Here is a 104469-nt window from a genome sequence, read left to right on the forward strand (position 1 = left end):
TTAGTTCTTATTACAGAGGCCGTAACAAAATATACACCGCCGAAGACCAGCACAGATGTGGTAATATAGTGCGCGAGAATCTTTCAAAAAAAGAACTCATGAACTTTCTTTGGAAAGTTGACTTGGGCAGTTACTTTTATATTTCAGGAGAATGGCAGACTAAGTACTAAGGGTGCTTAGGTGGATGATTCAGGTGATGGTTGGGAACGAAAGAGCCCAAGAGAGGTGACCTCTAATATGGCTAATGAACGCTTTAAGTATTGGTATTTTATTTGAGAGCACCCGATAGGTCTGAACCTTGGCTTACACGCATATTATCGCATTTTGGGTATATTTATTATGAAAAATTACATTTTTGTGATGTATTAAGATCGATATAAAAAAATACCATGATGTTGTTATATATACCATGTTATACTCATCTCTAATAACTTATGCCACAAAAGCAGAAGTCCATTTTGGCCTTAAAGGTCAGCGACGAGCTTTGTCAGTTAAGTGGCATGGCTCGCAGAAGTATCCTAAGCATCTCTAGATATGATCTGGACATCTCTACGGGATCGACTCAGGGTCTATGAGACCCGTAGACGAACGACAATAACCAACATAACATGGATTGGTAAGTTAAAGTTATAGAGGGCAGGTGCATAGCGCTCAGAACAGAAGCGCCGCAGGAGCCTTCAGGTTGTGTAATAGAGACCACAGTCCGGCAATAGCAGAGTGGGGCGTCCAGCCATAAGGAGAACAGATGACCTTGTGGAAGTTGTCAGAAAACACTGGATGCAGACTGCTTACAAAAGATCCTATTGAAAATCTCTTCAATAGAATCGTGAAGATGTCTTTTTCAGGGGGCGTCTTACAGCTGATATAATGTACAAAACGGGTCTGTCTTTAATAGAAATTACGTTTTTATGTACCACTGACTATCATTTGAAGTTAAATATTACTTAATTGTACATAATAAATTTAACTTACAAAAAGATTTAATATCAAAAATCTGAATTCCTTTCAATGATACACGTATGTGTTGCTTTAACACTGAACGTCTTGCGATGAATGTGACATCTTGTTGTTAGTCCCGTTGCTTTTATAGTGCAGCGTGAATTTTATTACAATAAAACCATATTATAGAAGACCTATTTCAATTACATCAAGTAAGTAGAATAAGCCGAGACGGAGCAGGAGACAAATTCAATTTTTACACAGCTTTGATGTTCAATTTAATCGAATCATTTCATTTATCGAATAATTAATCTATTTTTACAGTAATATTGTACAAATTATATGTTTAGTTGCCATAATATCGGTACCATTTCTTTGTTTAATCTTAAAGTGTACTTTTTGAATGCCGAGTTCTTATAAATATTTCTCTTTAATTAATTTCTGATTCAATGAAATTTTAACAAAATGTTGTTAACAACAGTCCTATTTACGGATTGATGATTTAATAACATGGTAAAAATTTTCACACAGCATCATAATTCTTAATTTAAAATATTAAAAAAGTCACTCAGAAGGGTTGTATATTAGTTGTGTGTTATCAATATTTTTAATACCAACCTAAATAATAAACAAAATGTTTTCATCATAATCATCATCACGAGATGATCGGTGCTGCGCTGTCTGGTTTTTTAATTGGATATAGGCAAAGTATTTAACCTCTGTTTTACCTGATGTTAAGCGATGACAAAGTATATGATGGTACATGCTTACCCCGAAGATATATTCACTGTTAACTTGATTGCTGTTCGCTTTCAGCGAGTTCCCCCGACCTTGATTATGTCGGCAGTCAATCTTGTGGTGGGCCTACCAACTTCGCCTACCGGCTAGTTGTAGAATCTCATAGTGTTAAAATTAAATTACTTGTTGTTAAAAATTAAAAATATTCCAACTCATGTTTAAAAATCTACTAAAAATAAGTACTAATTAGGCAAATCATTATAAAATTCAACAAATTGGTGTCCATTAAAAAATTGAGAAAACAGAAAATCAGAGGATTACAGAGTGTTTATTTTAGTCGTTTATGGTAGAGTTTTATAATAATGGTATTGTTTATAAGGTATTTATATTACATCTTTAATTAATTATTTACTACAAGCCTAGTCCATATGCATAACAATAAGTAAAATGAAAGAGGATAATCCAAACGATATTATATATTAATCCTTGTCCGAAACTAAGTTTTAATCCCTAAAGAGTCGAGCTTCTAACATTGTCAATATGTGGTCAGTATCCAATAATCCATTAATTGAATTTTGCCATGAGATGAGAAGCATGGACTTGACTGTGCTATATAAAGGTGGGCTAAAACCTTCCCAGCATCATTCAACCTTTAGCTCTCTTTAGTACAACAAGGAAAAAATTTCAAATAATCAAAAGTATAAATTCATTTTATTATATAACACAGAATAAAACATTTTGTATTATATTATCTATCTTTTTACTTTTTTAGATGCCTGGGCAAACGATGAAGTTCGCTGTTTGGTTTGTGTGCATGGTAACTATCTTGTTTTCCATTATCGAAGTAAGTCACGCAAATTACAAAAACGCGCCGATGAACGGTATCATGTTTGGAAAAAGAGTTTCTTCAGGTAAGTTATAAATGAATATTCCAATTATTAATTTTTAAGATTTTATTAATATTTATATAAATAAAAACTTTGTATTGTTGTAGAATATGACGTAAGGAGCAAAACATATATAGCATTGTGTGAAATTGCTAACGAAGCATGCCAGGCGTGGTTTCCATCTCAAGACAACAAGTGAATATCAATAAGGCGAAAATCATACATTTGTAATCGTTGTGGATTGAAAAATGTTTACTTACAACTTTTATATCGAACTGTCATTGTATAGGAATAAAATCATATAGATAAAAGTTTAGCAAAGTCGCTTCGTAGTATTTTTAATTTATATTTTGCTTAAATAAATAATGTTAACATAAACTGTATTTCATTTTAAACCACAATATAGTTTTTGTTGATTTTATTTTACGTTTATTCATGTTAAAAATATTTTATGTGGCAACTACACTTAACACTAAATTTTTTGAAACTAATTAGAATTTTTTTAGATCAAGGTATTAATATGGTTTAATATTTACTAACACTTTTTTACTAAAACGATATTGGACGAAAAATGTAAAATATATCATGACGTTGTAGTCGTTTATCGAACTGCCGATTCTGGAGAACCTCTGACAGATGTCAATAGCGATGCAGTGACGTTTCGCAATTCACATTGGAAAAACTATAAGCAATTGTGATCTACCGTGGTTCTAAAATGAATTTTAAAAGTTCGGAACTCGTGGTGAAATAATGTGATGGATCTAGTTGGATAATATATTTATTTTGTCTGTAGTTAATTTTCAACATGACGACGAAAGAATTGTACACTAAGGTAATTTTTTGTAGTACTATGTTTTGATTGTATCTTGTCTCATTTGGGGAACTTCATATGTATTTATATTTTGAATCATCGATTTGAACATAATCACGTTTAAGTCATTATATGTTTTTGATAAGCGATATGCTAATCGTAGATTAAATTAAATGCATACCATCATTGTTACTGCATTAAACGAAATAAAAAAAATTCACTATTTTTATTCTCGTAGTATTAATGCTTCTTACTTCTATAGGTAAACGTTATATCTTTTCCGTACATACTTCACAGAGAAATAAACACTTATTTACTTGGAACTTTTTTGCATGAGAATTAATTTATCCTAATTTACTTACTACTTATGGTTCATTATTTTAATTAAATATTAGCTAAAAAAATTCTCTTATGCATTAAAAATCCGGAACAGTTAAAAAAATTCTTATTATTCATCTTATTATGTACTAATAATATAATGCATAATTTAAAAAATCTTGCTAGTTTAAATGTGATAAAAATCATAAACAAATCCATTGATAAATCAGTTTTTAAGATAGATTCTAGTTAGACATGCTTATTGAATTCTTAATGCTGTAATAATCTAAATCCTTGTGAAATATAATTTTGTTCTCTTCATAAAACTATTGTTTTAATTAGGCTGTTATTAACAATTATTTGCATATTAATAATATGTTTTATTTTCAATATTAAGAATATATGTTTTTTTTAACAAATGTAAGTAGGTATTTCATAATTTGTACAAATTATCTCTGTATTTAGTATAAGAGAGGAAATAGATTTGTTTTTCTTTTGTGAAAATTATAAAACTACCCACTTAAATTAATGAAATCTATGTCATTTCATCATATTTTTGTTTTTAATATGCTGTTATGACAATTTTTTTTACTACATGTGAAGAAATTGCTTTAAGTACAATGATAAATAGAAGCCTTAATATAAAGTTACAGTTAAAGTATTATTAAAGTACCCCACAGTTTTTTTATAATAATCAATGGATATTATTGTTCTATGATAAGTTTTTATAATAGTGGGACAATTTTTTAAGAAGATTAGAGATAGATAAACATGAATTTACTCATGATTCAAAAGGTTTAAAGTATTCTCAAATATTTTAAAGCTTTATTTTAACAAACCTGAAAGAGTTTATCCATTGAGTTATAACATAGTAATTTAAACACAATATTCTATAAAACTTCATTAATGAACATAAATAAACCTTAATTTATGATAATTACTGGATAATCAATGTGTTTTCTCAATGTTAATATTTACATATTTGTAAAAAGTTTATGAAAAACTATGTAAAGTCATCTATGCCAGTCTTCAGTAGTGTGTATTGTGTATATTGTTAATTAAAACCAATAGTGGTATTAAAAGAACAATATTTGCTTCAATAGATATGTTAGACTTGCTAAATCAACTACTACAGTACTATGTTTTGTTATCTGCCTACCTGCATTTTAGGTTTTTTTTTATCTTGTAAGAGTTGTTGGCAATTTTAAAAGATTAGATAACAAAAAAAAAAAATTATAGTTAAGTAATTATTTTCTGTAGGATGCCCGTATATGGGTCGAGCATCCAGTGAAAGTATGGGAAGGTGCTACGATAACCTCAGACTTCCGTTCAGGAGTCCTCATTGTGAAGATTGATCAGACTGGTGAGATACGACAAATCAAGGTAAGGCATATTACATGTTAAATTACGGATTAGACTCAGTTTTAGGTTTACATTTTTATTTATGATTCTTAAAGATTAAAATTAAGTGTACCACAAAGATGTTCACTGGGGCCTTAAGGTTCTGGAAACCATGGACTGGCAAGGACAACATAGGATATTCAAATGGACAGCATAGGTAGATGGTGAACAGATGCCTTGTTCAGGTCATTGGAAATATTGGATGCATGCTCCTTTCTACTGGCCTTATTGGAAATCTATGATGATGATAGTAAAATTCAGTCTTAGCAAGGACAACCGAGGGTCGGAATTTTGCCACTGGAGTAATCATTTTGGGTATTTTAGTCATCAGCTTTGATTGACTTATCCTAAAATATTGAGCCTTATAAGTGTCATATGTGTTATAGCAATATTAATTAGAAATATATAACTCACTACAAGTAATTTGTTCCACTATGTGGACATTGCATAATGTCAAAGATTAAATAAAAAATGTATTGTACTTATGAGATATGCCAACTGATTGTAGGTAAAAAAAAATGCATCCTATGCATATTTGTCAAAAGACAGATAATACAAAGTTTATACATGCAGGACTTAAGCTATCTCCAGAGATAACCAACCAGTTGGATGAATTTCTATTCAAACTCTGCTTGCTATGTGATCTGCCCCATGTCAATTGAATTTGCCAATCCGCTTGACTATTTTGGATATGTTAGTTCATCTACAGATTTCATAGAGAAATCACAAGCATAGCATTTTTCATAGCCTGATGAGCAACTGTGAGCTTGGCACTGGGGTTTATGTTGCTGTTCTTCCCTCTAGGTATTGGTACTTGTTATTTGCAAAAGGAAAAATGCATCAAACTTATTAGTTGGTCATTTCTTCTGCCTAGGAGCATAAGCTTAGGAACTATCAGCTTTTATAATATAATGAAAGTCTGGCATTCATGGGCTCTTGAACTATCAGATTGGTTTTAAAATATCAGTATATCATCAATTTATTATTTATTGTTCATTAAGTCAAGTGAATACAAAATGTGATGATATAATCAATAGCAATATTTATACAGTGTGCTTAGTAGTAGGTGTAAAAACTTTAAAGCTTTTGAGGATAAATGGACTACAATCAAATTACTCTTAACTTACAAATTTATTTGGTCAAGTCATAAAATGTGATGATATAATATATGGTATTATTCATATAATTTAAGTTTTTCTTGTTGTATTGGAGCATTCATTAAAAATCTCTATTTTAGAGTTAGCTATAAAATAATTATATTGAAGATTTGTTATCTCGGCACTTATTCATGAGTTGACAATAAACTTAAATCTTGATGGTTGACATTAAGTGCTAAAATTCGATAATTTTAACATCCCTTATCTTTGATAGATATGTTAATGATATTATATATTGACGTCTAAGAATCTATGTTTTTATACTCATATATATATTATTCCTACAGATTAATGATGAAAAGCAAATGCCTCCTTTGCGCAACCCTTCACTGCTTATCGGACAGAATGATCTCACATCACTTTCTTATCTTCATGAACCTGCTGTGCTTCATAACCTCAAAGTCAGGTAAGGCGAAAACATAATTATTCTGTTTATTTACAGCAATTAATTAGTGGTTTATACTGAAAACAATTCATTTATAGTACATATGTGCACACAAATTTTTAACTATAATGTATTTCTAATTTCGTTTCATTAGGCATCTTAAAAAAATTTTTCTTGGAGTGTTAGCTAGCTGTACGAGTCTGCTGTGAGACTTTTTAAAAAAATGTTTCTAATATTTTAAAAATGTTTACAATACATTGATATGAAAAAAATAATTTTACATTATACAATGATTTTTAGGTGATAGAGAGTGTTTAATTTCTTTTAAGTGATTAAGTAGAACTGTTACTTTAATTATATCAACTTTTGGACAATATCATACAGAATGTTTGTTTATAGGTGAAAAACTTAAAGGAGTGACCCCATTATATATATATGGCAATTATTGGCCTGTCGCATAATAGAAAGATACATTATTGTAACATATTTCAGAGTGATAACTTTAAATAGAGATGTAATTGGAAATAGGTGTAAAAGTTTTTTTTTTTTAATTTTTGATAATAGATGAGCTATATACACCCAGATTATACAGTTATAAGCAAACACACAGGTTATTATATAATATTATCAGAATTAATAATTATATGACTCGATAAAGCTTTTATGACTTAAATATTTTCACTTTCGTTTATTCTGATGTATACATTTCGTATATTTATCCTAAATTCTTATCTCGAATTCTAGAACTGGTTATGTTTATGTATCGCTCTTAAACTAGTCGGATGCAATCCGCATGCGACCTTCACCTCCTTTGTTTTAGAGTCACAAAATTTAACTTGCAGAGTATTAATTAATAATATTTGTTATTTTTCTTTTATGCTCAAGTATAAAAAAGTAAAAAATCTAACAGATTATTAAATTTAAACACACATCTTGTTTTTTTATTTTTGTTTTATTATTTATGGAATTCGAAGTTACGTGTAATGGTTATAAATACATTCAATCATTAAGGAATGACATTTAAAATTAATGTTACCGTTAATTACTGACAAGTTTATAAACGGTATAATTTAAAAAAAAAGAATCATTCTTCAATAGTAGACATTGATGTAGTGTAATATCAAAAACGTAAAAAAATTAAGAATGATTGCATATCTAATGATCATCATTCCAGCTACAGGACGTCCAATACTGAACATATGCCTCCTCTATAGACAGACATTAAATGATGAAAAATAAATAAAGAAGGAACCGAATAATAACAAATAGGTGTATTACGTCAAATCTGGGAAAAAGAAAGGTTTTACATTACCCGGCGATAAATATTGCACATCGATCTTTGGAAAGACAATCGGCTAGCTTTGGCTTCGTAGAGCACTATCTCTGTCCCACACTACCAATGGCACGTTTTGTCAGTCGATGTATTTCGTGCGACAGGGATAACGCTCTACGACGCCGAAATTAGCCGGTTGTCTCTTTTCAAAGGTCGATGTGCAATATTTATCGCCGGCTACTGTACGTCTATTTCTACTCACACTATACAAAGTGATCACTCTGAAGTATGTTAAATAATTTATTTTTTCAATTGGAATGCGACTGGCAAATACATCTGACAGTACAAAGTCTACAGGGGCAGTATAGTAAACAATATTTAAATTTAATATTCAGTAATTCGAATTTTGAAAACGCGTTTTTTACTATGTTATCGTTACGTTATTCATTATTTCTGAATCTATTGATTTTTGGATAGCGTGTGCCGTAAAATCTTCTTATCGTGGTCATGTCCCAGTCGGTTCTGGTGGCCCCGCTGCTTTCGCTATGTGTACCTCGGTGTTTGGCGGAGTAAGAGCATTCATCTACTCTACTCGAGTTTTTAGTTGCAGTTTTGATGACTACAGTCCATCTCGTAGGAGAGCATCCACGAGATCACTTTTTCTTGCACCAAAAGTTTCATGGAGTCTATATCTTACATTCACCCTTTTAAAATTTTTACACCTATAACCAATCACTTTCTACAGTATTCAATGCCTGGTCATCAAAAACCAGTCAAGATTTTATGAATAATATCTGCGTAAAAAATTAATGATTATGGTTTTGTTTTTGTATAAGCCTATCAGAATCCATAAATGTTCGTACTGAGAGCAATAAAAATAGTTTTAACAATCGATACAATTGACTTGACGGTATTTTTTTTTTATTTTAACGTGTTTGTGTTCGTTTCATTACATTCTTAAAAATTGAAATGGATTCGTGATGAAACAAGAGATCTCTATCAAAGGTTTTTTGGATAAGCAAATTGTTTATCAAATAAAAATGAAAACGTCTTATTTTATTTTTTCGTTTCAAATTAGAAAAAGCTAGAATTTTTCTTTAATTAATCTTTAAATTAAAATTATTCTAAAATTATTTATATAGTCACCCACGCGTTTCAATTTAATAAATATAAAACCAAATAGATGAACGTATGTTAAGAGATAAATAACAATTATACATAAACCACAAATTATGATGCGAGGTCGTTGCAATAAAGTAATAGGCACGAGGCAGTCTTTCTTAACGGCCTTTTTTGCGTATCGAGGAGGGGGTGGATCTTCAGGGTGATACGCTGCCCTGAAGGAAGGACAGGGTTCCAAAGAGTGGGATTCTTACGCACTAAAATTCCTTCGGATGTCGTCTTCGGCACTTTTGGAGGAGCAACCCCTTGTGGTTCACCTTGAGTGGACGATAAAGGCCTCCACCCTAAACGCACGCGAACCTGATGCCCTTTTACTCGCCTTTTACGACAAGGAGAGTATACCTTAGCCCTGTTCTAGTGAATTCAGGGTAAAGGGTTGTTCTTAAGGGCCCTAGCGACACCGACATCTGTTCCATAAACAATAGAGACGCACTTCAGTGTGATTCAGAAAATACCACGTGTTCTTCATACTTCAATTAAGTCTCTACATTCTTGTAATAATATTAATTTCAGATATGACGTTAACTTCATAATTAAATTATTACACCACATTACCATTACAATATCTACAGCAATCATGTTTGATATAAAATTGATAACTATATTCGCGATTTTTTTTGGATAGATCCTTCGCATTTTATATGAAAATTCTAGACATGCACTATGGTATATTTACTTATACTATAGTATTAACATAGATGCACTTTTGATCGATGATTTTTGCTTAACTTAGAATATGAAGTAGATGGCACCTTAATTTTGCTCGATGACTTTTTGCCATTTTGTAAGTAGTGTCGGGAAATCGTTGATTGCGGCCAACGGAAGACCGGTCATGGTGGCCATCTTTGGGGAAGGCCTGTGCCTTGCAGTGTGCGTTCATTGGCTGAAAAGACAATTAATTTGGTCCATTTAATAAAAAAAAAATACGACGTGTAGTTTTGGCTGTCACCCTCTTGATGTTATTTTATACTTTTTTTTACTCTTCATTTTGCGAAAAAATATTTTCCACGTCCTGGTAACTATACATTAAGAATAATTTACTCTGATAACTCGTGCACGTCAAGAGAAGAATGCCAGAAAGAAGAGCCTAATTTCGTAGAAACTAGAATCAGATTGACTTTACCTATAATGACAACCTTTACCTTAACTTCGAGGATTTAAAACTACCGCTGATGAGTTTTTTTTTGAGCACTTTGACAATGCCCTACATACAGTATATATATAGTACATAAAGTAGAGCAATTCATGTTCAAGCTTTATGATCACTTTAAAAACCTCTGTGCTATGGAATTTATTTTGTATTTTTTATTAGTGTTTATTGTTCAATAAACTTCTTAAATTTGTTGCATTGTAAGTCAACATTACATCAGTCTTAGCAGAATGAGTTTGCAGAATCGTAGGTCGCAGATTCGATACCCGGGAAACAATCTTATATAGTTCACACTATATGCATTAATGATATACAAACAAGTTTTGAGGCGATTGGCGCCAGCGTCTTCTGCGTACCTAAATAACATACTGCGATCGCCAACCCGCCTTCCAAGCGTGGCGATAATGGTATACCCCCTTCATAGATGTCTTTGGGGGAGGTCTATGTCTTGCAGTGGGCGTATAGGTTGAAACAACTACAACGACATGAGAGTGTATTGTAAAAAAATAAAAACTAATTTATTGTATCATAAACAGTATGGTTTAGTAATTGTGGTGTATATCGGACAGATCTCGACAAAAATTTTAATTACATTTTGAAAAGGGTGGTTCAATCTATTTTGTTGTGTTAAATCGCCGTGTTTGGGAATGCTAATACCAACCGGATACCGGGAAATTTGATTTGCAATAAATTTATTGTTTCGGTGTAAAATTTTGCACTGTCATGTGGTTAAAGGTACACTTATTACTTACCAGCAGCTTCCAAGCCGCCGGCGTCCATACGCTGCATATAAAATAGTCGGCTCGAGTACCGACTAGATACATCGTTATGATCACCTCCGAGTTCAGACCCCCGCCATGTTGCGCCCGTCAGGCGCCGCCATGTTGAAACCGGTGTTATATCCGCTGGTAATCAAGATTTTTGTTGAAAATACTAGACTTAACAGGTCGAATATAGTTATAACGATGTGGGTTTATTATTAGGACCGGTAGGTCTTGAACGTAATAACAACACGAAGTCCGAAGTAGAATTGTGTGTCATCTACCTAAGCCCATATTTAAACAGATTTAAATCTATCAAAACCGTGTTCAATCAATAAAAATCGTCAGCCAATCAAAAGTCTAGAAGTATTGTAGAGCGCTTTCTTTCGTTTCGTGTATATAAATATTAATGAAGAATTCCCCTTTTCGATGCGCCGTTGATGAAGACATAATGTAGCTCTTAAAAAGATATACAATAGCTCCAAAAGTAAGGAAAGAAATCGTATTAATGAATGAAAAATTAACAACGTAGATACTTTGTTCGGATCGTGGATACGTGTAGGGCGGCCCGCCCATCGACATACAGGATTACCACAAGGCACTCGACCGTTAGTAAGCCCCTGGGCAATCTACACGTTTAAATGAAATTAACTACCGCAAGCCAGCTTTTGTCTTGTTTTTTATGTTGTAAGTAGTGTTTACGTATTTCTTTAATAATATCAATATCTTTACAATAGACCGAACACCGATACCCAGAGATGGTTATCGTCATATTCAATTTATTAGTATGACGTCCACTGTTGGACATAGGCTACTAGGTATAAAGTCATTCTTGAGAGAAGCAGCGACTGAAATAGACATGAACATGGTCCGTGTAAGGCTCGATAAGTGGCTGCATAAACTAAAGCATGTGTTAATTTTAAAAAAAATGCTCGCCAGTAAAAAAAATTCTACAAAAGTGATATTGAAATTTTATAACTGCTGGAATTATTCCATCGTTCTTGATGGAAATTACGTCAATGAATAAAGATTACTATGGACAATTAAAACAGTTTTTTTTTTTTAGCCTCAGGAATCTTCAGCCTGTGTTATGTATATATATATATATATATATATATATATATATATATATATATATATATATATATATATCTTTAAGTACGTTCCAGACTGGTACAGTCGCGTTCATAAAGGGTTACTTTCAAAGAACATCCATAACAAAGGATGGATGCTCCCAATACGTCTTTTCACTTCGCCGTACAATGACGGAGTGTTCTTGTCAATCTTCAATGTTTTCATCCTTTGCTATTCGAGGATATTTCTCGTATGTTTTATAACGTAGTCTCTGACATTAATTTATCATCGACATCACTGATAGTTCATAAATTCCGTGGATGATGAAATCGTGGTATGTTAAATGTGATGAACATAAGATATATATTTATTTTGGATAAAGAGTAGGAAATGCGTTTATACTTTTATATAAGAGCGGTCGTGAACGTGTATAAGTCAGGTATTTACGAAAGATTATGCGTATGATTTAACTAAATAAAGTAAGAAGAAATTTATAAACAAAGTTTAAACTATTGAAAATTTAAAACTATATTGGATTTAAAATTTATTGAAATATTTATCGTTCACGTAAATTATTCAAGAGTTTCGAATATACTACACATTCACGGTCATATTTCGTAATGTTACGTCGATAGTAAATATACAATAAAAAGTTTAAAGTTCAGACGTCCAATTAGAATATATCGGAAAAATAGACTGCGTTTTTTAGCTTACTATGACATCACTAAGTTTAGTGTTTACAAAAAACTTAACAGTATAACTTAGTTACGGAATATTTTATAATCGACTAACAGAGTTACAATATTTCGAGACGAAATTTCAGCGATTCAAGCGACAACTATTACCTTGTGCCGTCAGTTCTTCACTCCATACCATAGGACTAATATTTGTTCACAATCAATATATCGCTATCGACTTTTCAGCCCATAAACGCTCACTGCAAGGCATAAGCAACTTCTAAAGGTATATATGGTGTCATATACCATAATAGCTACGCTTGGCAGACAGGTTGGCGAGCGTAGTGTGGTATCATGGTAGGCACAAGAAGTTCCTACTCATCTTCAGAAAACTTGGATATGAGCAATGGCAATTCTATACAACTAATGTGCAAAATATGAATTATATAATGTTGTAACCTGGGAACCGAACCCACGACCTGCGATCTAAAGTCTCAGTCTGGGCTACCACTGCTCGATAATAACTTTTTAACAATTAAATATTTACGTAACTTGTAACTACTCTACAAAATTCAACAATAACGCGATTTTATTTTTTAACATTTACTTTTTACATAATGCTCTCTTGCATGTCATTGTCGTTTTAGCAATATTTGCTGTGTGAAATAAGTAAATCTTTGACTAACATTATTTCAGCTGTTGGACGCCCACGGCTGGACATAGCCCTCAACCATAGATTTCCATTAAGACCAGTCGAAAGCGCCTTGTATCGTGTCTTCCGAGGACATTAACAAGGTCATCTGTCCAATATAATGTTTACGTTGTATATATTGTACAATTTGTTGGAATTTTCTAGAATTATGACAAAGATGATATCTATAATAGTTTTAAATTTTATACATCTATTAAGGAGGTCATTAAGCCAAAGATTAATCTTGAGTCATCACATACCGCGATGAAAAACTTAGCCATTAGTTACAATAATACCTTTTCAACTGGGGATGTTAAAATTTTGAAAAATCGAAATTGTTTTCGTGGTGTCATCACAAAATATGAATGAACATTTATTATTATTTATTAGCTTATTTTTCAAATAGCATTTTAAATAAAATCAATGATTTACATTTATAGACCCGATTTACATATTTCATAGAAACTTAAAATCGAATAATGTAAACATGGCATATATCTATATTTGTTACGCAATACTTGTACATGTCGTCTGGTTATCTAATTAAATATTTAATTATTATTAACATTACTAATAATATTATTTTTAATAAATAACTTTGGTAAATCCTACATATTAGCAAACAGACGTTCACTGTGAGATATAGGCGCTTCTCAAAGAACATCACGTCTTCCGCTGCAGGCATTCAGCGATTTGCCACCCCAAGAACCTTTAGGTCGCAACGCCACTTGCCTACTGTCACTTCAAACGTGCTGGAGAAATTCTGGGAATCTCCGCATATTTCTATCTTGCAGAGAAACTCCAGTACAGTCATCTCAGTTGCTCTCTGGAAAATATGCGAGACAAAATTTTTAATTTTATTACGTTCGAAAATGGGTGTCACTAAAACGAGTGTGTGCCATATGTCTTCACTGTGTTAGTAGGTCAGAATTAAGTTACGTATGGAGATGTATAGTAATATAATAAACAGGAATAAATATTCCATCGCAGAAAAGGCGTAAAATTAAGTATACACGCAAGCCTTCATTTTCTCAGCTCTTATGTTTTAATTAATGGTTATAATATTCATTTTTACATACCGGATTAATTTAGAATAAATATTTTGTGGTACCTTACCTATATTACGAAATTTAAATGCTTGTAATAGAACCAGTTCCAATGAATAACAACGTATTAAACTATATCACAGCGCTTATAATGACTGTTAATACGATGTGACATTTTACTTATATAAATGTCTAAGATAACTTTCCCAGCTATACTACTAGGATAATGAAACGTCCTGTCTCGTCAGTGAAGCAAGCGTTGAAAAATAGATATTTTTGTCATTGATAAATGTTGTTTGCGCTTTTCTTTGACACTTTTAGCTTCAGCGAGTTATTCTACACTTTTATTTATAATAGCTGTCTCCTGCCCGTTTCGCGAATTCCATGTATGTTCCTTCAATTTCGCAACAAACAAAACTAACCTCTACTGCGCGAAAGATATATTCATATGAAATTTTAAGTCTTTAAATCAGATTCCAGAGATATAATAAGTTATAGGTGGAAAACTCATACACAGCTTAATTGATTATAGTTGTAGCTTTAACAGGGTGAGAGTATAACTTATTTGTCAACCAAAACATTTTTTTTTTCTGCCGGAATGCGACAGGCCTGTAACTTCTGGCGATACAAAATGTTTAGGAACAGATTGTAAATTACTATAATTTTTCATATGTATATATAAATCTTAACCTACACAGTTTAGTTAAAATAAGATGAAACAAATTTATGAACGATTTTATCACCACAATGAAAATGTAAAAGTTATTAAAGATATGTGTAAAATAGGAATGATAAACGTTTTCCCTTTTTATGTGTGACAAAATGACTTTTTTTAAAATTCCAGCTAAGCTTTTTAAAATCCTTGCGTCCATCTAAATGACCTAAGAGCTTGGCCGATTCCCAATTCGGTCACGTAATGTAACGTTAGGAGGAAGCTTTTGAGATTATTTACTGTATAGTGGTTTGGGTTAAGCGCCTTCAGTGCTCTTCATCCAAAAGCCGACGTACAACGGCATTTGTCAATGATAAATTAATATGATTGCGTTAATATTAATATTAATTTCATTAACAGAAAGAATAGGCTATTTGAAATTCATTAAATGAGTGGAAGCTTTAAAATAATTTTAAAATTATATTTTGTAATGAAGGCTGCTTCTTACCGGTGCGGTAAGTCTATATGTAGGCCTATGAGCAGTGAGTAACTTACAGTTGAAATGGTGATGACTCTTGTATTTTCTCGGGATTCACCAGGAACTATCATAAAATCGGGGTCAAAATCTTTAAGTACCTATGAAACGTGCAAGAAGTCACCTTCCTGAGATACCGTATCTTCAAAGATAACATGTGCTCTTCTTCAGAGAGGGTAGAAGGTTTCCACGAGTTTTTCCTTGTTGAAGACCGTCGAACGCATATATAAATCATCATTTGCACGCAGTTAGTTTCGTAGTGTTCGCCTTATTCTTTGCATATTATTAAAAAAAAAATTATCATAAAGTGACGAGATACGTCGAGAACTACCGGTAAAGCGCTTTTCACCTTAAGATAGTTTAAATGAAGAATTTAATAACCAGTATTACTATATCGTATACTATACAAATAAAACCAAAAGACAACAATGACGTTTTGTGCCAAAATAATGCATTGACGTTTAGCTGCAAAAGTACATCGCAGAGGAACAGGAACCCAGCGCCGATTTTAGAAGTTGAGCGACTGCCTAGGGTGCAAAATATTGAGGGACTTCGATATTAAAATAATATTTTTCTCACGTAACATTTGTGTTGCAAATAACCTTTATTAACAATTGTTTTGATTTGTAGTATTTGTTTAATCTTGAAAAGATGTCTAAATTTAGTTTTGCTACTGGCGCCCAAAATTCTAGTTCTAGTTCATTGGATCTGGTGGAATCCATAGGCCCGTCGTTTTGTTCATTCAACTGTCCGGTTGTGAGAAATTCGTTTGTTAGTGTCTTTACCGGACGTTCGATATTCTTAAGGAATCTCGGCGGCGGCGGTGGGTTAAGTCGTTAATTTAATCTTGTTACGACAAACGTGCAGTGAATTACCGGCGGCCGTTAGTTAGAAATGTCAAAGCCGATATTAAAATTCCTTTTCATCGCAATACGCAATAATCACTACTTGAAGGCAACAATTGCTAGGAAACGAGTTCAATTGGAGCCGGGGAAATATCTTTATTCCGGCGAAAATAATTAATGGGATAATGGTGTGCCTGTGTGTGTGTCTGTATGAGAGAAAGTGATAACGTGAGAAGGTAAATTAATGTTTTATACTCTGTTTTTATATTTGTGTAATAATTGATGTATTTTTATATTTTTATCCTCTAAGAAAAACAGTTTTTGAAGTTTAATTTTTTAACTCTGTCGATACATGTCAAAAAATACCATGAAAGCTGTAGAACGATTCGTATTTTGCGGAGTGTATTGATTTGTCTGTTTAGATTGAAGACTTTCTTATGGTCCCCGTTATTGGGGATCTCTCAACCACCATCTTGGGACAGGGTTTTTTTACAATTAAATAATATTTTAACTTCCATTTTTATTTCTTTACTCTATTTTTTTCCGTCACAATCTCAGCCATACATTCAGCTATTTGTCTTAACAATATCTCCCATTCCTCTGGCTAACTAGTCTTCTTCTATACAACACCTTCCTTACTTCTCTTTCGCTCTTAAAATATCACAGTAGGTTTGCTTTTGTATAACAGAACAATTTAATTCTTGTCTTTGGTTATATTCCTCCTATTTGTCTATCCCCAGACTAACAATTGTACATATAAGTAACAATTATTGGCAATTTAAAATAGGAACACGATCATTTTATTATCATGACCGTTAAAACAATTAGAGACTATAGACCTGAAGCTTTAGTAGTGGTTGACTGTTTTAAAATAAATATATTCCATAAAATATGCAAACTCCTTGAGCAAGGGTAGCCAAGCGGTAGAGGACTGAAACATGATCGTAGATTGCGAGTTCCGTTTCCGGGATACAGATTGTAAATTAATTATATAGGATTTTCACTGACCATAAACAAGTTTCTAAGGGTAGCAGCGGCCGCTACGTATCATAATATCACATTGCGATCGCCAACATACCGGCTAATTCGGCTAGCTTGGCGATTATGGCATATTCCCCCATAGGTATCCTTGAGGAAGGCCTTGCTGTGGATGTCTGTGGTCTGAAACATCGATAGGCTATAGTGTTGTTAAACAGAAATTACAATTATAGTAAAACATCGCACATATGTAAATAATCGAATAAAAAACTCAAAAATTCCTATCGTCATTTTATATAATAGTACTTTGTATGGAAATGTTATTACTCGTGTACATGTTTCAATGAAAATATCATTAGTTTTATGTTAACTTCCACTTATATTTACATGTCAACCTTTTTTTTTCTGCGCATTTCCCACGTGTATTTTGTGCAGACATAACCTATTGATTAATTGTTTTGAAGAAGTCATATTTGACGACATGTTTGACTTCTTTACACCTTCGAGTGTACTAGTTCAATATACCTCAATGTCTAAAGACGAAAGTCAACCATCAATTTCAGTTATCAAGGATGACATACAGCACAGAAACATAGTCTCATTGGTGTAATGAAGGGGGACTGTGTTCGAATTTCCTCTACGATGTTGAATCAGGAATGTGGAGACGATCGAAAGAAACTAACCTATATATCGCAGAGGATGGACAAGTTACAGTGGCATTAAGCAGGCCACATAGCGTGCAGAACTGATGTTCGCTGAGGTTTTAAGGTTTTGGAGTGGAGAACGCTAAGCGTATGACGTCACTGATGGCGTGAGTGAATGTCATTGCGCTTATCGGTTTACTATTTTTATTATACTTTTGCAATTAATTAATTAGAGATGGCCTTATCAAGGTTAACGGAAGGCGCGGAATACAGACCGTTCGCAAACGTCCTATTGGAATTTATCAGCAGAAATAATGATGATGATGTAGTTGATTTAGGCATGTCTATTTCTGTTCCTCTCTTGATAAATAGATATGTTTTACATACAAATGTATTCAATTACATGACAGTCTTAGATTTAAAATCTATGTTATTTTTAAACATTTCATCCAAATCTGGAAGTTAGAAACAGTATGCTACGAGTCATATTCCGGTAAAGATTTTATTCCATTAAATGATGCTATATGCTGATGGTGGACTGATCATCGTAGACGATCTTTGGGCTGAAAAGAAGAAATGATGCTATAAAAGGATCAACATAATAGTCAGAAACATAAAAAAGGCTTCCGAAATAAAAGGTAAAATCACCATTTTGGATGTAAATTAAGCACTGAGAAAATTATAATAATTTTAAGTATAGTCATATTTATAGTTTTATTTAAGTTAAAATGCACTAGGAATTATTTAATTCTTAAATTACTCAATTTGTCAAAGTAATTGAAGTTTACGTTCGTGTTCACAAATGTTAAAGTTTATATAATACAGTTGTATTTTCATCGGAGTTCAAGTTGAAACTAATAAGGTAATTTTGACAATTTATTATAGCTAATGCATAACGATCTAGTTAGAGTTGAAAACCACATTTTAAAATACATTCAGATGATTATTTTGGTTTGAAACGGGAAAGTAGTAAAGTATTTTTTTTTAGATAATTTATCACGTGAAGTTAAATGATTTCGCTAGAGTTTCTCTGAATCAAGCGCTAACTGGCGCATGGTTGCGCACGCTACTTAAAGGCATTATGAAGACTTATTCTGACCTAGCGCTAATTAAGGTAAATATTTAATTCTATAAGTCTCCAATTGAACTAAATTAGCAATTGTCGATACGCATGATATGTAATTGTCATGTGTTCGCCTCACACGTTTTCTTTAGCCGGGTGTTAAGTCCAATAATAAAAAATGAGATTTCATTGGCAGACAATAATAAATGGATATATAAATTTTGTTTACATAAATCTGTAAACATCCTCTTTAGTACGTTTTTTGTGTAAAACTTCAATCAGTATAAAAACTAGACGAAAACTGTAGACTTTTGCCAAAGGTTAGTTTTTCTATCTATATTTGATTCATGTTTTTTGGTTTTGAAAATTCGCTATGCCGAAATCGCGAATTCTTAAATAAAAAAAATCTACGTTCTTCAAAATAGAAACTCAAATTATAGAAACGAACCATAATAAAGCGCATAAACCTATCGCACGGTACAGTGGTTTTGGTCATACTATATCTTGAAACAAAGTTTTATTAGTTCAATTATTTTACTGTTTTCTTATACATATGTTAAAAAGTAAGACAATAATATTTATCTCAGTTTGACGGTAATGTAGGCGTCTTGGTGGTAACAATCTAGATTAGTATTTCCCTACGTGCGGTCCTCGCACTAACAGGGGTGAGGGGGGATCAGTTTTAAAATGGACTATACATGTGTTTAACACTTTTGCTTTAATCTAGAAATGATTTATGTTACATAGGGAGGCGTAAGAAATTTTAGAAAGAATAAGATGGGGCATGGTACGAAAAAGATTGGGAAACATTGATCTAGATCAGGAATGCGCAATATGCTGCCCTACCCGCCAAGCATTCCGAATATTTTTTATCGACTTTCCCCCATCAGTATATTGTTATAAAATAATTATAATAAAATAGTTGCATATTAAACTGAACGATTTGTTTGCGACGAGTTACTCACACAGCGACTTGTTCAAACATGCAATACGAACGCGACCCATCAGCTTGATTTCTTTATATTGAGTATGTCATATAATTTTTTTTTATAATTTTACATTTTTTTATTCTATCAATACACAAAAAGTGTATTAATAATATACAAAACTTTGTTATAATAAAATAATAAGTGTTACTTTGCGATCCGTCAAACAATTATAATATTTAAATTGTCATCTTGAGAAAAGGTTGCTCACCACTGATCTAAACGGTTTAAATGCCTTACTAGAGTTAGAGAAACATACTTGACTATTATAATAAGGTAGTCCACATCAAAAATATAAATATAGAAATGATTCTCTTATGTACTTAATTCTTATATTTATGGAGTAACCAGCGATATATACTTTCACCTCCTCGGCCCAGAGACCTTGTATGCTTAAACAACTGTACAAACTATCTCACCGACTTCAGTAAACTATACATATACATTGTTAAATTCCAATGAAGCTAACTAAATTTTATTTACAGCCAATACTGATGTAAATGATTCTATACATTCTAAGGTTTGTTGAAAAATATCTTTTTAAAAGTTGAAGTCGTCCATGTATATACCTACATTCTGAAGGTTTATTGTTGAACCCTATTTCTGAAAATAATTAGTTTATAGAAATATATCACTTGACACTTTTAAAACGTATTTCCAAACGAGATTAAACTATGAATAAAGAGATCTATCGATCAACAAAAGTAACCAATATAGCCCAGCGGGTTGGCAAGTGGGAGTGGGCAAGCCAAAAGGGGCGTAGAACAGGTAGATTCTGGATCCTTCAGGTTCTGGAGTGAAGACCACAGTCTGACAAGCGCCGTGTAGGACTTCCACACGGAAGGTCGATGATTTTTATGAGGTTGTTAGAGCAGGTTGCTGCCAATCATTTCTATTGTAAATTAATGGGGAAGTCTATATCCAGCAGCTGACCTCCTGCAGGTGAAATGATGACGATAGTGATGCACACCATATTTAAAAATATTCACAAATGATAGTGACAATAATAATATCAACTTTGATTATCTTATCCGACCGTCGACCATTTACGTCATAGAAAACTAGGTATACACTTTTGTACTTCACGAAGTAAGAACAACTGATATTTGTAAACAACACTTTATAAATAAATGTATTGTTTAAATGCACGTATTTTTAAAATTATTCTTACCAGAGTTGGCTATAGCACGGGAGAAACTATGTATTCTTCTTTGACACTGCTGTCCATCCTCTGGAAAGGTGTTTATGAGCAATGACAATCCCATATAATTAATGCATAAAGTGTAAATTATATGCAAGGCCGGGAATCTAACCCGCGACCTACTATCAAGTCTCAGTTCTCAACCACTAAGCTACTGCTGCTACCAATTTGCATAGTTCACCATATAAATAAATACTGACTAGATAGAAACGTCAAATAAAAATATAAATGTTATCGTTTATAACATCCAGCTTCAATAATATGTATGTCATTCTTCCGGTACATTCTGTTTGTATTCAGATTCTATCAGACAGGGAAGTATATATAACCAAGATCAAAGAATAGTTTATATTTGCACCAAATCGTTATCTGAATGTTATAACTGCTTCGACGTAAACTTTCCGGGAAAATGCCACGGGCTGTCACTACCTAGCCATATAATTTCAAAAGTGCTTAAGCTAGATCTTTAAAGTAATTTAGGTCGAAGTTACCGTCAAGTACCTCGGCACCGTCCGGAAGTGACTGATATAGCACAATGGCCGACCCGCGAGGCCTTTTGCATTGTCACTGTCACTCAAATCATGTTTATCATACCGATTCGGCGGTGCCTGAAAGTAAATGAATAAAGTTTAAATTGAATTAATATATCAGTCTGTGAAAAACGTTTCAGAAAACTGGAGCATCAATCTATCAAGTGCTAGAAAAGCCATTAACCTTGCGGCATAAAAGTAAAATGAAAATGTAGAGAATTTCGTGCAATAATAACATTATTCGTTACCGAAAAAGCAATAAGTACATTAAATATGTACACCATTATTTAAAGCTGTTTCCACTTATGCTTTGTTTAATAATTAACATATTTGTATATACACACCGTATTGCACCAGTTTTATATACTAATGATAAATATGATAAAGTTTGTCCTCTCATTGTCACAAGCCTATATGGTTATCCATTTCATATAATCATTCTCATACCGGGAATTTTTCTATGAATTTTTATCTAATAAAGGTTTTAGTATGCATAATAAAAATACTTAAAGATATAACTTTATGTAAACTTTTCTACATGAGTTTAAGTATCCTTCTGTACGAGTATCTTTGTAAAAATTATAATGTAAGCCGTTGTATTTTTGTATCACGGGAGTTGGGTTAATTAGTTTTAACGACAACAAATTTGACTTAATAAACAAAACGCAAAATATTAATATTATTTCATATATACTCTCAATTTAATTATATTTCTGGCTTTTCGGCGTCGACGTTGGCGGTTTTTCAAATTTCAAACATACCGGTATTCTGATTTTAGTTCGGTATTATTGTAAGCCCTAGGAGAGACCTATGTCCTGCAATGAGTCTCTATCTGGTGACAAGATCATGATAATTTTTTTTTATATTTTTATCCTTGTAGAAACATTTACAGCGACCACTAGTGTCTGTCATAAGAGGTATACTAAAGCGCATTCAGAATAAATATACTACTGTGATCAAAAAGTAAGGCGAAATTGTCATTTAAAACTCCTGGTAGTTAGGGAAGGCAGGTATTTTTTTATATATATAATTAGGTGTTTCCAAATTATTTCCAGAGCGAACATATTACAAACGTGTTCGTGGTCGTAATTGTTACTTCTGTACCTCGTGTCGTTGTGGCACTCATTAGCGAAAGAGGCATCGCGGTACATGCTCTCACTCCACTAACGCCTGAAGTACATGTTTTTTTTGAACGAATCGCCACTTAAAACCCACCGCGTTTTGAGTGGCTGATGCAGACTTCGTTAGTAAAACATTGTTGCCTATTTTAAATGTTAACGTCATGTTATTGCATAACGTAGTCTTAACACTTAATAGCCTGATTTACGAAAGTGATTTTTTTAATATTACTGTGTTTGCTTGAGGGTCTAGATGAAGGGAAAATATATATATTTTTTAATTTCGTTGGAAATAATATTATACAACAGTAAAATTCGTACAGCCAACCTATAAAAAAAACTAATAGTAATGTGAACATTCGGCTTAAAAGTTTGGTATCAAAATTGAAACTCTAGGCTATTAAGGGTTAAACATTTTGTAGTTTTTATTCTCTTCTGGAGTCTTCTTGTAAGACAAACCGTAAATAACCATGTCACGGATCCGTAAGTTATCACCGGCAACACAATGATCAAAGACCTTTAGTCTTCAGCCATTGCGGTATTTCAGATAAGATGATGTTTCGGAGCTTTCCAACATTTTATTTAGATTTAGTTGTACTTTGAACTAATGTACAAGGAAATCTTTTTTTTAATAACATTAACATTTTCGTTTCATGGATTCACAGTTTTTATGCAGAATCCATCGCGTTGTAGAGATACGTTACGCTTGGAATATATTGAAGTTTCCAAACTTTTTTTTAATGGAAGCTTCTATAAGAATTACAACTATATAAATATATCCTAGCGCGTATAATAAAGAATATTAAATAAAATAAATATAAGTAAATTATTAACGTTATTGCTAATTAACTTGTATACTTCGCAGAAGTTTAGACTGACTTGTCTACGCTACTATACGCAGTAAGATCAATTGTTCGAATAAAAATCACATAGACAAACTTCTGTTAGAAACAGTTTCTTTTTTTTAAGACAAGTGAAAGAATGTATAAAAGTAGATTTCCACGGCGAGATACAGTCATGCGAATTGCATTGTTTCCTATGTATTGTCTCCATGTTGAAATAATATCTACTTTTTATAGTAACGATTTCGCGGAAAACCATTTTTATCGGAAGTACTTTAGTGTATTTTATTAATTGTCATCATGTCTGCCGGTTAGACGCTTACTGCGTAGGTATAGCAGTAAAGATCGCTTTGATGACCGGTCTTGTGCCGTCTCCATCCAGTGAGTTCCTGCGACCTTGACAATCTCTTTGGTACTCCTGCGTGAGGGTCTACACACGCCGTGTATTGCTGCCATCAGATTCATATCCAGTGACATGATAGACCGTGTCTATCACCTCGTGGTCGCCACTCGGGAATCTTCTGGTCCCAACGGCCTTCGACTTGCATTGTACCGAGTCCACTGCTACTTCACACGAGTGATTTTTTAAAAAGTATATGCCACTTAGCAAATATACAGGAAGTAATAATTATATGCAAATCAGCTGAATTTATCGGCTAATATGTCACACATGGAGATACAACAACACGGCTTCCGTTTCACGAAAACAAATGAGATAACAGGAGTTATGGTTTATTTTGTGTTTATTAATGTATATACAATTTACTGTATCCAAGGACAAAGAGATTCTGATCTCAAAACAAGCAGTGTATCCTATACAGCTAACTCATTTATGTTAGAACGGTGCAGCACAAGATTTTGTTAACTTCCGTTGATATGTACTTGTAGTTGTTGTAGTTTGCATATACGTGATGGAGTTGGGCGCTGTTAGTTTTGCAGGTCCGTGGAAATTAATGCCATTAATTATACCGCTAAATTTTTTTTAGCTATTAAATTGTAAAATTGATATCTCAGATGGTTTAATGTAGCACCAGTCTCCTCTTGCACGACTACTGCTGCATAGCTGAAGTTAGTTAGGATGGACTTCCGCGAGGTAACGCCTAAATCTATTAGATATTTTGGAACTAAAAAGGACAAATTTCCATGCCTAACCTTTCATTCATATTGAACTGGCAATTTTGTCCTCGTCTCTGACGGTTAAATTACTTTTCCGTAAATATTTATGATAACCTCCATTGCTTAAACTGTTGTACATATATTATATAATAAATTATTAGGCATTAACATAGATATAATGTATTCATTCGATATTTTATGATAAGTATGAAAAAGGCGCAAAGATTAACATAATCGAATATCGACCAAGCTTAAAAAATTGTTGGTCATTTTGAGAGCTTTATAATTTTTAACATATATCGAATTTTATCATTGTAGCCCCACGTTGTCGTTTATTTTGTAAATAATATGGTTTACTTAATAACAAAATCATCTGGTATTACATCGTTTATTAAGCAATCAAGTCGGTGGAGCTTAAACCACTTTAATAATCTACTTGTTACTTAAAGGTCAAAGGTAGACCTTTACCGGTGTCTTATTTATAGCGAGTCTCAGCAGAAATGTGGCGATCGATCTTAAGTAATGAAATATGTATTGTTGCAGGTTCTGTGATAGAAATGCCATCTATACATACTGCGGTATCGTGCTGGTGGCGATCAATCCATATTATGATCTGCCCATATACGGTAAGACTTTCACAAATATATTTGTGTAGTAAGATACTACACAGGGTTACTTGTTTGTGCTTCAACCTGTATGAAAATAACAATTAACAGTCTCAGGTATTAGATAAAATGTAATACAAGCAAAACTACTTTCGCAGAATAACACTATAGAAGCGTGCGCCTCACGAAGCATGTTGAACGGTGTCTTCATGGTTAATGTCCGCTTTTATAAGCGATATCCCCTCCACTACTCTTTTCAATATAACCCTACATTATTTGTTATCACTCGAACATTCTCTTGCAAGAGTAACTTCACTTAACCAATTAATATTAACAATCTAAAGTAAAAATACAAATCGAAAAATGTAAAAAAAAGAGAAGAATGATAGACGAACAGAGCAAAAGGGTAAGAAAGTATAAAATGTAGCATGAAAGATAGAAAACGGACCGAAAGAGAATGTGAAGAATGAAAGAAGAGAGAGAAAATAAAAGATAATGTGAAAAAATTAAATGCTAATAAAGTCCCTATCCCACCACAAATAGGGGTACGAGAAAAAAAAATTAAAATTAATGATTGCTGACACACCGGTCTACTATGTGTAAATTTTATCATCATTGAGAAATGCTTAATAAAAAATTTAATAATTTTTTTTATAAACTAGTACGTACAGATCCACGGTAATCTTCTTCTACAACACGGTAGATTCGTTCACTTATATATGAAAACTTGTATGAGGATTCTAGTACAACCTGTATAGATTATATAGGCCTTACCCATTAAATCAAACGTTAAGGAGAAACTATTTTATAAAATAACCGCGTTATATGGGAAAACCTTTGTTTTACAAAAGGCATGAAATCGCGTTATAAGTGTTGCGTTAAAGGCGAGATTACTGTATTTCTGATATCTTAAATATATAGTCCATTTGTTGCAAGCGCATTTTTAAAAATTCCAACTATCCGGAATGGCTTTTACTTGGAGAGCCACTGCTATAAAATTTTAATTTGAATGCCTGACATCTAGCTTCCCTACTTTTGTATGTATGAGTGCATCTTTAATATATTCGCTACTCGAAATTGAGGTAAGAGTATTTAGGTTCTGGGTTATTTTACCGTTTCTAGATAGGAAAAAAATCGAAAAACGTATTATAAGATTTGATGAAACACAAGTTTATTACGTCGGTTTATTATCAAACATTGAACAGGGATATATGTATTAGAATATGTTATATGCTATATAGCATCATATAAAACTATTCACAAGATATGGCGGTAAAAATTGTATCTCTACGGTTTTTAATTTAATATCCTCAATTAGTTAAAAACACTTTTTTCTTCAGCTGTACTACGTTCACTGCTGAACGTTGGTTCTTAATAGATTTCCAATAGGACCAATAGGAAGCTGCCTACATTTGGTCTTCTGAGAATTTAAACAATTTCGTCTGTTCACTTTCTGGATAGACGATCTCGCTGCGCCTGCCGGTGCGTGCCGTGGTCTACCTTCCGCCTTGAAGTACTATGTATTGTAGAGATTATACAAATGAACTTCTTATATTGGTTAACATTTTCTTAACATCTTGTATTAGGTTACCTCATAGGTACGTGTACTATAGATAGGGGACTTCTGAAGTAGTTGATGCTTCTTCTTTTCAGGCCATAGACGCCCACTGTAAGATATGTCTTCCACAAAGATCGCCACATTGATCGGCCTTGCGTTGCCCGGATCAAGCGACTCCTCGCTCCCTTGACTATGTCGTCGGTCTACTTAATGGAGGCTAATCACGCCGCGTCTACCGGCTCGTGGTCGTGCAAAGGTGATCCAGAACCTTTCGGTCAGTGGTCATCAGTTGCACAAAAGATGTGCCCTTGCCCACTGTTTCTTCAGACGAGTAATTCTTCGAGCTATATATGTGACCTTGGTTTGTCTGCCTATATCCTGATTTCTGATTCGATCTCGCAGCTAAACTTCGAGCATAGTCCTCATTGCTCTCAGGGTGATCTTGAGCACTCGTATGAGGCCCGTCGTAAATAGTTGATTACAATAAATGTTTTATTGTAGTTAGTACACAATAAGTACAGTTCGTGTGGTCAATGCAGAACGGTCACGCTTGACTCGATGTGTTACGCACAGCGATTAAGATATCATACAATATGTGCAGGTGACGAGACTATTATGATGTATCGAGGCCAGGCCATGGGTGACCTGGATCCGCACATATTCGCCGTGTCCGAAGAGGCCTACACAAAACTGGAACGCGAGCGGAGAGACCAGAGTATCATTGGTAATACACAAAATTGAATTTTTCAATAACATGATGTGATAGGTTACTTGATATACCTTACTCTAGGCTTCAAAAATTTGTAACATCACTTAGTAACTACAACAAATATCTCTGAATTACTATGTAATATATAGAATATAAACTTCTGTAAAATGAAACTTCAAAAAATTCTGTAATAGTGTGTAGAAGTGATAATATTGTTAGAATTATTACTGAAATTACCAAAAAAAAAAATGCGTCCAAATTTCTTTTGAGTTCTTTAATCATTTGATGTGTCAATAACCAATTTTAATTTATTAAAAACATGAAATAATCAGAAAAAGAAACTTGCAAACGGATATACATTTTTATTTTATCTAACCAATTTACAAAAGTTTATCCTTTGCTGTAATATTAAAATAGCAATGTATAAAACAATTGATATTTATTTTTGAATATATGAGACTTCTATATATATCGAATTCCTATCAAGGTATCGTTCGTAGAAAAAGTTTATGTTACGTGCCGTAAAAAAAGTAATAATAAACGTATGAAATGTTTACGATCTATTTTACGATTTCTGTTGACCGAATATTCGCAACAACTGTCTCTACCATAACCAATAACTGTTTTAGTGTTTTATATTTTAGATAAAAATTAATAGAACTGTATTCTATATGATATAAAGTTTAAAATTTATTACTCTATCAGTGAGCGGAGAATCCGGCGCCGGTAAGACAGTGTCAGCGAAATACGCGATGAGATATTTCGCTGCTGTAGGAGGAAACGCCAGCGAGACGCAAGTGGAACGTAAAGTCTTGGCTTCGAGTCCTATTATGGAGGTAAAGAATTTTTTCCTAAATTTATTAAATCACGTATACCTTATTTAAGATTCACACATTCATTATTATCAAGTAAGAAAAGGACCAATATTTAGCCAGTTCCGCACATGCAGTAGTAGTCGTGCAATGAAATGCACCGCCCGCCAGCCCGCTGACAAATGCGTATGCGGCAAACAATGCGAATCACACAACCGCCACCACCAAATTACTCAACACGTGTTTCACCTCTCCACGGGGTATCTTCAGGAGTTATGTTACACCGATTAGTGCCAAACACAGAGTAACTCTGACTCTGTGTTTGTTATTGTGACTTGTGTTTATTTTGTTAATCATTGCATTTCATTGCACGACTACCACTGCATGTGCGGAAGTGGCTAAATATTGGTCCTTTTCTTACTTGGGATGGACTTCCGCGAGGTGACGCCTGAATCCATTAAATATTCATTATTATCATTATTACAAACGTGGGACATCCACTGTTGGATATGGACCTCTACCATAGATTTCTGATAAGTCTGTTTGGAAGCGTCAAGCGTTCCGATGTCTTTAACAATGTCATACGTCAATCTTATACATAAAAGTTGTGAGACAATAAAAATTAAGTGTTCAAATTGTAACAAATTGTTTAGTAGTTCTGAGTGTACGCATATATAATAAACTTTCACAGGATATCTTAAACATTCCTTTTCTTATAAAAGTATATCATTAAATAAATCTTATTGCAGTATTCAACAGTTTTTATTTGATCGCAACGGAACGTGGTTACATGTCAGTATTGGGCACGAAATAAACTGCCACTTGTAGTAAAAAGATGTCGTTATTCATGGTCAATCGTTACGTTACAATGTTTATAAAAAACATTGTTAAGATTTAATTTAAAAATAGCAACTGTTAAGCCTGTAATCAAACTAGTGGTAGCTCATAAGCTGACTACACTAACCCTTTAGTGTTTTTTTAATGGCCCCCGCTATTGGGGGCCTCTCGTACCCCTAACTTTTTGGGATCAGGGACTTTATTGTTCAATTTTTTTTTCAGTCTTTTCTTTATTTATCACTCTCTTTCACGCGTCACAATATCTTTCATTCTTTACTTTTGTCCAACCCAACAACCCTTTAGTGTTATTTGAATAAAGATAATTTGAATCAATGCAGTCGATCGGCAACGCAAAAACTACGCGAAACGATAACTCGTCCCGGTTCGGCAAGTTCATCGAAATCCACTTCGACGAGCAGTACCGCATCTCGGGCGCTAGCATGCGCACTTATCTCCTGGAGAAGTCTCGTGTAGTTTACCAGAGCACCGGCGAGAGGAATTACCACATCTTCTACCAGCTCTGCGCCGCCAGCGTCAACATGCCGGAACTGAAACTTGGTAAGACCTTGCGTAATTACATCATCATCATTTCAGCCGTAGAATATACATTGCTGGACATAGGCCTCCTCCCCATGGATTCACAATAGGAAGGAGCTTGCATCTTCTTCGAACAAACTTAACCATGTCGTTTCTCCACCTTGTGTCCTGCGCTGCGCTTGCCCAGGTGGTTTCCACTAAAGAACCTGCAGGTCTCAGCGGCTATCTGGCTTGCTCACTGCTCCTGTAATTATCCACCAGTCCATTGGGTTATGTCGTTTGCTTTCATTCATCTATGATGAGATCACTTTATTTCTGGTTCGAGATGATAAATATATGTAAACAATATTATTTCACCATTTTTTTACAATTTTGTGCCACGAGTAGATTTAATTTTTAATTCAAATATACAAAAAATTAAGTGTTTATATAACTATAATTTTAAAAAAAAAATACAGAGGAAAGCATGAATGAGATTAGAAATGACTGAAATAAAACAGAATGAAATAGACATGTTCAAATCGAAGGTTATTTTCTAATCTTTCGTTTTAAAATTATTAACATAATGTCACAACGGGCGCTACAAAAGAGATCCTTGTGAAAATTATAATAGTACATATTATAAAAAACACAAACCTAAACAGCAACAGTATTAAGTCTATCGCAGTGTTCTGTTAAAATTATTAGATCGGTTCAGATTATTTCCGAACTGTTTTCACTAACTGAACTGAGGTACCAACTTTTTCTTAATTAAATTATAAATAAGGTACTATTTATACAAAAACAATATAGTGTTATAAATAACAGAAGCGAGAATTACACTTCACTATCATGATCTCTCTGCTTTTGATACCTTTCTGCATATCTTTTAATACGTATTCAATCATGGCTTACGAAATATTAGAAATTTTAAAAATGGCTAGAATAAACTTGAAGCTTGGCCACTATAAAAACGCTACACTACCATTATATATAGTGAGTAGTATAGTTACTTTTAATGTAGTATTTAAAATTAATAGTTCCTGTGGAAACTTCCAGATCATCAGGACTCATTCCACTACCTGAACCAGGGCGGTAGCCCGTACATCGATGGTGTCGACGACTTGAGAACTTTCAACGAAACTAGAAACGCCCTCACTACTCTCGGTAAGTTTTGAAACATTGATTTATGGTAATACAGCGCTGATAAGAATGGCTTCTGCGGTTGATATCCGATGTAGGCTTCCTGAGTCAAGCAGGTTTTAGCTGGCATACAATTTTACACTACAAAACTCTTCGAACAATGATTTTTTTCGCTCATTACTTTAGGACATGAGGTGTTAGTAAGTGGTAATATGAGTATATAGCTCTAAGCGACGCAAACGAACGGCTATGAAAAGCCGTTTCCGTTGTTTGTGTGACGTGGCATGTATCTGTCCGTGACTCTGACTATATTTTACACAATATTAAGTATGGTCTAGTCCAGTTTTACTCGACTTGGGGCCCACGCCCCACAAGGAACCAATTCGTAAGTGGACTCGACACAAGTTTAACTCTTTTGTTTTAATATAAAAAAATATACACGTGTTATATGTTAAAAAGGCTAAGATGAGGCAACACATAAAATGTTGAAAAATACTAATCTAGTCAGTTTACTGCTTACTATGGACCGAAATAAAAATATGGTTAATAGTAATAACCCGCTTAACCTAATGGTCCCACTTTGTATAATAATAATAATTTTCAATAATTTCCAGGTGTATCAGAGACGGAACAACAGAACATGTTCACGGTGCTAGCTACCATACTTCACCTCGGCAATGTGGAGCTGTACGATGTTGACCCGGACGCAACTCCTGGTGAAGAGTCCAGCGATGGCGCCTACATCAAGGTGAGTGGTCACTGTCGCATTACTTAACCTCACTCACACTTGATATTGCTTTCAGAAGACCCCCCCCCCCACATGTTTCTCGAGAAGCAACGTGTTTTTTGCAAACAATTAGCGTGAGCGAAAGTGCAGTGTTGATTAATAAAATCAGAAGCTCTTACTGAAACGATTCTATATGTGGTATCGTTGTTGGTTTCACTTTGTTAATGTGGATTCTACCTCGCGGTGCCACATTTATCTGCGTTTATCCGGAGAAACTACTAGCGCCATCTGTTGACACCGGATGAAACTATAGAGCTCCAATATATATAATATTATAATAAACGAAAAGAATCAACTCTGATGCTGGACCGCGCAACGAATAAGGGCTTGCGTGAGTAAACTGTTTCTGATGTGCTTTTAGTTACCGAAATCAGATAATAGTTATGGGTTTATGTTGTTTTGCAGTCGAACGACGCCCACCTGCAGCAGGTGTGCACACTGCTCGGCGTGTCTGCGACGGAGCTGGGTCGTTGGCTGACGCACCGGCGCATCGCGTCTGCGCACGAGGTGATCGTGTCGCGCATGGACGTACAACGTGCGGCGTTTGCGCGCGACGCGCTCGCCAAGCGCATGTACGGCGACCTCTTCGCCTGGCTCGTGCGTGCCGTTAACCGTGCCCTTGACACCGGACACGCGAAGAAGCACTTCATAGGTGAGCACTCTTATTTTTACCCGATAAACGAGCATTACAAAGTACAGTCGTCCCACAAAGATAACTAAGACGACCTTACTTAAACTGCCCGGAACCTTTACTATGTCGTTCCTTCACCTGGTATGGGGCAAACCCAAGCCACGTCTACCAATACAGCACTCCACACTTGCCATATATATATATATTGTGTACATAGTCAGTTCTTCCTCGCACCCACGGAATCTGCAAATTCTACTAAAGTAGCGGTATGAGATCAAAAGTTTTTAAAAACTTCAATGGTGAGTAAAATTGAGAATGATCGAAATGATATTTATTGAAGATGTAGATGCTATTAACAATTTTGACTTAAAGGCAATGGCAGTGACTATTTCACTGTTGACGTCCCAATTAAAATCTCCAGGCAAGTTACTATAGGTGCTAGTAGAGGACAGCTACACGATAGTGACTATATTTTACACCGATGTACACGCGTGCATGTACACTGTGTATAAAACGACAAAATATACTTTTTTTTTATTTAATGGAATTAGGCGTTACCTTGCGGAAATCCACCCTAAGTAAGAAAAGGACCAATATTTAGCCACTTCCTCACATGCAGTGGTAGTCGTGCAATAAAATATACTCCTTGTGAAACTTCGTCATCGACCGATGTATTTAGATTACAATAAGATATAGACTGGTGTAATATTTAGGAGTTTTAAAAAAATGAAATATATTCGATTTTTATCGAATCAACAATGTTTTATATAATCCAATGGCATTTAAAGTTGCACCGCGTTTGAACTAAAAAAACTTAGCAAAGCACAATCTCAACAGTAATAATGCCCCACCCAGCAACAGAGCTTGATTTAGCAAGTTGTATATTTTGCAATAATGCAGATATTTATTTATTATTGATAAGATGAATACAACAAAAATATATTTTGACATTTCTCATTTGCAAATCTTTTATTTATATGCTATTTCAGTTTCGATGATATATTAAATCGTCAGTCCCTAAGTATACTTAGGAATATAATCATAAGAATATATATCATCGACGAGATACTTGTGGTGCTACCAAAACCTCAGTACCGCGCTACTGGTATGCGCGGATCGAGACTTAGGGAGTACTGGTATAGCGGTTTCGGTGGTACTGTAGTGTAAATACGCGACTTCAAAAAACACTTGATTTAAAATCGCAATCTACAGATAATTCTCTTGTAACGGGGTGAAACTCAGTGGTAATTCTAAAGTAGGATTAACTTGTTTATGCTAGCTATTATAAAATGATGTATAACCATTTATATAAAAAACGGTTATATGGTATGTAACCATTTTTTTATTTTTACACTTTCACAGGTGTCCTTGATATATACGGTTTCGAAACGTTCGAGATAAACTCGTTCGAGCAATTTTGCATCAACTACGCCAACGAGAAGCTGCAGCAGCAGTTCAATTCGCATGTCTTCAAACTAGAACAGGACGAGTACATTAAGGTATCAATACATAAGACTTGTCGGCATCTCCCTACATTTTTTCTCTTCTTTTTTCAGTCGATAGACTCCTGTTGCAAGGCATAGATCTCCACTAAAGATTTACATAATCAAATTGAGCTTCCCTGTAATGACATTATTCAATTAATATGGTTTTAAAAAGCCCACAAGAAACTGAGACATGATTTATAATAATGCGATATGAGTTTTTTTTACTACATCTGCAAAGACCAAACATGAAACAGTACTGAGCAAAAACCACATAACTGTGTACAAAAGCCTCTGATAACCTAGACTCAAAGATATTGTATGCTTTTCGCATGGTGGTAAAGGGCTTAAACGAACACTAGGCCAAATCATTTACTTATATTAAAAAGATGTTAGTAAATTATAGCAAGCAGTTTTGAATTTAAAATCGATTAAGGGAGTTTAAAATCTTCAAATTCTTCTACTTCTGAATACAGGAGGAGATATCATGGAAGATGATAGACTTCTACGACAATCAGCCGTGCATCGATCTGATCGAGGAGCGGCTGGGCGTGCTGGCGCTGCTGGACGAAGAGTGTCGCGTGCCGCAGGGCTCCGACGCGGGCTTCGTTGCCAAGCTGCACCAGAACTGCTCAAAATACCCACACTTCTTGAAACCGAGATTTGGGAATGCAGGTATGATAAGGTTCATGTTTTTACAATAAAATTTTTTCAATGCAGCCTTCAGTTGGTCTCTGTGAAATTGACTCTCTTTTTGGAAACGAATTGACTAGGTTTTAAGGCGTAGACTAGAAGTTTTCTATGCTTCTTAAGTTTTGCGAACAGTCTTGGCTTCAAGCTGATAGGCGCCCACTGCAAGGCATAGGCTTACCCATATATCACCACAATGACTGGTCTTCACTATCAAATTCCATCCAATGACTTCTTACGACGATGACTATGTCGTTGGTTCACTTAGTAGGGGTCTACCTACGCCCTGTCTCACGCCGGCTCGTAGTAGCTATTAGAAAACCTTTCGGACCCATCAGCTGACGAGTGATTAGTCCCACTCTTTCCGTTCAGACGACCAATTTATTCGAGATAGGTCGCTAGCCTTGGTTCTTCTGCAGCTTTTTAATTATTTCTATTTTTATAGCGTTTATAATCAAACATTTCGCGGACAACGTCGAATACCAATGCGGAGGTTTCTTGGAGAAGAATCGCGATACAGTCTCCGAGGAGCAACTGGAATGCATCAAGTCTGCGACGAGCTGCCGACTCATCCACACGATATTTGCGGACGAGCGTCCCGTGGACCACACCGCCACGCTGCCCCCGCCTTCCAGAAGGAGGACAACGCCATCTGTTAACATTGGCAGTCTTACGGTCAGACTTGCATCTATTATTTTTAAAATTTAGAACTTATACAAACCAAACTTAGGACCTAAGAATGAAATTTAAATATCAGTAATTGCAATGAATTATTTGAAATTATGGTTACTAGACTAAAGAATTTTATGTTGTATAAGATTATACTACACAAAGTTATTATTGTAATTTGAATTTTAATTGATAATGGCTTCCATATATTGTATTTCTTGTGACTCATTACTTTCTCGGTTTTCATTAGCTTTCATCATGTATAATACGATCCAAGTTAAAATGATATATTATCGGTATGTTGATATAATCAGCACACAATGTTAAGGCTGACGCATTTGGATTGTTTTGTATAGCGTACGTTATTTTGTTCGACGTTTTGTTAATATTATGTTTTAGTGATGAATCTTTACTTAACAATTTTTTCTGGGATTGTATTATAGATGAGTATGCGATGTCCCGAAAAAAATATGTTAGGGTTAAACTAGATGTCAAAAGTTTATTTTTATTTTGTTTTTCCTGTGCAGCAACCACCACGTCGCGCTTCGGGCCAGAAGCAGACAGTTGGCGCGCAGTTCCGCGCGTCGCTGTCCGCGCTGATGGGCACGCTGTCGGCCACCACGCCGCACTACGTACGCTGTATAAAGCCAAACGACACCAAGCAGCCTTTCAGTTTTGACTCGGCGCGCGCCGTGCACCAGCTCAGGTAACACCTCCCATCTTAAATATTTAATGGAATCAGGCGTTACCTCGCGGAAGTCCATCCTAAGTAAGAAAAGGACCAATATTTAGCCACTTCGCACATGCAGTGGCAGTCGTGCAATGAAATGCACCGCCCGCCAGCCCGCTGATAAATGCGTATGCGGCAAACAATGCGAATCACAACCGCCACCACAAAATTACTCAACACGTGTTTCACCCCTCCACGGAGCATCTTCAGGAGTTATGTTATGTTACACCGATTAGTGCCAAACACAGACTCTGAGTTTGGCACTAATCGGTGTAACATAACTCTAAAATATTGGTCCTTTTCTTACCTCCCATCTTACCTCCACTGCATCCATCCATCCTTGTCTTACATAAGCATTATTTGACTTAATTCCCTCCAAATACCTAGTATTCAATCATTTATTTATTTATGTTATTATCTACATATAATCACATACAGTGACCTCTTGTATATATCATAGTAAGAATGCCAAAAGAGTCCAATTTTATGAAAACTAGAATTAGATTGAACTTCTGTATAATTGCATCGTTAAAGTTAAAGTTACAAGGTTTCTAAACGCGTCCTAATCTGAAAAAAGCTCACTAATGGGCCTTGATATATTTTCCATATGATCTGTTGCGGATTTCATCCAGCTTCTTCTTTGTATTAAAGCTAAAATAATAAAATTGTTATACAGAGCGTGTGGCGTATTGGAAACGATAAGAATATCCGCGGCTGGTTTCCCATCTCGGTGGCTTTATCACGATTTCTTCCATAGGTGAGTGTATTTAAAATTTTATAAATTTGTTTAAATCTTTACTTAAAAGTTAATTGCTAGAAAACAAGATGTTTCTTTACAACTGGCCAATATTTAAGTGAAATTGTATTTTTTCTTTAAAACAACATTTATTTTTGATCTGTGTTTAATATTAGTTCGCATAGCAAATTAGCTGCCGATGCGGGGTGTACGGTGGGGGCCTTTCACTGCGCTTGAACGTCCTAACTTACCTTTATGTATGCAAATGGTACTTAGTTAATAACATTTGAATCCTATTTAAACATATAAACAACAAAAAAGAAAGTTACCTTCTGACTGTGATTGGTTATAGGTTTAAAAGATTTGTAGAGGCGAATGTATAGTTTATTTGCTGTCTTGTATTGTACACACTACCTAAAAATTAGTAGTTTCAGAAATAATAAGTAAAGTAACGATTATATACTTGTAATAAGAAAAAGTGTTTCTAAAATTCTGATTTCTCCATATTAAAATTAATTGTTGCTTTCTACTCTATTATATATACTACAAGAACAGATTCTTGTAGTATGTCTAATTAGAGTTTTTTGTGACAAATGAACTATATATTCACCTCTTAACCTTTTACACTTATAACCAATCATCATGTATATATAAAATCTATAAACCTATTTATTTACTAAAATATACTAATACATACTTCAAATATTTTAATTAATTTTTCGTTTTTAGATACCGACTATTATGTGTATATAAAGACATTAACCGAGCCAATATCAAAGAGACGTGCGGTAAAATACTGGCGAAGCATCTAAAGGACCCGGACAAATATCAGTTTGGCGCTACAAAAATATTTTTTAGAGCTGGACAGGTAAGTTGAGTTGAAAATTTTATTAAATGTTTTTTACAAAACAACCTTCCATCTTATCATATACTCGTAGATAAGAATACTAAAGCCCGTAGTTAATGAGCTAACAAAGCATGGTAAAACTTACATCGTAGAAACTCCAATTTTTTCAACGGGTAATTTATAACGAAGATTTCAGATATATTTTTATTATTATTATATTTTAAAGCTATGACAGAATAATGCGTTATTAAAACGCCAGGCTATTAAAAAATCAAACATATAGGTGTTCCAAAGACTGAAACATATAGGTAATGGATCAGGTAGCATGTATGAAGCTAGCTTGGAATAGAAAATAACGCAATATTTTTTGCATAAATATTGTGACAATGGGTGAGAGGTTTTATATCCTAATTTTTTTTTAATTCGGAGGCGTTCATTCTAGTGGACATATTATTTAAGTTGGTGTTAGATATATGTAAGATATATGTATGCAAGTTAATATTTAAATTTCACACCACAAACAAACAGTAAACGAAATTTTGGCACCGATGCCATTGAAATTTGCGGCTACAATCGTAACAAATGCTTTCAGTAAGATGGAGCCACTTGTATCGCATTACACAAAATTCATGTGGGTTTAGTTTTTTTTTTCATTAATGATATCGGCTTGCAGGAGTTACTTTAAACTCTTCTCCCTGTACTAACTTTTTAAACGGGAAGCACCTAAGCGGTCAAAATGCTCCACAATTTCCCAATATATACATATCGGCCCTAGATAAGGACCCTGCGATATCTCATAAGTTTAAGCGTTTTGTTGTCTAAAACTCAGTGAAGCTGACACGTTTCAAATCTCTCACACTTCATTATGACATAATCCTGTCTTTATTAATTTAAAAAAAGTTCGTGATGATGGATTGAGAATAGCTTAACATCTTGCCGTCACCCAGTCTTTTGTATAGCACGGACGGTCAATTACCAGTGCCTAAATATCTTTTAGATATAAGCTTTTACAATAAAACAATGAAACTAATATTTATTCTTTCAAATAGACTGCATCTTTGAAATGTCTAGACATTAGTATAACAAATATTTAAACTCTTCGATGTTGATTTCATCGAGAAGAACCGGCTAAGAAACTCGAAAGTTACTCTTTTAATGTTTATCTCCTATATAATTTTTAATATGTACAATAAAATGTCTTAGTAATCAATCTTGCTGTTATATGTCTGAATATTTTTACAGATACATTTAAAATTGCTTTAGAGATTTTATAAAACGGGGATAAAAAAATATGTATATAGAATGTATATAAGTGTTGAAAGCTTAGGCAATGATGTAATGTGAAACCTCCAGGTGGCATATCTAGAGAAGATCCGCACGGAGATCCAGCGGCTGTACTGTGTGCGAGTACAGAGCTGTGTGCGCCGGTTCCTTGCGCGACGGCGGTACCTGCGTCTGCAGAGTGCCTTGAGAGGCCTGCAGGCCCACGCCAGGGGCTACCTTGTCAGGAGGTAAACTGAATTTATGTTCATCATCATCATTCCAACTATAGGACTTCCAATGACATAAGCTTCCTCCATAGATATCTAGTGTGACCGGCCAAAAACTGCCTGCATTACACTGACAGTCATACCAACTTTATGGTATGTGACGACCACCGCTGCTTACAAACGGTGAAAGAAAACATCGTCAGGAAAAAAAAGTTTATCCTGTACATAAAAATCTATGTATTAGTAACTTCCTACAATTTGCTGAGTAGCATGCACTCAGCAAATTGGAGGAATATAAAACAACACCCCTGAAACATCTTCTCGTCCAAAATTTCGTTCGTGTGTGTTGCCAGTGATGACAACACATAGCAGTTAAAGATGGGCTTCATAAGAATGGTCAAGGCCACCCAGAGAGCAATGGAGATAGCTATGCTTGGAGTTTAGCTGCGAGATCGAATTAGAAATGAGGATATTCGTCAAACCAGACAGTGGGCGGAGCACACCGTAGCCGTTTAATCCTAAAAGTTCTCTAATGGTGACCAAGAACCGGTAGGCGCGGTGTGGGTATGCTACCTTTTCAGTGTATTGACGATATAATTAAGGTCAAAGCAAGTCGCTGAAGATCGGTCACCATGTCGATCTTTGGTGGAGGCCTATACAGTGGACGTATATCGGCTTACATGAGGTTTTGTATATCGTTTTTGTTCCCGAGTGCAGATGGGCGCAGGAGGTTCGTCGCAAGCGCGCTGCCATCAAGATCCAGCGCAACGTTCGCGGCTGGCTGGCGCGACGCCGCTACCAGCGTCTCCGGCGCCTCGCAATCGGGCTGCAGGCGCGAGCTCGTGGTCTTCTCGCACGCCGCCTGTACCGCGACCGCCGCACCTTACTAGCGGTAATTATTTTTATATCATCTAGATCTAGACTGCTGTCCTAATGGCAATCAGTTTCGTCGAGTTCAAAGAGCAGAATGCAGATGGCGCTTACTTCTTTTATTGAAAAACATAAAATCTATCTATATCCCGTGGACATCAAGGAATGTCCTTTCGACGCGATATTAGTCTTCCACCAAAAACTTTTGCAAGCCCTTAAATAATCCTTGGATGTACGTGATGTCGTACCATCTTGTACAAATCAGATCCGTCTGGTGTAGACTTCAAAATTACACAGTTGTAAAAATCAAAAATTAGATAAGTTTTGTAATCTCACTGTTCTGACCCTCTCTGTGTAATAAATAGTCAACAATATGTTTATATAAATATGAGTTAAAAATAAATAGAAATTCAAGCTGTATTTAATTAAAGGAAACTCTGGTTTTGTGTATATTATGTTATTTGTTTCTTGTACTATAATAAAATGAATTGTTATATGTAATAAGTAGTTACTACAAAACTACAGTACCTATATACGAAAAGATAATACTTTTAAAAAAGAAAGAGAGTTTGGTATCAAATTATTTGGCTGTGCCCGCAGCTTCATCCATGTGGAATTTAAGTAAAAAAATTAGTTCATTCAATTTTTATTTCTAAAATAAAGCAGCCCAAGTTACTCCTTATTACATCAGCTACCTGCTTGTAAAAGACCCGGAAAAATCGTTCGAACCATATCAGAGATTAGCCGAAACAAACAGAATAGATAAACAAAAATTTTTATTAAATATTATTTTTGTATATGTACCGTATATATTAATTTTAATTTTATTTATTTTATAGATTTTTTATTCGTTTTATTTAATAAAAAACAGCCAATAATATTCTAAAGTAAACTCTTATTTGATGAGTTTTTACAGAAAAGAAATTGAAAGAAAATTAATTTTGTATCGATCAGGTAATCACGATACAACGGTACGCGCGAGGTTTCCTGGCGAGGGAGAAAATTAAGAAGAGGAAACGACAGATCGTTCTTGTGCAGGCAACTGTGAGTATATTTTATCCTGTATCTTCATCATCATCATGTAAGCCATAGGATGTGGTTTCCAAAAGGACCGATTGAAATCTAACCGGCGTTATAAACTTTATTTTTTTTTAAAGTTAATTTGACATGAATAATTCAATTTCCTGTCCAAGTAACGTTGTGTTAAGGATTGTAGCCGTGCCAATTAAAAAAAGATGTTTATTCACTAATTATTTTGACGCATGTATTTATTACTTTTTTTTAAAATAACGTAAGATTCGTCGCTTATCTCCTCAGCTCAAAAATCTCGTATTTAAGTACAGTATGGTATTAAGGGGACCAGAAAGTAATATCGGTTTCTTAAGTCAAATTCACACGAATACATTTTTAACAAGTTTTTTTTAGTTATCAACAACCTTTTGCTATCTAATATACAAAATGCCGGGCGGTAGAAATCAATCGGTTTTTCTGTAAAATATGTCGACAGTAACGACATTACTTTCCGGTCCCCCTAAAATATTAAATATTGCGTAAGATACAGGATCCACATAGTCTAGCGGATTGGCAAGTTAAAGAGGCGGCGGACGGGCCACTTATCACGCAAAACAGTTTTGCTGCTGGGACCTTAAGAAGTGAAGAGTAAGTCTGAAGTGGAGACCACAGACCGGCAAGCGTAACGTGGGACATCCTACCATAAAGTGGACAAACGACCTTATTTAGGAAGTCGGAAGTCGTCGGGAGACGCTGAATGCGGGCCATAAAAATAAATCATTTCTATTGATCGAATGATTAAATTAAAATTTAAATTATGAATGTGTCTGTGGTCACTGTGTATACCGGTTTCCTAACGATTTTTACTTTTGCAATTGATGAGTGGTGGTAATGTTATATAATGTAATACAATATATATTCAAGTATCGATAAATATGTGCCGGTTCATAATAAAATTTGGTAACGATATTACAATTTAATTACATGTGTTATATTCAAAATATTTTTTCTAAATCAGCGATCCATTTGCAGATACGCCGTTTCCTCGCGCGTCGGCAGTACAAACGGCTGCGCATTGAAGCGCGTAGCCTGGACCATGTGAAGAGCCTCAACAAGGGTCTGGAGAACAAGATCATCAGCTTGCAGCAGAGACTCGGGGATGCCTTGGAGCGCGCCAAGGGTATCGAGCCTTTGCAGGCACAGATTGCGGAGCTTAAGTTAGTATTCAAATTGAACAGATCTTTACTCAAATAGGTATTTACTTCCGACTTGTGATTCGTTAATTATTTCTTACATTATTAAAAGGTCCATTTAGACACAATATAGATAGAGATAAAATGCTTATCTGATAAGAAGAGCCGACCAAAAACTATACACATTCTTTTTAAGTGAAATTTAAAATTGTTTGATGACTTTTCTCTAGTTTTAAACCAAATATTAATATTTTTAATTCAAGTAAATCTTATAGAATTCAAGAATTTGTAGTTGATTGAAATTTAAACATGGTTTGCCGATTCATTTACAGAGTTAATATTATAGTATTGAAAATATAGTTTATGGTGTTAACGAGGTTCTCTGGGGTTGCGATACTAGATCACTATAAAAAGCTCACGACCAAGCGGTAGAAGAGTTGGGTGATCTAATCAGGTGATATGGTGCAATATAGGGGCCTAAGCTGAGGCTCACGAGAGAGCCTTCGAGCTACATAAAAAGGAGATTTAGACTAACCGCACGTTGCAAATGTAATTAAGGTCGCAGTGTTCGTTTTATCTTAATTCCAAATAATTTCTTTTTAGGTCTAAACTGGAACTCTTAAAACTTGTGGAGATTGAAGTGAAAACCCTGAGAGTGGACATTAACAACAAGGATGGCCTTATTACCTCGCTGCAATCCGAGCTGGCGTCCGAGAAGGAGAAAAACAAGCGGCTGGCGGAAGAAAAGGACGAAGTGGAGAAAGAATACAATGAACACAAAGAGATGTGGTTGGAGGACAGTAAGAAACTGGGGGTGGAGCTGAAGAGTTGTAAGGAGCACTTCGAGATGGCTATTGAAGGTAAGGTAGAATTACTGTGCATATGGTAGTAGTTACATCAGGAAGAATAGACAACCTGTAGGCTTTTTAAATTAATCATTATTACCATTATGTCAGCTGATAGATTCCCACTGTCTAATGAAAGGTAAATAAAAATAAATTTAGGTAATACAATTTAAATACGCCAAAGTGCTGCAAAATGTAGGTGTAGTGGTGATAGCATCGTGACTAAGGATCGTCTCTAAGAGTTAAATACTGGGGTTATCGGAAGACTAGCTATATATATATATATATATAGCAAAACATCTTTATCTGTTATAACAAAACATTTAAACTAATATCTATATATTAACTTCTGCTAACAAACGGTATAAGATATGTTGAGAAAGGAGGCCGAAATTAAAACAACCTAAAACTTACTCAATCTTTTTATAATGATCTTTCATGGTAGCTGATTGAATTGCTAACATTTCCATTACTGATGGCACTTATAGGTGCCAGTTCTTATGTGGCTGTGCGCAGAGTGCGTTTGGCCTAAGTTTATTTGTGGCACTCCCTTAGTCTGGTGGCTGGCTACTTTAGATTACGAGGTCGCCAAGGATTATGAAAAATCATATAATTTTTGAAACAAAAAATATAGTAAACTTCTTAAAAACGTTGATGTAATTATTATAATGCAAGCAATGTTAGTGTAATAAAATATTAATATCATCAGATTAAAAAATGACTCATTGAAAGTAATTTCTTTTGCTATTCGTCCGTGATAATATATTTACATGACATACATATACACTTATATGTAGTATAGGATATAATAGGAATGATAAGATAAAGTGGACATACATTTAATTGATACACACTGTTATTATTAATTATAACACATGGCGATTAACGTGTTTTACGTAATTTTTTTCTAATTTTGCTTTTGTTTAAAAATATACAAATTTCATGAATTATTTAATCTGTGCCTATATATTTAAATATAGTATATGATATTCTAAAAAGTTATGGTATCACTATTATTACATACAGAACAGTGAATTGCAAATTTCTGTTTGTGTGATATTTAATTGATAAACAATTCAAAATATGTATTCATTGTTATGTCTCCTTATTTTTGCAAATTGTTTATTTTAAATTCAAATTCAATGAATTCATGTAGATTAGATAAAAAATAGAATACTATTAGGTGTGTAATTATGTAGTTGAGGTTTACAAGTGGATTTGTAATTATTAAAAAAAATAATGGGTGTAGTTTCGGAGACGATTATTGAGGAATCCGAAACTGTGTCAAGTAAAAACGTCGATAACACAGATTGGTCTAAACAATTCGAGATACGCGCAAGATTTTGGAAAGGTAGGAAGTTATCAGAAAATCACATTTTATTATTATACATTTTAGAATGCATTATATTTTAATTAAATAATTTAAATTAATTGTTGAACTAAATTCCTTAAAAGTAATGTTAAATAAGAAGATACTATTAGTGAAATGACTTATAACAAGTACACTATTTATTATCACGTTTTGGTCATCACATATTCAAAAACATTAAACATTGTCAGTGTTGTCAATAGACGAGTTATTAATTAAAATAAATAAATTAAAATTTCTTTAACTAACGACGCATCTGTACTCTCTAAGGGTGTACTTCTTCTGGTTAATGTGAACATGGCTTTCTAATTTGATTCGATCTAAACGATTAAGAGGCGTGGCTAAGTAAAGTGAAAATTATGAATTCTATTAATACAGTAAGTTAGTCATTATTCTGTTACTCCTATTCTTGTAAATATTTAAAATTGGGTTTTTTTTAATTAAAAAAATTATAATTTGTAATATTGTCATTTAGTATTGTTATGTTTTGCATTATGTATATCTATACAAATTTATATATATCTACTTTGTATGTATATTTACTATATATTATGTGTCTATAGGCAACCGCTGTACAACCTAGGCCCGAAAAAAGGACTTGGCATTTTCATTTTATAAAACAGATAAATCAATGATATAAACTTCATCAGATTTAACTTATTCATTGATTAGTTTAAATCAATACTGTTTTAAATTATCTTTACGAAATTTTTAATATTTTAATGCAATTTTCAGAACAAAATAAGCAGTACGAAGCGGAAAAGAGATCTCTATGCGCGGAGCTTGAAGCAGAGCGACAGAGTCGACAGAAGTTGCTGTCCTCCCAGTATGAGTTGCAAGAAAGGCTCGACTCTTTGCAAAGGTATCTTGTGAAGTTTTATTATTTATAACTCATTTTTTTTAATTTAATATCGAGAACTACTACTGAAAACTTTTTTTCGTTCAATAAGATACAGATTCACGACATCCGTTAAGCCTTTTGCTAATACTTTTATAGTGCACAATCTTGTAGCGTCAGTGTTTCCAGCCAATTATAACTTAGGAGTCTTTCAAGACAAGATTACATAAGTTTTTTTCTTAAGCAAGTACCATCGTAACCATCGTCATTTAAAATAAGTCGAGACAGAGGTCAATTACTTTGCTATAAAGCAGAGTTCCCCAAACTTTTTTGTGTCGTAGACCCCTTGACATGTTTTTTCGTGTTGGGTAGACCCCCTACTTACCTGATATTGATTTCCTGTAAATTTCGAACTGTAGTGAAGTTTAGTGTTAAAAACTTAAAGTAAAAACATGTTACTTTATACATTTATTAATTAAATTTATATTAAAACTTCTCAAAATAAAACTTTGTATCTACTATACCAACTAAACCAATCTATTATACCAACATCCTACAACTTACACAATTTTATAAACACATATAATAATTTTTTACTTCATAGGTACTTTTATAAATAATGTAAATGTTTTGATATTATAAGATAGAATGATGTAAGTAAATAGGTACTATCAGTGTATGTGTTGAGATCCACTATCGTGGACCCCTGTTTTCTTTTCATGGACCCCCAAATTTTTTTTGCTGACGTAGACCCCTTGCAGGTTGTCATAGACTCCTAGGGGTCGATATAGACCACTTTGGGAATCACTGTTATAAAGGAAAACAAATATATTTGAGACTCGGTAGTGTCATATTAACCATAAAGTCATTACTATAATGACTCTTTTAGTATCTAATGGATTCATGCGTTATTTTGCGGAAGTACATCCTAAGTAAGAAAAGGACCAATATATAGCTACTTGCACGACTACTACTGCATGGCGGAAGTAGATATATATTGGTCCTTTTCTTACTGACTCTTTTAGCACCAAGGAACGCCGCCGCACTCCTCTCGCTAGTTGTGAAAAATGCCAGCGACGTAATAGCGCTCCTTTTGATAGAACACTTCTGGCTTCTATTAAAGTCTGTGGTTATTTATCAGCATAATTCCAATAATAAGAAAATGCCAAGGCGGGAATTTACTTCTAGTGTTATAAGTGCACTAGAGAAAAAATGGCCAGATGGAAAAAAAATTCCTGAATCACATACTTCGTCGACACCTATTTTTGACTTGGGAAAATTGGACAGAACGAAATTTGCGACGATGTGTGGTATGAAGCTGTAAGAATAGAAGTACAGTGAAAATATCCAACGTGATAAGCTACATATGTAAAAAACACTGCATGGTGTGTGCGTAGAAAAACACGAAAATAAATCTTGTTCATATATCATATGCTTTCTGTAATTTTCTTGTCAACTAATATGTAATATTTAATTTCTGTGTTTCTATTATTAAAGCATTAAATATTCTCAAGATAATGCTAGAAAAATTATGAACATTGGTGTATTGTAACATAAATGTTGTATGTTTCTCTTGTTCATATAAATTATCAACAAAAATGCACTTATTTGCTAGCATTTTAGCATATGTTGGTTTAATGTATGTGGCACTAAAAGGAATTAAGAATGTAATTTCAATAGACTACGTTCCTAACTCTTAGATCACATTATATAAACTGAATACATTGCTGTCCCAAAATGATAACACTTTATGGCACTGCGCCTTGCAACACTCGGCGTATTATGTCCGCGATACTCACGCCCGCCCGCTATGAGCGATTGTAGTACTGGGCAACACTACCTCCTTTTCCAAAATTACTTTAATATTCAACAACCCAATAATATATCTATGGGGTGATATACCATAATCGCCACACTTAGCAGGGGGGTTGGCTATCTCAGTGTGGTATTTTAGTACGCATAGGCCTATGCTGCCCCTTATGAAAACTTATTTAATAGCAGTGTCAGTCCTATATATTTAATGCATAAAGTGTATATGATATATAATTGTATTTTAGGAATCGAATCCGCGACCTGCAATTACAAATTGTAATCCTCTACCGCTGAGCTACTATTGCCTTTCGCAAGATTATTTTCACGTAAAAATATTTGGGTTTATGATAAGAAAATAGTAACAATGACATAAATAAATAATGTTTTTTTTGTGTCCACATATAACAAATATAATGATATTTAATATGTTTACTAATGTGTCCTGGCGTTGACAGTTAATTAATTAGTTGTTTTATTATTAAGTAACGGTAACCACAAAATATTTGTGTTACAGAGCACCGGTCCCCAAAGAACACAGGAGGTCACTGTCAGACGCGAGCAACACATCGCAAGCGGAGACCACGGTTGAAGATGTGAGTTTTAATATAACCGTACCTCCCAACATGAAAAGTTTAATAAATTTTATTTCATATACAACTACATAACAATTATCTGAAAAACGTCGTGCCTAAAATAAATTACACATTATTAATTTTAAAGAAAAAAAGGGGCGCCTCGTGTTGGTAGAATTTCCTATAAATAATTACTTTAAAATTGTCTTTTACATAATTTTTCAAAGATATTTAATATTTTGAATCAATAAATCAATTAAATAGTAACACATAATTTTAGATTTTTTTATTATTAATTTATTTTCAATGAATTCTTTTTAAATCTAATAATGGACTTGTTTTTATATATAAAAACGTTTCGCATTTGTAACTGAAAAAAAAACGCTGACGATCTTATCAAGGTTGGAGGTAGCCTGTAATGGATATGAAATTAAATATTCTAGTTTTAAACGTATTAAATAATTGCAAATAACATTAGGGAGTCGCTGCATTCTTAAGTCGAGAAAACTTAATTCTTCTCCGATACAACATGTCTTTACCTAATACAAAAAAAGAAAGTACACTAGGCATATATTTGTTTACACAGGATTACGGGTACGGGTCAGTGCGTTCGGTGGAGACAACACGACCTGCTCTTGAAGCCGTCAACTGGTCTGCCGGACATCACAATGGACCTACGCCTGTAAGCACTTTATTATTGATATTAGCTGCACCACCTGCTGTTAAGCTAAGGATGCGTTTACACGTAGCAAAATCTGTCAGTCTGTAAAACTTCTATTTTTTGGAAGTCCTACTATTATATTGTTATTGTCATTTTATTCCACGTTTTTGTGGCCTCTTGTTGCTCTCCTAGATTGAGGTATAGACTTCACAAGCGGTTTTCAATTTTGTTTTTTGTTTTTGTATTTTTATTCTTTTGTTCCATACTTCACACATTTATTTGCTCATTATCTTTCTTTCGTCACAATATCTGTCATTCTTAGCATTCATTACATTCGATCGAGTTTTACTGCTTAACTTGTTATTGAAAGTCGCTGTAAATTGAGGAACCAAACATAGCTGAAAATTTTATTATGGTAGTGAAAAGGAGAACACTATATTAATTAGTTATGTTAAAATTCCTGAACAGATTGCGGACGCGGGCCTGGTGTTGCGCATGCAGAACAGGATATCGGCGCTGCAGAGTGAACTCTCCAGGACATCCAAACGAGCTTACGATCTGGAGGAGCGTCTCATGAGTAAGACTTCTCTTAAAGTCATATATACACACAACGGTTCTGACCTCTCAGTCACCTTCGAAAAAGAATAAACATCATTATTTTATTTATAAATATTGTGTAATATTTTTTATATATAATGTGTATAATGTATCATGGGATGTAACGAAAAATGTATGAATACATACTTCTGTGTAAAAATGGTATGAATATAATAGGTGGCGCAAAAGTAATATCATGAAGTAAATGCGCTTTAATTTTTACAAATGGCATCAAATGTCACTGTGCTTTGATATTTTTGATGTAGATATATAGAGAATTAGTTGTCAAAAATATGGCGATATATATGCATGTCTATATGTATATATATATATATATATATATATATATATACATATATATATCACCATCTGCTATAACTAGGTCCTGTTTCTGTACCAATAATATCTTTAAAAAGTTTTAATGGTCATTTATTCGGCTTATCGAAAATATTAGCCCGATTTGTCTAATTTTAACGATTATTATTGGTAAAAGAATTGATTTAGAGTCAAAATAAAATAATCTTTGGAAAATTTTCTTGAATTTTTATAGATTATTTTGACGTTTGTTAAAAATAATCTAAAAATGTTGTATAGATCGGCTGTCTTCACCGCCTACCAATCCCAACATCGACCGCTTCAAAGTGGAAGAGTTGGAGATAGAGAACAAGAAGTTGCGGGAGCAACTGGACCGGCTGCGGGCCGCAGCCGACAGCGTACTCGTCTCCAAAGAAGTTATTGGTACGTATGCACTCAACACATGCAACTTATAATAAAAGCTTCGCTCACTGTGATAACGGATTTAAGAGTATTTTTAAATATTAGTTTAATACGCAATTTTTTTAAAAAGGCGAGTCCTCTGTGTAATTGCATCAAATAAAACAAATACTATTTAATGGAATCAGGCGATACCTCGCGGAAGTCCATCCTAAGTAAGAAAAGGGCCAATATATACTTACTCCTGAAGATGCCCCGTGGAGGGGTTAAACACGTGTTGAGTAATTTGGCGGTGGCGGTTGTGTGATTCGCCTTGTTTGCCGCATACGCATTTATCAGCGCGCTGGCGGGCGGTGCATTTTATTGCACGACTACCACTGCATGTGCGGTAGTGGCTAAATATTCCTTTTCTTACTTAAAACAAATACTTAACACTACAAATATATATATTTATTCAGGGTGATTGGTTGAAGTTGTTATGGCTTTAGAAGAGGCGAAAGTACTTCACGATCCAAAAGTCAATGATTTCAGAAATAATAAATATCGTAATGTTAATATGGTAAGAAAAAACGTTTTCAAAATTAGGATTACTACGTATTAAAATTAATTATTGTTGTATTTTGACTGATGTGGTAGATTTTATATTGCCAGAAACTAATAGGCGCATTCCAAATTTATTCAAGTCGATTAGAAACACATTTTGCTGACAAATGAACTATAAATGTTCACTCCTTTAATGCTTTTACACCTATAACCAATCGACTTGTATTACATAAAATTTAATTCAAAAACTCTAGTGATTGGTAATAGTTATATTGAAAATAGATAGAAGATTAGACAAATATATATTTAAAGTTTATACATGCAGATTATTCTTATTTACTAGTATATATGATGTACACACTTATAATTATTAGATTATAATTCAAAGATAAAAAGACAATCTGTTAACTTGATACAATGTCAAATTTACTTTTTGATTCTATTTCGTGTTTATATTATGACGTGTAAGTTTCACAATTATCATTGTTTTTGCTCTATAACGTCCAGTTCTGGACATAAACTTCTAGAGTGTAAGTTTAGATGTTAATAAATGAATTAATATATATTTTTTGTTTTAAGAACAAATAAGTGTGATGCAAAGCGAGCTGGCCCGCCGGCGAGACGAGTGCATTCAACTGAAGAGCGTGCTGACCAACCAGGTGAGAATAATCATTCATTTTTCATACATTTTATTCATTGCGTTAATGATTCATGAAAATTTAAAAAAAATTCTCTTTGTGACACTTCTCCGTTATAATACCGTTAGTAAATCGCACAAAGACAATTTTAGTATAGTTGACAAAACAAGCAAGGTACAGTTAATATGGTCAATCGAAAATTAAATAACTTAAAACCTTAAAAAATAACCAGGAAATGCTACAATATGTAACCATTATGGTTCGTAATCTAACAATGAACGTTCTGGTGATTAAAATAGCTTTCGTCACTTGAAAATACTACTTCATACTCGTGTACAAGTTGTTTTTTATAAGTTACTATGAAGTATTAACCATATTTTGCGACAACTATTGTCTTTCTAGACGCTTGTATATCTCTATAACTAGATGTACAAGATCCTTTTTATGATTTTTTATCGATAACTTTGTCAATTACTATTTTCTTGATATATAACGCAAAAAAAGACTACAAAGGTTTCAGTGTGTAATGTAACGTCTGTATATACGTCGATATAAAATATTAAATGTTTTTTTTAATGGAATTAAACGGATAAAGTCCTCATTAATCTTAGGACCCGGTATCACTTCATGTAAAGCTACAGTGTACAATAGTTGCAGGTACCCCTTTGTTAACTATGTGATCTAACGTTTTAAAAGCAGCATTTGAAAAGACTGAAAGACATTATCTTGCACAGTAATACTAATTAAAGTGCAACCTGTAAAAGCTGTTGGGGTGCTGAACACGCCTCTTTCCATTCATCGCCCCCTCAATACATACAAAGATGTAGCAACCTGAGTAGAAGTTCTCTAGGAAGCCCTGTAGCTAAGTTACGTAAACAAGGCTGAAGCTAAACGTCTCCCACGCTCTGCTTCTTCCACCTCGTGGAATCTGTCTGTCAATACGGCAACAGCGTAGATATAGAAGAAAAAATATATATCAATCAATATAGCTATATCGTTATATATAAGCTACTTTCCAGGACTTAGTATTCGAGAAAAAATGGTATTATAGCGACATTTCACTCTTCACCTTTTGACTAACTACCGTGGACTATTTTATCATCTAAATCATCACCGTTTCACCCGCAGAACCTCCTCTGTCAGACATAGGGCTTCTCTATTATATGAACACTATAGAAAAAAACACACCCATATTAAACTCCCACCTAGACACAGCTACAAATACATCTACACTTCGTACTTGGTTTCGGTTGAAGTTGATGCTTTTAGCTCGGGGGCATTTATAGCTTTATCGGAATTGAGTTCACAGAGCGGTAATCCGTGAAATTAAAAATAAAACAGAAGCTGGACAGACGCATTCCAGCTGTACGATGACGTTCGCACGTAGTAAACCGCTCTACTTGAGTAGAGCTGTGTAGTGTTGATGTTGTGTATGTGGTTTGAGACGACAGCGTGGACAACATGCGACATCTACATATATATGTACAGCAATACACATAAAACATACATATGTATACGGATAAAAGGCGACGTGTGAACAGAATGTAAATAGATGTTATAGTGTAAAAGATATTGTAAAGGAAGGAAGAAGAGAGAATGTGACATTATATGACGGATGGAAGAATAAAAATGAAGAACAAAATACTGAAAAAAAATTGTAAGCCAAGTCCCTGTCATAAAATAGGGGAATGACAGACCCACAAAGAAGGGTTCCATTAAAAAGAAATATACGTATATAAGAGTTATTGTGAGAGTTGTTGGTACTCAAAATAGAACATGCACAAGATTATACGTTACGTAAACGCCGAATCTTTATATGACCTAAAACTTATCAGCGACAAGTGTCGTCCTATCTCTGATAGAGAAAAATACACGCATTCGTAAACATCGCGCGGGATTGTAAATACAACTGATATGTTTCGTTTGTTTAACTCTGCGCTCCCGTATCATGACAGTCCAGGAAGTCATACACATGTGTCTGTGTGAGATCGTGAAATAACGTGAAAAAAACATCAACTTCCTTAAATATAACTCTAAAATTTTGGGTGTAATTATTTGCAATGAAGGATTCGGTTACGGGAAAAATTATAAAAATTCTATACATGGATTCACCGGAACATAGAAGTTTTTTTAGTTTTCGATCTAATAAAGAGGTGAATATTCTTCTTTTAATATATTGCTACTTATATTATCATTAAAATTTCATTCATAGGAAGTCCATTAGTGGACATAAGCCTTCATAGATTTCTAGTGGAATCGACTTTTAACAACAAGGTCTATTCACCTCATGGTCGGAGTCCCACGTTGCGCTTGTCGCTACCTGTATACGAGTCTAAAAAATATTTCGATGCAATTTGAATGATATTGTTGAAATCATGAATTTGCGAGGTTTATAATTCTAAAAAACTTACTTCAGGCGCCTGAATGTAACGTTCAACGGTCGTCAGAGGGAGTCATGGTCCTCTTTTTTAATGACCGTCTTTATTATATTTAACTAAGTCGTATCATATGTTACCGGGCGAAAACAAGTTGATACGAGGGTACGCTAAGTAGACTAATGACATAGTGAAGGTCGAGGGAAGTTGCTAGATGTGCTTATAAGCCATATGTACTTATAACTTTGTGATGACTGAAGACTTCGATACACAAAAATAAGTGCCAACATATACGGTACATTGAGCTAAGTGAGTTTAGACAATTTGAAATTGGATCATTATAACATAACACTCATGTTTAGGATCAGGAAGAGACGCCCTCAGGATATCAGAACATTGCAAGTGTAGGTCTCAACAACAACCACTCCACTCCTTGATATATCACACACAAACACGCGTATTATGCAACATAATCAGGCACCACACGCTTCCGGGGACGGCCCCCCGCCCTTGAGGTTGGATCCAACAGGACATTCCACCTTCAATCGCAGATTACTCTACGTTTTCAATCCAAATCGCAAACATACACTCACAAATGAAATCTTTTACCTATGTGCAATTGTAATCGTTCAGCTGAAATATCATAGGGCTATAAATTTTGCTTATTTCGTCGACCCTTCATTTACACGAACTTAATTCCGATGAAGCTGCAAAACCCCTGGGCTAGCAGCAACTACATCTACAGGATCATTATATAAATAATAAAAATAGACACTGGGCTTATATTAAATAGTAATTATTATAAATAGTACATTATGCCATAACAGGGTACTTTTATAACACGTTTTCATATAACGCGATTTCACTTAGCTCGTATAACAAATGTATCCACCCTTATAATTCGGGAATATCCCTCTTTATATTTCTTCATAGAAATTTATAATTATTTATTACAGTTCGTAATCAATATCTCATGCGTATGTACATTATGTTAGTTGTATTTTAATAAAAGGCACAATTTTTTTTTCCTTATTGATTTAATAGAAGACAATCGAGTGTATCATAAAAGAATATACGTACAACGCATTTTCCTTTAAGACAGTATAATCAATGCATCAAAGAAGGTATTACTGTATTAATTCTTAATATATCTTCAGTAGCAATGGTATCTGAGCGGTAAAGACTTGTTACTTGTCATCGTGGGTTGCAGGTTTGATTCCCGGGTTACAGTCTTAAATAATTCACACTTTGTGCCACTGCTCAGAAACAAGTTCCCAGAGGATGTGCAGCAGCTTGCTCTGCGTACCATAATACCACTGTGAACACCAACAGGCCTACCAAGGGTAGCGATAATGATATATTCTTCCATAGATATCTATGGAGGAGGCCTATGTCTTGCAATGCGTTTATGGGCTTAAACAACGACGACGATATCTTCAATAAAATACAAATTGCAGATGTAGTAGATATCTATTGTCATTGTTGCTGTCCACAAGACTTCGCACGTAGTGAAGTGATCTACCAACTTTGCCTTGCTGAAATATAATAATACGCATTTATAAACGTTATTATTTATTTATGTGACATTTTTTTATAACAAAATATTAAAGATAGCAATGTGTTATACAGAAATCATGGTACCAAGCGTTGAAGAGCGTCGTGAGTAAAAAGTCGCATTATCATTTCATTGCTTACTATGTTTTGTTTTTCTCATGTGATATCAACGTAGGGGACATGGTTAGCGTAAAAATAGTTTTAAACTTTGCGAATGATTGAACTAGTACACTATTGGTATATACTGTTTTGAACATATTTTTGGTGTTAATATGGTAGCGGAATATCGTATTATATACAGGGGTTTAGTATGAAAAGAAATTTAATATAGAAATAGAATGTTTAACGGTGGTATATGCTACATTTAATTGGCGATGAGAATTATTTAAAGCAACTCTGAATCTATAAAATTTTAATATCCTCCGTTAAGCACTCGACGTTTGTGCAACATGGTTTTTGATTGCATGTGAAAGAACTGAAAGAAATTTTAGTTAAATGTCTAAATTATACAGGATGATTTATAATAGATGTAAAAACGTAAAAAGGGTGAATGTATAACTCATTAGCTGCCAATTTGTTTATAGCACGCATAAACCAAAAATGTTTAGTTTCATAAATTATATTTAATGTAATAATAAGATAGTAAGAAAAGATATTTACAAAATTCAGGTTACTAAATTAAAACTAAATTTAAAACAATTTTTTGTTTACTGTTTGTAACTGCAGGCTGTACTGCCAGGAGTTATTGGCCTTTCGCATTTCAATAGAAAAAATGTTACATATTTCAGTGCGATCACTTTATACAGGTTGATTGAAAATATTATTTGATTTAAAAACATTTGTTAGCAAATTAGTTATACATGCACCCCTTTTAAAACTTTTACTACCTATATACTGAAGATTCTGTTTAAAATAAATAGTTATTTATAAAAATAATTAATCCAACAGAACGGGTTTTGATTGTAGTTACTCATTTTACTAACAATTAATTTGTTTTTGTTTTTTTTTTTCAATGCATTCCTTTTGCTGTCATTGCACGGTATTTTATTTTATTTTTTATTAAGTTTGTTATTTATTTATCGTCTATTAATATTAAATGTGCGATGTTGTTAATTGAACTTTATGTTTGCAGACCGTAAATCTAAAGTCGCTTGCTTCGTCCAACTACGGATCGGATGTGGACATCATCAACGAAGACGGCGAGCTGGCGACGGCATATGAAGCTCAAAAGGACATTAACAGGTATCTCGTCCTTGCTCTTCAAATCGCAAAAAACCTTTATTTATATTATTAAAAAATAAATATAGGATACTTGCGGAATAGGTGTGAAAATTACTATCACATTTCACAGGATTGATCTCCATACACTCTAGTATATCGCCACTGCACACAAACAGAGAAAATGTCCTAGAACAAAAAAGTCTGGTAGGATTAGGACCAGCTAAAAAGGCCTCTCTAGAAGAGAGTGTCTAGAGAGGTTTTTTTAAATGTATAATATAGGTAACGATTTAGGCATCCCGGTGGTGTACCAAATATGGTCAATAAATTTTTGAAAAATTTTGTTATTGACACGCTCCGCTTTAGTTCTTCCTGAGACCTTTCCTTCATTTCTCTATTGTCCTCCTCATTTTGATTCATTTCTTTCACATATTGCCTCTCTTTTTTCGCCTACCTTCCAGAATACTGTACTAACTCTAAATTTTTAGTTTTGATCTTTCATTTCTAAATTTTATATTAATTATTTTGTATCCATTACCTTATTATCCTTTAACATTATAGACCAGCGCAGTTTTTATTTCAGTTTTTTATATTGTTCACGATATTTATCTCTATGCTGTTGACATATATCTTATACCTTTTTATTACTGTTCCGATTATCCTCTTACAGTATTCGAGAAAGATTTGATGTCCTCTCTCTGGGCTAACTTGAGAGGCGATGTTCGTACTACGGTACTTACATCAGCAATGGACTTTTGTGCGTCAATATAGCAAACCTCACCTTCTAAGAAGAATCTAACCAATATTTATACAGAGTAACTAGCCAAGCAAAGTTACTTACCTTTATCCTTTCCAATAAACGAAACTAAGAATGCGTTCCTTTCAAGCCATATACGGGACAGCTGGTATTATATATGCATCATAGTCATCGGATTTATTAACTCCTGCTTCCTTATAGTCCTAGGCACGAAGAAAGAGATTTGTCACTCGTACTACATCGGAGCGTTTGGACCTCTTAAAACATTGTTACAATGTTAGTCGACTTAAAGAAGATTTTACACAGCTATATCATATTGGAAAATCTTCGTCATCACAAAAAATATCTAGGTGACGTCGGCAAAGCTGACATCACTCTCTTTTAAATGACTTTAATGTAATTTTTTATGATATATTTTTAATTACTGAGTTGTTGATTTGCGTGTTATCCAGACAGTTGCAAGAGGAGCTCTCGGCTGAAAAGAAGTTCTATTCCGAGCACATATCGAAGGCGAAAGCGGAGATCGAAAGGCTGCGAGATGAAAACGAAAAATATCAGAAGTGAGTAGACTAATGGATTCAGGCGTTATTTTGCGGAAGTCCATCCTAAGTAAAAAAGGACCAATATATAGCTATGTGCATGGTGGAATTAGCTATATATTGGTCCTTTTCTTACTCAGAAGTGAGTAGAGTTTGTTATCTTTAATTATAATTAAAATAGGATGAACCTTAATCTCAATATTTTGAAATAATATGGTATTAACTTACCACCGTAATAACGGACGGAACAGTGGTGGCCCAGTGATAGAGGACTGACACTTGCGATCCTAGGTCGCAGGTTTGATTTTCGGGATACAATCTTAATATATAATATAATTCACATTTTGTGCATTAATTATATAGGATTGCCATTGTTCATAAACAAGTTTCCAGAGAACGTGCAGCAGCGTCCTCTCTATACCATAATAACACATCCATAACCATCGCGATTATGGTACATGCTCCATCTTTATGGGATCCCTATGCCTTGCATTAAGTGTCTGACTCGAAAAGACAAAACGGCGGGCATGAGCTGGCTTATGTGTCGTAAGGCCAGCACCAGGTGGATTGACAAAAGTCAAGGTTGCGGGAACTCGCTAGATGCCAGCCATCGTGGTGATATTTACGGGAGGACTGTCCCTTGTAGTGGGCGTCAGTCGATTGTAAAATTAGTCATAAAATAACTATTGTATGTTTAAACTATATAAGTATTTGGCTGTACCATTACACTGCCACTTCATACATTAATCCACTATTGCTATTCATTATCATCATCGTTTCAGCTGTAGGATGTCCACTGCTGGACATAGATCTGCCCCACAAATTTGCAATATGTATTAAGGCCGCTTACAACCGATACGTTTGGATGTGACCTCCCTCTAGCGTTTTCCGGCCGACCTTAACAAGGTTGTGTGGTCCATTTTATTCGTGGACGTATTACGTATCACCCGTTGCTATTTCATCTATTAATACATATCGAGGAAATTGGTATTAATATTATGTATCAAAATTAAATTCACGCTTATATATTATAAATGAATAAAATCGTCTTAATCGACAACGGTGATTAAAGAATAGTATTTTTTAAGTGAGATATATAGAGCTCACAAAAATTAATCTATTAGACTATATCATATGACAGAAACTTAATATACAAACAACATGGGCTACTCCTTGGCTTCTCTTTGTCAATTTACAAAAAAAAATAAACAATTTCTAAATAAAGACACTCAGTTAATATCTATTACAGTGCCAAGGTGAATAATAGTGAATCAATGTTCTCCAGAGTAAGACGACAATGGATTTCTTTGAAAAGCTCGGGTACTTGCCTGAACTCGCTGTCCATAAAGGAAAAGTTTATCATACATCTCACTTACACGCTCCTTAACATTTTTTCGATGTAGTTTTTTTTTTTATTAACTTTCATTATTTTTTTTATTAATCATTTAATTGTTATTTATATCATTGTGTCTGGTTAACTAACTGACTATTTATAACTGCATGTGTTGGTAGTTTGAATCAACTTATTATCGCAATATTAATATACATTGGTTATCATTTTTTGTTCATTAATGTTTTCAATGACGTTTAAAGCATGTGACATTCTATGAGAGAAATTAATCATTGTAAGAAAATGTTAATTATTCAGAATATTCAATTGTTTATAAATTGCGGTATAATAAAAACGAGAGACACAAAGTTTCTAAGTCACAAAAACAATGTGACCACGGTTCTTTTCAAAGCCGCAAAGACTATGTCCACGGTTCTTTTAGAGCCACTTAAAATAATGTAATGACGGCTCTTTTCACAGTCGTAAAAACAATGTGACCATGGTTCTTTTCAGAACCGCAAAAATAATGTGACTATGGTTCTTTTAAGAGCCGCAAAAATAATGTGACTACGGTTCTTTTTAGAGCTGCTTAAAACGATGTAATCACGGTTCTTTTCAGAACCACGAAAACAACGTGGCCACGGTTCTTTTAGAGCCGCAAAAACAACGTGGCCATGGTTCTTTTAGAGCCACAAAAACAATGTGGTCATGGTTCTTTTCAGAGCTGCCAAACAATGTAACCACGGTTCTTTTCAGAACCGCAAAAACAACGTAGCCACGGTTCTTTTCAGAACCGCAAAAACAATGTGGACACGGTTCTTTTCAGAGCCACAAAACAATGTGACTACGGTTCTTTTCAGAACCGCAAAAACAATGTGGCCACGGTTCTTTTCAGAGCCGGAAAAACAATGTGACTACGGTTCTTTTCAGAACCGCAAAAACAATGTAACCACGGTTCTTTTCAGAGCCGCAAAAACAATGTGACTACGGTTCTTTTCAGAACCCCAAAAACAATGTGACCGCGGTTCTTTTCAAAACCGCAAAAACAATGTGACCACGGTTCTTTTCAGAACCGCAAAAGCAATGTAGCCACGGTTCTTTTCAGAGCCACAAAACAATGTAACCGCGGTTATTTTTAGAACCGCAGAAACAATGTGACCACGGTTCTTTTCAGAGCCACAAAACAATGTAGCCGTGTTTCTTATCAGAACCATGAAGCAATGTGGCTTCGGTTCTTTAGAGTCGGAAAACTGTGTGATTACGGTTCTTTTCAGAACTCAAAAACAATGTGACTACGGTTCTTTTCAGAGCTGTGACTTAATTACTGGTAAGTCAACTTTACAGCTGGCCGTTTAAAAAAAACTACAACGGTGCCAATATTTGTCGATTACTAGTGGTTCTCTTACACTACTGTTTTCCGATTGCAGTATTTTGTACTTATTTTCTCGGTTAAAATTGACTGGGCAAGTTACGTAAGTTTTAAATCTCGACGTGATAAATGCCGATTTGGCATTTAAGTTCACGGACATTTCCGCTCCGTGAACTCAGTTCCGAAGAAGCTGTAAAAGCCCCCAGGCCAACAGCATCAACTTCAACCGAAACCAAGTAGCAGATTTGGTATTGTAGAATAAATTTTAAAATATGAATAACATTTGAAAGTTACTAACCCATGTGATGTGGATTTTTTCAAGGTCACCATCACATAAACTTAGTTTTCTTTAAAGAATGGTGGGTTTTAGTGAAGCATAGTTTATAGGGTAAATCGGTATAGGTGTAAAAGTTTTAAAGAATAAATGTTTAGCTCATTTGCTGTCAATTGATGTAATGTACACCCTATCTAATCATCATAATCGTTAGTTCCAGAAACATACTACTATGATAATGAAGTAAAATCCATTTTTAAAATTCGGATTATATTTTCAAAGGTTTTATTTGTAATTACTTTTTCTATCTACAGGAAAGTTAATTCTGTCGAATTGTAATAAAAAATAAATATTCATAATTCGTATTATAAGAATTATCATTTTATGCAGGTGATTAGAAATAGGTGTAAAACTGTTTAAGCTTTTTGCTGACAAATATCTTAAAACTCACTCCTTCAAAGATTTTACACCTATAACTAATTACCATGTAATCTTGTGATTTGAACTTCTAATGAATGTAAACTTTAGAAGTAAATTCCAATACCTGACTAATTTATTCACGTTATTAAATATGACTGCAACTTTTATTGTATCATTATCGCTTTTATAATAAAAAAATAACGAAAGTGATTTTTAGCCCCATTTTTAAATTTATTTTTAGTCTTGTACATCAACGTAGAAGTTCCCATCATCATTAATTCAGTATGCAACCAATACCATGTATGTGAGTTTCCAGGATATTTTCTTTAAATTTTTGTTACCAGGTTACTGAGCGCAGACCTGAGTCAAGAACCCAAGAATAAGAGCCAAGAGTACGCGCAGAACGAGATAATACGTCTTGCTGCTGAAAGTCTAAAAATACAGGTACCATCAATATTGTTACATATCAATATACACATAAGACTATATAACACGACGAGCAATGTCGAACCTTATGATAAAGAATTAAGGTCGATTGTCATTTAGCGTCCGAAGCGGTTTACGGAATAGAAAACTATCTGGACCATTTACTTTGCTAAATTCTCATTGGCAGAAATAAAAAAAACATTTGAGAAACTTCGACCTATGCCATTTGCTGATTGGTCAATTGAGTGAAAGAAGTAACTTTCTGGATCTTTTGTAAATTCGCGCAGGGAGACATTTATAAATACTAAAAGAATATTAAGGAAGCATTCGTGCAGCGTGCGTTCAGGACGCGACTTCTGCTAATACATGCAAAACAGTAGGAAATAAAACAGTTCGAGCCCTCTGACATCATCTTCTATCCGATATAGTACATATAATATTTATATAATATTTATAAATTGCTGCCTCCATAAACTACAAAGTCATTAGCTTGTCGCAATCCAATAGCTAAAATAAATATTTAAGACGTATTTTAGAATGATCACATAGTTTTTACAAAAATAAGTTAGTTCTTATAGAAGTTTTACTATGTAAAGTATTTTATTTTAGTATATTTACCTGTTCGAGTGAGACAACAAACTATCCATACTCATTCTTAGCTTTATAGTCTCTTTCGTAAATATTGTGATCGTTGTTTAAGCCTATAGATGCCCACAACAAGACATAGGCCGCCCTCAATATATCTAAGGGAGGTTATACATCGCCACGCTTGGCAGGCGAGTCGGCAATCGTTGTGTACTATCATGGTAACCTTTGGAAGCTTGTTAGAGAGCAGTGGCAATGTTAAATAATTAATGCACAGAGTATAAATTATATAAGATTGTATCCAAAGAATCGAACCCGCGACCTATGATCGCAAGTCTCAATCCTCTACCGCTGGACTACCACTGCTCAGTATACGAAATAGTAACCCATTGATATCAACTTCATAACCTCTTATCTAAAGTAAATATATATAAGTATGTTGTAGGTTTCTAATCGATCTTATTAGAAATATATAAGACAGGTCTATGTTAATGAAGCCCTCGAGATATACACATATACACGCGCAAATATATATATATATATATTTATACACACACATACATGTGTGTGTGTATGTGTATGTAATAGTGCTCATAAAGAAAAAAAGAGAAAAGGTAAGTCTTTTCTCCTTTTGTACTTGTACTTTTGTACATGATCAGCTGCAAGAATTTTAATATTATTTTTCTTCGTCATTGGTAGGATCGTTGGCAGGAAGAACGATAAGATTGTCGTTTTATTAATAATTACAGGAACGCGTTGACAAACTGTCGGAGAGCTGTCGACGGTACAAGAACCAGATCCGGCTGCTCGTCAACAGGCTGAAGGAGGCGGGCGTCGATGACGTCAACGATATATTAGAAGGCAACGGTAGGGTATTACTTCTTATTACAAAACGATTCTACAATAAATAGGAACCAGCTCCCTCGTGTTTTAGATTTATCGAACAAATTAGGTTCCACACATTTGTAACTAAAGCGATAATGCTAGTATATCAATATAATTATTGTAATGTAGAAAAGGACTGTTTATTTAGTTCACAAATATGAGAGTTGGTGGAATGCGGGTTGAGATTATTTTTCGCGGTAGATATAAGTGGATTGTATTAACGAGGCGGTTGTACAAATAACGCGGTTTGAATACTATGTAGGGTCAGTTCATTATAACAGGAACAGAGAATAGAAAGAGAGGAAGACTAGGGCAAAGAAACTCACCATATCAGCATCAATTCCTTATGCTCAACGGATCTTGATCCTCCTTGTAGCATTATCCGATACACTTTCGATGAACAATTTATATTTATTGTTTGTCGTTGATTGTCTGTTACACAATAATACACACGCGGCGTGGATGCCGTTAGCATCAAAGTTTTGCGAACAATGATAAATAGAAGAAAACCGTTTCGCAAGGTTCACAGTTTTAATTTCTGCGTCAATATTGCCACTTCACAGCACACATCTTATTTTTTGTCTTGTTGACTCGGCATATTGAAATGAGAGTGGGAAAAAGATAGAAATACAGGAAATGAAAAACTGACAGCTACATTATTAAAGCACGCGGGAATTTTAATCTATTAAGTTTATAGCTAAGAAGTTATTTAATAAATTTCGAATGTTTTCTAAATGTTAATATATATCGCGGTGCAAACAAGAGTTAAACTGGAAGAGAAAGGTTTATGGAAGTAAAAAAAAAAACGTAAAAAATTCCTTTTATAGTAAGAATTTTTAGCATTGATAATAGAGCTTGGAAAAGTTTTGCTTTATTGTTTTAAGCCATTTAGTGCCAAACATATTTTACCAACAATTTATATGAACAAGAGAAACATTTACCATTTCCGTTACAATACACCAAGATTCATAATTTTTTGAACATTCTCTTCAGACTTTACAACACGATAATAAAAACACAAGTGAATACTACATATTTATTGACTAGGAAACTAAGAAAAATTTGTATTGAAAATAATAAAGATTTATTTACAAAAGTGTTTCCCTACTTTTTTACACACCAGCGCGCGCCAGAAGTGATTCGTCTAAAGGAGCGCTACGTACTAGCGAGATTTAAGAATATTGTAAAGGTGTCCACAAAAAAAACCGTCTGAGTTTTTCCTGAGCACTATCTCGGCGCCTTTGTAAACCTCGTACTTGAATTTAAAGCATATCTTTATAGGGAAATTCAACGTAATTCTAGTTTCTACTGAATTAGAATCTTCTGGAATTCTCATGGTACACAAATGGTCACTTCGAATTACTATAATGATATAAGTATTTTTTTTAATGAATGCTTTGGTGTATTTAACGTAGGTTAGTGTTAGTACACGTTTTAATTTACCAATCGGTTAATAATTGTATTTCAATCGCTTCCACAGACACGACGGTAGCGCAGCAGTCCATGTCGATGATAGATATGGCGCCCGTGACGCGTAAGAAAGAGAGGGAGTACTTCGGCATGTTCGAGTACAAGGTGGAGGACGAGCCCATCATCATTAAGAAACTTATTACAGGTATACCATCACAAGTTATTGCATCATCATATCAGCCAATAGATGGCTACTGCAAGGCATAGGCTTCCTACAAAGATTGTCACGTTTACGTGTCTTGCGTTAGCTGCGACTTTGACTACGTCATCGATCCGTCTAGTGGGAGGCCTACCCACGCCGCGTCCACCGTTTACAACACACCGTTAAAGTAGCGCCAAAAAAACTGTTTAATTGTGGAAGGGATGCTATTTGGTGTTAGCATTTATCGGTTGCCTTAATATATAGAGACATCGAAATGGCACACATACGTACCAAAGAGACTTAATTTTTTTTAATAATAACAAAAATCTTGTGTTGTATCATAGATGGGTAGGTTCAATAAATGTTGCCAAATTTAATGCACAGGTACTACTACTGAAGTAGTGGTAGTATCTATGCATTAAATATGGCAACATTACTAGTATTAAAAAATATACGTACCAAAAGGACTGAACTTTTTAACGATAACGACAAAAGTTACATTTTTCGTAGATGGGTGAGTTTTATAAATGTTACCAAATTTAATGCATACATGCTACCATTACTACCATTGCTACTATTTTCGGTAGTTTAGTTTTAAAAAATGTTTAAGTTTATATTAATTCAGACGTAAAAAATGTATACAGTAATAGACCTTTTGTGTTTCTCACCTATCAAATATATATAGTTTATAAAATTATACGCAAATAAAAGACAGTAAAAAAGTTTATATTTACCTTACACAGAATTAAGTATTATCTTCTCTTATTGTCTAGTTATTGTCAGGTATTTGTTGATAGTATTAAATAATTTAATTCTAGAACTTTAGCGAGCGAACTTGGTCTAAATCAGACTTAGGTCTCTTGAGTAATCATTTGGACTATATAACGGGAGGACAGTGGATAAGTTGGATTAGCTGACCGTCCGGGTCAGCTAATCCAACTTGAATTACTCCGAAACAGAACTCTAATTATATAATGTTCTCACTGCTGAGATACAAAACCCATTTAATGTAATCATACATGTCATTCTCATATTCAAATATATAGGTTAAAATTGCCATGCTAAAAAAGAATTTTGTAGTTTTTTACTCTAAAAATGCTTGTTAATACTCTTCTAGATTTGAAACCTCGTGTTGCGGTAACATTACTGCCTGGCCTCCCCGCATATATCCTGTTCATGATGCTGCGGCACATGGACTACGTGGACGACGAGCCTAAAATGCATCAGTTCATGAGGGCAATTCGCACTGCCGTTAAGAGGACTCTAAAGAAACGCGCCGAAAATGTCGAATACAGCGCCCTCTGGCTCTCTAATATGTTAAGGTACGTTTGATCGAATCGTTTTCTCTTTTAATTAATGCTGTTTACCTGTTGGCATTCACAGCTGTACCGGGTTTGAATAGTCCAAGTGATAAAGGCACGTATACTAATCCTTTTTGGAGTTACAAACCCCGAGATGCCTCTAATTTCATAGACTTGCGTTATTTATTCAGAATTATTCGTTATACATGTAAAAGCCTTAACTGCATGAATGTACAGCTCATTTTAAATCAATTAATATATGGCACGCTTTCCAAAAATGAACGGCTTCGGGAATATAAAATAACGTAATCATAATACAGTAAGCAAAAAGCTTTTATCTCAGATTCATCATGTCAGCTGTTAATCGCCCACTGCAAGGTACAGGCCTCCATCAAAAGATCGCCACAATGACCGGTCTTGCACTGCTTGCATCCAGCGACTTCCCTGGATCTTGAATATCATAGGTAAACATAGTAGGCGACTATCCACGCCGCGTCTACAGGTTTTTGGTCGCTACTCGTAAAACCTTTCATTCCCATCGGTTGCAAAAGCGATATGTAAGGAAGGTAAGCAATATTCCTTCCGCCAAGTTGACGTCAGATAGGATATTACGAAATAATAATAATAAAGCTTTATCTTGACTTAAAAATAAGTAATTTTAAATAATATTTTTGATAATTTTGTATTAGTTTTGTATGGACCCCCTCAGGATAAAAGCCTCCTCCAAAGTTTTCTATTTTTCTCTATTTTTGATAACTTGCGGCCACCCGAGACTCGCCGTAGCTAGCCTAGCACGATCTCGTCAGCCCACCTGGCATTAGGTCCGCCTCTCGCTCTGGTACCTCGTGGGCCCATCCATTTTATAACCCTCTGTGTCCTGTTATCAGCGAACCTCGCCACGTGACCTACCCAGCTCCTCCTACTTTGGAGAGAATAAAGTACGAAATTCTTTACGAAATACAACCGTGCATACATTCAAACTATACGCGTAATGTTAGCCCCGCGGTAGAGTACTGAGACTTGCGATTACAGTTCTCGCGTTCGATTCCCGGGATACAATCTTTTATAATTCACACTTTGTGTATTCATTATATAGATTGCCACTGCTTATTAATAAGTTTCAGAGGATGGCGTCCTCTGCGTAATAACTGTGCATAATTTCACACGGCTATCGCCAACCCATCTGACAAGCGTGGCGACTATGGTATATACCTCATAGATATCTATGGGGGAAGCCTGTGCCCTTGCAGTGGGCGTCTATGGCTTGAAACGACTGCCAATTACTTAAACAATTCTAGTTAAACAAATAATACAAAAGATAATTCTAGATTTAAAATTAATTTAGATCATATCTAGAATAGCATCATCAATAAATGTGATTCCGTAATATTCCAGATTATTGAATAATCTACGTCAGTACAGCGGTGATGCAGTGTACCAGGCTTCAAACACGCAGCGCCAGAACCAGCAGTGCTTGCACACCTTCGACCTATCTGAGTACCGGCAGGTGCTCAGTGACATCGCCGTTTGGATATATCAGGGTGAGAAAAACTACCAAACCTACTAAATTACCAAATCAAGATTAAAACCTATAATTGTTCATACTTCCGCATAAAATTGTTTATCAAAATATGAAAGATGTTAACTAAATGAATAATTTAATGTTTAATCTTACATCGGTTTTATTTTTAACTTTAACCGGCTCCTTTATATTTTATCTATTCAGAAGAGTCAAACAAATTTTGCATCTCTCTATTGTATCGTTACAGATAAATCATCAGATAAACTGCGAGTTCAATTATTATAAAATTAGACGAAATAAATGAACGTATATTAACAAAAAATCTTTATTAACTAACTTATTATATTAGTATTCATTAAAAATAGAATGTTCGAGTCCTATTTTGTATGTATTAAAAGAGCACTTTCATAATTATTTTCTGTTTTGTTCTATGTTATGTAAAAGTATATCAATTTTACTGAAAAAACTGAAAAGTCAGCGTTGATTGAATTCATTTTAGCGTTGCTAATATTTGCGGATAATAGAGATAAAAAAAATATTTGTATGGTACCTGTGGTTTTTTTTTACATTAGTGAAAACTTATAAACAGCCTTCATATCATATTCATGTTCTTTCATTATAATTTTAATGTAGATGTGAGTACGAGGTAAGTTTTCCGAAAATAATAAATAAAAGTTTTTCATGGCCAGGTCTGATCAACCTTTTGGAGCGTCAGCTGGAACGTCTGATCCTACCCGCGATCCTAGAGTACGAAGAGATAAGCGTGCAGTCAGGACCAGCTCGTGCCGCCCCTGCTAATAGCGCGCCTGCAGGTCCTGCGCGTCTCAAACACGAGCTGGCGGCTGTTCGAGAACACCTGCGCACCTTCGCAGTTGACCCCCCACTTACCGTCACTATCTTCAAGCAGGCAAGTTACCGAGGAATATAAACACTTTTTTGTATGGTCAGCACGGAAAGTGCTTTCAAATTTACATATTTATTAGGAACAAATAACGCAGAGTTCCTCAAACTTTTTTCTGTTGTAGACCCCTTGCCATGTTTTTCCGTGTTGGGTAGACCCCCTACTTACCTGATATTGATTTCCTGTAAATTTCTAACTGTAGTGAAGTTTAGTGTTAAAAACTTAAAGTTATAACACATGTTAATTTATACATTTATTAATTGAATTTAAATTAAAACTATTCAAAATAAAATTTTGCATCTATAATGTAAAATATACGTAACATTTAATAAACATAAAATAAACTTTAAATAAAATAACATAAAATATTTACTTCATAGGTAGTTTTATAAATAATGTAAATGTTTTGATGTAAGATAATATGATGTAAGTAAATAGGTACTATCAGTGTATGTGTTGAGATCCACCATCGTGGACCCCCATTTTCATTTCATGGACCCCCAAATTTTTTTTCGCTGACGTAGACCCCTTGCAGGTTGTCATAGAACCCTAGGGGTCGATATAGACCACTTTGGGAATCACTGAATTAACGTGTGTGAAGGTGTAATAGGAATTAATAAAAGGAAGGTATAAAAGCTTCAAAATGGTCAATGTATGATTTGTCAATGTATTTTATCTTATTTGTTGTCAATTATTGAATAGTTGACCCTATTAAAAATCAATGGTTTCGCGGATGTTTGTCGCGCTTTTGCTTCTACCTAATGGTCGCGAACAACGTGAATAAAAGTGTAATTATTAAAATGAAAATTTTATATTAAATTTTTAACCTAGACTAAGATCTTAAATAGTATACCGACGGCTTCACAATTTATCTCATTGGTGAATGATAATGAGCTAAAGATGCGCTTACATGCATCTGTTTTTTTTTCACGTCACCACCATGCATAGAAATATATTTGTCTAATGTTAAAAACTGCCTCACAATATTCACGGAACTCTGAAAACTGTCGTTTTGCGTTGCTTAATTCGTGAGAATCAAGTGAGAGGATTCCACCACACAAATCTTACTGAACAAAATTTAGAAAGAAATCTTTTTTCTTTACAGTTGTTCTACTACATCTGCGCGTACAGTTTAAACCAGCTGCTCCTCCGCAAGGACCTGTGCTGCTGGGCGAAGGGTCTACAGATCCGGTATAATATCTCTCATCTCGAGACTTGGATCAAGGAGCATCTTGCTGAATATGGACAGAAGAGCGTAAGAACATTTTTACTTTTGATAACAGTTTGATTCATCGTCATATTAGCCGATAGATGCTCACTTAAAGGTGTGACCTGTGAAATGGACCTCCCCCAAAGGTAACTATGACGACCGGTCCGGCGCTCCCAGCCTCCAGTAACTTCCCACGACCTTGACTGCGTAAAAATGTAAAAAAATAACATTCGAGACACTGAGAAATAAGTGCAAAGATTATTGCATATATAAAGTAATGCTAAAAGAACGATGAACTCCTTCATCTAATTAAATGTTTCTTCATTAATAATTACAACATTTGTGATTTTTCTAAACGACAGTGTTTGTAATATCTCTTGTTGAGTATCCTTTCATCATCATCATATCAACCGCTAGATGTCCAGCCCCAGAGTTCGCCACGATGACCGGTCTTGCGCTGCCCATATCCAGCGACTTTTCGCGACCTTGAATATGTCGTCTGTCCACCTAGGGGACTTACCCAGCGTCTAGTACCACAATGAGCACTTATTCTCTAGAGCACATCATGTCTGTCTTTTATATTGAATAATAAATATAAATTATTTTTTTTAACAGTTTATTGTACACAATAAAAACACTAAAGTAACAATACAAATATAACTGACACAACAGGCACTACTTATTTCTAACCAGAAATTTTTTCCAGTAGGCCTACAAAAAAATTAAGTATGTAAACATTTGACCAGGTGGAGGAGATCCTCGGTGCGCTGAAACCAATCACGCAGGCCGTGCAGTTGCTGCAAGCGAGGAAGTCCATGGTCGACGTCGACAGCACAGTGGAGATGTGCGCCGACTTAACCGCGATGCAAGTCTGCAAGGTGATAACCATTAATAAATTACTTTCAGTATATACATATGTAATAGACATACATCTATAAACCACAAATCGGAAATCATAATAAAAGTTTTCATTTGTACCAATAATGGTATGTATTAGGTTTTTTTCCCTTATCTCTGGTTACGTTATATATGTGTATATATATATATATATATATATATTTATATATATATATATATATATATGTGTGTGTGTGCGTGTGTGTATCGTAATAACGGTAACGGTGCGTAGTTGTACGTACCATATACGTACGTAGATACGTATAACGTAACAAACGGTAGGAAATATAAATTATACATATATATATATATATATATATATATATATATATATATAGTACGCAAGCCTTTTAATGTCATTTCGATTTTTCCTTAGTGACAACTAGACGAATACTATGGTACTAGAAAAACATTTACGAATAGCTTTGTAAAACAAACATTGAAACGAATGTTATCTCAATACGTAGATACGTTCATATATGCATATGATTATTTTAGCACCGACGATATTTGTGGCCATCTTCTTATTAAAAAAATATTGACGGTTTACCAATAAATTAAATCTTTGAACACAATGTAACATTGTTAAAAAATCTAAAGACCTTGCATTTTTTGATATTTTTTTCTTATCACGACAATAATGATTGTTATGTTAGAGTTGCTGACGTCACATTTTTTTAAAAACACTACTGAGGCTATTTTTCCGGAATGTAAATATGTCTAGAATGTCATATCCAGTCCAAAACTACACATAGCCTAGATAACTCGATACTTCTCTTTAACCCAGCTCAGTAGTTTCTACACATCGACTGGAATAAACTTGCATAATACACAATTCAACAATACACAAAAAACAATACAGATTATGAGTAGAGCTAGCCGCTTCTGTGGTCCCAATATGGCTATTGGGGTCCTTCATTGTTTTTTTTTCTTTGGAGAGAAATATTTTTACGTTCTTCTGCCTTCAGAACATCGTACAAAGTATCCTGCGAAAAGTGTGTTTTTGCTGTTTTCACTTAATATCCCGCGACGGCAAAATTAAACCACTTTGAGCCATTTTGTAAAAAAATATCATAAATAAAACTAGTTTAACTCATACCCGTAAGCAAATATATGTGTTAAACTATTGCCCGTAATTAATTCTGTATGCAAATCTCCACACATTTAGGTTTTTGCTTTTGCGTAGATTCTGAACATGTACACGCCGGCCGAGGAGTACGAGGTGAAGGTGACTCGTGAGTTCATTCACGAGATCCAGAAGAAGATGCAGGAGCGCGCCGGCCCTAACGCCAACAAGGAGCCCGTGAGTATATTTATGCTACGTAGTACGTAGATGTATTGCCATCTAAATGATTTTTATTGCACAACTATAAAATATATGAAGGTAATTGAAACATAGATAAATTGTGTCCAATGGATGCTCCCTGACCATCAGCAGGTGGACGTCCAATGCTGGGTACAGGCCTTTCAATAGGAGGACAGGTTGAAAGCCGCCTCCATCTAGTGTATTAACAGAAATCCCTTCCAAACATTGTACCTTTTTCTATTAGTAATGAAATATATTGTAGTAATTTTAAATTAACATTCTTATTTATTAACAATTTTTAATGTATATATTTTTGTTCGCAGCAAAACTTATTAATGGACTCAAAGAAGATATACTCGGTGCAGTTCCCGTTCAATCCGTCAGCTATTCGCCTGGAGGATATAGAGGTTCCAGAGGTGCTTGAGTTGGATGGACTCCTTACCAAGATATAAGCAACTTGTGTTGTTACCCTTTGCTCATCTTGATGTTAGTATCTAAGTGTAGACCTACTAATGATTAAGTTAAAACTTTTTTCGTCCATTCTTTACTATTACTAGAATTGGGGTTAGTTTATTTATATGATTTTTAGTCTGATAAACCATGAACAGAGATAGAGAGAGAAGAGATAGGTATCGAATGCATATTTGTAGTTCTATCTATCTACATCTTAATTCCTGTGTCTGAAAAGTTTGTAAATTTACAATTATAATTTATGTAATAACTAACGACATTCTGGGGTCATACACATGCTTACAACACATTGATCACAAAATATCTTAAACCATTGTTTTCTTACATTTAAATCTAAAATCAAAAGTATATTATTAAAAAATTCTTTTTTAAAGCATTCTAATATTTCTGGTTGATCTAAACTTGTGGAACTTTATTAGTTGATCAAAAATCATTAAATGAAAAGTAATAATATTTCATTTCATAATTTTTTAATGTATTCTAAAAGAAGAACTGTTGAGTTTCTGGTTGGCTCTTCTCTGCAAATCAGCATTTCAAGTCTCTGGTATCTTACAACTTGCAATCTAAAATAATTGAAGATACAAAAATGCGTACAATTGCTTGCTTAAGAATGACAAATTTAAATTTATTGAAACCACTGTACCGCGCCTAAGTAGAAAAAGGTTGTTTCGGTCTTCCTATCCTGTCAGTCAACCGTCAACATACGCGGCGGCGGCGCTCATGCTCTTTCTCCTCAGTCCACACCTCATCGTCTTTTCCTAAGGCGCGGTACAGCGGTTTCGGTAGCACTATAGTAGCTACTTTACTAGAAAATATTTTTTTATTAGTAATAGTAACATTTGAAACAGAACATACGCTTAATTCTAAAGTTAACGCATTTGATTTATCAATGCTGGACTTCGAGATTTTATTGATACTATAATTTTGCATTTGAATACTCCGCCGATATCTGGTCAAGAACTATAATTAGTTTCTTATTTTGAAAATTACCCATAAACAGTTGTGGTCTACTGGATTGTTGACTGATTATGACACTGAAAGAGTCAACATTATGTTCATTAATTTGTGTACTTAAGTCAACATATACTAAATATTCTGAGAACCTTGGCAAAAAGAATTATGCAAGGGAGGAAATCCCTCAAATATGACATGAAACTTGGTATAATTATTTTGTTTACATTTGAGTATTTACACTAATAAATGTAATTAGTATTCCATCTACTTAAATTCATAAATTTATTATTTGATACATTTTATTTTTTTACACTCCATTAAAACTGTAATAGTATTTCTTTATTTGTTATTAGTCTAATACATATTACACTGATTGTTTATCCCATATAAAATCATATTAAAAGTATAAATAAACATTAGCAGGTCTATACAACTATTTATGTACATTCCGTTATAAATAAGTCTTGCCCTAAAGCATTTTACCTTTAATTAATAAAAAAAAACATGTAAAATGTTATTCCTTTTAATGCCATATTGTTTCAGTATCGTGTGCCATTAATTTTTATTTTTATTCTGTAAAGGTACAAATTTGTTTCTATGGACAAAAAGTTATTTTGGTATGTTCCCAAAAAGAATAGATTATGTATTTTTGAAAGATAAGTTGGTTAGGAAATTTTCAATCATACGTGCGATTTTTTTGTACCATAAACCAAGAATTTTTTTTTTAAATGACTTTGCTAGAAATATGGCTTTAACGGATGTTAAGAGAGAAAACCCCACAGCTGGGCTGCAGGGTGATATTATTTGTTGATTAAAACAAAAATTAACAAGTAGCAACAATGAGTTATCATTATTTTGAAAATAGTTTTTTTCTTCATTTGTTTTTTGTTAAATAAATAGCATTTGTCAAGGTTTTTGTTTCTAATCAACAAACACGTACAACAATTGATTTGTCGTATTTAATCTGTCGTTGAAATGATATATTTAAATTGAAATTTGATTTACTTGATACATGATTGCATCTTCAAATATATTTTATATAGAAATACGAGCTAAACCAATATAAGGTTCTTTGGAATAAATAATACAATATATTCGTGTATGCAAATTTAAAAACGCATCGATTTTTGTAGTATTATGTAGGCGAAAGATACTTAATTTAGATGAATTATAGGAAAAATTTACATTCATATACATATATAAAATAGCGTATAAATTAGCATATATTTACTTTGTATAAATATCAATTTTATTTTAGTACAACAATAAATTGAAGACAATATAGTATTAATCACAATATATAGTGCACTTTATATATGTATCAATAGATTAATATTTACAACGACTTAAACAATACATTCCAATATAATGCAGTTATATATTTATAATGACAGTATTTACTATTATTAAGTTTTTAAATAAACACAGATCAAATAATATGAAGAAACACCTAATTAAACATTTAACAAATAAATTCAATGAGTGGAAAAATATAAAACTCTAGGAACTTTATTAGTCATTTGTTCATGGCTGAAACAAAAAAAAACCATATCTGGTGGATAAATACTAGCAATCGACATAATAGATCCTCGGTTATTTACTATCTAATTGATTTAAAACATGTAATTGCAAAACACATGTACAACATACGGTACCAACATGTCTAAAATTACTAACATAAACATTGTTTTTTTTTAGCCAAATAAAATATGTATGAAAAATGTAGCAATCAAAATATAAAGTTTAATGTTGATGAAATCTAGTACATGTGTATTGAATATGATAAAAAAACGTACTCAAATTTATTAAGAACATATACGCAGAGTACAAAAGAAAATTAAATTTATTTGTTAATAATATTTATTGTTTATATCAATAATTTTACAAAAATAGTTGTTGAATAAAGTAAATCTATATTATGAATGAACTAAGTATTATAATTGCTTCATATTTACATAGCGCTGAATATAATTTTCATAAATATTTGTTACTATTACCCGACAGTCGGTGTGTTTAAAATATAATGCAATTTATAAAAGTGATATACAAATGAATGTTACATGATCATAACATATAATGCAAAAAGAATATAATGAATTTTATATATTTTTTTTTCGTTGAACATTCCTAGTCTTATTTTTATATATGTTACATAAAATATAAAAGTTCATTATCGACCTGATAATTTCTAAATAAGTTCTCTTTTGCCATCTTAATTCTTGATAGTTACTCTCCTTACAAAAATGTTCCATATATTTCACAGGCATAATGTCTAGTATAAGTTTACTGTGATGTATGCAGCTATAGAAAGCTTGTTATAGATGCTGTGTGAAGTTGTAAACAAAATGTACAATCGTTACCATTTGCATGCTTGTGAAGCGACACATACTGTACTTGTACAATCACTTATATTTAATTTGTATATTTTTTTTAAGTATTTTGTACATCGAGACGTAGATTTTTAATTTTTCTTACATATATCTTTTTATTAAATCAATTTTGTTTACTAGTTATATAGAAATTGTTATATTTGCTTTATATAGAAATTAAGTATAGACTTTACCATGGAAGGGACTAATTGTTCCGTGAAATGTTGACAAAAAGTAAAGAGTATTTATTAATGTTCATAAATTATACCTTGTATATGAAATATAAACAAATGTAGAAGTAGAAATATAAAAAAAAATATATGTTATTAAATATGGTACTAAATTGTTTAATTGTTATCAAATTTTATAATGCAGGTGCTCGAGCGATTTTCAAGTTATTAATAGATTATCATGACATATATAACCTTAAATAATAAATATGAAAATAATAATTGTTAAAATTTATGACATTTTTTGATGTATAATCTGTATTACTATATTCTACATTTGAAGCGTTTATCTCTGCCTGTTTCAGTTTTGGCGCTTTTATTTTTGGTATTTATTTTTATTAAGTCAAATGCTTTCACTACCGAAATATTGAATGTTCTAGAATAATGCAAGTCATATACTCTTATATATCATTCCTATGAACATTAAATAGAAAATAAATATTGTTCTTATGTACTTAATTTTTATAGGTTTAATAAATAATATTTGTACTATATCTAAGCAGTTTACTTTTTTATTTAATATTAGTGTCTAAATGATAGGATTTTTGAAGTACATATATGAATACGGTTCTTTTTTTTTAATTCTTGGTCGTTTATTCCTTTTCGTGTTAAAATAAACTGTTGACAAGAGCAATAATTTGCATATCTTTCAAATTATTAATATTTTTATCGATATAGAGAAATAATATTAATTATGTCATTACTCAAATTTACTTGCTGAAGTTATTGATTGCTTTATATAATAGTAATAGTGTATTTTTGTTAAATATTAAATGTATGGTTCATATATATTTCGACAAATGTTGTCTGTTTCTTGGTGTTCCTTGTTGCATTGTATTAAATATACTGTGACTATATTATGATTTACTTTTAATAATTTAGTATCTATTCATGTTCCTATATTAGTTCAATTCCATTTAATGCATTTTCTATTGCTTTATCACTATTATATAACACATTACCCTATGCTATGTTTTTGTTTGTCAAATATAATAATTGCATATCTGTATAGCAAAGCCGAATAGTCCAGTTAATAATATCGAGGAAAAATATTTTTAAATATTTGTTCTAAAATGTAGGTAATTCATAGCTGTGGACAAGGTCCTTTTTATTTTTCCACCTAATATAAATAAAATAATTTTATATTACCATTTCCGTGATTAAATTTACATTATAGATTTGCTAAAATTATCTATTTGGGTTAAAATATAGATACAGCTTATAGTATAAATATTTAGCCACCACTGTAAAACTATGTATATGTTATCTTGAAAAAAATTGCTGTTTTTTCGATATAGATTTGAATGTCAATTCGATATAAAGAGGATATTTTCAATTTAATATAAACACATATATAAGTAAATAGACAAAAAGTGAAAAATGTTTTGATTATAATTATAAGCCTTACATATAATATTGCTATTAACAATATGCATTTCAAGCTATGCTTTCTTGTAATATTAACATATAGTACAATGAACAACAGAATAAAAAAGTATAATAATTTGGTAATAGATACAAAAATGTGCATTTGCCTTTGTAAAAGATTTATTGTGTTATCTGTACCGTCATCGAAATGTATTTATGTACTTAATATCATAATTTGTTGTTATGTTTAATGTTTCCCGATGCTTTCGTTCGGGGGTAGGCAGTACCTTACGAATTGCATTTGCGTGCTGTGAACACGGTACATTCCGTAGGGTAGGTATAATTTATTGCATTAAAAATTATAGTTATCCGTTGTAAATTGCAGAAAGAAATAAATAATGTTAGAGACACGCTTGTTTTTTATTTACTCCTGAAATTCACGTACCATTTTTTTCACAGAACTAAACATCGTCGTCATTTCAGTCGTATTACGTCCAATGCTGCACATAGTCATTCCCGTAGATTTTTAATAGGACCGGTTGGAAGCAGCCTTCATTCATCGTCTTTCGACAACCTTAACTAAGTCGTCTGTCTGCCTTGGGGTTCGTGTGGTTCGGTCTTGGACTCCGTGGTCTTCACTTCAGATCTAGAAGGCCTGTCCACTGCTGTTTCATTTTGTTAATCCGTTGGATTACATATTTTGGTCTTCGATGGATCCCCCATTCTTAATTTGGTCTCGTAGAGAAATCCCGAGCATAGCTCGTAATGAAGGTGGTTTAAAATTTATATTTCTTGTAAGCATTTTTTTCCTTAAAAAATGGTAGTTAAAGGAATTGCGAATTGCAAGTCTTAAGTGGCAGTGGGCGGGGTACACCTCACGTACAACCGAAGTCCGATGGTACCAAAAGTGCGAGTGGCGACCACGTGCCAGTAGACGCTACGCGTATGGGTCCGTCACTAGGTGGCGGTCCAGCCACGTTACAGTAAAGGACAACTTAGAAGGACCGTAGTAGATATAATATTACCTCGTATTACAATATCCCGGTACCACATCTACGCTCATCAAAGGCAAAGAGAATCACATAAGCCCATTAATTATCCTAGTTACGGAGCACGCAAGGATAGAACACAGTATTGTTTACGCGCTACCGTTTAGCTGCATATGACAGTTATGTCTACCTTAAAAAACCTCGCTCAAGCGTCACATAGCCCCAACATAACGTTAATAAATATGAGTAGAAATCATTTATTTCTACTCATATTTATTAACCCTAAATATAAACTTGCAGTCAGTTATTCTTGTTTAGTATTTTATATAGTCTAGGCCTATATAAAGTTTACTTTTGAAAATAAAAGTGGTACTTATTTTTTGAAAATTAACTCCTCAAGGTATACTCTTGATTTTCGGGAACATTCAAAGTAAACTTAAAAACAAGCCTTCAATTTTAATATATTAGAACTGTTTTAAAAAGACCAAACTGAAGATCATTGTTGTCCACTCTTTACATAGTTCATATTTACCATTAAAACACTGTTATACACAGTAAAACGAGTAGATAGAAATTTAATGTAGTTTAAAGTTGTACCTTGATATATTCCGGAATAAACCGGAAAATCGCCTTTAGATACAACACTAATGTTTGAAATTTTTCGTCAAATAAACCGCGTCTAAGACAACATTCTGTTTATATTTATTAAAATAGATAATAACAATTGACATTAAATCGTTGATCGCGTTTAATGATGTCGCTGAACAACCTTCGACAACACCATAACCCAGTACACCGCTCTGAGCGACAACGTATACACGCGTTTTTTATATTAACGACCTTGGCGCTCGTAAAACGTAAATATTTTTTATAATTTTGTTTTAAGTGGCCAGTGCTGAAACGTGAAAAGACTTACTGTTATATTGTGAGTTGAAATTTTTTATTTTACTTTATTTATTTTATAAAGCGAAAAGATATTATCGTTAATCAAAAAGATAAGGGACAGAGCATAACTACGTAAATATTAGGGATTTGGTAATGCAGATTACCTTGAGTCACGTGGTATATCTCTATTAGTTAAGATGACCCTAATTTTTTTTTAATTTAACTTACGACAGATTACATCTCTTACCTGTTCGGACGATAAATGCCCCAGATACGAGAAGAACAGACGAAAGAAACTCACCGGACTATTTTTTGAAATTTGATTACATATTAATTATTACATGTATAAAAAAACCTTCAAACAGATATGCCATCTTCTAAGAAATAATTTACGGTGTTGTTACAATTAGCTCACCAACATTCTTTATAAAAGTATTGTATTATATTATAAAAACGTTATAAATTATCTAAGTGTACATTTTTTTTGCTTCTGATAATGTTTTTATGGACAAATAATAATTTTTCATACACGAATTGAGAATCAACAGTTAACCAGCCCTTTCCACGCCCGTGTCAAAAGTAGCAAAGCCCGTGAAATATCTCTCTCCACATCCGCCTCTGGCTACATCAGTCTGGGCTAAGCCTCTCTATCCAAGAGGCAAGCCTTCTTTCCCTAAAACCACATCTTCGGTTGCTGTTTCAAAGCAGCCAAAAATTTCGAAGCTCGAAATCCGGACTCCACCTACTATCAAGCATCTTAAAGCCCTTGCGCTATACTTCGCAAAAATAGACGTCGACGAGGTATTTATTTTAGATGCAAAGTTCCACACAGCCTCCGATCCATTGGAGCACTTTCTGGTGGCTATGGTGCATTCGGTGGTTTTCTCCGCCCTTAAAGAAGAATTTAAATAAATTCCCTTTCGATATATACGATACTCATCTACTTGTACATACGTACATCTACTATACGATACTCATCTAACATCAGGCCACCTTCAAGTGTGATGCACCGCACATGCATCGTACTCATGACACCGGCGGCCAAATCTGCCTCGCACACGTGCATGCGACCGCCCGGTCAGGGTTTGGCCCGCGTCGCTCCCGACAACTGAGTACTAACCTAACCTAACCTGCACTACACTTCAGGTTCAACTCTCTAAATCTACATGGGTATAGACCCTCATCGTGCAAACGTCTTTGTTGTATCTGGAATACAATCTGCCGGAGTAAAGTTTTTTTGCTCACGAACCTCCTCCTTTACCTCCAACGATTTCGATAAAGTAGCGTAACATAGTGGTAATATAACAATCAAGTTTTGATTACTTTAAAATTTTCTCTGAAGGACACTAACGGCGAAGATTTTTTTGAAAACGTTTTATTTAAAAATCTTACTAGACTGTGTGAGACGATGACACTACATGTTAATTTTTTTTTGTTGATGTTTACATGTGTGTTTGTATGTATGTTGAGATAGAATCAATCACACCCTGTCTCGAACTTGGTAATAAATTAAAATATTTGCGTGATTTTTTTTTAATCTCTACACTAAATAAAAAATAAATATGAATTAAAATATGATAAAAATGAAAACCTACAGGACAGTCTCCGACCAGCGAACTAAAACCAGTATCCAGTATTTGTATAGCAATGAGTAGTCAGTAATTCCTATAAAGAAAGTTTTGCTTTGTTGCTCAAATTTAGCCGAATGATCATCTTTAACTTCAGAATCCATATTGAATCAATTGAGTATAAAAATATATAATGAATCAGATTCTTATTGTAAAACCAAACCGTGAACTTGAGAACAATGACTCAGAAACGACTTTCACTTCAATGGTAAAATAAAGAAAGTTATCCCAGCCGCGAAAAGTTGTCACTTACTTCGCTTGCCTCATAAGCAAACTCATATTTACTCAACGAACCATAAAGGTTATACCCGAGATTTGTCAAAAGATAAGGAGACCACATAGCGCACAGAACAGATTGCTGCTAGTGCCTTAAGTTCACAGTGTAGAGTTTCCATTCCTAAGGTGGGCAGACGACCTTGTTTATAGTCAGATACGTAGGACATAGACAGCATCTATCTGATTCCATTGATAATCAATGAAGCAAGCCTATGTCCAGGAGTAGACGACGACGTAACTTTTGAAAATGTACACACGTACAATGTCATAGAAATAATAACAAAAAGAAGTAATGTTGCCTTTTGTTATATATGTGTTAAATTATTTATGTCGTCTGAGATGTGTTTTTACTTTACACATCAATTAATTTATTGTTTAAAAACATTTCATCCCAGAAGTCACTTCAAATAAAACTGCTAGAAAGAGGAGATAAATTACTAGTTCAGTAATAATAAAAAAAATGTATTATAAATATTTTACAGATAGCCTAGATCTTGAAGTACTGCGCATTATTAAATAATGCATCTACGCGTTAAGATGTCTTATTTAAAAACAAACCAATTAATAATGATTAATTGATTTGATTTTCCGAAACCTAGTTATTGCACATATATTGATATTACAAACATATACTAAGATATTTTACCATTTTAAATACAGGGTGATTAGAATAAGATGTAAAACCAATAAGGGAGTAAATATACAGTTCATCTGCTGACATTGTCAATTGGTTTCAGAAATATTCAATAGCGTAATGATAATATAGTAAAATAAGGGTCAACAATTCGGTTTATGTCATACTAAAATGAATTATTGTGTATATCTGTCTTATGTGTATCTATCTGTCTCTGCACTGCACTGCCAGAAGTTATAGGCATATCGCATTCCAACAGAAAAAATAAATCTATATAATCTTTTTCTGAAGGATCAATAAATGATCAATCGCAGCAATTCGTTTCTCTGTATCACCTTACTCACTCCATTTTAATATCACAAAATAATAATATATTGGCGCGAAAATAAGACGCAATGAACAATCTTCAATGACAGATTCCAAATTCAAAAGTGATATTTTGTTTATTTTTAATTATAATTGTATTTATGACTAGATTATATGTGTATATAATTATATACTTCAGTTTTACACATACAACAAAGAAAATCTGCTAAATTTTGGAGAGGAATAATTAGGATAAACCAGAAGAAATGTTTTATTTTTCAAAGAGTTAAATTATTATTGTTTTGGATTCATATAAATGCATTTATCCTGTATTTACCTATAAAGATTTATGTTTTTAATCAGCTACATCCAGTTTCTTTGTTTGATAAAAATTATCTATTGTTTCGTATCCTTTATAGCTGTAATGTGTAAATCGCAGGCATACACGTGAGTGCTGTTAGTACAATATAATCTTATCTTCTTTCATTTTAATATTTTACTAGGTTATTAACAGAGAAAGCTGCCATTATTTGTTTTTACCATCTACTTTAAAATGCATCGTCAGTGGAATACTGTTTTTGCTGCAAAAAAGAATTTTATAATAAAAAAAAAATAACTGCGCATAAGTGCAGGAAATGATTATACAGGCCCTAAAGGACTGAATATAAACGTTAAGTGAATGTGGACCAACAGGTTTTGCTTGATAACTTGCTCTGATATAATAAACAAGTTTATTTATTGAGATTTAAGTATAAATGAAAAAGTTTATCCTTAAAACTTGACTCTATGTACATCAAACAATCTGTGTTATTTGTAACTTTAGATTTATAAGATCATATATATTTTACTTCATAAATTGTTAAATGTTAAAGTTAATCCTTACGTTAGTCTCTGGCCTAGCCTTGTATGGTGTAATGCTGCTGGTATAAATATAATTTTTATACCACAAAGGCGTTTCTAGAAAACAATATTATTGACTGTGCATTAACGATATATACTATATGTATATGAGACAGTCTGGTCTATGAGCATAAGAATATGAATAAAAAATAAAGAAAAATAGCGATAGAACGCGAGAAATAAAGATAACATTGTTATACCTTTCTCTAAGCTTTATATTAGCAACTCTTTAGAAAAAAAATGTGTATCGTATTACCATACAAACCAATGTATTGTCTAATAAGTTTAAGAGGTCCAATAAAGGAAACATTGTCAAATAAAGTATATTATAGTGTGAAGGGTTTATTCACGATTAGCGGGCGGCGGTGAGTTACCGATCGAACACATTAGGCGAGGAAGGTGATAACCAAGTGTGTTCAAAGAAGTTGTATTCACATACGTAGAAAGAGTATTTACAATTTACACGACCCTAACGCAACGGCACCAACCACATCACTGATGGTGTACGAATTCAAATTGGATTCGAACGTCCAAAAATGATTTTACATAAAAGTACTGTGGCCGTATTTTCACGTAATACGGAGCATGAACGCTACAGATTTTTAAATGAAATGTTCTATTACCATTTTAAGCATATTGTGAATGTAACCGTAAAAAAACTGCCTTTGTTGGAGGCGCATTCTCAGATCATGGGGCGATGAGAATCTTCGTAGCTTTGAGTTGAAGGATGCCATTATAGGTGAGTTGAGGAGCCCAGTTCCTCTATCTTCACTACTAAGTATCCCATAACAGTGACCTATTAACTTACAACTTTATATTAAGGCCACTGAGAACATTTGAAAATGGAAACACGTTACTTTTGTCCATGATGTGAATAAAAATGGTTTAAATGAATATTGGAGTGATTTTTGTCTTATCCCCTGTGCCATAACGTAACTTATCAACATTTAATGCATTAACCGTGGGGAAGTCAGGGTCATCGCGTTGTAGAAAGAGGATCTGGCTACGGTGCTCGCGGCTGTCGACCCGTGCACCATATTTAGGGAGGTTTCGTTGCAACATATTAGCGATCTTCACCGACGAGCCCCATCTCGCTACCTAAATAAATTTGCTGCAAAGGCCCTTTCCAGAAATGAGCAGATTTTCCACTCGGGCAAGTTCTAAATCCAACATCAGATTATAGAGAGATTTTGTTTTTATTTCTCTCGTTCCTACCTCCACTGCTTATAGAGTCACTATGAATTATATATTCCAAGTTATTTCGTTGACTCTTGGCTGCAGTTCTTGTTCAAATAAGTTGTGTGGGCTTAAAGTATATTTGTTTCACAGGTACAATAAATTCTACTACGACGTCTTGTTCTTGAAAATTATAATAAATCTGGTCTAGAAGACATCAAGGGTTTTCTCTAAGGAATTTCATATTCTATGTACGTGTAATATGTTTTCATCATTGGAGTCCAATCAGGTGTTGATTTTAGAAGAGAACAAGACTTTTGTTGTATTTTTTAATTTGGAATTAAAAATATTTTACAACACATATAATTATATCATATTTTTAAAACAACGCAAGAATCTAAACTTGACAAATTAATAAATCAAATTATTTATTTTCAACTAAATTTTAATCGAACGGTTGCGAGACTTTTATAGCTTTTTTTTAATTAAGTGCTTGCAGATCTGGATTCCTCGGGTTACAATACTCGTAAAGACTTTTATGGGTTTTTTATAGTCATTAAAATTTTTGTTTAATAATTTACGTAATTACCCCTAATTAAATTAATACAATTAATTAAATGTTATACCGTAATGATACGTAATATCCTAAGCCTCGATCAATTTAGAATTAATGGACAATATTCAGAAGTACAAACAGGGATATGTAACAACTAAATCTATTATGGTTATACTGAAACAGCTGTACCAAGCAAGCAGGGCGATCAAAATTTTGTATTACAACATTTTATTTAGCACGGCAGTGCTCTGAGCTGTTATACACATTTGAATAAATAAGACGATATAAGTCACGAGCTATTACACTTAATCATCATTTGACAAGGAGGACCTGAACTGATAGATATAAGCCTTCCCTATAAGTTCCAATTGAATTGGTTGAAGCGGCCTGCATCTAACATTTTAATGTCCTTAGCCATATTGTTATTTAGCAAAATTACATTATTAATACACATGTTTACACAACAAATGATATGTAAGCGACATCTTGTTTAAATGTTTCAAAACAAATCAGTGGAACGTTTGTGGAACATGTTTAACACAATTGCTTGTTTTGACAGTTTTAAAAATTTGTAAACATAAATATTATTTATAATAATTGAATGACTGTACAATGACCATGATGGAACATTGTGGAATATGAGACACATTTTGTAATTTTATTTTAAATGTACCGTTTTAAAATACGATTGGAGCTTGTCTTATTAAAGCTCGAAATATCGTGAAGAAGTTACTTGTATGGTCTTGTCACTTCGTAAGTAAGTCTCATCGGAAAAAAAGGTCAGCTCGCGTATCACGGATGACACCAACCCACAATCTTTCTAGACAGAAGCGTCACTGGAGTTTCTTCTGCCACATCTCTGTGCTAACATCGACAGCAAAGCGTAGGCCACGCCACGCAAGTCTTGATCATCAAGACACCGACGCCGACGCGGGCTCCAACACCACCATCGAAGGAGAAAAGCAGCAGCAGCAACACAGCAAGCCTCTCGCAGCGCACCGAAGCGCCGGGAGGCGGCGACTAGTATAGAGTAGAAGGAAGGAAATTTTTATTAGCTCGCGGGTCGAAGATTCGCGAGCCCTGAGATCGACGAAGTTGTAAGAGTTCCACAAGGCTAACAACGTGAACAACATCCGGAATACAGAGTCTTTGTGCTAACCCTTTCTGAGGTGATAGTATTGTTAGCCAGGCAGAGCACCCTTCAGTCGAAATGCTAATTTCGTATTGTGTGGCAACCCAAGCTGAGATTAAGGCCCTTGTGCGTAATAACTCCACGGAATGTACGGCTAATCGATCCAACAGTCTTTCCGCCGCGGTTCAATGAAACTAAAGAATAAAGTGGCCTGAAACGAGAAACTAATGAGTTTACTACATTTAAAGAGGTTATCCTATAAACGCCCTTAATGCCCAATCCACGTGAACAAGCAAAATCTGCAAATGCCACTTGGGCAGCAGTGTAAGGCAAATAATAACATTTCCGGTTAATAAATGTGTTTATCTCTTAACAATTTATATCTTAGATATTTCAACTTGTTTTGTTTTATTTCTGATTAGCTGTGATAAGCGGTGTAGTCTAGCGGTCATAATTATTTATGTGTGACTGTTCATTTGTCCTTCAAATAAATAATTGTTCCGCACCGAACAGAGAGAAGTAGTTTTTCAACCGAGCGCATGGACCATAAACATTACGACAAGCCTATATGTGCGTGTTCACCACAAAATTTAATGAATTTATAATAAAAATTCACAAAGTTGTGTTTTTCCTTTATGAGGTCCGGTAAGTTGAACGGAGGTATATTAAGGTTTTCGCATAAGGTCACGTGGTTACATCTTTTGGATTCGAATCGGGAACAGTGTCTGAGTAAGTGGCGAAAAGTGTGTACAATCCACATGGGCAATCAACGTAGTCGATTATTTTAAAACGGTGCAGGTACTGCTTGTCGTAAACGTGCCCGCTTAGTAGTTGTGTGAGATGGAAAGAGTGGAAGTTTTCGCAGTTTGTCTATGTCGGAGAGTTTTGGAAGGAGTCCTATGGTGTGGCGAGCCGAGTAAGCTGGTTACTTTAACTAACCGAAACTTAGCCAAGACCAAGAGGCGTTCCAAAGACGTCCACGTCACTCTCATTACAGAGTTCCCATAAAACAATCCCTACACTGCAAATGTTGCAGGCATTCACAACACTGGTAGAGCTATTCACACGACATTAACAACCACTGCACCTTCGACACACAGCACACGTCACTGCGTTATTCACAATAGAACCATATATTACTTACTACATCACAAAATCCGTATTGGAGGGCGGCCTCTAGGCCCTTAATCGCGAACAGCGTGGGCGATCCGTGGGAGGGTCCGGATCCTTGAACAGCCAGATCCAGAACAGGTCTACACTGCTGTCCCACGAGTAGATCTGTTTCCTACATGCGAAGGTCATCGTGCTAGTGCCTAGTAAAATTGATTTGATTGATTTGAACCCTTTTATTCCGTGCACTCGGTACCGATGTAGCTGTAAAAGCCCCCGGTCAAACAGCAACAACTTCAACAGAAACGATGTGTTTTAACTCTTAATATACTATATGGGACTATCCCAAAAAATCACAGAAAATGCAGTTACATAGCATGAATGGTGTCGCTTCACTCAGCAACTATGACAGGCGGTGACGTGTCAATAGAGTCGGTAAATAATTCGTTATCAACTTTGCATGACAGGCGTAGTTGATTAGTAGTTATTTGATAAACAATAGATTCATCACATTTATCAGAAGTCTTAACTAATACAATCAATTGACTGCTAATTTTATAATGTCAAAGAACTTTTACTAAAAATATAGCGATGTACACAAGTTTAGCACTAATAAAGATAAGCTAAGATAGGCTCCATAAAATTAGTTAGTCTTGTTGGCAACTGTGTATTACAATACGCAACTGCAAGGCATAAGCCTCTTCCAAAGGTATCTATGAGGAATATACCATAATTGCAATGCTTAACATGTTGGTTTGCGATCGCAGTGTGGTATTCTGGCACGCTGAGGTCGCTGCTGTCCATCCTCTGGAAACTTACTCGTGAACAGTGCCGATCCTTTATCAATAATGTACTAAGTGTGTGTTATATAAGACAGTATCCCGGTAATGTAACGCGACCTACAATCGCAAGTCTCAGTCTTCTGTAGTTTTTTTTATGGCCCCCGCTATTGGGAGCTTCTCGTACCCCCTATCTAGTTTGGGACAGGAACTTTATTTACACATAATTTTTTCAGAGTTTTATCTTTATTCGACAGTCACTTTCATACTTCTCAATTTCTTTTATTCTTTCCTTTTATCCTTCTATTCCTTCACAATATCTTGCAATTTTTGTTCTTTCATTCCTTCTTGCTTTCATCGCCTTTCTTTCCTCATCTTTTTACTCTTAGGTGGCTAGGTACAATTTTATTTTCCAATCTTTATCTTTATTTTTTGATATCACAGATTTGTTTGGATTTGAACTTCTTAATACATTGCTAGACTTATCTTATATTCTATTATTATTTGATAAGTTCGTTTACATGTGCATTTATTTCATTTTTGGTTTCAGTTTTTCTATTTGGTTTTGTTTCTTTTAATAGCATTATCTATAGTATATTACTATACACTTCTATGTAATGTCTCTAAATTACCTTGTAATAAATTGAAGAAGTTCGTTAAACCAAAACCTATAAAACAGTCCAAATAAAAGTGTAAAGGGTTTTTTAAATAATAATAAATGTGAATAAAATGCTTTTCAGCCGTTTTAAGGATATTGTGACAGTGTCGACAACAAAACCTGACTAATATAATAACAACGTAATGTTTAAAACAAAGAAATAAATATGAATAAAGCTATCTCATTACATTGTTTAAAAAAACGTGAAAGTAATAACTGGTAACATTGATTACAGATAGCAGCTTGTTTTTAGATGGACATCTAGATATTGCGTCAAAGAAATCCATGTTAGTGATAAGATCATCCATTGCGTATTTATTAATTATCAATTTTAATTTTTTATTAATGCAAATTAACTTGCTTATTTACGTTAACAAAATGCTTATATCTAATTATTATTTATACAACTTATTATATTACTTATTTATATTTCAATTGTCAGTAGTAAATAAGATGATGAAAAGTAACATGCGAAAAATGTTTCTCCGAAAATTCGTCTCGTTACATTTGTCGGCGTCTTTAATCTATCAATTTAAAATTAGTTATAATCAAGCCATAGTAGTCCGTCGACTGTTTCAATTTTGTTCCATGTCTCTACATTAGTTACTGTTTTTATATCTTCCTTGTGTAGTATCCCTCACAATTGATCGTGTCTTTTTTCCGAGTGTTTGTAGCACACTGTGTTACGCCATCCGAGCCGGTCTTTATCAGAAAACGTAATGCAACAGTCTAAACTATCAATCTATTATACTAAAATATATACGTGTATAATCCCATTTTAATTGGTCACACCATAATTTGAGAACGAACTTATCAGTTTCATTATTTATTTATACGTTTTACAAGGTTCTTATGGATAATAAATTATAAAATTGTGCAGAGGTTTGAAAAATTATTGAAAATATAATGACTTTTAAATTTTTGCTTTTGATAGTTCACGCACTGCAAATTTACATTGTTGTTTAACAGCTGCTTCAATTCGTATCTATTTTTCGATCATTAATTCTTTTTTTCTTTTGCAATGTGACAGGCCAATAATTTCTAATCGTACAGAATCTGTCAAGACCGCTATTGTCAAATAATTGTAAAAAAAGCTACCGAATTTTTGTAGATGATATATACAGATATTGCAGATAGCATGATTATGTAAATCCAATAGTTTATCAAATTTAAATCTAATTCAGAGTAATTCACCGCTTGTCCAAGGTCCACTTGGATTACGATATGGCCCGATAAACAGGACGATCATAAACTAATAAGAGATAACTGAAATAATCCATTTTCGAAGTACGCGATAAATAATTCATGTAATTACCTTTCCTGACAGTTTCCTAATTGTTGTTATAACATAAATGTATTGTATTAATATTGTGCGTTCAATTATACAGATAATATTTAATTAGAACAGAATAAACGTTATGTTTTACAATCGATAGCTGTCAATCAGCTACATTATTATTATATTACCTATTGTTTATACCAGTTATAGACAAACGCTCGCATTAAACATAGAAGAATATTTATATGACTTAGATTAGTAGTAGTATTTTATATTATAAAGAGCTCCTTTATAGGTTTATACTACGAGTAAAATGCAGAAACAAGCCACATTGAAACATCTTGTAACATAAAAATATATAAATTATTATATATTGTATTAAAAAACGTATAATACGATTGAGGGACTTTCATAGATGGAAATAGGCCTTAGATTTCAAATAGAACCGATTGACAGCATTGTCAATGCCGCCTTTCCACCGTGAACGACCCTACTGCACTTGCCGATCCGTAGTCAAACTTCAAAATCATTAGGCCCCACTGGCCATCTGTTCTTAGCGCTATGTAGCCTAAAATAATATAAACAAATAAAATTAATTAATTTATTTTTCAAAAATTATTCTTAAAACGTGATTAATCAAATAAAAGCAAAAATTTGCAAGATAAATAAATAAATATAAAAAAAAGTCTATAAGATCTTCTTTCGTTCAAAGTTCGTTCGAGTTTAGTCGCATTTTATATGAAAATTAGTGTCATATTTTTCATAGTTTCTTTATATAGAATATATATTTTAAAGCCGTCTTGTAGATTGTTGTAGAAATTTTGGGATATCTGACAAAAAAGCGACAAGTAATCTCAACAATCCTCACTTGATTTTAACCTGACATTGCCTAAAGAATTCTAAAGAGACTGAAATAGGTGGAAATCTAAAAGTGCAAGGACAGAGCTATATAGAGGATGCATTGTCACCTCCCTGCCTGACTCTGTGTTTTAGCATCAACATGATTAAAGATCACACTACCTGTGTTCAATTGCAGCCGTTTTCTTGTAACTTTTGGCTTTCACCTCAAGTTGTTGGAAGTGGGAATTACAGGAATCCCCCCGTACACATGACATCATTTTATTTCAAGTTATCTCGGGTTTTGCCAGTGTATGAAGCCATACACATCCTCGACCACAACTTTTTTCGCGACTTCCTGTTGTGACATGATCTAATTTTCATCACATGTTACCTATCTTTTTAGAAACGGTTCGGATTTCTCACCTCTCGATAAAGAATCACAAATAAGTACACTGTTAATTAGGTTTCCTTCAGTGAGTTCGTGTCGTTCCCCGTTTTATTAAAACGAGTGAAAATTTGTGGCCAGTTATGAATTTTTTAGTTACGTCACAACTACTGGTATATCGATCTTTATTCACTTTAAAAAAAAAAAAACTGGCGTCCATTTTATCTGTAACCGTAGCTTAATGAAGCCAAACAGTTTCTTAAGAGATTGTGCGAGATTCTGACGACATTACGTCTGAATAATCGGCATCATGTCACTAACCATAAGATGGAAAAAAGTCTTCCAACAAAATGGCACCTATATACTACAATATATTGTAAAAAGACTGCCAAGATGTATTTCGAATTTTGATTTAAAATACAAGGGAACTTTTTCCCAATTTATTAAATGCCGGCGAATTGAGGGACTTGGATTTATAGAACCACAGTCCTCATATATGCTCCAAGACCCTAGAAGAAAGAAAGAACTTGATAGAAATTTAATCTAAGAAGATTTCATGTTGTATACTTTGTGCAGTGAAAATGTACAAATCGTAATCATGTAAACGTATGTGTATTCTCTATTAATGGTCCCAAATAAATAATTAAACCAAACTCAACACACAGATAATTATCTTAAGTTGATAACCGTAACCGTCGCGTAAACGAACGTTACTCTTATCGATTTAAATATAAAATCTTATCGTTACAATCTTCGGTTCAGTTTAACTCGCAATTTCAGTGCGCCCGCGCGTCCGTGTTTTCCCGTGCTATTTACGTTCGTTACATCTTCGTACGTGTGTGCAGTTTCGAAATTTATAATATTTTTTTTTTTTTGCTACAGAAACATCTTTAATCGCTTTAGTCATGGTAAGTAATAAAAAAAGTATTTCTCCTTTTTTCTTTAGGCTATATATTTTGTTCTGTGTTTTAATAACTATTTCATGAGAAACACAAAATTATTTTTTGTAAATTATATTTGAATTTGTAACGCATTTAATGCAGTTCCATAACGAAAAAAATTGTAAGTTTGCAAGTCCCTTATTAAAAATTTTTGTCGTTAAATTTAAATATTATTTAACTTAGTTATCTATAATATATACGAGGTGCAATTCAAACCTATTAATAATAAATTTATTATCTACAATATACTCCTATATATAAAAAATATGCTTATTTTTATGCGAGATATTTCTTCTCTAAATATTTAGGTCAGTTGGGTTTATACTTTATCCTAAAGGCTTTAATTTATAAAGATTATTTTGATTTATGTTTGCTAAAATATTTGTGACCACTCTATACGATATAACTTACCAGGCGCTGTGTAGTGTTACGACTAATTTAAAAAGTACAGTAATTTTTTATTGCGTGTTATTGTAAATTGTGTTACACATATATCCGTTTGTTGATAAAGTTTGTTGACTTCTCGTTAAGGTAAGGATTATGTACAGAATTACGTACAATAAAAATCTTAATCAAGACGCTTATCGCGGCTTCTAAACGGACACATTCCAATTTACATAAGCAGTTCGTTTCCTCAAATTTAACCAAACTTTTCTCAGCGCATTGCGTTCTTGACATGGAGTTTTTTTGTGACTGATGATCAGAATGTTTTTAATTTTTGTTTTGATTATGTCATCGTGGTGTACTTTATCTTCGGGAATATTCTACCGAACGATGTTTTCGGTATATGGCTTTGATATTGAGTTGTCTCCCTAAAACAAAAACCAGCCCTAAGTCTTTATGTTTATTTAAATTAACAAGATAGGGAAGTCATCAGACCTATAGATTGTTTGTGTAGGGAACCTTTTGTGACTGTAACTCAATTGAGAGCATTTAACTTTTCGACCCAAAGACAACCGAAAGAAACTAGCTGTAAATTGTATAAAACGCAAATGTAAAACAAGTATCAAAAACTAAACAGTTTAAAAAAGATGTTTTTAAACTATACATGAATACAAAGAAATGTTACTGTCTTTTCGGCTATTCAATATTTTTACAACAGTTGTTATTCTACGTCTTTGTTGATTCATATAATAGAAGTCTCTTTTTAGTTTCTGTTAGATGTCCGGTGCGGTTGTTAGAGTTCGCCGCTGACAGGACTCACGGACCCTAAATTTCTACCAATTCTTCTGCCTGTTCTTGTGCGCCACTTGGATGTTGTGTGGCGAGTCTATTTGTTTTTTAGTCTCTGCGGGTGGTGTTGGGTGGAGTCCTCGTTCCGTCGTTGTCGCCGTCGTTTTGGCTGCTTCGGTAGCTATCTCTAGCAGTGTTGAAATTTCCTTCTTTCTTAGATGTCTTCTTTCTGGCAGCCCTCTTATATTCGCGTGTCCAGTCCGCGTGATGACTCATGTTGGTGGTATCCCTGCTCTTGGGAGGTGGCGCTAGGTCCCTTCCGAAATCGGCGCGAAAATAAACAATTTCAAAACTTTGATATATAAACTTTTTATGTCATTAATTACATAGATTGTTCAGAGGCTTTGATAATATGATGTAAAAAAAGATTATTTTACTTTGAAAATTTCTAATCTATGTAAATAAAAATGATTAGCCAATGTGTTGCTAAACACAAAAATAATACATCTTTACTTAGCCATCAAATATTTCAAGGCTATCAGTAATAAGGCTTTAGGGTGTAATCAAACTCAAAATATAGCAGAACGACAAGACAGAAGACGCGACAAGAAGAAGCGACAGTATGGCATCCCTTATGGGAGACGATGGGAACAGCAATATTTTCTACGGTTTTGCAAAAAAGTAGTGGAAGATGAAACAAAACGCAACAAAATATTGGTCGGATAAAAAATAATATAGCCGAAAATAACTGTGATAAGTGTATTAAGGAAAGATATTAAGTAATAAGCTTAGATTGTAAATAAAAGTCTTTTTTTAAAAAACTAATTAATAATATAAATGTAAAATCGCGAATAGTGTGGTGTAGGATGAAAGGTAAAGCATAAATTCAAGGTGAAAATATGACGCGCGCGACTGAAAAATAATGTGAAGAAAGTGGAAAAAACTAAAAAAAATATGGAAGACGATAGACAGAGGAGATATTAATACATTTTAATTTTTTTTAAAAATGTAGAAAGTATCAATCCAAAAAAATAAGAAACGAGAAGCTCCCAAAAGCGGAAGTAATAGAATAGTGAAAAAAATGGAAAAATTCGCTTTACTTCCGGGTACAGCTGCCAGTCTCCACTTCCGTGTATTTTGAGAGCGATCTTAGAGTACTCCTCGCTACCATCACAAATATCATCAATCAATCACCACACTACACTCAAAAGTGTGCAGTCTGTTACCTTAGTGCAACTGGAGTACGATCGGGCCAGCATATTTTGAATGTACTGAAGAGTCCCCGAACTCAATTCCGATAAAGCAGCAAAGGCCCCCAGGCTTGCAGCAACTACATCAACAAAAACAATACACAATACAATGTAATATGTGTAAATAATGTTTTTAATATTATTAAATGGAATTAAATAAATATAATTGACGAATATGTTATCAATATTATTATAACTGTCATTATTGTAATAAATTAAAACTTATCGAAAAAATATTTCTTTATCTTGCACACGTCGATACGCGTTATCTACTAACGTTACTGAATTTTTATTACTCATTTAGCTTACAGTGGGCAATATCGAGATATGTTTTATGATATACCATCACTGGGGTAGTAGGCTAATTTTGTTTATGAAAAAATAGTAACCGCTGATCACTTCGTGTTAAAGTACGTCTATTACGAACTGTCTCAGAGGAATGTTTTGTAAGGAAAAAATTATGACATACATAGTCGATATATATATAAGAACGAATCGCTCTACTTCTCTATTAAGGATGTTGTAAAAGTGACAACCAAAAAACCGACTGCGTTTGTTGTGAGTTATCAAATCAGGGCGCGTGTGAAAACTTTAGTAACACCCGCATTACTCTGATATGTGGTTGTTAACGATGGGCCTTATAAGAAGGGTGAAGTTCACCCAGAGAACAACAGAGAGGGCTGCGCTCGGTGAAAATGATACGATTCGGGGATTCGGGAACTAAAGTTATCGACGTAGCTAGGAAAATAACTCTTCTGAAGTAGCAGTGGGAAGGTCGCATCGCCCGTGGATCTGGCGGTCGTTAGAGGAAAAGATTCACATATGGCGACCACGAGCCGGCAAACCCAGCGTAGATAAGCTCTCGATAAGGTAGACCAACGATATGTCAAGGCTGAAGGAAATCGCTGGTTGCAGGCAACGTAAGATCAGTCATCGTGCCGATTTTTGGATGTGGACGTCTGCGGGCTGACATGATGATGAAAATGATGATATATATATATATATATACATATATACATATATATACACATATATATATATACATATATATATATATATATATATATATGATAATCTCATCTATATACCTAAGAATATTAATGTACATAAGGTACGCACTACAAATAAAGAAAAGTTGGATATACCTTTCTCTAAGTTTAGTAGTAATTGTATTGTTAATAACTTTGTACGGTTTTACAATATGATCCAATGTCATATTTCTGAATTATCATGTAATAAATTTAAGGAGTTTATCAAAAAATTTTTGAATATTTAAAGACATTATATTTCAAGTCAAGAATTTTTCAAGGGATAAAAAGCTACGGAACTAATTGTTCATGTAGTGTATTAAATATATTATCTTCTATGACATCTATGACAAGACTTACGGATTTTTTTTTTCAAATTTTTGTTATTGCATTCTTCACATAATCTCGCATTCTCTTTTCTTCCTTACTTTACAAAATCTTTCACTCTATATTTTTTTTAATTTCAGTTCTTACATTGCCTTCTATCCATCGCCACATTTCTTAAATTATTACATTCTTATTGTTTTCTTTATTTATTATTTACTTTTTTATATTTTGGTGTTACATCAGTTTGTCTCAATTGTTAAAATTTGATTTCGTATAACCATATCACAGCAATTTATCACTATTACACGACCTTAGGTTTTGTTCATAGTTATAACTTTCTTTGTGACCTCTTTGCAGTATTGTAAGAATCTGTCGCGGTATCCCGCATCCCCCTATCAGGGAGGCGATGCTACCACTCTCTACCTTCCTTCCAAGCTCGATCTCTATCTCTGTTCGGATATCACTGTGTAATGGACTACTGGCAATTACGTGTATTCCGGCCTGGTCCACCGCTGTGTCACAGGTTCACGAGCGACTCTCGTTTAAATCAGGTACTGAGCGATTTCCTCGTGCCCCGTGAACATTAGTGCCAGAATTGTGTCCATCTCCATTTTACGGAGCGCGCTCTAGGCCGTCTCGAAGTCAGGAAAAAAACTTTCCACGTATCACCTGTTCCATTTGTCGTTTCTTCCGTATGAGTTGACACTTGACGAACAAAACTTGGCACTTCTCATATTCTGAAAACGCAATTATTGAGGAGTTCTATGTGATCCTAGTTTTAATTTTGATAAATGAGACTTTTGCCTCGGAGAAATTATCAGTGTGATCACCCCGTATAAAATGCATACATTGAAATATGAAATATTAAAATATCTTCAGAACATAGTCATCTGGGACATATAAAAAACAATATTTAATTTTAATAGCAACTCAAATTTTGCAATCGCTTTTTATTACTATATTATTATTACATTATTTAATATATTAGAAACCATTGATTTTGGGATAGGGTGTACAATATATTAATTGACACCAAATGAAATACACATTAACCCTTTTAAAGATGCATCTATAACTAACAGTTCAGAAAGTAATATATTAGCTTCTATTTGCTGCTATGCTACGTGGTTAAATACTAGATCTAATAGCAAACAAACACGCGCGGCAGAATTAGTCACAAGCGTACGCTAACAGTGTTAAGACAATCGGCATGAAGTCACTGTTCACGTATATTGCGGTATTTTATCATCACAACTATTTACTCTATTTATTTGCCGCGCAAACTTGTTGAGAGTATTCACAGCGTGTGCAAGGATTGATTTGATTGTTGTCAACCTAATTACAATGAACCTTTTTTTTTTAAAAACACGGCCTTTTTAAAAAATATATATTCAAAATAAGAATCAAAATTTAATAATTGTGGAAAATTGTTACAATTCGAATTGATACAATGCAATTCGAAATTTAAATTGTGTGTGAATTATGTAAAATTGCTCGCAGATAACTAATATTTATTTTGAATTGGACGGTTTCAATTTGAAAGAAATATGAGATTAAGCGATAAAAAGTCATTATAAAAATTAACTAAGTAATCTTTCGATAAAAAGAAACGTCAATTTCAAATGAATATTTATCGTAATTTTTTCATAGTAATTTTTAACCCTTACGCATCCGAGATTTGAACGCTTACGGTGGGCCATATAAGAAGAAAAGAGCAATGATGGGGAGAGCTATGCTCGGACTTTCGCTGTTACCGACGTAACTAGAAAAATTGCTCGTCTGGCTCGGCAGTGGGCAAGATATTAACATTTTTTTTAGATTGTATTTCATAAATACTCTCAATTTAATTATATTTTTTACCGGTTTCAATATCGGTATCCCGATATTTCAAATTTCAAATATCAAATACCGGTATTCAGATTTTAGTTCGGTTTTGTAAGCCCTACGCGTGAGAAGGTACCCCACTAGGTGAACCGACATCATAATGAAGTTCGCGGGGAAATCCGCTGAACGCAGGCTGCGCAAGATCAGTCATCGCAGTGATCTTTGAGGTCTATTAAGGCGTATGCCTTGCAGTGGGCGTTGACCAGTTGAAAACGACATTTTCTCAAAGCGGTCAACACAGTTTTAATATAAACGAGAATTTTTATTTATGTGATCATAACAAAACACTCTCACTTGTTTCGTGTTTAATAAGATACAAATGCAAATGTTAAACAATAAATTAGCCAAAAAGACAATATCACAGATTTAAGTCTTCGTGATAAAGGACTGAGTATTGCGATGGTAGGTCGCGGATTCGAATCTCGGGATACGATGTTATATAATTCACACTTTGTGCATTAAGTATATAGGATTCCCACTGTTCACAACCAATTTCCATAGCAACGTTCTCTGAGTACAATAATACCACACTGCGATCGTCGCCTGCCAAGCATGGCGGTTACGGTATATAATCCCATAGGAAGGAGACGCATTTTGTGGGCGTATAGGCTCGAAAGGAGAAGAAGACAGAGATTCTGAAAAAACTCTTATCAACTACTCTCTATACTTGGTTCCTGTGGATCCCTACCAGCTACTTTTCTGCCATAACACCAAAAAGTCGACTTAAAAAAATGTAAAGATTAGATCTAACTATGGAAGCTTTCGATGCGGGTAAATTCCATCTACGAGTTAATTGTAAACTAGAAAGAAATTAGATGATAATCTGTGAGGATAACAAAAAAGTAAAGTAGACCGGTAAATTAGCTCGTGATCTGTGATAATACCAAAAACGTAAAGTTGGCAGGTCAAAAAGTATACCCATTCAAGTTTACTTTCTTAAATATTATCTGCCTTCATTAATAAGTGAAATCAAGCTAAAATTTTAATTCTTCACTATCAAGGAAGCCGATAAATTTACCTGGAACCCCGCTTACGAATTGTGAATTGTCATTTTTGTCACGCAAACCTAGCAGTAGACCCCTGGACTTGTTTAAAAACTAAGACTCCGGTATATGTCAAAAATAGACCATATTCTAAGTAATATATCGATGTAATTAATATGTTATAAAAACATTTTTTTTTGTTCCAGATAGAATGATTTATTACTTCAGCCGGTCAAAGCGGTTTCTCATACTGGCTCGATAATTTTTGATCTATGACAAGATCAAATTTATTCCAATGGATAAAGAAACAATAAATGATATGGAAGCCAACGGTCTGCGTGCACGGAGTAATGGGGTAAGATATTAAATCAACTATGACAGGTTCAGCCAGATCTTCTGAATGCTGGATTCGACATCGTTATGAGCTGTAAGACCTCCATAGCTGGACGTACACCTCCCCATAGATTTCGAACCCAAAACAACGCAACCTCGAAAATCTAAGACGCACAGTGAAAATTAGTACTAATTAAGCAGCGACGAAACCTCGAATAAAAACGCAAAACGAAACGACGCAAAGCGAGGTATTGGTGTATGTACTTGTATGTATACCCTAAGCTTTCTCCTTCATGTCTCTCATCTCCATCTAAAGGTTGTCAGGTAGAGATCGCCTCGAGCAATAAGACCGCTTCGAGTAATATATGAATAGTTACTTTTTTCCCTCTATTTATTATCTATGGTGTACAAAAATGTAAATAAATAAATGAAAAGAACTCTTATATTAACATTTCTTTCTGTTCTTCACAATCTCTATCTTTCATCACATTCAAATCTTTTCCCGTGCATTACTTACCTTTCCTCATCTTCGTTCCTAGACCGCAGTTTGCTACATAATAACAGTATTGAATAAATTTTAGTTTTTATTTATATTGTACTATTTGTTGTAATTTTTATTTCTCCTTTTCTTTAATACAAATATTGCCATTTTATTATTTTCTTGTTTACAAAACTTATATTACTTTATTGATGACTAGCTTGGGATCTTGGTCGACTCTTTTTAATTTATATTCGTGTCTTATTCTATCCTATAGCATACTGTTGTACTTTTTGAAAAAAAATTGGAAAACAGAGTGACATTGGTGGTCGCCCATGATGGAGATGATTCTGCCTTCTTTGATTTTTCCCATCTCGACCTTCCGTGGTTTCTGGCTTCTGATTCCGATCAGAGTGAACATCTTCACCTTATGAATGGACGTTTTAGGCTGTTAATAATCGTTATGTCAACTTTGTACAATAAACACGTAAGACGAAGACAATGATGCCATGTTTAATTATAATAAAACCCAATTGTAATTCAACATGATAAAACTTTATCAGTTCGTGACATATATATTTTCTTAAGTGGATTTCGCTTTCTGTTGAGTGTGGTTTCACGTCCAAAAGATGTAGCGGAGGCAAATACAAAACTAAACTACTATATTTTTATTTTCTCAGTTTTCCTTACATGTGGCAACTGTACATAATGCACTCCGTCGCTACCTTTTTTACTTTAACGTTCCACAGTTTGGCAGCTAGATACTGTGAATATTTCTCAAGAAAGTAGAATTCTTGTCTATTTAGTGGCATATTTTTTAACTCTAAAATATAAAAAGGTGCAGTTACTACTATAGTATTAAATTCTGTTTATATTTTATAGTATTGCATAGGCTGTCAATCCCAATTCGATACCTAATTTTTCAATCGATAAATTCATATCGAAAATTTAATGGTCATAAAGATGTCTCTGTCTCGTTTAAGATAATATTGTAAAAGTAAATATATCTCTATGCTTGTGTCAAATTAAACATAAAGGTATTTAGCGAAGATGTGACATCCTTTTATAAACCTAGTTCGCCTTGGTAGGGCCAAATGTTTTCAACCCTTAGTTATTTTAAGAATGATCTCACACGAGTTATGACAAAATACATACTGTTTACTTAAATGAACAAAGACCTGTCTAACATCATACAATGAACATCATAATACAATGAACAGTGCTAGACGAGTTATTTTACTCAATAAATTATAATGTTATCATTCTATTTCTGTAATTGTAATAAACACAAACACGGTTAGTTCACGATAGCTTAACGGGATGTACTTTACTTTAAAAATGTCAAATGTTTTCTTGCTACAGCTGTGGTATCACCAAAACGTATTTCTAATATACAAAATTTTATATAAATTTATCGATGAATAAATTTGACGAATTTGATTTGAAATTAATTTCAAAAAATAAGACGTGGCGGAAGTAGGATTCCAACTAGTTTTTCCAACGTACGACGAACGACGTACCTTAAATAGCATAATAATTAAATTCATTTAAATGTACTACACAAACAAAAGCATTAAACGTGTGTTAACCACATACTCATCTATTATTTATTTATTAGTTAGAATTTTCGTTTGTTTTAAGTAAAGAGAGTTAAACAGAACTTGTTCAGTGTCATCATAAATTTACTTTAGAGGCCAATTTTGAACTTACACATGCCTGTATTAAGTGTAAGTCAAGTTTCAGAAATCCGAGAATTTTTTTTTAAAGCGATACAAGAATGTTAATGTCTTATTCTATTGTCCAACTTATCTAAGAGTCGATTTAGGGGCTCTATGAGTTTATATGACAAGTATGTATATATTTTTTCACTATTTATTTATTTTATATTAGGTTACCAAAAAAGCTGTAACATTGTCGATAGGCAAAAGCTAACCTGTAAAAGGAATAATTGAAAGAAAAAATATTATACTTACGCTTTTTTCATTATGTCAGTCATTAAACGGCAACTGAAAAGGATATGCCTCCCCAAAGTTTGCCACGATGATCGGTCGCATCGGTTCACTTAGTGGCAACGCCTCCTATGCCGCGTCCACCGGTTCGTGGTCGCCCTTCTAGAATCTTTCGGTCCAATCGACCGTCGCTTGCAAGAACGATGTGATGTATTTGTTACGCTTTACTAGTAATTTATGCTCAGTGTTTTCGTGTTTTCGAAGTATAGCACTCAAAATGAAAACAGATGTCGAACCGTCAGCACACTGTCTGCATCTCTGTCTCCTTCTAAAGTTTTCTACTCTTCAAGGATTACCCGAAAAGAAATTTTAAAAAGTACATTGGGCACGTTCTTTTGCCACTATCCTTTGAGAGTAGAAAACTTTAGGAGCAAACAAAAGACTGTTTAGACCATGGATGCACAGACCGCAGCCCGCCGGTCGAATACTGGTAGCCCGCCGACAGCAAAAATAATGCTCTCGTACATTCGAAAAATGTTGAATTCTATTCCAGAATAAAACCAAAAAAAATTAATTACCTATACTTCTGGCGGCCGGCCCGCCATCAGTTCAGGATTTGCCCGAGTGGCCCCTAGTCTTAAAAAGTCTGTGCAACCATGGTTTAGACTGTTGTGTTAAGTCAATTGCATGACTTTTTCACACGCTATTGGCTTGTGTACATAACCAGCGGGAAAAATATAAAATAATATACAATTAATATACCTAGTAATACATGAGAGTATGCTATACATTTTTATAAGTACCAAATTGCGAAACGGCTTTTAGAAATGTGTTATCGGTTGCCGAACAGGTACTTGACATATATTTTTGTAAATCAATATAACGATTTTTTTCCACAAATAAGACATACTCGTAATTTCAAAATTAATTTAAAATGAAAAAAAAAATACAAGCCACTTATTTAGTGAAAACAAAATAAGGAAATGTTTACATCGGGGCAAAAAATTAATTTGTTTTTATCGTTTGCATTCAGACATGTTTCTTTTACTAATATGTCGATTATTCTTGCTTACTCTGTGACTAGTGATATTTTTGGTATAAAAAAATATATTGTGTTGCTAAAAATTAATTTCATCGATCATAATATGGACCCTGTGTTATTTTTAATATGCGAAATATATAATACGAAATCCAGACACAGTGAAATATATAATAACGAATTTTCTAATTCCTTTTAAAAATTAGCCATTTATAAACGAAAATTTCTTCATAATTGTTGATTCCTACAACAGTAGTATGATATATACAATTTACTTGCTTACAAAAAAGCACTTCTGAAAGAGGGAACATAATAAACTGATGAAATTTCTTAATCATACACTTATTATTTAGTTATTTACTAAATATTTCACTTCCATTATTTTTCTTCTAGACAGATATTTCTACCTATCACAAATATCTTCAACCATACTATGTACTATGTATCAATCATTCAAATAAATATTTATATTGGAGATGCGATGCTTCTACAAAATGAACAAACAAAATAGTTAAAATTCCATTTATCTTCAACAACGTGCATAAAGATTTAGCCACACTTAAGTCGTGATCTTTAAAGTTTTTTAAACAAATTCTTAATTGGTACTTAAACTTAATGGTTAAAGGAATGCAATCATATACGTGATACATTACCGCCATCTTGTTTTTTAAAATGGAAATCACATATAATTTTAACCTGCATACAATGTAGTAAACTTTCAACAGCAATTGGTTGTACTCCATGCTAGCAGACTACCATCACAATAGTAAATTGTCTTTGTAACATTCTGTATCAGAGAAATCTTATCAATCGATGTATTGTATATTTCTCATTAAAAACGATACAATGTTATTACGTGTAAACGCGAATACGACTGTATAAAATTGATGTTTTATTTGCTCATATTATATTCTTAACATTTTATCATCATCATTTTATCGGTAGAACATCCACTGCGGCTTCACTGAATGGTTTTTAATATGACCGGTTTGAAGCGGCCTGGAACTAGCGTTTTTCGATAGACTTTAACAAGGTTATATGTCCATTTCGTCAGTGGACGACTTATGCTGCGCTTGCCTAAAATTTAGGTACATTCACTTTATATCCAGTATTCGGAAGATCCAAAGGAGAGTATTAGCTGGAGATTGAGAGCAAAATAGAGTGTGAAACTACGAAACTACTACTTGTCGATGAGTGTTGTCCACTATTTCTAAAATATCGTAGAGCAAATATATAGGAGGTTATTGAAACGACCACAATATCATCGTAATAGAATTGAATTAAAGGTAAACCATAAATTAGACAAATAACATAAAAACATGAAAAGTAATTCGATGTAATGAGAAAACTGTGATATACTACGATAAAAACTATAATTAAGAAAAGGACCAATATATTGATACTTCCGCACATGCAGTCGTAGTTGTGCAACAAAGTGCACCGCCCGCCAGTCCGCTGATAAATGCGCATGCGACAAACAACGCGAATTACACAACTACCATCATTAGTTGGGCTCACTCTGTGTTTGGTACTAATCGGTGTAACATTACTCCTGAAGATGTCCCGTGGAGGGTTGAAACACGTGTTGAGTGATTTAGCAGGCTGGCGGGCGATGCACTTTATTGCACGACTACGACTACATGTGCGGAATGGACTTCCGCAAAAAACCGCCTGATTCCATTTAAAAAAAAAACTTTAATATTTTGGAAATGTAATAGAAAGATATATGATGATGTTAACAAGTGGAAGGTTTTATGACGGATGAACGTAAATAAAAAGAGTGAAAGATACTGTGGAGTAAGAAAGATGAAAACTATGAATAAAGAAATAAATGAAAAAATAATGTACCCGAAAATATAAAGTCCCTGACTCAACAATATAATGAGGTAAACGAGAGACGTACAAAAACAGGGGCCATGAAAAAAACAAATTAGATACAGTTTTTCAAGAAAATTTCGGTTTTGATTTTACCTTATAAGTAAGAAAACAAGAAAATATTTACAAGTGATAACATAAATAACTGCGGCTTAAAACAATAAAATTGAAATATAATAAGATAATTTTACCTAATCTATATAAATAAACATTATAAACCAATGTGTTGCTAGCCGCAAAATTCAAGAACGGCTTGATAAATTCGATTAATATTTTTTTATATATTTTCTTAAAACACCAGGAATGTTTAGGTAACAACAACACTTTTTTTTTCTTATATAACCTGGTAATAGATAAAAACATTTCCACTCGATACGTTTCTGGAAGCGGCTTCCGGTCCCCCAACCCCGAAATAAAATGATCGCTGGTATACGGTATGAGCAGTGATAGCCCAGCGGCAAGGGTTGAGACAAGCGATCACAGGTTGCGGGTTCAATCGCAGGGTAAAATCTTAAATAACTTACACTTTGTGCATTACTTAGTTGATTACTATTGCTCGGAAACAAGATTTCGGAGGATGCAGCAGCATCCTTGGTGTATCATAATAATAAACTGCGATCCAACCCGTCTGCTCAGCGTGGTGATTATGATATATTACCACTAAATATCTTTGGGGTAGGCATAAGCTTTGAAGTGGGTCTATCGGCTGAAACGACTACGACGAAATACGGTTTACTCTTTTTATATTTACGACAGATCTTTTGACAATACCAATTCTGTGGTAATTGGTTGGTAATTTTAACATCTGTTGTTAAAATTACGATTTGCAACAAATATAATTAATCGTATTTTTTAATCTACTGTAGACTTATTCGATATCGTGTAAACACGCCCTT

The 104469-nt window shown here is 33.8% G+C and overlaps 1 protein-coding gene across 1 annotated transcript; it reads left to right on the top strand.

Annotated features, from left to right (window-relative positions):
• The first annotated feature begins 3245 nt into the window (after window positions 1-3245).
• didum (dilute class unconventional myosin) lies at window positions 3246-71996 on the top strand. Its single transcript, XM_068765660.1, has 40 exons — window positions 3246-3396; window positions 4954-5076; window positions 6539-6657; window positions 25544-25626; window positions 27765-27887; window positions 28578-28708; window positions 29860-30079; window positions 31097-31204; window positions 31795-31928; window positions 32373-32619; window positions 33961-34097; window positions 34559-34757; window positions 35218-35447; window positions 35969-36147; window positions 36848-36928; window positions 37637-37775; window positions 39108-39265; window positions 39962-40136; window positions 41069-41158; window positions 42158-42342; window positions 42922-43178; window positions 45268-45394; window positions 47697-47775; window positions 48341-48436; window positions 48884-48992; window positions 49607-49750; window positions 50849-50928; window positions 54912-54941; window positions 55969-56078; window positions 57264-57371; window positions 61088-61187; window positions 62504-62621; window positions 64120-64254; window positions 65369-65573; window positions 66948-67093; window positions 67764-67981; window positions 69081-69230; window positions 69932-70063; window positions 71269-71385; window positions 71712-71996. The coding sequence occupies exons 1-40, from the start codon at window positions 3370-3372 to the stop codon at window positions 71838-71840; spliced, it is 5478 nt and encodes a 1825-aa protein (XP_068621761.1). The 5' UTR covers window positions 3246-3369; the 3' UTR covers window positions 71841-71996.
• The last annotated feature ends 32473 nt before the right edge of the window (window positions 71997-104469 follow it).

The sequence above is a fragment of the Battus philenor genome, unplaced genomic scaffold (genome assembly GCF_028537555.1).
Source record: "Battus philenor isolate CCGP_79_NKW_IND1 unplaced genomic scaffold, ilBatPhil1.0.hap1 SCAF_20, whole genome shotgun sequence".
Classification (NCBI taxonomy): Eukaryota; Metazoa; Arthropoda; class Insecta; order Lepidoptera; family Papilionidae; genus Battus; species Battus philenor.

Bases quoted from the DNA above. Each gene is read 5' to 3' on its own strand.
- didum (XM_068765660.1), top strand. From the start codon at position 3,370: ATGACGACGAAAGAATTGTACACTAAG. The intron at 31,929-32,372 runs GTGAGTGGTCAC...GTTGTTTTGCAG, and splicing joins GCGATGGCGCCTACATCAAG to TCGAACGACGCCCACCTGCA. The intron at 41,159-42,157 runs GTGAGTATATTT...ATCCATTTGCAG, and splicing joins TCGTTCTTGTGCAGGCAACT to ATACGCCGTTTCCTCGCGCG.